Source organism: Schistocerca cancellata, chromosome 8 (assembly GCF_023864275.1).
Source record: "Schistocerca cancellata isolate TAMUIC-IGC-003103 chromosome 8, iqSchCanc2.1, whole genome shotgun sequence".
Taxonomy (NCBI): domain Eukaryota; kingdom Metazoa; phylum Arthropoda; class Insecta; order Orthoptera; family Acrididae; genus Schistocerca; species Schistocerca cancellata.
In genome coordinates this window covers 339,659,487-339,803,665 of record NC_064633.1, presented here as the reverse complement: position 1 = coordinate 339,803,665, position 144,179 = coordinate 339,659,487, and the positions used below count along the sequence as shown (strand labels likewise).

Genomic DNA, 144,179 nt, shown 5'->3' with positions numbered 1-144,179 from the left:
TGCTGGGAGCAGGTGATGTTTGCTTCTCGTTTGGAGGGTAGTGCAAGATGACCAACTTAGGGTCCCAGTACCTGGACAGAGAGGTTTACTCCTTTTAGTACGAGGTTGGTTTGTCTGTCAGGTTGGTGGCTGAAGCCTACCCCTTTGGTAGCTTCTGTTGCACTGATAGTTAGGCGAAGCTCGAGGGAGAAAGGACTCTGCAGCTAGCGGTTTCTGGCTACAGTTCGTAGCTCCTAGAGAGGGTTTCTGCATTGCGGAGTTAATTTTATTTCGTGGTGGGAAAATCATTCTGCTACTGCACCATTAAAATTTATTACATTTGTGCCTACTTCAGCACGACCGCTACAGTCGCAGGTTCGAATCCTGCCTCGGGCATGGATGTGTGTGATGTCCTTAGGTTAATTAGGTTTAAGTAGTTCTAAGTTCTAGGGGACTTATGACCATAGCAGTTGAGTCCCATAGTGCTCAGAGCCATTTGAACCATTTGCCTACTTCAATGTCTAATTTCTGAACAGGTAACTCGTAATCAAGTTTACCACGTGCTGAAGCTCGGCCATTCGTAAGTGGCAGGTGCGGATTCCATGTCGTATATCTACTATACAAACCTTGCAAATCGGATAAACCTCTTTCAATGCTAGTGCATGAGCATAATGTTGATAGGCATCTCTCTGAACTATTTCTTTCGTGGGTATGCAGATGAAATGATTGAATTATTGTGTTCCACTTCCCTTTTGTGTGTTATTCCTTCCTTAATTGCGCTATTCTGTCATTTTTTGGAGAATTATTTAGTTAAATTTTTCATTCAGGCACCAGTCATGTGTATTCATAGGATGTGCATCAGATTCAGTAATGAAATAAATGTGCTACATAAAAGATAAACTCTGTGTCCTTTATCTTTCTCATTGATGCCAGTTTTCAAATTAGTTTTCTATTCCCTGATTTTTTTAATATACGACATACAGTGTTGTTCATCTTGTTAGTTTCTTTTAAAAAATTTCATTCTTATAATTAAATTCTTAATTTAATTAAACTGATAATTTCCAGTTTGGTCTTCTCTTAATTCTTAGGAAGGGCTTGGGCTGGTGGTGACCCTGTAATTTTTGAATTTATGATTGTCCTTGTGAAGTGGCTTAACCAGAAATTGTGCACAAGGCTTACATCCCCATTATTCTTGGTACATAATGTATGCCGAGCCTTGGCTAGGATCCATTTACAGTTCTACATACATACTTTACATATGGCCGACCCTGGCCTAGGATGCTCTAGATCTGCGAAATTCTGATGTAAAGTTAGATTTAGCAGTGTGTTAACTATATGCAAATTTTTCCACAGCGCTCAAACAACTTCTGTGTTGCTTGAGAGAAAGAGTTTGTCTCAACATTGTGAACAGCGTTGTTTGTTGTCTATTGTATTTTTGTATATTTTTGAATTTGTGTGACATTTTGATATGTTATTGGTTGTTTGCGTGTGACAAAATTGAGTACAGGCTGCATTGCAAGTTGTGTTTTTGCACAGTAAAATAATCGTGTGTTGTCGAGGTCAGAGGACGCGTTATTATTATTTTTTTATTGTGTGGATTTTTGAATTTTAAAATTATGGATAGACGCGACCATGCGAAAAATAATAGTCGTGATAATCAGGACGACAATAGTATTGGGCTAAATGTAAATAATGAACCTTTAGAACACATAGAAAATAGGATGTTGAACACAGTTGAGCAAACTGAAGAGTAGAAAATCGTGCGAATCCGGATTGTCAGAAACTACAGGTCACTGAGAATCTTGATAGGGAAGATAAGAGTAATGGAGCCAGCTTAACAGAGTGCTGGAGAAATGGACATGCTTTTGCAGAGTATGATGGGTCAATTAAGTAAGATCGACAAGGTACATAAATCTACGAAGGAAACTGAAAAACGATTGGAGGCAACAGAAAAGCGGTTTGATGTTGTGATACAGTGTAGTGAGCAGACACAGAAGTGATTGGAGGCGACAGAAAAGCGGATTGATGCTGTGATAGTCTAGTGAGCAGACACAGAAACGATTGGAGGCGTTAGAAAAGCAATTCGATAAACTAGAGAATAACATAGTAAATAATCTGAAACAATTTCAAATCATGTTACGAGAAGAAATAGCTGTAGAAATAGGGAAAGCTGTTAGTGTTGTGGAGCAACGTTTCGGCCACGTTGAAAACGAACAGTCAAGGCTTAACAAGGTGGTCGAACAACAGGCACGCATAATGACCGAGAAATTCCAGGCTTTGGAAACTCAGTCAGAGTGGAACCCTGCAGAGCTATTGTCCAAGGTGCAGGTAGCAAGCGCGCAGTGTCCGGAGGCTATTAAGACCCAAGTGGACCTGAACAGCGGCGCGATTAGTGCTCTCCCACTAGAGCTGGATCGAAACAAACAAGAAAATTCTTCTGAAACCCAAGATCTGAGAAATGAGCTTGTAAAGGTCGTCGAAATGGTAGGCAACAGTTCAAGGGCAGGTATTAGTGAGAATACCAAAGAGGTGCGGTCTTTGCTGAAGTTTCAGCATGGACAATACCAAATAAATCGACAGCAAGCGGGGGTAAACCGTGATTTGAATGAACGTGTGGGGGAACCTCGAAACACATATAAAACAAGGTCGAGGGGTGGCCAGACGAAATAAAGTACACGGAGGTGCTGAGAAGGACTCTGGTCATGAGGACGGATGGGACTCTACCGATAACGATGCCAGCGGAAATACACGGGGACAAACAAGGAATACATGCGAATGGATCTTTCCGCTGTCATTTATTCTTGCGCCTATAATTGCAGTCAGTTAAATGTGATTCATTTCGTTTGTCAGACATTTAATTCTGGATTAATTTTCTTTCTAGGTTCATCTAAATATTATCACCATGTTGTAAAGCTGATGAAAAGCTGGTAACGCTTTTGCCCAGTCTTCCAATAAGTGAAAAGCGTTCGCATTTCTCATTTGCAACCCACTTGGTAAATCATTACTGTTTCCCATGAAAATCAAGTAATGGTTTCTAAGCACAAGATTTTTCGCCACTGGATTTTACCTTTACTTAAAACGCGATATTAATGTAGGTACACAATATACATACATGTACAGGAACTTTTAATGCAGATCTATTGAAATACAACAAAAGCTTGTACGTTGATAGAATTTCATATTACTTCTTCGCATGTTCCACAAAACTGTCGCCGGCCGATGTGGCCAAGCGGTTCTAGGCGCTTCAATTCGGAACCGCGCGACCGCTACGGTCGCAGGTTCGAATCCTGCCTTGGGCATGGTTGTGTGTGATGTCCTTAGGTTAGTTAGGTTTAAGTATTTCTAAGTTCTAGGGGACTGATGACCTCAGCAGTTGAGTCCCATAGTGCTCAGAGCCATTTGAACCATTTTGAACAAAACTGTCCATTTTTAAACAGAGCTAGCTCATAATTTCTGGCATATCCCTTGTGCTAGTGCCGCCAGTCAAATGTCGCGCGACTGTTCGAGTAAGGTCGATAGTGTATCGAGCGCTTCGGCGTATTGTGAAACCTCGAGTCTGTTCGAACGCAACTGCTGTTTGCTTATCACTAGTGATGTGCTAAACTGCGATTTTCCGATATCACTGATTTCTCTCAATGCTACTTTTCAGTGCCTGTTATTCTTAACTGTGATTTATGACAGTTAAGGAAGCCAGGTCTTGTATCCCTCTGCACTCTACCACTGCTACAAGACCACCTAGTCACCTACAATAAAGTCAGGGGATTGAGATTTCTGATGGCACTATTCAGTTTTTAAAATTAATCTTTAAATGGTGAACAGTTTCTAATGAACAGCAGCCCATGAAAGGCAAATACACATCAGATGATAATTCTAGCCCAATCACTGGACCTACTGACTCCAAACTTCTGTTTCTTGAAAATTTGAAAACATATCTTGACATCTGGCATGCATTGCCTACTCATGGAAAATTAACCAATGAAACATATACTGATTTCTCTCACACACTTGCAACAACAGTTCAGTTATTCAGATACATTTTAACACTTACAACTGGTCCTACATTCTTACAACAAAATTACACACTGATGCTTTAGAAGCAAGATTTGGAGCTTATAGAAGGCTAAGTGGCTGCACATATAATGTTTCAGTCGAGCAAATCTTGGAATCTGAGAGGAAACTCAAAGTAGTAAGTCTACTAAAGCTCAGTTCTACTAAACGTGGTGAATTTACATTAAGTGATTTTGCAGCAAAAGTAAATTACAGCATAAAACACCAAACGTTCCCATGATGGATGAAGATTTGAAAGTCTTGGTTTATATGGCTAGCTACAGCAACAAAACAGTGCTTGAAAAGTTGCGAAAAGGTGGAAAATGACCAGTTTGTGAGCTTTAGTTACACGCTTCACTTAAAATTGCTATGCAACTTCTATTTTGCAAAATATTATTACTGTCCAAATATGTCATTTACATGTGTTGTGTAGTAGTTGTTTGGATTTGATTTTGAGTTGCATCTCCAAATTTTACTTCGTCATAGTACTTATTACATAATTTGTGACTTTAGTAACAACTTTTTATTTAAGTTTGAATATAGAAAAATACATGACAATACGACATTTCTTACGCAATTTAGAATCTACTTTCCATTTATGAAGTTTGTAAATCATTTGTATTAGGGTACCGCTGAAATACTTGACCTAAGACTGCCGCCATCTTGGTTTCAGTGTTGTGGTCTGATGATTGTAGGTGGGTGGTCTTGGCACTGCTATTTCTATGTTCCTTGGCACTGCTATTTCTGCTACTTCTGCGATTTCTGTGACTCCTGCGATTTCTGCGACTTATCACCGTATGAAAAAGTTACACTTGTTCACACAGAAAATTGCGTCTCAACAAAACTGTCATTAGTAAGTATGTTTTCGATTTGTTCTTCCATTGGCTTTACTTTCGTATTAAAGAAACAATTGTGAAAATGTTAATAGTGTAATTAATATGTAAGTAACCATACATTACCATAATAGTTTGTGTTTAGAAAACGAATTCTAACATATTGTTATGTTCACAGGTACCTGAACTACATTTCAGTCACTCAGTAAAGCGATAATTCAAAATATCATTGTCAACAGATCGGGAGAAATTGCCACTGCGTCTTTAGACTGTCTTCGTCACACACGAGATTAGTTTGTGGTGTTTTGATAAATTTAATTACTTAAATGAGATCGTTCTTCCAAATGTGAAAAATTATGCAAATGGAAAATAATGGAAACTATTGAGAGGAGAAGGTTACTATAGAATGGCAATTTAAAATAAATGAATGGTAATGGACAAAGAGTGTACGCCGATGACTCCTGAACGGAAAAAGGAAACAAGGGCAGCCACCTGGTGACAGATCTCAAGGGATTTATGGACTCCCACAAATTTCCAGAGCAGTATTGGGAAGACTGTAAACTACGGAGACGATGAAGCGAGAATCACATTAGATTCAAACAACTTGAAAACAAGTTGACTGACAAGACAAGCCACAAATGAAAGGAAAAACTGGTACATGCAAGACAGTATTTAACATATGTCTTCAAAGACACTCAAGGCAGTTCACAAAATATCGGGAATAAAGCTGGAATCAGTCAGTTAGGCATCCACTGAATACTACAATATATTTAATCCTTTCCACATCATCTTTCATTAGGAGCTGCACAAATGTGATTTCTAGTAACAGATTTCGTTTTGTAGGCTCAAGATTATGTCTGTAAAAGCCAACAAATCTTTCTTGGACATGATACCTTTTATTGCTACTGCCATAGACAAGTAAATTTACACAATATGTCACCATGAGTGGTAAAGAAGACTCACACCATGAATGTAAAGAACACTCACTGACTCTAACAAATTGAATTTCTGCAGCAGTACATAGTAATATTGATTCTTCTGAAGCAATATCACTGGCTCACATTTTACTGAAAACACTAACCTTCTACATACATACCAGTTTCCTCAAATAACATTTTACCGTCAGTTCTTGGTGATATAGTCCAAAATCATGTCACTTTATTTGTTTTCAATATTTCAGTTCTGCTCTGGGACTTATAATGAATGAGATATACCCATATAATAGATAGGATGTGGCATCATTGTTATATGGCCCACATCTCCTAATATCAGGCCGATGGCATCTTTTTCTGTGGAACTTTGAAGCATTGTTTTCTGGACAGCACAAATGCCATCAGATGATTTGGAGAAACATATTGTTGTCAGTATCTAAAATCAGGTGAGCTTTTCAGTCTACTCTTTGTTCTCCACATACCAATTTCCAAACTGCACCAGCGTTGATGGAAATCATATTGAGCATTTAATCTATGAATAATACCTGTGTGCTGGTTGCTTTTCTTTATTCTTCTGCCGTTTCAATGTCTTATACTACCACACTTCTGAAATCAGTTTTAAAATAGTACAATTCATGAAGTTGTTATATTAGAACTACACTGATTAGACAAATTTGAAGTCAAATTGTCGTTCCTGAATCCTTGTAAGGAGAAATTAAGTTTTGAGTGCATTTTTTTTATAACAAGTAAAATTTTGTTTTATTTCTCACATTTCCTCAGTGTGACTGATAAATAATATGTTTCTGAGTGTTGTCACATAGCTGACTAGTGTAAAAATGGTTCCTTATGGGGCCCTCAGCAGCTCTATTTTTACTGTCCAATAATATTATGTCACTATATAGTGCAAGCATGCGAGGCCAAGACTGGCACATTATTATTGGGCTATATTTATGCCCAGGAGAAATCAAGTAGAACTCTGCCTTTGTAGGGAACACGTCGGACTTCGATAGCATAGAGCTTGCATGTACTGTGACTGCAGTCGCTGCGTGTTGCAAATAGAAAAACAAAAGGAAGCAGCGAAGTGTGAAAATGTGGATTGAAAGCTGTTCCATACATGGCCATACTAGCACACTAAGAGATCTTGGAGAGCCAGATAACTATCGGAATCTTTCAAAGAATTGGTGAACCTATATATACAGAAAAGATACTGTTCATATATTTTTCAGGTTTCTCTTTCCACAATGCTGGAAGCGGTCAACAAACTTGAAAAGAATATGATACATTAGAATAGAGGGCAGGCACATTGCACTATTATATACACTGCTGGCCACCGTAAATGCAACACCCTGAAGGAAGCATCCGAATCACGTGAAATTTACACCATGAGTTTGCAGTGATGAGATATGCAACTGATTAGAATTTCAGCGCAGACGCACATCACGCGCGCCTGTGGCGCCACCTCATAGCGCCATTTAAGGCTTGACGATTTCGACGAGTGTACGTTCGGCACGTGTGTTTACCTTGTGGTTGTTTCACAAGACGATCAGTTATGCCTCGTAGAAAACAGCGAACGTCTTTTGATCAAGTATACGAGTTCGACAGAGGAAGGATAGTGGCTTACCGAGATTGTGGATTATCATACAGAGAAATCGCTAGTCGTGTTGGACGAAACCAAACAACTGTAATGCGAATATGTGACCGTTGGATGCAGGAGGGTACGACGGACCGACGTGGTCGATCGCATTCACCTCGGTGCACCACTGCACGTGCTGAAAGGCAAATTGTGCCCATGGCAGTGACGGATCGCTCAGTGACATCCCGAGCCATAGCACAGCACATTGCGTCTGTAACGCATCATCCAGTGTCTGCGCGTACCATTCGACGCAGTTTACAGCAGAGTGGTCTGTCCGCAAGACGTCCATTGCTTCGTCTACCATTGACGCAGAACCACAGACGTCTCCGTCGCCAATGGTGTGATGACAGACGGATGTGGACGGCAGAATGGAATGACGTTGTCTTTACTGACGAGGCACGCTTCTGTCTGCAGCACCACGATGGTCGGATTCGAGTGTGGAGACACCGTGGAGAGAGGATGCTGGACAGCTGCATTATGCACCGCCACACTGGTCTTGCACCGGGTATTATGGTATGGGGCGGTATTGGATATTACTCTCGCACGCCTCTAGTACGCATTGCCGATACTTTAAATAGCCGGCGCTACATATACAAGGTGCTGGAGCCAGTTGTCCTTCCTTACCTTCAGGGCTCGGCCGCAGCCATATTTCAACAGGATAATGCGCGACCACACGTGGCACGCATTGTCCAAAGGTTCTTCGTCAATAACCAGATTGAATTGCTTCCCTGGCCAGCTCGCTCTCCGGATCTTTCGCCGATAGAAAACATGTGGTCCATGGTTGCTCAACGAGTGACCCAGATTACATCCCCAGCTGCCACACCAGATGATCTTTGGCAACGTGTGGAAGCTGCTTGGGCTGCTGTACCCCAGGAACACATCCAACGTCTCTCTGACTCAATACCGAGACGTGTGGCAGCGGTGATCTCCAACAATGGCGGCTACTCTGGCTACTGATTCTGGCAGGAACCACATGTCACAGACATCTGTAAACGTACTCATTTGATACTTGGTCAACATGTTATCTACAAAATAAATTTTGTTGTGCTACCTCTTGTCTTTCTTGGTGTTGCATTTACGGTGTCCAGCAGTGTATTTCTACAACAAATAATTAAAGCTCCTGAAACAAAGAAACAAATGGTTGCAGAGTTATTTCCCTGCACTTAAACATCTTTTCAAATGTTTCTACAGCTAATTACTGAATAAGTATTAAACATGCAATTAGATTATTCCCCTGGATGCAGTTCAATATATGTTTTCTTTCATCTTGTCTCTTCTGATTTATTCAAGCTCATATGGCATTGCTGTATCAGTTGTTCACGTTGTTGTTGTTGTTGTTGTTGTTGTTGTGGTCTTCAGTCCAGAGACTGGTTTGATGTGGCTCTCCATGCTACTCTATCCTGTGCAAGCCTTTTATCTACGAGTAACTGCTGAAACCTACATCCTTCTGAATCTGCTTAGTGTATTCATCTCTTGGTCTCCCTCTACGATTTTTACCCTCCAAGCTTCCCTCCAGTACTAAATTGGTGATCCCTTGATACATCAGAACGTGTCCTACCAACCGATCCCTTCTTCTAGTCAAGTTGCGCCACAAATTCCTCTTCCCCCCAATTCTATACAGTATCTCCTCATTACGTGATCTACCCATCTAATCTTCAGCATTTTTCTGTAGCACCACAGTTTGAAAGCTTTTATTCTCATCTTGTTTAAACTACTTATTGTCAATGTTTCACTTCTATACTTGGCTACACTCCACACAAATACTTTCAGAAAGGACTCTGTACACTTACCTCTATACTCGATGTTAGCAAATTTCTCTACTTCAGAAACGCTTTTCTTGCCATTACCAGTTCGCATTTTATATCCTCCCTACTTCGACCATCATCAGTTACTTTGCTTCCCAAATAGCAAAACTCGTCTACTACTTTAAGAGTCTCATTTCCTAATCTAATTCCCTCAGCATCACCCGATCTAATTCGACTACATTCCATTAGCCTCATTTTATTTTTGTTGATGTTCATCTTATATCCTCCAGTCAACAGCATCAAAAGCTTTCTCTAAGTCTACAAATGCTAGAAATGTAGGTTTGCCATTCCTTAATCTATCTTCTAAGATAAGTCGTGGGGTCAGTATTGCCTCACGTGTTCCAACATTTCTACGGAATCCAAAATGATCTTCCCCGAGGTCAGCTTCTACCAGTTTTTCCATTAGTATGTAAAGAATTAGTGCTAGTATTTTGCAACCGTGACTTATTTAACTGATAGTTCAGTAGTTTTTACACCTGTCAACACTTACTCCCTTTGGGATTTGAACTAACATCTTCGTCTTGAAGTCTGTTGGTATTTCGCCTGTCTCATACACCTTGCTCACTAGATGGAAGACTTTTGTGATGCCTGACTCTCCCAACGCTATCAGTAGTTCTAATGAACTGTTGTCTAACCCGGCATCTTGTTCCAAATTATGTCTTTCAGCGCTCTATCAAATTCTTCATGCAGTATCATATCTCCCACATCATCCGTCCTCTTCCATTTCCATAATATTGTCCTGAAGTATATCACCCTTGTGTAGACCCTCTATATACTCCTTCCACCTTTCTGCTTCCCTTCCGTGCTTAGGACTGGTTTTCCATCTGAGCTCTTGATATTAATACAGGTGGTTCTCTTTTCTGCAAGGGCTATTTAATTTTCCTGTAGCCAGTAAGTATATGTCTTACCCTAGTTATATATGCTTCTACATCCTTAAATTTGTCCTCTAGCCATCCCTTCTTAGCCATTCTGCACTTCCTGTCGATCTCATTTGTGAGATGTTCATATTCCTTTTTGCCTGCTTCATTTACCGCATTTTTATATTTTCTCCTATCATCAATTAAATTCAATATATCTTCTGTTACCCAAGGATTACTACTAGCCCTCTTCTTTTTACCTACTTGATCCTCTGCTGCCTTCAATATTGCACCTCTCAAAGCTACCCAGTCTTCTACTGTATTTCTTTCCCCCGTTGTTGTTGTTGTGGTCTTCAGTCCTGAGACTGGTTTGATGCAGCTCTCCATGCTACTCTATCCTGTGCAAGCTTCTTCATCTCCCAGTACCTACTGCAACCTACATCCTTCTGAATCTGCTTAGTGTATTCATCTCTTGGTCTCCCTCTACGATTTTTACCCTCCACGCTGCCCTCCAATATTAAATTGGTGATCGCTTGATGCCTCAAAACATGTCCTACCATCCGATCACTTCTTCTAGTCAAGTTGTGCCACAAACTTCTCTTCTCCCCAATCCTCTTCAACACCTCCTCATTAGTTATGTGATCTACACATCTAATCTTCAGCATTCTTCTGTAGTACCACATTTCGAAAGCTTAAATTCTCTTCTTGTCTAAACTATTTATCGTCCATGTTTCACTTCCATACATGGCTACACTCCATACAAATACTTTCAGAAACGACTTCCTGACACTTAAATCTATACTTGATGTTAACAAATTTCTCTTCTTCAGAAACGCTTTCCTTCCCATTGCCAGTCTACATTTTATATCCTCTCTACTTCGACCATCATCAGTTATTTTGCTCCCCAAATAGCAAAACTCCTTTACTACTTTAAGTGACTCATTTTCTAATCTTATTCCCTCAGCATCACCCGACTTAATTCGACTACATTCCATTATCCTCGTTTTGCTTTTGTTGATGTTCATCTTATATCCTCCTTTCAAGACACTATCCATTCCATTCAACTGCTCTTCCAAGTCCTTTGCTGTCTCTGACAGAATTACAATGTCATTGGCAAACCTCAAAGTTTTTATTTCTTCTCCATGGATTTTAATACCTACTCCGAATTTTTCTTTTACTTCCTTCACTGCTTGCTCAATATACAGATTGAATAACATTAGGGGGAAGCTACAACCCTGTCTTACTCCCTTCCCAACCACTGCTTCCTTTTCATGCCCCTCAACTCTTATAACTGCCATCTGGTTTCTATACAAATTGTAAATAGCCTTTCGCTCCCTATATTTTACCCCTGCCACCTTCAGAATTTGAAAGAGAGTATTCCAGTCAACATTGTCAAAAGCTTTCTCTAAGTCTAAAAATCCTAGAAGCGTAGGTTTGCCTTTCCTTAATCCAGCTTCTAAGATAAGTCGTAGGGTCAGTATTGCCTCATGTGTTCCAATATTTCTACGGAATCCAAACTGATCTTCCCCAAGGTTGGCTTCTACTAGTTTTTCCATTCGTCTGTAAAGAATTCGCGGCAGTATTTTGCAGCCGTGACTTATTAAACTGATAGTTCGGTAATTTTCACATCTGTGAACACCTGCTTTCTTTGGGATTGGAATTATTATATTCTTCTTGAAGTCTGAGGGTATTTCGCCTGTTTCATACATCTTGCTCACCAGATGGTAGAGTTTTGTCAGGACTGGCTCTCCCAAGGCTGTCAGTAGTTCCAATGGAATGTTGTCTACTCCCGGGGCCTTGTTTCGACTCAGGTCTTTCAGTGCTCTGTCAAACTCTTCACACAGTGGCATATCTCCCATTTCATCTTCATCTACATTTTCTTCCATTTCCATAATATTGTCCTCAAGTACATCGCCCTTGTATAGACCAGCTATATACTCCTTCCACCTCTCTGCTTTCCCGTCTTTGCTTAGAACTGGGTTTCCATCTGAGCTCTTAATATTCATACAAGTGGTTCTCTTTTCTCCAAAGGTCTCTTTAACTTTCCTGTAGGCAGAGTGAGATAAGCCTCTACATCCTTACATTTATCTTCTAGCCATCCCTGCTTAGCCATTTTGCACTTCCTGTCGATCTCATTTTTGTGACGTTTGTATTCCTTTTTGCCTGCTTCATTCTTTCCCCCATTCCTGTCAATTGTTACCTTATGCTCTCCCTGAAACTCTGTACAACCTCTGGTTCTTTCAGTTAACCAGGTCCCATCTCCTTAAATTCCTACCTTTTTGCAGTTTCTTCAGTTTTAATCTACAGTTCATAACCAATAAATTGTGGTCAGAGACGACATCTGCCCCTGGGAGTGTCTTCCAGATTAAAACCTGGTTCCCAAATCTCTGTCTTGCCATTATATAAGCTACCAAAAACCTCCCAGTGTCCCCAGACTCCTTCCATGTATACAACCTTCTTTAATGATTCTTAAAGCAAGTGTTAGCTATGATTAAATTATGCTCTGTGCAAAATTCTGCCAGGTGGCTTTCTCCTTCATGCCTTACCCCAGTCCATATTCACCTACGACATTTCCGTATTTGCCTTTTCCTATTATCGAATTCCAGTCCCTCATAACTATTAAATTTTCGTATCTCTTCAGTATCTCAATAATTTTTTTAATCGTATCATACATTTTTCAATTTCTTCATCATTTATGGAGCTAGTTGGAATATAAATGTCTACTAATGTGGTAGGCGTGGGCTTCGTCTCTATCTTGGCTGTAATAATGTGTTCACTATGCTGTTCGTAGCAGATTATCTGCATTCCTATTTTTTTACTCAATATTAAACCTACTCCTGCATTGCCTATATTTGTTTTTGTATTTATAACCCTGTATTCACCTGACCACAAGTCTTGTTCCTTCTGGCAATGAATTGATCTAATTCCCACTATATCTAACTTTAACCAATCCATTTCCCTTTTTAAATTTTCTAGCCTACCTGCCCAATTAAGGGATCTGACATTCCACACTCCGATTCGTAGAATGCCAGTTTTGTTTCACCGGATAATGACATCCTCCTGAGTAGACCCCACCTGGGGATCCAAATGGGTAACTATTCTACCTCCTGAATATTTTACCTAAGAGGACGCCATCATCATTAAACCATACAGAAAAGCTGCATACCCTCAGAAAAAAATTAGACTGTAGTTTCCCAGTTTCCCCCTGCTTTCAGTTGTTCACAGTATCACCACAGCAAGGCCATTTTGGTTGATTTGATGGCAGACCAGTCAATCACCCAGACTGCTGCCCCTGCAACCTCTCTTCAGGAAACACACATTTGTCTGTCTTCTCAAACGATACTCCTCCACTGATTGCACCTATGGTACAGCTATCTGTATTGTTGAGCCATGCAAACCTCCCCACCAATGGCAAGCTCCATGGTTCATGGGGGGAGGGGGGCGTGGTGGGGGGAGGTTGTTCATGCCTTACACAGTACAGTATATTATGAAATATACTGAGCATGGATCAATATTTTTAAAACTGAACAGTAACCTTATATATATTGTGCAATCTGTCAGTATCAATCTCAGATGGCCAGTATTACTGCGCAAAAAGTATTGAGAGCATTGATGGACACCTTGACATGTAATGAAAAGCCTGATCCAAAATCGAGAATGTTGCAATGTATAATAACTACAGTTTCAATTTTGTCAATTCGTCATTTAATGATGTGCGCATTTGTATTCTGCCCCATGAACCACAGACATTGGCATGGTGCACTGGCTTGTGTGCCTTAATGATATGGGTAGCTGTACTGTACGTGGAACCACAATGGATGTTTATCTGTGGAGAGGCCAGACAAACATGTGGTTCCTGAAGAGTGGCAGCAGCCTTATTACTAGTTGCAGGTGTAATTCTGGATGACTGACCGACCTGTCCTTGCAACATCAGTCACGATGGCCTTGCTGTGCTGGTGCTATGGATGAATGAAAGCAAGTGGATGCTACAGCCATTACTTTTCCCAAGAGTATGCTGCTCTACTGTGGGGTTAAATGACAATGGCATCCTCTTATGTAAAATATCCCAGAGGTAAATAGCCCCTCATTCAGATCTCTAGCCAGGAATTACTCAGGAGAACGTCATCATCAGATAAAACAGAACTGACCCTCTACAGATCGGACTGCAGAATGTTACATCTCTTAACCAAGCAGATAAATCAGAAAATTTGAAAAGGGAAATTAATGGATTGACATTAGATATAGTGGGGATTACGGAAGTTCGGTTGCAGGACGAATAGGACTTCTGGCCAGATTAGTACAGGGTTGCATATACAAAATCAAATAGAAGTAATGCAGGTGTGTATCTAATAATTAATTAGAAAATAGTAATCTAGATAAGCTACTATGGGCAGCATGGTAAATGCATTATTGGAGACAAGATAGGCACAAAGTCAAAACCAACCACAGCAGTACAAGTTTGTTTGCCAACTAGCTCTGCAGAAGATGAACAGATTGGAAGAACATATGTTGCAGATTTTTAAAGGAGATGGGTATTTGATTGTAATGGGGGACTGGAATGCAATAGTTGGAAAAGGACAAAAAGGAAAAATAGTGTGTGAGCATGAAATGGGGGAAAGGGATGAAAGAGGATACCACCTATTAGACTTTCCGCACACAGCATAATTTAATCATTGCTAATACCTGGTTAAAGAAAAAGAAAAGAAAGAAAGTTGGGCACATAGAAGAGACCTGGAAACAACTGAAGACTTCAGATTGCTTACATAATGGTAAGGCAAGACATTTCAGAACTAGTTTTTAAACTGTGATACATTTACAGCGGCAGATGTGGACTCTGATCCCAACTTATTTGTTATGAACTGTAGGGAAGAATTTGCAAAAAGGTAGGAAATTAAGGAGATAGGATCTGAATAAGTTAAAAGATGCAGAGGTTTCTGAGAGTTTCAAAGAGATAATTAGGCAACAATTGACTGAAACAAGGGAAAGGAATAGATTACAAGATGGTGGGTAGCTTTGAGAGATGAAATAGTGAAGGCAACAGACGATCAAATATGTAAAAAGATAAGACCTAATAGAATTCCTTGTATAACACAAGAGATATTGATGACCGGACAAAATCTAAAAATACAGCAAGTGAAGCAGACGAAAGAGAACATAAACATCTAAAGACTGAGATTGACAGGAAGCACAAAATGACTAAGAAGGCAAATGTAAGGCTATAGAAGCATGTACAACTAGGCGAAGGATAAATACCACCTACAGGAAAATCAAAGAGGTCTTTGGAGAAAAGGGATGCAGTTGTATGAATATCAAGAGCTCAGATGTCACTATGCAAGGAAGAGAATGGGGGAAGGAATATATTGTGGGTCTATACTCAGCAAATGAAGTTGAAGACAGTATTATAGAAGAAAGGGAATAGCTAGTAGACAAATACGAGGTGGAATATGATGCTGCAAGATGAATTTGACAGAGTACTGAAACAGGGTGTATACGCGGACAAGGAAAAGAAAAATTCTCGGATTTTTCCCGGATCTCCCGGTTAAAAAAGCACTTTTTCCATGTGACAATACATTGTTTCCATGATAAACGACAGGGTACTTTCCCTTGGAGCTGTAAAAACATCAATCATTTGAATGGTAAAGGTTTTATACACCAGTGAGAATTTCCCAGCACTTTAGAAAACTAAATTCGGCAAGGGGAAAAGAAATGCGTTTTGGAAAGATCTTTGATGTGCAGCAACATGTACGCTGCACGTTTCCACATTACGAAAGTGTAAATTCCAATTCCACCAAACACAGCACGTTAGTTTCTGAAGCATTGAAACAGAGATTGCAATGCACTATTGTAAGCCAATCATAGTCTATGCCACGAGATCTCGTCAGCCAGTCACAGGAGATAACCAGAGCAGAGGACACATGATGTACTCAGCCAATACCAACATCACTGTTAAGTAGCGTGAATGCACAAATAGGAAAAGTTAATGGTTTAAATTAATGTACATAGTGTGGCTACAAGAAAAGCCAAGCTTACACATACAATATTGGTCTCGAAGATTAACCAAACAGAAGCTAGGCTTTCACATGTAACATTGGTCTTTCTTTGCGTGTGTTACACTTTAAAGCGTAGTTTACACGACGACATTGTGTTGCGCCACTCGTTGCGTGGACTGAGTTGCACGCAAGGGTTTCATATATGACTGACACGGCGACACCAGTGTACACTTCGGTTTCGTCGTTTTGTGGGCCCCTGAGTCGTGTCTGAAATGGAAGTTTTGGCAGCTGCACGTCGTACGACTTGTGATGGAGTTAAAGCTTGTTGCCTGGAATCGCTGCACAAGAAAAAAATAAGAAACGTGTTTCGATTCATGACTAGATGAAGAAAAGACGCCAGCTCGGTTGCTCAGCATCTTTGCTGAAATAATTTATAACGAAAGATCCAAGAAGTTCTTTTAATGATACCAGAACTGTTCACGTTTCCTCTAAATAGAGTTAATTATGCGATAAGGAATATAGGTACTGTAATGCATGAAGCACTGTCACCAGGAGTGAAATTACGCATCATATTGCGTGTATTAAAATCGAGAACACTTGGCATGCTATAAGATACGGTTTTAGTTGGTGATGAATGCTATTTCATTAACACCTAATTATTAACATTAACACCAATGATTATGAACATTAACACTAATAATTATTCGAAACTCGCCACATTAACAAGAGAATGGTTTGCAAACTACTCTCTCGAAGATAGATCTGTACAGTGGCAATATGACAAAATTCTAACGTATGTGAATGGGGAGCATTGCAGCAAGGTTTGAGTAGATGAATATCAAATAAAGAATGCAGCTTGTTGAATCTGTATAGCCTTCCCTCCTGTCAACAATATTCCTTAACAAAGAGTTGCCCAACACGAACGATGGCATTTTTGTGTTGTAGACAAGAACATTGTCACAACCAGAATTACTCTTGCTTGTAGTTTTTTCATTCAGTTGTATATGTGCTCCTAACTCAATAAATTTTGCCCTGCCCATCAGATATTGTCAAGCCATCTATGCTATGACCGCACATGATAGTCTCAGGGGCAGCAATATGTTGCTTATTTTTGTAATCAGCATCACTGAAATCCCACAAAAACCTATGCAAAGAATAGATATCCAAAAAGCGAACATTATTCTCCGTTCCCCACTTCATATTTCAGTTTGTCTGCAGTCTACGAACACACAAACTCACACAACTAGTGTCGCTAAACTTGGTACACTCCGTAAGTGTTTAGTTTCGCCAACGAGTTGCGCAAACGCGCGGCGTGCATGCGCAATGGCCGATAGCGCAGTTGCCTGCAACCTAGTGTCGTCGTGTAAACTAGGCTTAAGACACATCAAAAAAATGTGCCAGTGAAGTATCAAACAATGACATTAATGAAACTTCCTGGCAGATTAAAATTGTGAGCCGGGCCGAGACTCGAACTCGGGACCTTTGCCTTTCGCCGGCATGTGCTACATAGGAATTTCATAAAACATACTAAAATGTATAATTTGGCTTGAACGACACATTCGTATGTCAGATTCACAGTGAAGTAGGCCCCAACCTGATATTAAACTTTTCAGTGGGCTTTTCGGAATGCAAATTTTCTTGGAGTACCAGCCGGCCGGAGTGGCCGTGTGGTTCAAGGCGCTACAGTCTGGAGCCGAGCGATCGCTGCGGTGGCAGGTTCGAATCCTGCCTCGGGCATGGATGTGTGTGATGTCCTTAGGTTAGTTAGGTTTAATTAGTTCTAAGTTCTAGGCGACTGATGACCTAAGAAGTTAAGTCGCATAGTGCTCAGAGCCATTTGAACCATTTGGAGTACCAGTATTGTATTCTCTCATGTTTGATTCTTTATTATAGCATAATGCCATACGTGGCAGAAGATGAAAATGTTCACTTGAATTTCAGTGAACAGTTGAAACTAGCCAATAGTGTGGAATGAAACACTTTTTTCCTTATAAATTGACTGAATCTGCGGATAAGATTAATAAAAGCCACATTTATTTAGCAAATCGACAAAAATAACTTCATTGTTGCGCAAGCCCATTAATGCTTGATTGCCAAGAACGTGGAAATTAAATAAAAGCAGATAACTGGTACTAATGAACAGCCTTGAGTAGTTATGTGAACGCATTTTAATTCACTTGATAACTGCCAGCCACAGAAATCCGTTTTGTTTTCATTTGATATGTGAACTGTAAATAAAGAGGAATAGGACATCAGGAAACAGCAAAATCACTAAACGTAAATACGGGTCATCATCCACTCCCCACTAAAACTCAGGCTGTTCTGCGCATGCGCGAATCTGGCAGCTTGGGCGCAGCAGAAAAAATTTTCTGTGCAGCATGACCGCTTCAGACACACTTCAAGTAGCCAGAAGTGGGAGAAGGTACTGCTCATACGCATTTCAACTGCACCCGCTGGCAACTGCTCAAAACGAGCTTAATGTAAAAAGTTGCGATGTCATACTCATCGGAAGCAGTTAGCCGATATGAAGTATTTCATGGTCTTCGTCCTAAAGCCTCTGACACATTTTGCTGTTTATTTGTTATTATCAGTCAAAATTGCAAAAATTTAACGAAAGACTAAAACAATGAAAAATTCCTGGAATGCTGGAAAATTCCCGGGTTTTTCCCATTTTCCTCCTGGATAAAAAAAATCCCGAATTTTTTCCCAGATCTCCCAGAGCGTATGCACCCTGTGAAAAGCTTAACCTGAAACACTGTCACTGAAGTAGTAGCTAGAATTACTGAAATCCTCAGGAGAGTCAGAGATGACTACACTATTCCACATGGCGTGCAAGATATATGAGACAGGGGAAGTACCCTCAGACTTCAAAAATATTGTAATAGCAGGGTTTGAAAATACCACTTCACTTGTATATTTCTTTTATTTTCATACGAGCAGTTTCGCACTGTTTTAAGCCCACCTTCAGGTGTCATACTGGAAATAGCAAAAGAAGGGAGATAATTTTCACACACCGCAACACACACAAAAAATTAAAAACAGAAAAGTTCTTAGTTTTAAAAACTTTAAAAAAACATTTAGAAACCGCCAGTCAGGCTAGGTGCTGTGAAACTTATGTCAATGCAAAAGTGGCACCAGGCAGTTCTACAGACGACTGCCTGGGTAGGGAAATATACAAATGATATCACAACACACTGTGCTGTAGTCCCCGAGCACTGCATGTACCAGGCGTGGTATGCTGCCTATGAGCGCAGAACAGGGAGTAGCGGATGTGAACGAGGAGAAAAATTGGTAAACCAGAGTGGCAAAAGTGCTGCCATCTATTGACGGAAGAACGTGGGGCCACTAGCCCGGTCATTCACAATTTGAATTTAGTGGTTTATATTTGAATTAAGAAAAAACAAAACAAAAAAATTACATACAAATACACAAAATAAGTCAAAAGTGCATTATGCTTAGTAAAGGAGCATATTGAACAAGTCGGTACAGAACTGTGGTAAAACTGAGTGGAAGGTGCAATGTAAAATTATTATATGAACTGTGAAGCGCAATGAAACTTTCCTTTTACACGAGTGGCAAACAAGTTTTAAATTTAGTTGGGATATATAAATGGCAATGTGGAACAACGCACCACAGTCATCAGTTAAAAGAACATATACATGTGCCACTCCTATTTACAAGCTCTCATTACTGATCAACAAGGAAAGTAGCGAAACTTTATGGTCTATACTGTCAGAAAGTAATATGTCAATTAATAGCTAGCAGCAATAGCACTAAAAGGACACATTAAGAGTGGGATAAATTTAAAACTGCTAACCAACAGTCGGCAATTAATCGAGGCTTACATTAGATAAGACCAGAGACACATTTTACATCATGAAAGACAGGTAAATTTTTAATTAGTGAGGGCACAGATAATGCCACAGTATTATAGTGTGCCACAGTCATAGGATAAAATGAAAAACATGCAACTTTTATTAAGAGAGGACAATTTTACAGCTATGTAAAATGAACTGGGTGGACCTTAAAAAAAAAATTCACTGACTCGATAAAAAGTAGTATACATGTATGGCGTACAGTAATCAGGGACCAGAAAGAGAAGGTTGGGTTGGGTTGTTTGGGGGTAGGGACCAAACAGCGAGGTCATCAGTCTCACGGGATTAGAGAAGGACGGGGAAGGAAGTCGGCCATGCCCTTTCAAAGGGACCATCCCGGCATTTGCCTAGAGCGATTTAGGGAAATCATGGAAAACCTAAATCAGGGTGGCCGAACGCGGTATTGAACCCTCGTCCTCCTGAATGCGAGGCCAGTATGCAGAAAGAGAAGGAAATGAGGATAGACACTGCTTCAAAAAAGAAAAGTTATTCAACAGGAAGTTATTCAGCAGGACTGCGTGCTTAGGTAGAGTTTGCTCGTTCAAAATGTCAGAGGATTACTGAAAATGCTGTGGATGATTTCTACTTCTTCTAAAATGTTTAAAAGTGAGCCCTGCTATAATGCTTGGTTGCAGATGTTCTTCCAACAGGATTCTTTGAAGATTGTAGTAATTCCAATTCAAAATTCAGTCCTCTAAAATAGTGTTTTCCATTAATGATTTAACAATTCAAAATTTTAGGGAAAGCTTGCCGCAGCTAGACTGGGATAAGGTGTACAGGGAACATGACGCTAATTTAAAATTTAACCTATTTTGTGATATCTTTGTGAGTATATTTGAAAACCGTTTCCCTAAGAAAACAATGAAATATAATAGTAAGAAACCATGTAAAAAGCCATTGCTTACTAATGGAATAAAAATATCTTGTTAACAGAAAAGGGAAATGTACCTTGTAGCTAGGAGGAGTAATGATCCTGAAACAGTGAAACATTATAAAAACTACTGCACTGTATTAAAAAATGTTATTAAAAAGTCCAGAAGTATGTGCATTACGTCTGCGATTAGCACATCTGATAATAAAATTACAATTTGGAGTATTGTGGAAAGGGAAACAGGGCAACTTAGACACAGGAAGACTGTATTTCCATCAAACACAATGAAAAGTTTGTTAACAAGAAGTCAGAAATACAAAACATTTTAATAATCATTTTTTAAGTGTTGTAGAGCAAACAGGACCCAACTATTCATTAGAAAATGCAAAGCAGTATATGGAAGAGGCAGTACCTACGCAATTTGATAAAATTGAAATTCAAACCACCTCTCCTACTGAAATTAGGAAAATAATAAATTCACTTAAGAGTAAAAGCTCACATGGAATTGATGGAATTTCCAAGAGAGTACTAAAAGCTTGTTCCCAACAAGTAAGTAGGACTCTCAGCCACATATCGTATTTACTCGAATCTAAGCTGCACTCAAATCTAAGCCGCACCTGAAAAATGATACTCGAAATCAAGGAAAAAAAAATTCCCGAATCTAAGCCACACTTGAAATTTGAGACTCGAAATTTAAGGGGAGAGAAAAGTTTTAGGCCGCACCGCCAAATCGAAACAAAGTTGGTCCATTGTAATATGAGACACAATTTAGGTCGAATGAATGACGATACAGCTACAGTAGTTTGGTTCGAGACGTAAGCTTAAAAGTTAAACTTTACTAGGTAGCCATTGCTATGCGTCAGGCGCTCCATCCGTATTTATACGGATACCCTTCCTTTTTCATGTGCTTCGTTTGGTTTGAATCGATTGCTTATTTTTCTTTGATCTGATAAGTGTCGTTCTCCTTGTAGGTGTTTACATCACTCTAGGCTGAAAATGCATTATTGTACTGTGTCATGCATTGTTTGTCGCATTCTGATAATGTGTGTTTACGACCTGTTGCCGCTCGCATGGCTTGCTTTTGTGCGTGCTACCGCCGCTTACAATAAAAAAGAGGAATTGTCCCATTAGCGAAAAAATGGAAATTAGAGTCATCTTAGATTTTAAAATCTAGTCAATTGTTGTGCTTCATTTCTGACTGTATCACTATTAGGCATAAGAATAATACGAATATAAACATGACATGATATGTAATTCTTCCGTGTTTGCTGTTGTCTCACACTAGTTTCGTAGTTTATTAGGCAGACAGGATTTAAATGAGATAGCAGTAAACACGAAAGTATACATGGCAAAATGTTTATATTCGTATTGTTCTTATGGTGAAGAGAATACTGCATGTGATTCACAATTCATAAAAGTTACTATTAGCCAACCATCTCTTCTCACAGGTAGGAAAAAATTCAGAACGTAGAGTTGGCCATATTGACAAACATCCCAAACAGTCTTGCCAGTCGGATTTTCGTACAACATTGAAATACTGCTACATTCGAAGATGAACAATACGGAATTTATATTTACTTCATTGGATAATGTATGAAAATGCAGTGGTCGAAACTCGGGGCGGAGAAAAAAGCTCGTCTTCGACCCTTTTTAAAAATTTATTTACTGACGCAGAGGTTTTGGCGCCAGTATTTATCTTAGTGCCTGCAAAGCGTGCCTGTGTAGTGCTACATATATTCAATGGCTGAAGTTAGTTGTGGTAGCACCTACAAACATTTTTCAAAACTTCCGCTTACTTTGCACTCGATTCTAAGCCGCAGGCGGTTTTTTGGATTACAAAAACCGGAAAAAAAGTGTGGCTTAGTTTCAATTAAATACGGTATGTAGTAGCTCACTGAAACAGGGCATTTTTCAAGATAGACTGAAATGTACTATGGTTAAACCGCTGCATAAAAAAGGGGATAGATCTGATGCTAATAACTACCACCAAATCTCACTTCCAACAGCTTTATCCAAAGTTCTTGAAAAAGTAATGTATTCTAGAGTAGCATCACATATTTGTAAAAATGAAGTACTAACAAAATGTCACTTTGGTTTTCAGAAAGGCTTTTGAACAGAAAATGCTATATATGCTTTCACTGATCAAATATTAAATGCATTGAATAACTAAACATCACCCATTGGGATATTTTGTGATCTCTCAGAGGCTTTTGATTGTGTGAATCATGAAATTCTTCTAGGGTCCCTTAAGTATTATGGTATGAGTGGGGCAGTGCACAAATTGTTTAATTCATACTTAACTGGAAGAATGCAGAAGGTTGAAATTAACAGTTCAGATAGTCTCCAAAAACCAGCAGAGTCCTCTAACTGGGGAAGTATCAAGAATAGTGTCCCACAGGGTTCAGTCTTAGGTCCCTTATTGTTCTTAATATATATTAACAACTCGCCATTCTATATTTATGAAGATGCAAAGCTAGTTCTTTTTGCTGATGATACAAATATACTTATCTCATCCAAGAAATAAGAATCAGCTGAGGAAATTGCAAATAATGTCTTTCAGAAAATTGCTAATTGGTTCTCTGTAAATAGACTCTCCAAATTTTGAGAAAACACAGTTTATACAATTCTGTGCAGCAAATGGCATAACACCATTGATAAATATAGACTATGAACGTAAGTCTGTTGCTAACGCAGAATACTCAAAATTTCTGGGTGTGGGCACTGATGAGAAATTGAATTGGAAGAAACACATCGATGATCTGCTGAATCAGTTAGGTTCAGCTACTTATGCTGTTAGGGTTATTGCTAATTTTGGTGATAAACATATCAGTAAATTAGCCTACTACACCTATTTTCATTCACTGCTTTCATATGGCATCATATTTTAGGGCAATTTGTCTTTGAGGAGAAAGTATTCATTGCACAAAAGCATGTAATCAGATTAATAGCTGGAGTCCACCCAAGATCACCTTGCAGACATTTATTTAAGGAACTCAGGATATTCACAGTGCCTTCGCAATACATATATTCACTTATGAAATTTATAATTAATAACCCATCCCAATTCAAAAATAACAGTGAATTGCATAGCTACAACACCAGAAGAAAGTATGATATTCACTATTCTGGATTAAATCTCACTTTGGCACAGAAAGGGGTGACTTATGCCGCCACAAAAATCTTTGGTCATTTCCCAAACAGTATTAAAAGTTTCTTCAACAGCTCGTCGGAAAAATTGAAGAAATTATCACCAAGAGGTATCAAACACTCAAAAGTAAAATCATCCTGGATTGGCCCCCCAAATATTCGAAGGAAACAACGCCAGCACGACCTCACTCACCAACATCAACAACAAAACAAGGAACTAGGTGCCTCCAATATTCAGGCACAATGAATGCAGTAACAGCTCTACCAATTGCAGACCCAGCTCTAACACCAGCAGCAATATTATCAACAGCAGGTGCAGCAGCTGAACAACTACCAGGGGAGCCAGACACAGAAGAAAATGCTGCTGCAGATGATAATAGAAGAATAGGTGCAGTCGGGAAAAGAAAAGCAGTACTTCCAGCACACCTGAATGATTTTTTATTGACAAGGTAAAGGTAAGTGATCAATTAAATATGCCAAAGTCTAACAATATGCCAAAGCCTAACAAACCCTTTAATTTCATGCTGATTCATCAAAATGTCCAATCATTGCTAAACAAATTAAGTGAAGTTGAAATTTTATGTACTGATGAGCTAAAAAACGTTTCTGTAGTGTGTATAACTGAACACTGGCTGCCTAAAGATGCAATGTCAGTCACAAAACTTGCAGACTTCAATCTTTCTTCATCATTTTCTAGAATTACATCCAGTCATGGAGGGTCATGTATATTTGTTAAAAGTGACATTGATTATTGTAACATAAAATGCATTGAACTGTTAGCTGAAGAGAAAATTTTTGAAGTATCCGCAGTTGAACTCTCTGCATTAAAATTAATAATCATCTGTATATATAGGAGCCCTGATGGGAACTTAAATGATTTCTGTCACCAACTAGAAGCAGCTTTAAATACTATAAAAAACTTCAACAAAACAGTGATCATATGTGGAGATTTTAATATTGATTTTCAAGAAATCTCAAAAGACCAGCAAAGCTTGATGACCCTACTGGAAACATATAACATAAAAGCCACCATAGACTCTCCTAGAATAGTTACACCAACAACTAGCTCAACAATTGATCAGATATTAATAAACACATATGTAAATCACAATTTATGTGCCGGAAATCTTAATACTGGCTTCAGTGATCACTATGCACAGTTTATTGCTTTGCACACCCCAAGTGAAACAACTGAGAAAGAGGAACTTGTAAAAGAAGCAAGGAAATTTACTAACAAACAAATAAACCTTTTTGTACAGAGACTAAGTGAAGAAACTTGGTATGAAGTGTATACCTGTGAAAATACTAACAAAAAGTTTGAAAAATTCATGGAAATCTTCATGTCATACTTTGAAGCTGCATTTCCATTAAAAAAGCAAAAATGTCAGCCTAACTTCAAAAAGAACAAATGGATTACAATAGGTATTAGAATATCTTGTGTAGAGAAAAGAAGATTACACGATATAGCGAAGACACAGAACATGCCTCATGAATTTCATTTGTACCTGAAGAATTACAAGAGGATCCTCAAAAATGTTGTAAGGAAAGCTAAAACAATGGCAAATGACAAATACATTGAAAACTCAAAAAACAAATCTAAAGCTATATGGGAAGTTATAAAAAATCAAACAACAAGTGAAACTAAACAATATAAAAATGTGAACTTATGTTATGAAGGACAAATGATTTCTTTCCCAACAGAAATTGCAGGGACCTTCAACATATATTTTGCAAACGTAAGTGAACAGTTGGTGAGTGGCCTGGAAGAACACAACAAAATATCACCTCCAACGTGCAATAGTGTGAGAAATGTGTCTACATCTTTGTTCCTTTCACCCACAAATTCTGAAGAAATTTTATCAGCTATAAAAACCTTGAAAACAGGCTACTCATGTGGAATTGATGGAATACCAGATGCAATTATTAAAAAATGCTGTCTTGCCTTAGCTGAACCCTTGTCACATTTGTGCAACAGCTCACTGGCATCAGGAACCTTCCCTTCATGCTTAAAAAACAACTGTTCAAAAAAGGAAATCCAGAATGTGTTTCAAATTATTTTCTAAAATTTTAGAAAAAGTTTTTTATAAGAGATTGTCTGATTTCCTAAATAAAAATAAGATTCTCTCTCCTTCACAGCATGGCTTCAGGAAAGGCTATTCAACTGAAAGTGCAATATTTGAATTTCTTAATGAAATCTATACTAAACTGGATGCAGGTGAGTTTGTGACAGGCATATGTCTTGATTTATCTAAAGCTTTTGACGTCATTGACCATAGTGCCCTACTGCAGAAGCTTGACCAGTTAGGAATTAGAGGTATATCCAATGACTGGCTCAAGACATACCTATGTGGTCGCAAACAGGTGGTTGAAGTGCAATATACTGACCATAACAAAATCAGCTACTACTATTCAGGATATGAAAATGTGAAATATGGTGTCCCTCAAGGATCAGTATTAGGACCCATTCTGTTTCTCCTCTATGTCAATGATCTTATGTACAACAAGTATTCCCAAACTACCCTCCAATTTGCAGATACAAGCTTCCTTATTAGTGGTAAAACAAGAAAAACTAAAAGACTCCGCTATCCAAACAATGAACAGTGTAGAACAGTGGTTCAGCTACAACAAGCTAATTATAAACAAAGAAAAGACAGTAACACTGAATTTCTATAATGTAAAAGGAAGACTCCACCCAAACATAGAAATAGAACTTAGGGACAGAGTTCTTGAAAGTGTTGACAGCACTAAATTTCTGGGACTCTGGCTCCAGAACAACACAAAATGGGTGGTACATATTGAATATTTGCAAAGAAAACTAAGCAAAACCTGTTACATGATACGGATCTTAAAAACTTGTTGCAGCAAAGCCAGCCTGTTAAATGTATACTACTCCTATGTGCATTCTGTAATTAAATATGGCATAATCTTCTGGGGCAATACAACAACAAATATTAAACTTTTCAGGATGCAAAAGAGAATACTAAGAATTATTGAAGGGGTAAACAATACGAAATCGTGCAGACCCATATTCAAAAAACTGTCAGTTCTTCCTCTTCCTTGCATTTTTATCTATGAAACATCAGTTTTCATCAAACAATATATCGATAGACATCCAGATATCTTATTAAAAAATGAAGATATACATGCACACAATACAAGGCAAAAATCTGACCTTCATGTGAAACGGGTGAGAACATCATTGTGCCAAAAAGGCACACTACAAACTGGGATAAAGATTTTCAATAATCTACCTAAACATATTAAATCAATAGGTAAACTCTGTAGTTTTAAGGCTGAAGTAAAGGCATATTTAATTGATCATTGCTTTTACAGTCTGACAGAATATATAAAAGCCGAACAACAAAAATAAAGATGCATTATTAATATTCTAATTTGTATGTTGCCTGTAATGTTTGTTGTATTTATGAATCTGTGCTAAATTACTTCAATATCTAGTCCTTAGGATTGCAATACAAACTGTATTTTATCTTGTAAATACCTAACCATGTCCAATATCCTTGTATATATTCTATACATATAGGATTTGAAGGACTAAATAAATAAATAAATTAATGACAGAGAGCCAACCAACATTTAAAAGCAAATTAAAAGAATTTCTGAATGACAACTCCTTCTACTCAATAGATGAATTCTTAGATATGAAGTAGTAAAAAAATTAATTAATTAATTATCTTGCGTAAAGAAAACTTATGTTAAAGTGACATTCCACATCATTACAAAATGTTGTATTCATGATCTATGGAACAAGGATTAATGCGGAGAAAGCGCTGGTAGATAGACTCAATAAAAACCACACACACAAATTTCAAGCTTTCGCAACCCACGGTTGCTTCATCAGGAATGAGGGAAGGAGAGGGAAAGATGAAAGGATGTGGGTTTTAAGGGAGAGCCATGGCTTGTGTGTGTGTGTGTGTGTGTGTGTGTGTGTGTGTGTGTGTGTGTGTGTGTGCGCGCGCGCGCGCGCGTATACCTGTCCCTTTTTCCTCCTAAGGTAAGTCTTTCCACTCCCTGGATTGGAATGACTCCTTACTCTCTCCCTTAAAACCCACATCCTTTCGTCTTTCCCTCTCCTTCCCTCATTCCTGATGAAGCAACTGTGGGCTGCAAAAGCTTGAAATTTGTGTGTGTGGTTTTTATTGAGTCTTATCTACTAGCGCTTTCTCAAGAAACATTCCACATGTTTTCAGGTTTCGCATCCCGCAACTACCCTCCCGACCTGGTACAGAAGCAAATAACCAGAGCCACTTCCTCATCCTCTCAAACCCAGAACCTCTCACAGAACAACCCCAAAAGTGCCCCACTTGTGACAGGATACTTCCCGAGACTGGATCAGACTCTGAATGTGGCTCTCCAGCAGGGATACGACTTCCTCAAATCCTGCCCCGAAATGAGATCCATCCTTCATGAAATCCTCCCCACTCCACCAAGAGTGTCTTTCTGCCATCCACCTAACCTTCGTAACCTCTTGGTTCATCCCTATGAAATCCCCAAACCGCCTTCCCTACCCTCTGGCTCCTACCCTTGTAACCGCCCCTGGTGTAAAACCTGTCCCATGCACCCTCCCACCACCACCTACTCCAGTCCGGTAACGCGGAAGGTGTACACGATCAAAGGCAGAGCCACGTATGAAAGCACCCACGTGATTTACCAACTGACCTGCCTACACTGTGACGCTTTCTATGTGGGAATGACCAGCAACAAACTGTCCATTCGCATGAATGGACACAGGCAGACAGTGTTTGTTGGTAATGAGGATCACCCTGTAGCTAAACATGCCTTGGTACACGGCCAGCACATCTTGGCACAGTGTTACACCGTCCGGGTTATCTGGATACTTCCTCTGTGTGTGTGTGTGTGTGTGTGTGTGTGTGTGTGTGTGTGTGTGTGTATACCTGACCTTTTTTTCCCCCTAAGGTAAGTCTTTCCGCTCCCGGGATTGGAATGACTCCTTACCCTCTCCCTTAAAACCCACATCCTTTCATCTTTCCCTCTCCTTCCCTCTTTCCTGATGAAGCAACCGTTGGTTGCAAAAGCTTGAAATTTTGTGTCTGTGTTTGTGTGTTTTTTATTGTGCCTATCTACCAGCGCTTTCCTGTTTGACTGACACAAATTATTTACAGAGGGATGGAAAACTGGTAGAAGCTTACCTCTGGGGAGATCAGTTTAATTTTCCGAGAAATGTTCAATACATGAGGCAATACTGACTGTACGACTTATCTTAGAAGGTACATTAAGGAAAGGCATACTTACATTATATCATTTGTAGATTAGGAGAAAGCTTTTGCAAACACTGACTGGAACACAGTCATCAAATTGTTGAAGTTAGCAGAAGTAAAATACGGAAAGCAAAAGGTTATTTACGTCTTGTACAACAGAAACGGAACGGCAGTTGTAAGAGTTGAAGGGTGTGAAAGGGAAGCAGCAGTTGAGAAGGGAGTGAGACAAAGGTTGTAGCCTATTGCTAATGTTATTCAATCTGTACAACGAGCAAGCTGTGAAGGAAAGCAAGGAGAAATTTGGAAAGGAAATTAAGGTTGAGAGAGAAGAAATAAAAACTTTTCAGTTTGCCAATGACGCATTATCCTTTCTGTGCATGTGCACAAACAAGTCCAAACTCCAATGGAAATCAATTATCTCTGTGAGTAGTGATGGTAATGGGCTGGGGCATTATGTCAGTAGTATGTGGAGAAGTTGGAAATCTGAGTCATTCATGCTCGATGCCCAGATAGCAGAGTAAGTGGTCGATGCGATCGTTTGCAAGAAACAGAAATATACGGGTTCGAGTCCTGATCCGGCACAAATTTTCAACTTTCCCCGTTGTTTAATTACAATACCCACTAGCAACTAATGATGTTATTCCTTTGATTAACTGTCATATAAAGGCTGCAGGGTCAGCGACGTTGTCTGTCCTTTTGGACATGTCTGAAAGAATAGACACCACATATATATTTGAATTATAAGTTTATATAAATAAATGTTTCAGTAATTGGTTTGTGGAACTGTATTGTCACATTTTTATTTATTCTGAGGTGGCTATGCCTGTCAAGTTAGTTGCTGTTCACATACACTCCTGGAAATTGAAATAAGAACACCGTGAATTCATTGTCCCAGGAAGGGGAAACTTTATTGACACATTCCTGGGGTCAGATACATCACATGATCACACTGACAGAACCACAGGCACATAGACACAGGCAACAGAGCATGCACAATGTCGGCACTAGTACAGTGTATATCCACCTTTCGCAGCAATGCAGGCTGCTATTCTCCCATGGAGACGATCGTAGAGATGCTGGCTGTAGTCCTGTGGAACGGCTTGCCATGCCATTTCCACCTGGCGCCTCAGTTGGACCAGCGTTCGTGCTGGACGTGCAGACCGCGTGAGACGACGCTTCATCCAGTCCCAAACATGCTCAATGGGGGACAGATCCGGAGATCTTGCTGGCCAGGGTAGTTGACTTACACCTTCTAGAGCACGTTGGGTGGCACGGGATACATGCGGACGTGCATTGTCCTGTTGGAACAGCAAGTTCCCTTGCCGGTCTAGGAATGGTAGAACGATGGGTTCGATGACGGTTTGGATGTACCGTGCACTATTCAGTGTCCCCTCGACGATCACCAGTGGTGTACGGCCAGTGTAGGAGATCGCTCCCCACACCATGATGCCGGGTGTTGGCCCTGTGTGCCTCGGTCGTATGCAGTCCTGATTGTGGCGCTCACCTGCATGGCGCCAAACACGCATACGACCATCATTGGCACCAAGGCAGAAGCGACTCTCATCGCTGAAGACGACACGTCTCCATTCATCCCTCCATTCACGCCTGTCGCGACACCACTGGAGGCGGGCTGCACGATGTTGGGTCGTGAGTGGAAGACGGCCTAACGGTGTGCGGGACCGTAGCCCAGCTTCATGGAGACGGTTGCGAATGGTCCTCGCCAATACCCCAGGAGCAACAGTGTCCCTAATTTGCTGGGAAGTGGCGGTGCGGTCCCCTACGGCACTGCGTAGGATCCTACGGTCTTGTCATGCATCCGTGCGTCGCTGCGGTCCGGTCCCAGGTCGACGAGCACGTGCACATTCCGCCGACCCCTGGCGACAACATCGATGTACTGTGGAGACCTCACGCCCCACGTGTTGAGCAATTCGGCGGTACGTCCACCCGGCCTCCCGCATGCCCACTATACGCCCTCGCTCAAAGTCCGTCAACTGCACATACGGTTCACGTCCATGCTGTCGCGGCATGCTACCAGTGTTAAAGACTGCGATGGAGCTCCGTATGCCACGGCAAACTGGCTGACACTGACGGCGGCGGTGCACAAATGCTGCGCAGCTAGCGCCATTCGACGGCCAACGCCGCGGTTCCTGGTGTGTCCGCTGTGCCGTGCATGTGATCATTGCTTGTACAGCCCTCTCGCAGTGTCCGGAGCAAGTATGGTGGGTCTGACACACCGGTGTCAATGTGTTCTTTTTTCCATTTCCAGGAGTGTATAACAAGTGAAGTTTTTGTTTATTTCTAAAACATGTTTTTACTCATTAGTGAAGTGGTAAAGACATTTGTGATACTTTCAAGTGTAAAACTAAAGAATATATACAGTTTTGTACTTAAATGGGGTGCATGGAAAAAAATTTAAAAATGGAGATATAACGCAAATAGTTTCAGCTTATTAATTTTACATTCAGACACCCACAACTTGATTATTCAGATAAATCACTAACATTCTATTTTACTTAAGAAATAAAATTTCATTGATTATTTTATAAATGGATAAAGGCTTTAGTTTCTCCAAATTCTATTACTTTAAACCCTACATTGGTTTAATGTTTACCATTATTCCCCGTGTCTGTAGGTAGAACAATACATAGGAGCACCTGACAGGTTATCAAATAACCTGGAAAAAACGTAGTTTGATGATTTAAGGGCACTAGGGATTTATTGCAATAAATAAACAATGTTTTCAGCCTTCAGTTGCAAGGTAATTTTACTTGTTTACCTAAGTTTCGATTCCAGTAATGGAATTATAATAATGTGATTGTACATGTGCGTCTTTGTATTTCCTTATATGCTTGGTAATGACACATAGTTGCTAAGGCCTTTTTATGTTAAAGACATTTTATGCTCAGCACGCATGGTTTTGACACTAATTGTTAGTTACTGTAGCGGGGCTACCCCCTCTTACTATAATATTTAAAGAAAAAATTTATACCTTGGCTTTGTAGTTTGTTCTCAGGTAAATTGTTTAATGTTGCTATACCAATAGATAGGTATGTCCAATTGTAGGACAGCTTTCAGTTACATTTTGTTTATATGTATATTTGCTCTAAGTAATTTTGAGACAGTTTGTCTCCCGCCCCTGTGCTTGCGCTTCGCCGCGGCTGAGCCTCGCCGCGTAACTGCTCACGATGCCTAGTTTTCGAGCCGCTTACGTGTGGTCCTGATTTATGGCCGGCGCAGCTCCGTCTATGTTCGCCCTAATGGTTTTAATTTTGACTGACATAATCTTATGATTATGCGTCTTTAATGTTTTAATTTTTAATCTGTGACATGGCCAGTGTTTGGCTCACAAAATAATTTCATTGTTGTAAGTATCACAATTTCTTCATTATTCAATCATTAAACTGATAATGCATTTTAGTGAGTAATATATGTCCATATGTGGTTTAATTTATAGGTTCTGAAGAAGATTCCATTACTGGAATCGAAACTTAGGTAAACGAGTAAAATTACCTTGCAACTGAAGGCTGAAAACATTGTTTATTTGCTGTACATTTCACAGTTGCTGACATGCTGCAATATGTTAAAGATTTGTAAATTTATTGCAATGATTTTGTGTGATATGCAACAGGTTTCAGGTGTTTATGTTATCAAGTAGTTTTGTGTGTTAACACTCTAGCAAATGTGACAGTGTAAAGTCATACTGCATCATGTATTTCATTTCGATAGGTTTTTGAATTCTTGTTGATCTACAGAAATGATACAGTTCGCTAGTACTTTTGTCATGTTTTGCAATGATTTTACATCTTCGCAAAAACTTTTTGCAAATTCTTGTTAATAGCTATTGAGTAGAACAGTTCCCTCTTTCCTGAGTTGCATCCTATCTTCACCATCACCAAGTACGAAGAAAAAATAATGTTTCTAAGATCAGGCCGAACTCCATAGAGTGATGTTTATATCTTCAGCAGAAGATACAGTTTCTTTCTGCCAGCCTTGGTAAGTGTACTTACAAAATTGTTTCATTGTTATTATAAAAATTCACTGAAAACCTTAACAAGCCATATATCACTGAACTCCTTTTTCCAAGAATTTTTGAATGTGTCAGTATCTCAGTAGGTGTGTTTTTGAAAACTAAATACAGAAAGGCCTTATCATTATCAAATCACATTATTTGACAAAATACGAGCCTCAGTACAATCAATGAAGCTACACTTTTAGAAAATGTGTACACAATAATATTATGACCATCAGGTTTTCTCGGCAAATTTGATGATTTACATGTTTGTGTGTTTTATAGCTGAGTTTTCACTTTATTTCTACATGACATATCAATAACTTCCCTAGTTTTCTTCATCCAACGCTGAGTGCAGATTTCAATGCTAACTGTTTGGTTGGAGTCCAAACAGCGAGGGATGAAATCTATCCTCAACATCAGATGTCGACAACTATGGAAATTGTCAAATAGTGTAACCCAGAGACGTGTCTTGTAACAAGAATAATGGCTCTTTCAATGTCTTTTTCGTGCCATTTACAGCAATACATAAAACTGCACAATGTATACCACTTTTTTGGGTGTTATTTGCTTTCTGTAGGTAGAATGAGATCAGAAAATCATTTTCATGAAAGCTAGAGAGGAGATGTTGCCATTTCTGAACACCGAGTTTTTCAAGAACATCTACCACCATGATACTTTGTGGGGGTCTCTCTTTTGACTTCAGTTTTTACTGCAAGGTCTCTCTTAAATCATTGTATTTACAATGGAGACTATATGAAAAATATTTTATTTGAAGTACTTCATTCCTCATTTTCTTGGCAGAGGATAATGTGACTACTGATGATCTGCACGATGTTTTCCATGTCGTTGTCAAGAGCTGCACTTTGTTTCCAACATTCTCTTTTGACCCTTCTGTACCATAAGCATTTTATTATCTACTAGGTTGAACAGTATAGCTTGCTGGCCCAATCATTAGTCAAGCCAAATTTCTGTTAATATGATGTACCGTAGTTCAATGGAGGATGAACACTCCAAACAGTTTGGACAAGCAGCAGATGATCTTCTTCCATAATGTGCGTGCAATATTTAGTTTCTTCATGTTAGTTGTTATTAAATTTGCCAGATAACACGTGTATCATCATTTCATATCTGATCTGATATGCAAACTGCCCTGAAGGAACATATACACAACTTTAAACTCACTCTCTCTCTCTTCCAACTCATCTACACATCAGTGGCACAAACTACTCAATAACCTATGTCCTATTCAAATCTATGCTGCGTTTGAGAGGAGATTAAAGTTTTTCCTGTTATCATTGGCATATTTCTCCATGTCTTCCTACAGTCAAACAGCTTATCAATATATCTGTCCTGTGGCCAAAATTCTCCATTCCCCATTCTTTAATTTATTGCTCTCCTCTGAACAAATTACATCTAATCTACAAACATACTGTCCAAGCCTTTGTACAGTGCACGGCAGAGGGTACCACACACCAACACTAGTCATTTCTTTGCATTTCCACTTGTGAATACAGTGAGAGACAAACAATTGTCTAAGGGTCTCCATACGAACCCTAATTTTGCACATCTTATCTTGATGGTCCTTACGCAACATGTATGTTGGTGGCAGTAGAACTGCTCTGCAGTCAGCCTCAAATGCCGGTTCTCTAAATTTACACAATAGTGCCTTACGAAAAGAACACAATCTCCCCTCCAGGGATTCATATTTGAGTTCATGAAGCACCATTGTAACACTTGCGTGCTGACTGGACCCACCAGTAACAAATCTGATCTAGCAGCACACATCCGAATTGCTTCAGTACCTTCCTTTAACCTGATCTGCTGTGGATCCCAAACACTAACAATTCGCAAGAATTGGTCGCACTAGCATTCTATACACCGTCTCCTTTATTGATGAGCTACTCTTTCCCAAAATTTTCACAATAAAGCGATGTCGACATTTCACTTTTTCAACTACAAACCTGACATGCTCATACTATTTCATATTACTGTGCATTGTTAGACTTACATATTTAATCAATGTGACTGTGTCAAGCAGCACCCTATTAACGCTGTATTCAAAAATTGCACAACTGTCTTCCCACTAATGTGCATTAACTTACATTTTTCTACATTAGAGCAAGCTGCCATTTGTCACGTCAACTAGAAATTCTGAGTCATCTTGTATACGCCTACAGTCACTCAACACCGCCACCATACCGTACACCGCAGCATCACCACCAAACAGGTGTAAACTGCTGCTCACCCTGTTTGTCATCACATCACTTACGTATATCGAGAACAATAGTGATCCTATCATCTGTGGCAATCCTGATGATACCATCGTTTCTGATGAACATTCGCCTTTGAGGACAACTTATCTAGTTCTATTGCTTGAAAGGTCTTACAGCCCCTCATATATCACACATCTGGAAAGCTAAATTTTCAATAGTCTGCACTGGGCACCATGCGAAATGCTGTCTGGGAATCTAGGAATATGGAATCTGCCTGCTACTCTCCATCCATGGTTTACAGAATATTATGTGAGAAAAGAGCAATCCAAGTTTTGCAAGAGTAATGCTTTCTTAACCTGTTCTGATTTGTGACCAGAAGCTTTTCTGTCTCAAGGAAATTTACTATATTCAAATGCAGAATGTGTTCAAGAATTCTGCAGCAAACTGGTGTTAAGGATATTGGTCTGTGATTATGCAGGAGTCACCTGCACTTTTTCCAGTCATTTGCGACTTTGCACTGGGTGAGAGATTTGCAACAAAAGCAATTTAAGTAAGAAGACAGCACTGCACAGTACTCTGTGTAAAACTGAATTGAAATTCCATTAGGACCTGGTGGCTAACTTTTGTTTCATCTCTTTCAGCTGCTGCTCTATGCCATGGATGTCTATTTCTGTGTTCTCCATGCAGGAGTCTGCACAAAAGTCAGACGACAGTATGTTTGTACAATCCTCCTGCGTGAATGATTTCTTAAATGTGAAATTTAAAATGTCAGCTTTCTAAAGACACAATTCTTCTGGTCTCACTTTCATGGCTTTCTGTTAGTATATTCTCTCTTTCATGATGCAGGAGAATTAAATCATCTCAACACAACTGACATTTGCCCCACCACCACCAATTTGGTACCCACTTCAGAATAGAGGTCCATCCATTATGGGTTCCAGAGATAAACACTCAGGCTACTCTTGTATGCTTTTTTAATTTCACCACTCACCTTGCATTAGTTCATCTTTGTCCTTCCTTCTCTCTGGAAATACAGCAAAGAACTTCCATAGCATCCCTAATATTAATTCACCTGCCTTGACATTAATGTAATAAGTATGTTCATAACTATATCTCTATTACAATGTGTAACTTATGTACTATACTCACTGCGATGGCAAATGTAATAAGAACCTCTAAGGATGTGTGGATAAATGTAAGATAGGGCCTCAAGGTCCTAATCTTGTCAGAAAAACTAAATGCTTCAATGAAAGACATATATAGAAATGGACGAATGAATCCCCAAATGATGTCGTGCAATTCAAACAATGCTCATCTAATACAGTTAATTATAACTATTACATTATGGAAAGGATAGATTGTTACTCATCACATAGGAGGCATTGAGTTACATACAGGCACAATGAAATGACTGCTTAACTGTTGAGTGGTCTTTTCCTTGTGCCTCTCTGCAGCTATCACCACCTTCACGTGCTGAGAAGCAATCTATACTTTTCATAATTTGCTGTTACATCATGGACTTTCTACTTTTTAATCATAACTTGTTGTAATGGAAGGAAACTGACCAAATGATGTTCTGGGGAAAAAAAAGAGCTGTCTGTTGTGATTCACTTCCCACTGCTTTCTACATTTCCTTCTCTCGCATTCTCTCTCTCCTAACTGAAGCAGTTTTCTCTCTCAACAGAATTCCCCTTGCCTGCTTACTTTTCACCTCTGAATTAAAATATAATGTTTCTGGTCTGCACAGTTGCACTAGTAGTTTTGAGATTTTGCTAGTGACACTGAAGTTTTACTCACATCAATTGTTAAATATATCTTTATTAATTTTTCCCATATATTGTGTTCATTCTATTGCATCATATGACATTGTGAAAAATTATTTCATAATGTTTTACATACTTTGGACTCGAAATAATATTTTCCTAAAGATACTATTACCTACAATCTTATATATAATCCTTAATTTAATTTTACCCTGCATGTTTCACCACAGTCCATGGTGTTCTGGAGTTTCTGTATGTTTGTAACATTAGTCCTATCCTGGATACAATTTACATCATGATAAATAAACACTTTTTATTTGTCCCCAACATTGTTATTTAATATTGACTATTACAAAGGGGAGTGTATTTCCACTAGGGGTTTATGATTAAATTTAAGCTATCAACAATGGGGTATGTTGAAGTTTTGTCTGCCCTAATACATTACAAAAGATGAGTTGTGCTATCTAACGCCTGAGTTTTACGAACGTGAGTTCTGAGTACAATTATAATATTACTACAAGTATAAACCATAGAGGGGAGATAATAAATACTTAGAGAGAGGACAGTTTTGTACTATGTAGCAATTTGATGTAATAAGTAACCGGTAAACAGAGAGAGAGAGAGAGAGAGAGAGAGAGAGAGAGAGAGAGAGAGAGGTTGGGGGAGGGGGGAGTCTTATCACATCTAACTTAAATGCACTTGTAACAACACACTTACAACAGCTGGAGACCACGCAAGAGTAAAATGATCTTTGCTCCAGTACCTGTCCAGTGACATTTTATGAAACAATCAAGAAATTTTATTAAAATGAATTAACTGAAAGTCATAAATTTTTTGCACTAGAGCACATACAGCATGCAATAACTCAAAATTACATTTTTATGGATAAGCAGATTCCTCTGCCACCTGCTTCAGTTATCTCAGGAATAATCCCCCTAACATTACTGTGACTAAGGAAACTTCACAACTCTATTACAGCTTTTCACCTCGCAAAAGGAAAGTTTGCTTTTGTAGAGGAATTTTAAGGGTGAAGGGTGGATTTTCACACAATGTGAAATCACTAGGATTTATCTCAACAGTAATCCACATACATACATAAAATAATGATTTCTTTATAATGTCAGCTGTGTTTGTGTCACATTTTTTTCTACAAAAAGATCTCTTTTGTAACACTGGAGTAACATATACAAAAAATTATGTAAGGGGCAATATCACACTCACACTTGCAAGCTTTATAAAAGGACACACTTTTTTTCTGAAAAATATACCTAGCTAGGTTAAGTCTCACCACATTTATGCATCAATAACATTTGAGAACCATCAACAATTTTTTAATTCACTCTCTCCTGCACAACGTTTTGAGATTCACACAACTTTTCTGACATACAGTTTTCATGAAAATCCACACAATCCCATTCATTCATAGAGTTGTGCAACTACTGCTACCAAGACACTTAATCTTCCACTACGATACAAATGACTCGACAGTACAGTATTAGTATAACAGCATCTGCTGATTTTGATAACTTCTACAGCACAGATTGGAGTATTAACACTTTTTGACTTCACTATAAGACTCAGAATTTCTATCATATCATATGAAACACATTACACAAAACTGTAGATGGCAATAGTAGTAGATGCTCAGTGATGGCTCACAATTTCTTTCTAAATATTTGAGGCAAGTAACAAGTTAAGTTTTTGCAAAAATGCAAAATAGTGTACAATGAACTGAAAGTTGTAACAAGTTTTCATATGTCACTGTTGTTAAATAATTAAGAAGCTGTATATAAAATCTCTTCATTATATACAGAATAATGTATATTAAGCCAATGTAATCTGAAACTGTCATTGCAGAACAGCTAACAATCTGACATATTTTAAGCACTGTACTAATCTGTTACTATCAAGTTAACTTCAAATTTTCATGAATACTTTCCTTTGTACTGAAACAATTAGTGTAAACACTTAAGGAATACCTACCATTAAATTATATTTAGAAGTCAATTTGTTAAGATAACAAAAACACACAAAACAACATTAAACGAGAGCACCATTTGATACACACACTAATATTAACAGTCCATTTTTCAACAAGAAAGAACATTTCTTTAAAAAATTACACAAAAATTAAAAGATGACACCAAAAATATGAACAAACTTCTTGTTTTTCAGTAACCGTCTTGTCTTTCACTTTCTCTCTCAAACCTTTGATTCTTATGAAATGAAACTTTGATTAGCAAGACTCAAGATTTAGCATATAGTTTTGTGCACTGCTGTTTTTTAATCTGTTTTATGTGGAGTCAAGTGAGGATTCTTCTGTATATGTTTCCTAAAACAGCTTATCCAACAGTTAAAGTGTGTCACAGTGAAGTTAATAATGTGGGAAACACACTGTCAAACAAATGAGAAGTCTCGACTGGCGATCAACAATATGCTACATAACTAAATAACTCTGATAATGGCAGACTTTTTCAATAAACTTTCACATTTTTAGCATCCTAAACAAATTATCACAGAATTATCTGGTTCTTGTACTTGTCACCAATTTTAAAGGAAAGAATACACAAGGCCACAAAAATGAAAATGATAATGTTTGTACAAGTTAAAAGTGGAACATGCAATGGAAAAACTATATATTTAATTGGTTTCAGTTTTGGTAACATTTTGTTTTTATAATTAAGGTCTATGAGCTGATTTACATTATGTTCCTTTGGCCACTCCCAATTGGTCACAAGAGCGGAAGCCACTTACTTGAAAACCTCACATATTTACTTCATCTCTTTGCTTGTGCAAACTGTTACATTTTTGTTTTCTAGTAACACAAAAGAGTTGTCTTCTCTAGTTTCCATGCATTTCTATAAGAAATCCGAGGAAGGTTTCATTTATGCAACTTTTATCTGCACATCAAATAACTAATTCATTTTCAAAAAGTAGCACAGGTCATAGCGAAACAGAAACAATCACTTTAAGGAGACACAGAGTAATATTGAGAGATATTTGTCTGTAGTCCATGTCGCAAATTACAAAAGAACGAGTCACACAAATACAGCAAAAGAATCTTAATTCAGCGTTTTTCATTACTTCACACCATTGAAGGCTCTCCACGATGTGATATATGGAATACAATGTGTGAATGAATTAATTGATTATTAAAGTTCATTAAAATGGTTTCCATATCTTGTGTCTGCAACATATTATAAATTTTAATTAAGTATGAACACAATGTTGAATGAAGATATCACAATAGGACATGTCAGGTATTACTTCCTTTGCGGGGGTATGAAATTCCTCAGACATTTCACAAATAATATGCATTATGCATAGCAAAAATTAGTAATCTTTTTCTTCACATAGAGAAAATTTTGAGTGCACAGACAGACAAAAGAAGACTGATATACATGTTAGCTTTATGCAAAAATGGTTCTTGTAATGTAGAAAACAAACATCCATTCATGGAAACACAACTCCCATAAATAAACACCGTGTGTGGCCAGCGAGTCTGGATTCAGTGGTCAGAGACAGTTGTTGTACTTGGGTGAATGTGTTTGGGTTTTCTAAATCAGAACACATCCTTCTGGCCAAAAGGTCAAACATACAGTGTCTTTTTGTTGTGTCTGTCTACAGCTCAACATATCCTCTATATGGTGAGTAGAAACTTATCCTTTTCATAATACCGTTACTACATCCTGCATTTTCCATTGTTTAGCCTTTTTTTCCATTTGAAGAGTACAGAGAAAGAACGTGATTTGTCCACTTTTTTCCAAAAGTAAGTTATGTACGCCATCAGATGTAGGCTTCCGTGTTGTTTAATATTCGTAATCAACCAGTGTGATAATATGAACAGTCCACACTCTATAACGCTACTGAAAACCATTGCTTTAGCCTGAGACATTCTGTTCAGTAATGCAGATTTTGCAAGTGATTCATTTCAGTGTGAATAGTTAATTATTTATATTGAATGATGTGTACTTCATCTGAGGATGAAAGACAAGAGTCCTTCAGACTCCCTCAGTGTTAAGAAAACCCATGGATGAGAGCAAATGAGTACAGTCATGAAGAAATTAAGAGTTGAGCCACACGAACTAGGAAGAGGCTGTAACTGTATGTTAAAGTGTTTTGTGATAGTAAGGGCTGGAGAAAGATCAAATATTATATAAAAATTTAGTGATATGGGACATTGGAGTGAACACTCATTGTATCTGATAGATCTCATTACAATACTTTCACTTCAGAGTGCTATCAAGGGAGAATGAAGATTAAGCACAGCTTTGAGCATACTACACACAACGAGTGGAAGGTGACGACATTGTACATGAAATTCCTATATGCAGAAAAGCCTTTATGAGGAAGTACATGGAGTACCAAGGCAATGATTAATAACAGGTCATAACTTTTTGAAGCTGGGCAAGACTGCTCATGCTGGAAGGAATAAGCATGGCAACAGGCTGTAGAAAATTGAGGATGAAGTAGGAATGGCAGTTAATGATCACATTCATTCATTTAAGGATAGATCATGTCATTACAACAATGATAAGACCAAGAGGTTGTATCTCCCATAGGAGCTTTTGGTGGAAAAAAAAAATAAAAAAAAAACCTGCATGAAATGTTCCAGGAAAACTACCCAAATTTTCATGTGTCATATGAAATGCATAGAACAGTATTTAAGAGCAAATTCAATATAGCTTTTGGGTATACAAGGCATGATGCATGATCAACCTGAGATAAGTGCACTGCTGAGTTGAAACTGTGATGAATGCAGTGTTACCAGAAAATTTAAAAGATGACATGGAAACACAAGTACTGAAATAAATAAATAAGATCACTATTGATCGGAAAGTACACAAATTCAAAGGTGAAACATTTTATTCCAGAAAAAGACATTCATTTAAGAAGCCAAAAGTCAAATGAAACAGAAGCAACCTGCATGGACAAACAAAAAAATGTACGCTTATCAAACATAAGTACTAATGACGTCTATTACACAAGGCAGTTGTCTGTTTACTCTTTCAATGGTCTCAGCTTTCAAGTGCAACTTCAATTTTCTACAATTACATTGAAGATATTGAAAAGAAAGGAGCCAATGAAGTTGTTTACAATCTAAATCACTTTGTGACAAAATTATTGGACAAGAAAGTCAAACGTCTTGAAGTTTTTGTGATTCATCTTCATCCCAGAAAAACAATTATATTGTACCAATAGCTTCTCCTACTACAAGACACTATTTTTGGAGTGTGATAAGAATATGGGACTGATTAACGTGACAAGCATTAGCAGGAGTTACAGTGGATAGTGTGCAGATAATGGTTAAAGCTTGATGTAAAACTACGCCTTTTAATCTTGTGCTGGTCAATTAAGATATGATACAAAATTGTGGGTCATTTCAGAAGAATAAATATTCGAAGAAATGTCCTTTCCTAACAAGACTCATTAGAGTGTTAGTCATCATAAGAAACATCTGTGCATCATTCAACATCAAGAAACTGCTAATGAAGCTTAGATTTAATAGGTGATGAGAGCTTCACAGTGACTTCAAAAGCAGCAGTCACTTGAATACCCATCTCCTGCTTACAGGGGTAAAATGTAAAAATATAAAAATTTATTTCAGTATAATTTTGTATAATAATAATAATAATAATAATAATAATAATAATAATAAAATTTCTCTATAGGTCCTCTGGCAACATTAAAAGAAAAGTATCACAGACCTCCAGGTTTTGAAGGAGTATTGCAGAAGAGAACCAAGAGTGTTTTACATAAACATTTTACACTAGGCTGAGAAATGTATGTTGGGACAAAGTGATATTACATTTTACTCTAATTCCACTTTGCCACACAAAGTTAAAATAGCGAAGAGAAATTGCTTACCAAGAAGTGTCTTTATTCCAGAATGAAATTTTCATTCTGGAGCAGAGGACATGGTGATTTGAAACTTCCTGGCAGATTAAAACTGTGTTCCAGACTGAGACTAACTCAGGACCTTTGCCTTTCACGGGCAAGTGCTCTAAAATGTTTTAATCAGCCAGGAAGTTTCATTTTAGTATTTTCATTGTTTCAAACATTGTTTTTCATTACACAATAATCAAACACAATTTCTAACAAAAAAATATAGGTTTACTTGATTATATTCTATTCTGCTGTATACAAGCAGCACATTTTTTCCTTTGTTACACATGAGATCACTTTAAACATTATGCCAATAAAATTACAATTTAAATACCTAAGGAATCAGTTTAATTTAATGTATATAATGTGTCCTTCCAAATGACTTTTGTATTGATTACTTTTGTTCATTATATCCATGAAATTCAGTTTCAAACTTTAAAATTTCTCTCCTGAACAGTTTGATAATATGGAGAAAGCACATTCTTTTCCTGTGCTCTTCATCTGTCATCATCAAAATAAAAATTTAAGTGCCTATCGTATTTGATATCTCTCACTAAATCGAAGGTTTTTAATCTGATTACAACAGAACAATCCCGAGAGAAATAAATGACCAAACCAAGAAAGCATTGCTGCCTGACTGGCAGTTTTCTAGAATCAGTTACTTTTCTGACCATTAATGTTAGCACCTTTTCAGTCACTTATTACTCCACAGTAGTCATTTGTTATTTGCTTTGCATCAACAATATTATGGTCCTAAAATGGGAAAGTCCCATGCATTGCTCTGTAAATTCTCTTATAGTCTCAACACAGATTATGAGTAGCATGATTGCCCACAAGATGTAGGAGTCGCAAAAGCCAGCAATGAGATCCTCACCCATCAATCAAACAATTACTGCTGATGCCAATCTATACTGTAACCAATTTCGCAGCAAAACATTTTACCCCAGCAGATGTGAAACGATTTCTAGAAACTGTCATTTACTTGAAATGTAGTATATATGTATTGTTTTGGTGTGGAAGGTCATGCCATGCAACACTTGTAGAAAGCACAGTACCCAAAAATATTTACTATTTCTTCTCTTGTGACAATTCTGAATGTCAGCAAAATGATAATACATCAAAAAAATTAAATGTTTACGAGTTGACCATCGTGGTGGTGACTGTTTAACAAGGGACAGACATTTCCTGCTATTGTGAAAAAATAATTATAATGAAATTACTTGTGTTATTAATTTTAGTATGTATCAAAAAGAGAGCCTCGAAATATGACATTTTGTTCATTAGCAATCAACATAGACTAACAACAAAGAGGGCAGGTAGCATACTTCTTCCGGAGGCAAACTGTATGGTACACATGTCCACATGGATATGCAGTAAGGCCCTGCCCTTCTCTCAGCAAGACCTGTGATCCTAAGGGCAAGCAGCATAGAGCACATGTATCACGAGAGAGGTCAAGTCGTGCTCCCCAGTGATGATTATTTGCTCTTTCTGTGATGTTGTTATATCCTGTCTGCTTCAAAACAAATCCATCTTCATGAAGAGCTTTGTTGATCCTGTCTGCTGCCTGCAGATACAAGAAAAAGCAATAATTTTCTCCTTAATGCCAAGTTAGGGTAACCTAACAGTTAACACTTTGAATTTTTAGGTTTTCTTTCAGAACAGATAACACAAAAACAACTTACAAAAAACTCTTACAAATAATAATTACATTTCACACAGATTGTACATGATTTTACTCAAGCAGCTTGCTACATAACTTCTTCACAAGGCTGAAATCTTTAATGCTATACAAGCCTTATTAGTACTGTTCCACACCTTTATCATCATCCTATAACATGTGCAATATTATTCTGTGAACAGCATTTATTGTCCTGAAAGTTTGTCAATTATAAATTAAATAATGAAACGAAGCACCTGCAGAAAGCAGTTAGATTTGGGGAGAAGTGCAATAATGTGAATCCTAATACATTGACTGAACAAAAAGTGCAGCAAAAAAAGGGTCATAACCTCTTTATCAAAAGATGTAGTGTGTTCAGAATCCATGTTATATAGATGTTTCATATCTCCCTCCCCTTTTGCATGTGAATAACCTATTTTATGCAAAAGCAATGCACACAGGTGGATGAAGTTTACAGAAGCTGAAACCAGCATTAAAAAGCACAGGTGGTGACTAACTGTGGCTCTGACATGAATTGTAAAAGATCGGACAGACTGACTGGTGCACACGTGATTGAGTTACCAATTTTGTGTAGAAGAAGAGTGTATCTATTCAAATGCTCAATTTACCTTACAGAGGAGATGTTGAGCTGCAGACAGGCACAGCAAAACGTCTGCTGTACATTTGAAATTTTGGCTAAAAGGCCTTGCAGTAGAAAACACAAGCACATGCATGTGCACACATTTACACAAGCATAATTATACCCATGACCACTGTGTCTCAGGCCATTGAGGCCGCAAGCAACTGCACCTGATGGGAAAAGCAATCCTTGGGTGGTGGGGGTAAGGAAGACGCTGGGGTGGGAGAGCGCAAGGTAGGGGTGGGGGAGGGTGTAGTGCTGCTTGTGGGAGCACGCAGCGGCGTGGTGGGGACAGTGTAGGGATCCTAGGTGAAGTCAGGAGACTAGAAGGAGGGGGGGGGGGGGAGGGGGAGCAGAAAAGGAGAGAAATAGAGGAGGGGAGAAAGACTAGTGGATGTGTTGGTGGAACTTTGTAATTCTGTAGTGGCAACACGTAGGGAAATATGTGGGTGAAGACAGGACTACCGAAAGTTGAGGCCAAGGAGGGTTAAAAGAACTCTCCCTGCACGATATCCTATATTCCAGTCCCCCCACCACCCTCAACCTTCGCTAATCCCTGTCCTTCACTTGTCTATCCCCTCCCCTGCTCCCACTCCAGCACTAGACAGCCTTTAGTTCTCGAGTGTGTCCACTACAGCCCTACACTGTCCCTGCATGCTCCCACAAGCAACACTACACCCTCCCCAACCTCTACCCTTCTATCCTTCCCCCTCCTCACCCTGGCCACTTCCTTACCCCCACCACCAAAGATCTTCTCCCATCAAGGGCAGTTGTTCGCAGTCCAGCCTTTGTGGCCTGAGAAAGTGGTCATATGTATGTGAGTTGTGCTTGCGCTTTCGCGTGTGTGTGTGTGTGTGTGTGTGTGTGTGTGTGTGTGTGTGTGTGTGTGTGTCCTTTTCATAATGTTGTTGTCATTCTGTTGTGCATTTTCCATTGTTTCAAATGTATAATGTCAACTAAGTATGTCCGCTACTAGAAAGTTACTTGAAATTATACATTACTTTCCGAACAGATCTTATATTAAATAGTGGTTGTGTTTTCAAGCTTTGTGAAGAAGCAATTGTGAAATTGCTTCCTGACTGTCAGCATAGTTGGGTGTTATGGAACAGATGAACTACCGTGGAAATAGCCATCATGGATAGCAGCCCATATGTTACTAATGGATTGCAGTGGAAGTAAGTAATGACATGCAAACAATGAAATGTGATGTAATATTCTTATGTCACTGGTCTCTCTCAATTGCACAGAAAATTCCACGGAACACAGAAGCAACACATTGGTACAATGAAGGAGGAGTGAGGACATTTCATAAACAAAAATTGCCTCAAGGATTCAGGTTCTTTACAAATTATTTCAGTGGATCTTGCAAAATCCTCTAGCTCCACAATTTTGTTTACTTGTTGGTGAAATATGATTAATTCTGGTTTGCTTAAAAGAATCATTGTTCCTGTCTGGCTGTAAAACTAAACTGTGATGTGCTATAAGAAAAATTTTGACAGTCAGTCATTTTCAATTCAGCATCTTTTAATGTTTTCATACCTTGGGTATGGTTATCTCATAAGCATGTCAGAAAGTCAGTCCAATGTTAAAATTAATTATGACAGCTTAACCATACATCAAGGAACTCCTCTATCTTTGTTTGCTGTCACCATTTGTGTGAAGCTGTAAAAAATTAATTCAGGAATTTCATCTGACACGAAAATACAGAAATTAATATACGTATCTGCTACATGATGTGTGTTACACCCAAAAGTGAATAAATTAGTTAGCATCACAAACATATAGATTAAAACAACGGCTACATGAGGGTAGACAGATGTAATCTCCATTCCTGGTCTATCACAAGATATATAACTGTGGCACTCAAATGAAGTTCATGAAGACAGATTCTGTACAGGGTATAAGAAGTTATGTCCTACTGCTAGAGACTTAACCCACATTCTACTGCAATAGTGAGAATGATCAATTAGGAATAGGGTAAATCAATCACCTTTGTAACATATTTTGCATATCTCCACTTAATGATGTCTTATGGAACAATTTTCTGGGTTAACACATCACTTAGACAGAACACATTGACTGCAAGAAAACTAGAGGTAACCATAACATCGATGTTCACTCACAGTTATCTAGCAGGCAGCTCTTCCAGAAGCTTGGAATTTTAACTACACCTTTACAACACGTATATTCCCTAATGAAATTCATCATAAACAATACATCACAATTTGAGAAGGCTATCAATGTCAGTACCTACATCATCAGAAGAAAAAATGACCTTTGTTACCACTACTAAAGCTGTCAATGGACCACAAAGCACTTCAATATGCATCAATGAAAATCTTTGATTACCTCCCCAATAACATCAAAAGTCTGGTTGGTAGCAAAGAAAGTTTAAAATTTAAATTAAAATCATTTCTTCTGGATAATTTTCTCTATTCTATACAAACTTTTTATTCAAAAATTGATAGCTTATAAATAAATGAACTAGTTTGTAAGTGCAGTTGCATGAATAAATAGGACTGAAAAATAATATGTTCATTAATGTTAAAGCTAATTATGTATACATATCCCATACAGTAAACTGATTCGTTCCACATCATTTTGTAAAAAAACATTCAAATAATCTACGGAACATGTAGTTAAATAACTTTGATGCACTTAACCTTGTACTAAAACAATGTGAGTAGTGTGAATAATGTTTTATGACAACACTAAACAATGTAGGTAAGTACTGCAGCTCAGCTGTTGTGGTTACACTCTTCACTGCAAAATTTCAACATAGTTCATGAGAAAATTTTGGGTACGTACTGGAAGATGAAATACTGCAACAGAAGAGTTCCTGTGTTGCTTGAATGTGAAGTCAGTTGAAGGGAATCCAAAATGAAAATAATCAATTGAGTCAAGCACTTGTGTGACACCAAACTATGAAGAACTGAAATTTGGAGTTCATGCTTTTTAAAGATACTGGAAGATTTGTCAAAACTAGTTCAAAAGGACTGCAGACTCTCATTCAAAAAGTAATAAAATAAAGAACACAGGTGGTCTGCAAATTTTTTTTTTTTTTAGCTAGAATAACTGGTAACCACTACTCCAGCAGAGATTGTGGGAAAAGGTTTTTGTCACTCATATGAGCAGAGCAGTGTAGTACAAAGACTATTCTACAGAGTTTTGTGAAGACACTACTCCTGTCTCTTAAAAACTCTTCTGTAAAGAATTCCATGGGATGAAACACGACTATTGCATGACACATGGGCCAAAATGGCCCATAGGATTATAGGAAAAACCATGTTTTATCTTATCCTGAAACAGCTGAGACCGCAACCACTACACCATCCACTCAACTGAAACATATTGACACTGGTGCTCTCGGCTCTCATGACCTCCATTGTTGACTAAACAGCCCCTTTAACTTCCTGCATAGGCCACGAAGGCCAATGTGTCACACAAAGAGTTAAAGAATTTAAAATTGATGATAGGTTGCTTGTGACATGACTGGATTTGAAAATTAAACTGTCATCAGACTAAGACGTAGATACTGTAGTGTACCAACCATATATGGGCAGAATACTGTGAGCCTGAGTTGTGTATTGCAGCAGGCGAGTGCGGGATGTAATCACCACAAGATTTCAATAATCCGATGCAATGTTGTGAGGCAGGTCAGCTTACTGAAACAGCAGGTTCAGTGGTACTGCATGGCCTCATGCAGCAAGGGGCAAGGGAGGTTACCACACTGGCAAGGGCAGTGGTGCTTTGGGATAGTGGCACACGTACACAACAGGCCGCCACTGCTGACTATAAACACTGGACATTTTGTAATGAAATTATTCTCAGTCTCTCAGCTTTACCAGGATGACAAGGATGGGCCAAATGAGGTTGCCACATGGACCTGACAGCAGAAGCAACCAGTGTGAGGTCACGGCAGGTCAGCAACTCTACGCCCTACGTCCATCCTGGACAGACCCACGGTGCAGCAGGCCATCCAAGATCTACTTTGATTTCTGCCTAGGGGACATCAGATTGCTCTCCATGCACACCAGCCATATACTGCCAGCATACGACAGGTGCATCATCTTGTTTGGCATCCCTCACTATGACCTAGCCAAGTCTCTGCCTGGAGCCATAGCAGATATGACAGCACTGAGTACACACGCCGCTGGTGCAGAATCCTCTCGGCTAACTTACATAACAAGGTGCTTGTGCACTAGCTTCACACGGCATGCTAGCAGCCAGCCCAGCAGAACTCAGCAGCCAGGTGGCCACTCACCCAGTGTACTAAGCAGTGCAGATGCTTCAATAAAGGACTTGCCACCTTTTCCGCTGGTTTTCTCTATAGCCTCCTGGACTCAAACCTTGCCTGAGGGATGACAGTTATCACTGCAACAACCCATTTTTGGTTATAACTGTTTTTTTTTCCCAGCTCTGGTTTAACCCAAATGTGAAAACTGTTCAAAATAACCAGTTTATGAAATAATCAGTTTCTTATTGCTATTATTTCCAGCAACAAATATAGACACTGAATAAATAAAGAGTGAACAATTTTAAGACTACTTCAGACTTTTGTATTTTAAATTTATAAGTAGCCACAAAGAGTCAAAATATTAATAAAATAAGCAAATAAAAGAAAACTTAGTCAATCCACCATTTGCTGCTCTTCTCAAAAAGTGGTAAGCAGTTGAACACTACAAAAAACACCAGTTTCTTTCTTCTGATTAATATTTTTGAATCTCTAATCAAAAATCATGTTGCAATCGAGTATCACATCATTATTTGGGCATTACGAATAGCTGGTGGTAAAGGTGAAATCTGAGGTTGAAGAACTCCATTGTTCATGTTAAACTGTCCGTTTCTAAGGACTGCAAGGTGATAAAGCCATATCATGTAGACACAGGTAGCTGATCAGCTACTTTCTATTTTTATTGTAAGCTATGAATGAATTGTTAACTTTTAAGTTTGCTTTTTATATGATGTCACAAGTTTGTTGTGCCTCCTTCCATTTGTAATGTTGTAAATCAAATGGAGCATTGCACTCCATTGCTACTGCACTTTGGGAAATATTTCGAAACTACGGATGGTGCCATTCTGTAATAGAACTGATGTCAGATGACAAAATTGAGACACTACCATATATACCCAGTGGAGCAAGTCTTGCAAACTTCATATACACACATACCATCTATAGGTGGCTACATATGCAACTGTATGTTGACAAGCACACATCGTCAAGCGTACCTGCACAAGCATGCAAAATTTCCTTGCCCTCCCACATGGACAAGCATGCCTGTACAAGTAACAGCTTGTTTACCAGAAAATGTTGAGCTCAGATGATAATCTGGCTTTGGCAGCCTTTCACTTGTATTATGAAGAAAAAACAATCAGAAGAGGAAATGTGTTATGAGGATTAAAAAGAGGGGAATGAAATGAAAATATTATTCTCATATTAACTATTTGTGGTAGACACCCTATGGAAACTGTGTTAGAGTATTGCTGCTTCTCTTCTCTATTTCTTCATGTGTTCGCAGCTCGTGGTCTTGCGGTAGCGTTCTCGCTTCCTGCGCACGGGGTCCTGGGTTCGATTCCCAGCGGGGTCAGGGATTTTCTCTGCCTCATGATGACAGGGTGTTGTGTGTTCTTCATCATCATTTCATCGTCATTGACTCGCAAGTCGCCGAAGTGGCGTCAACTAAAAAGGACTTGCAATACGATGGCCGAACTTCCCCGCATGGGGCCTCCCGGCCAACAATGCCATACGATCATTTCATTTCATTTCATTTCTTCATGTAACATTGTAATCTTTAACTTTCCTTTGTCCTACATTACAGTACAGCCTTTGTAGAGTGTAATTGAACACTAACAAATAAAAATGAAATCATATCACTAATGAATGCTTGCACAAGCCTCCCTGTTCTTGGTAGATACACACAATCATGCATAATCGAAATTTGATCAAGCATCATGCTACTTGTACAGTCCTGATGCTTTGGCAAATTTATCCTAAACACATTCGAGCATGCTTCAGCAAGCACACTTGTCCACGCGTGCTCGTCAAGCATGCAGTTACAGATGTAGCTGCATTAATAGACCAAGCCATGTGGTAACAATTACACTATTGTCTCAGCAATACTGTACCAATTCTTCATATGCCATGTGTTGCTCTTTCCAGCTGTCAGCATTTATTTAAAAAAAGCATTGATCACTTTTCCCATTTTCTATAATAACCAGATATTTCAAACCAATGGACATTTAATGAATAAACATTACTCTTTTTTAATAAGTTTTATTTAAAAACAAAAAAATTCAGCACTGCTGATAAGGCAAATTGAAAGACCAGTTTTTTTACCCAGTTATTGGGACAACATAAAGACCATCTGATACAATCTAGATCAAATGAATACCGAAAAATACAGTTATTCAGAATTAAAATATCAGTATCGGTTTTAACATGTCAATTTTTCCCATTCCTACCTTGCCTCTACCACCAGTTTGCACCATTCTGCCTCTAAGCCACCCCTCCCTGCCCTGGGGGCACTATAGTTTGGTTTCAGAATTAGTGGTGGTATCTTCACTCAAATTGGTGTATGGACCACAGCCTATGGTGTTAACACAGTGCAGTGAGTGATGTATCACTTTGTTATCTTTTGGAGGATGTAATAGACATTGAAGTGAAGTGTGACCGTGATCATAACTTGAAAATTACTTTGTCAAGGATGGAGGAACCAACTGACTTATCTGAGTTTAGGAGTAATTGCAGAGAGTAATATTTGGTGTCTGTAAGATGTACACACTGTAACTTGCTTGGGCATACTGTGCCACACATGGAGTCAGTGCCTCTAGCCTATTATATGTATTGTCAGTGTGGTCACACTGCAAGGCCAGAATAGAGATTCTAGATGGCTCATGATAAACAAAAAAACTAGTTTGTGATGAGTTTTTGGAGCCATGATTCCTTTTTACTTTATTGTGTATAATGGAGAGTAGTGTTGTGATGGCAGAGTCAGACACGCCAGGTTTAACGAGCTGAAAGCAGTATGGATATTGTTGGAATAGGTGGCACAGCTGACAAAATGCAGTTGTATGGGAAAGTGATAGTTAGTGATAAACAGTTTGCATGGCTTCAGGTACCACAGCAAGAGGTGAATCCAGCTGCCACAGGATTAATTGTTCCCTTGTTTTGGAAAATCATCTGAGGATGGGAGTCACTGACCGACACTCAATTGTTTTGGGCAGCAAAACTGCAACTAGTGGGAGACATGAACACATACATAAAGCACACACAGGCACTAAAGAATGTAGAAATTTTGAACAGATGGAAAAGGGGTGTTTGCAAATATGCAAAAACAGAATAGTGTGAGATATTTTCAGGAGCAGTTGAGCACTGTTGTGAAGAGGCATGGCAAAACTGTGGAAGATATTGCAGACATGATAAGTAAAGTTAAAGAACAAAAATGTACAAAGAGACAGGTTGCTACTTACTGTAAAGAAGTGAGACATGCACCATTCACACACTCCTCACGCACAAACAACTACCAACTCCAGCATCTCCGACAACTATCATGTGGGATGCAAGCAGCAGTCTGGCGGGGTGAGGAAGGGGTAAGGATAGTAGTGTATGGGTGGGGACTGAGAGAGGAACACTGTCTGCTGGAGTGTGCAGGAACTAGACTGCCAACAGGTGCACCATCAGGGGGCAGGAGGTTGTGAGGCAGGGAGGTGGGGGGGGGGGGGGGGGGAAAGAGGGGGAGAGGAGTGGGGAAAAGCAGGTGAATGCATCAGCAGTGGGCTGCAAATTAACAGGGTGAGAGATGAGAATGGGGAGGAGATGATAGGACATAGGGGGTGGAAACTGTGGGGTGGAGGGTGTGGGGACTGTGTGTTATCATACGTTGACGCCAAGTTAATTACAGGAGTAGAGAATTTGTTGTAAGGATAACTCCCATCTGCTCAGTTCAGAAAAGCTGGTGGTGAAGGGAAGGACCCAGATGGCTTGGGTAGTGCAACAGCCATTGAAATCAAGTGTGTTATGTTCAGCAGCACATTGTGCCCCAGGTTGGTCTACTTTGCTCTTGGCCGCAATTTGTGGTGGCTGTTCATCCTGGTGTACAGCTGGTTGGTAGTCATATCAATATAAAAAGCTATGTAATGATTGCAGCAAAACTGATAAATGACATGGCTGCTTATAAACCCTTCCAGAGTGATCCCATCCCAGAAGCCCAACACACAATCCCTGCTTAAAGCCTTAGGCCCCTCCCAGAACATCTCCCCTGAATCCATTTCCCTCCTCACCCCTATGACACCCTGCACACTCACCTTTTACATGCTCCCCAAAATTCGCAAACTCAACAATCCTGGACACCCCATTGCGGCTGATTATTGTGCCTCCACTGAAAGAATTTTGGCTCTCACTAACCAACACCTCCAACCAATTGCCTGGAGCCTAGCCTCCCATATGAAAGACACCAACCATTTCCTTCACCGAATCACCACCATCCCCCACCCTTTACCTCCTGGATCCCTGTTTTGTCATGTTGATGCCACATCCCTCTACACCAACATCCCTCACACAATGGCCTTATCACTATTGAACACTACCTTTCCAAACGTTCTTCAGGTTCTTCAGACTCCAAACCAGCTGCCTCATTCCTCATACACCTTATTAACTTTAACCTAACACACAACTACTACTTATTTGAAGGGAAGGTATATAAACAAATCCAGCGCACAGCCATGGGCACCTGCATGGCACACTCCTATGCTAACCTTTTTATGGTCCATCTAGAGGAGACCTTCCTAGCTTCCCAAAGCACCAAACCTCTTGTCTGGTTCAGGTTCATTAATGATATCTTCTGATATGGAATTGGGGCCAAGACATCCTATCTTCATTCCTCCACAGTGTCAAGACCTTCTCTCCCATCTGCTTTACCTGGTCCTCCTCAAACCAGCCTGCCATCTTCCTAGATGTTGACCTCCTCCTCTCTGACGGATCTATCCACATCATTGTCCACATTAAAACCACCAACAGTACCTGCATTTTGACAGCTGTTGTCTCTTTCACACCAAAAAAATCCCTCCCATACAGCCTGGCCACCCAGAGACTGCAATCTGCAGTGAGATTAACTCCCTTGCTCAGGACACTGACGGATTCACCAAGACCTTCAAAGACAGGCAGTATCCCCCAGATCTAATCTGCAAACAGATCTCCCATGCCATTTCCCCACACATCCCCAATTCTCCCAACAACCCTAAGTACCAGCCACAGAGGAATACCCCTTTTACCACCCAGTGCCACCCCGGACTGGAACAACTGAACCATATCCTTCACCAGGGCGTTGACTACCTATCATCATGCCTTGAAATGAGGGACACCCTACCCAAGATACTGCCCACCCCTCCTAAAGTGATATTCTATTGCTCACCCAACCTCCGCAACATCCTAGTCCATCCCTATGCCACTTCCAATCCCAAACCCTTGCCCCTGTGGAAGACCCAGGTGCAAAACCTGCCCAATCTACCCACCCAAAATTTCCTATTCCAGGCCTGTCACACATTTATCCTACCCATCAGGGGCCAGGCCATGTGTGAAAGCAGCCACTTCATTTACCATTCCTGCAGCAATCATTGCACAGCTTTTTATAATGGTGTGACTATCAACCAGCTGTCCACCACGATGAATGGCCACCACCAAACAGTGGCGAAGAGCAAAGTAGACAACCCTGTGGCACAACATGCAGCTGAACATAAACTTGATTTCAATGGCAGCTTCACTATGTGAACCATCAGGATCCTCCCCTCCACCACCCGATTTTCTCAACTGCACAGATGGGAGTTATCCTTAAAACACATTCTCTACTCATGCAATTATCCCGGCCTCTACCTACACCCTCCGCCCAACAGTTTCCACCCCATCTGTCCTATAATCTCATCCCCATTCTTGTCTCCCACCTTCTCTGTTTGCTGCCCGCTTTAACACACCTACCCGTCTTTTCCCGCTCCTCTCTTTTTTTGCTCCTTTTTGCCCCCCACCTCCCTGCCCCACAACCTCCTCATGCTGCAACTGGTTGGCAGCCTTGTTCCTGAACACTCCATCAGGCAGTGGCCATCTCTCTCCCCACCCGTACACTACTAACCCTTCCTCTTCCCTACTCCCACCAGACTGCTACTTGCATCCCACATGACAGTTGCATTCTGGTCCAAGATGCTGGAGATGGTGGTAATCTCTGCCAGTCTGCAACTTGATATGTCTTCTTTATGGTAAGTAGCTATCTGTCTTTTCCTACATTGTTGATATTCCTGGCTGGATTTCCATTGTTTGAAAGTTAATGAACACACATACGAGTTTGGGGCACGGCAAATGCAATTTCATTAAAGGAAGCTGAGTAGAGGGTGCTCAATGCTTTTTGAGGAAGTTGCTGTCATACATGTCAAGAGGGGTGCGTATAGGTGCAGCAAAGGATCTGTATTCTGCTATTAGGTTAGTGACGGAATGCGAAGAAACTGACATATCAACAGGGGTACGAGACAGACGTGGGGTATTTTCTGCGAACGTGGAGTGTTACAGGTGTGGACAGCTGTGCTGCCAGCCAAAGAGAACCACAGAATGGAAGGTATCAGCAGTAGATTTTTGGTAATGGACATAGGGTGGACGAAGACGTGGAAAGAAGCCTTTAAATGCAAATGGGAACTCTGTAAGTCCACCTAAAAGCATTCCTGGTAAAATTAGATACAATGAATATACATGCAAAGATGGAGTGTGCAGTAGTGGGTGTTGTAAGAGGTAAGGAATATAAGTTTTTTGTTAAACATGAGGAGATTGTGCCAGTCACCAGTGGTGACTTATTGGGTCAGAGGCAATGGAACCTGCCACACTATAGGTTGAAGGGGTGGGTTGGTTGGTTTAAAAGTGGGGGAGGGGAGGGACCAAACTGTGAGGTCATTGGTCCCTTGTTCCCAGTAGAACAATTACCCAAGGGAAAGAAGAAAATAAAGACATACGTCAGGAGGAAGAAAACCCCACAAGAACGACAGAAGGACAACAATCACTACAATGGACAAAACAGGATGGGAAAAGCCCACACACGCAAGAAACAGGGAGAAGAGATTAAAAACAAGAAGCAGATTACCATGGCATGCTGACCATGAGAATTAAAAAAGGAGAAGTCAGCCACTCTGCAACACATTAAAACCTCCACCCTAAAAGCTCTAGTGTGGAGGACACAGAGGGACAAAGAACATGCGCTAAAACTCAGATCAAATGATAAAACCAACCCTCACGAATAAAACGTAAAACTAAAGCTGCTGTTGAGGCATTGTTGCCCAACACCAAAGGTAGGATACTGGGAAAGTTAAAAGTCCGCCACATAGTGGCTCAAAGTGGGCAGTCCAGCAAGAGATGGACGACTATCATTTGGGAGCCACAGCGACATTAAGGTGGGTCCTCGTGATGGAGGAGGTAACCCTGTGTGAGTCTCGTATGGCCAATGCGGAGCCAACAAAGAACAACTGATTCACAGCAAAAAACCCGCAGGGAAGACTTCCACACATTCGCAGTCTCCTTAATGACACACAGTTTGTTGTGCATACTGTTATGCCACTCCATCTCCCAAAGCCAAAAAACCTTTGCGTCGTCAAGACAGAACGCAGGTCAGTTTCAGAGATGCCCGTCTCCAGGAGTGGTTTCCACATAGCCTGTTTGGCCAGCCTGTCAGCAAGTTCATTGCCTGGGATTCTAACGAGTCCTGGGGTATACACAAACACCACTGAATGACTGGATCATTCCAGGACAGAGAGAGACTCCTGGATGTTCGCTACCAAACGATGGGGGGGGTAGCACTGGTCGATAGCTTGTAAGCTGCTCAGGGAAGCAGAACACAGAAGAAACGACTCACCATAACAGGAACGGATGTACTGAAGTGCACGAGATATGGCCACAACCTCTGCAATGAATATACTGCAGCCAGCAGGCAAGGAATGCTGTTCAATATGGCCTCTGTGGACATAGGCGAAGTCAACATTAATGTCAGCCATTGGGCCATTGGAGTAAACAACTTCAGAGCCCTGGTACACGTCAAGAATCGAGAGAAAGCGACAGCGGCGGGGTTAACGGAGTCCTTAGGGCCATGCGAAAGGTCCAGATGAAGCTTCAGCTGAGGTATGCACCATGGACATGTACGTGAATGGACCTCAAGTAGAGTTGGTAAAGGGAAGGACTCCATTTCGGAGAGAAGGGATTGCACGTGAATCGCAATCTTGATCCCTGACCTGGGCCGCTTATGTGGGAGATGAACTGCCACGGCTGGGAAAAGGAGACGGTAATTCAGTTGCTCAGGAGAACTATGAATATGTGCAATATAACTGGTGAGCAGTTATGCACGTCGGATCCACAATGGTGGGACTCCAGCCTCTACCAGGACACTAGTCACCAGACTTGCTCTAAAAGCTCCCATCGCTAGGCGAATGCCACAGTGGTGCACTGGCTCCAATAAACGCAATGCTGAGGGTGAGGCAAAACCGTAAACCAGACTCCCATAGTCAAGGCGGGATTGAACAATGGCCCTGTAGAGCTGCAGCAGCATACAGCTCTCTGCACATCATCTGGTGTTGCTCAGGCCGCGGAGAACATTGAGGTGCTGCCAGCACTCCCGTTTAAGCTGACGAATGTGAGGTAGCCAAGTCAATCGGGCATCGAAAACCAGACCTAAGAATTGATATGTCTCCACTACATTGAGTGGATCATCATTAAGATAAAGTTCAGGTTCCAGATGAACAGCATGATGCCGACAGAAGTGCATGACACACAACTTCGCGGCTGAAAACTGGAAGCCGTGGGCTAGAAAATGCAGAAGTCATCCGCATACAGAGAAGGGGAGACCAAGGCCCTACAGCTGCTGCTAGGCTGTTAATGACCACTAAAAATAGAGACACGCTCAATATGGAGCCCTGCAGAACATCATTCTCCTGAATATGGGGGAGGGGGGGGGGTAGGACGACTACGGGAGGCACCAACTTAGACGTGAAAATTACGGAGTGACAGGAAATTCTGGATAAAAATCAGGAGTGGGCCCTGGAGACCCCACTCATACCAATGTGGCAAGGATATGACGTCGCCAGGTCATGTTGTATGCTTTATGTAAGTCAAAAAAGACGGCAAACAGGTGTTGGTGTCTGGAAAAGGCTGTTCGGATGGCAGACTCGAGGGACACAAGACTATCAGTGGTAGAGTGACCCTGGTGGAAGCCGCCCTGACATGAAGCCAGTAGGCCACGTGACTCCAGGACCCAACCCAACCCAACCACTGACACACCATATGTTCCAGCAACTTACAGTGAACGTTTGTGAGGTTGATGGGCTGATAGCTATCCACATCAAGCGGATTTTTACCGGGTTTTAGCACCGGTATGATGGTGCTCTCCCACCATTGTGAGGGAAAGATGCCATCGCACCAGATCCGGCTGAAGATGACAAGCAGATATCGCTTGCAGTCAGATAAGAGAGGTTTAATCATCTGACTGTGGATCCGATCTGGCCCAGGAGCTGTGTTGGAGCAATGCGCAAGGGCGCTCAGGAGCTCCCACTCTGTAAATGTGGCATTATAGTTTTCACTGTGGCATGTAGTGAATGAGAGGACTTTCTGTCCCATCTAACATTTGAGGGTGTGAAAGAAGACTGGGGGGAGGGGGTAGTTCTCGGATGCAGAGGCTCAGCAAAGTGCTCGGCAATTGTGCGGTAGAGATCACGCCATTCATGTTAACGCCAGGGACAACTGTTGGGGTCTGATACCCATAAAGATGTCTGATCTTCGTCCAAACATGTACCTCTCCCAACACTCCTGTTTCCAGAATGAGATTTTCACTCTGCAGCGGAGTGTGCGCTGATATGAAACTTCCTGGCAGATTAAAACTGTGTGCCCGACCAAGACTCGAACTCGGGACCGTTGCCTTTCGCAGGCAAGTGCTCTACCATCTGAGCTACCGAAGTACGACTCACGCCCAGTACTCACAGCTTTACTTCTGCCAGTATCTCGTCTCCTACCTTTCAAACTTTACAGAAGCTCTCCTGCGAACCTGCAGAACTCCTGTTTCCGTCGTTTTATAAGCAGGCGAATGTGGGCACAGAGCCGCTTAAAGGCTATTGGGTGCTCTAGGGAAGGGTGCCGTTTATGTCACTGTAGAGCTCGCTAATGCTCTTTAATTGCCTCAGCGACTTCTGGCGACCACCAAGGGACTGTCTTTCGCCGGGGGCACCCAATAGAAAGAGGGATGGCATTCTCTGCCATGAAAATTATTGTTTTACTGACCTGCTCAATCACAACATCAATGGCACCACGTGGGGAGATTCAACGGTGACAGAAGAGGTGAAGGCTACCCAGTCTGCCTTGTTTAAAGCCCATCTGGGTAGGCATCCATGGGTATGATGCCGGGAGAGCGACAGGAAGATGAGGAAGTGGTCACTACCACACAGGTAGTCATGTGCTCTCTAGTGGATAGATTGGAAAAGTCCTGGGCTGCAAATTGATAAATCAATGGCCAAGTAACTACCATGAGCCACAGTGAAATGTGTGGTGGCCCCAGTATTTAAGAGGCAGAAGTTGAGTTGTGACAGTAAATTTTTGACCTCCATACCTCGGCCAGCAAGCATGGTGCCACCCCACAAGGGGTTATGCATGTTAAAATTTCCCAAAAGTAGGAAAGGTTTAGGGAGCTGATCCAATCAGTGCAGCCAATACGCTCAGGAGTATCGTACCATCTGGAGTGAGATATACGTTACAGACAGTTATTTCCTGTTTCGTCCATATCCTGACAGCCACAGCTACAAGAGGAGTTTGGAGGGCAACAGGTTCACTACATACCGAGTTCAGGACATAAACTCAAACTCCACCTGACACACTATTATATTCGCTACGGTTTTTGTAATATTTCCTGTAGCTGCGAAGGGCAGGGGTCCGCATTGTCAGGAACCAGGTTTCCTGGAGGGCAATGCAGAAAGCTGGTCTAAAGATTAACAGTTGCCATAGCTCAGCCACGTGGTGGAAAAAACCGCTGCAATTCCATTGGAGGATGACGTGGTCGTGAGACTGGGAAGGCATGGAACACTCAATGAGGCAGTCTATGCCTCAGGGTCATCTGCTGCTGCTGACTTATTTTCTGAACAGGCCATATCCATTGTGTCTGAGAGTCTGGCGAGATCTAAGTCCTCAGTGGATGCCAGAATCTTCACATCATCTTCAGATGCAGAGCTTGTAGGCAGCAGTGGTGTGGGTGCCACCGCAATTCCCTTGGTCTTGGGGGATCTTCTTTCTGGATTTCTCTCGCTGATTCTTGGGTTTCTCTGGCTGGGAGGGCTTCACTGATTCAGTCTCCGGGACTGAGGATGATAATGAAGCCCTACGACCAGCTGCTTTTGGGCACTTCAGCCACTGGCAGATGTCATCTGTCCCACTAGCAGAAACCTGGGAAGGGGGTGACCCAAGGGACCCCTACCCGGCGAGAGGAGCTGAAGAAGACTTACGCTTCTCAGGTCAAGAAGTGGGGACTGGTGTCCCTGATGGTTGGGGGGACAGTGCTCCCGAGGTAGGTGGTGCAGGAACAACAGGGAGGGAAGTGGCCCCCACCATCAAGGGGGCAGGTGTAGTCTTCCAGCTCTGAGAGCCGACTGGAGCTCATGGAACTGATGGGGCTACAACTGTTCTCGTAGCAGCGGCATAAGAGGAGGTCATAGCCACAGGATGTAGGTGCTCAAATTTCCTCTTGGCCTCAGTGTAGGTCAGTCAGTCCAGGGTCTTGTATTCCATGATTTTCCTTTCTCTCTGTAAAATCCTGCAGTCTGGTGAGCAAGGAGAATGAGGGTTCTCCATAGTTGACACAGATGGGAGGTGGGGCATATGGAGTATTGGGATGGAATGGACGTCCACAATCTCGACATGTGATGCTGGAAATACAGTGGGAAGACACATGTCTGAACTTCCAGCACTTAAAGCACCACATTGGGGGAGGGATATATGGCTTGATATCACAGCGGTAGACCATCACTTTGACCTTCTCGGGTAATGTGTCACCCTCAAAAGCCAAGACGAAGGCACCGGTGGAGATCTGATTATCCCTCGGACCCCGATGAATGCGCCGGACGAAATGAACTCTCGTCGCTCTGGCACACAGCTTGTCGTCAGACTGCAATAGAAGGTCCCTTTGGAATATAATACCCTGGACCATATTTAAGTTCTTATGAGGTGCAATGGTAATGGAAACATCCCCCAGCTTGTCGCAAGTGAGTAATGCCATGACTGAGGACAGGATGCTGTTTTTATCAAGACTGACTGACCGCATTTTGGACTAGCCGTCCACCTCCACAAACTCGTCCTCTGAATGTTCTACAAAAAACTAAAGTTTCATCAAGACAAAGGAGTCCCCATCAGCTCTTGTACATACTGATTCATGGATATTATCCTCGAGTTTCTCTATCGTGTGAGGATTTGTTGTGTACACTTTGTCTTTCAGTGCACCCCACAAATAAAACTCGCAGGGAGTTAAATCAGGACTTATAGTGAGCTAGATTGTGTTACTACTCACTCTTTCATCAAACACATCGTGAACTGCGTTCAAAGAAACATTGGCCGTATTAGCCCTTGCTGAATCCTGTTGAAAAAATGTGAAGCTTAATTCTCTTTCACCCAGTTTGTTAAAAAAGGTCGCAAAATGTTTTGCACGTAACTTTCTCTTAACTGTCATTGCAAAAAAAAAATGGGTCCTATTTTTCTGTCCCACTAACTGTTGCACCACACCCCTATTTTCTGATCATGAAGGGGTTCCTCAAGAAGAACCTGCACTCCAATGTCAACAGTTTTGGGAATTAACATACTCATGAAAATGGAACCAAGCCTCATCTGAAAACAGAATGAGGTAATGATCCATTTCACCCTCATGAACTTGTCTTAAAACACATTCACAAAACTTAACCCTGAGTGCAGGATCGTCAGGTCAAAACTTCTTGTACAACTGATATTTCCATTTCATATAAATGGATTATTTTAGGAGATGTGAGAAAGGTTTGCAGTAGTGCTGATCTCATCGCAAGACAAAACTTTTGAAAAGTAATTGTTTCTGGGAATCAGATGATTCAAGTATGGTATTTTGTAAGAGAATGAATACATATTTATTGGTTTTATAGGTAACCATTATCATGCTTAGAACAAGAGCGGTAATTTGAGATGTTTCTCATTATCTCATGTGTACCAATTTTTCCATGATCTCATCTGTACCATTTTTAGTAGACAATAAAGCATTTTATAAATACAGTACAAACTGTTAAATAAACAGGAGATAGAATTAACTCTGTTTACCTTATAAGACAATTTTTAACAAAGACTGCATGTGGTGGAAATATAACTAAGAAGATAATGAATATTTTCTTATTGCTTTCAAAATCCATGTCTGGGCACACAGCTACTTCGGTAAAAATATTCCAGGAAATAAATATTCCACAGCTGAAGTTGGCTTCTTTATTTTGTCACAACCAGTTTCAAGGCTAAGCCTCACTATATTGTCTTTGATCAGCTCCTGCTTATTACTGTTAATATGATGGAAAAATGTAGTTTTGTTTGTATGTAATTTCAGACTTCATTTCCATTATTTTTGTGGACTTTCTACAATCATTAATTCTGTTTGATGACGGTGATGTCAATCTTTTGAAAATGAGATTTTTTCCTCGGAATTGGCTGTGACTAAATAAAGAATTCAACTATACCTGTGGACAGGTTATTTCCAGAAACATTATCATCAGCTGTGGAACCAGAATGATTTTCCCTGCAAGAATGGAGATGATCAGGAAGTTCAACAGAAATGTTTTAACGTGAAATAATGTAATGGTAAACATGAGAATCACTAGCAAAAAAACAACATTAATCAAAATAAACATAGCAACATGCAGCACCGAAAAAAGGGTTTTGATTTAATATAGGAATATAGTAAGGAGAAATATAAATATCAAATTTCCTAAAAACCAGATTCAAATTTTCTTGCATGTATCATTTACCTTCGATGAGAAAGTGGCGACTTTAGATGAATGTCCGGACAGCCCTTGTACTCTATTAACAACGGTACTTTGTAGTCCGTCCTTTTTTACATTTACAATGGCTGCAAAGATGCAGGACTGGAAAAACCTGAAAAAAATTGGTCATGACAGGAAACAGTCCACAAAATGACACCAAAATTGTTCCCCTCCCCCATCACCCCTCAACATCTAAGTGCAGATAATGTTTTCAGCTAACACACATGTTAACAGTATGAAAGTAAAATTATTTTCTTATGGATTTAATACACAGTGAATCAATATACACCAGCTGACCAAAAAAGTGAAGCACCCAGAAGACATGGCAGATGTCAATATAACTTAATACATGTCCACATGATCAGCAAGTATCTAAATACATAGAGCTGCAATTCTCTGTGACAGGTACTATGGCCAACAGAGTGCATTAGTGTCATTCATGGTAAGTGTTGTTAAGTCTGATCCGGTATATAAGGGGTGTGAACAGTGTCAGAAGCTGAGAGGTCACTTTGAAGATCATGGAGATGCCGCCTATGTGTAACAGCATCGTCAGCACCTGACGGAGTTTGAAAGGAACCGTACTCTGGGTCTCCACTTGGCCAGCTGGTTGAATCGTGCATTATCCAGATTTGTGAAGGGCAGAAGGAAGATTAGAGCTTAACATCCCAGCAGAAGTGAAATAATTAGAGATGGAGCACAAGCTCAGATTACGAAATGATGGAGAAGGAAATCCACCTTGCCCTTTTCAAAAGAACCATCCTAGAATTTACCTGGAGCGATTTCGCAAAATTACAGAAAATCTAAATCTGGATGGCTGGAAGTGGATCTGAACTGTCTTTCTCCCAAATGTAAGTCCAGTGTACTAACAACTGCGCCACCTCGGGCTGTTATCTTTGGTGTCACCTATGGTTCAGCCACCAATCAAATAGCAATGTACCGTCCTTCTTGTAAATCAGCATCACAACCACTGGGAGTTCACTATTCTCTGGGCTTAATGCCAAACATTACACAGTTCCTCAATAAGAGTTTCATCCGCTGAGTGCACAGTACACTCTGGGCTATACTGCATCCCGACTGTCGAGTCACCTCGAGTGCATACACCACGGGGTACATTACAATACCCTATTAGGGCACGCCAGCAGACTCAATTCAGTGACTACATCTAGCATTAACGATATGGTTTATATCTTCTAAGAAACTTTTACTGTATATTGTGTCATTCTCACATCAAATCTGGACAATCCTTTAGATAGATTATTTCGAAGCTGCTTTATGTTGAACTTGCTTGATGTGTTGTGTTAATAAAGTTCCATTGTTCTTCGGCTAGCCAGGGACATCCATTCATTAGTAGTGTGCATCTCTCTCATCAGTTGGTGATTCAGATAAAACTTTTATATAACATTCTCATCCTATCAGTAGCCAATGACTTCCTTTGTTCTGGGACTGTGAACCCTGACAATCAAGAACTCCCAGCAACATTCTGTCTCAAACCAAACCACTGGTTGGAGACTACTAGCAGACAAAATAGTGCATTACTATCTCATATGTTGGACGGGTACCATGATTTGGAAGCAAGGACTGCTGACGGTGTCACAGTGTGTTCAGCAATCAACCCACCATTCTGCACTACCCCAGACGAACACTGTTGCCCAGTATAGCTGTGACCTGGAGAGGTCCCTTCTTCCTACTTTTTGGAGACACACAGCGGTATTACTTTTATATAACATTCTCATCCTATCAGTAGCCAATGACTTCCTTTGTTCTTCCGGTCATGGCTCATAATGATTGAGGGAACTCTCACAGCACAATGGTAAGTAACAGACATCCTGTGTCCTCATCCTTGCCTCTCATGCAAATGTATTTAGGTGCAATTTTTCAAAGGAACTATGCACATTCACACAAAGCCCTATGAACTGCCTTAATGATGTTGCGATTCTTCCGTGGTCAGCAAAATCCCCAGACCTGTCTGGAACAGAACACGTGCGGGATCACTTCGGACATAAACTGTGCTAATGATAGTATCAGAAATCAGAATATTAAGAACCAGATGTAGGCCACCTTGCCTCAGGAGAAATAAATACATGCATCCAGACCACGAAAGGGTCACATGGGAGAGGCTGCAACATCATATTGGGCTCATACTACCAAGTTCCTTGTAAACTTGAGTCAATTTGTAATCCTTGAAATAACATTGTATATCCTCTCAACCCACAAAGTTTCACTTCGTTTCATCCTCGCCTTCTGGGTGCTTCACTTTTTTTGTCATGCAGTGTATTTCATGAAAAGGACTTGACACACAAACTTAAATAGGGGATTATTTTTAAATACAAAAGTATCGGTCAGGATTCAAATACTAAATACCTGCTTTCTTAATTAGGCACTTTCTTCCTACAAGAGCAGAGTCACATGGAAAATGCTACAGAGTGACAGTACTCAAACAAACCAGTAATGGGAATGAAAGTGCAATTACCAAGATTTTTATTCATTCATAGTACACACATAATGACAAGTGAAACTTATTAATTAGGAAATTGGCAGTTTTATTGTAACACATATCTTCTCCTAAAACACACACACACACACACACACACACACACACACACACACACACACACACACACACTGGCAATACTAAACCATAAACCTTTTCTATTACCTGAAGTGTTAAAATAATAGGCTACCTGGAAAGTTGTTTCCACCTTGTTATGAACAACAACATGTAATCAAATACTGTGCACACCTTATACCAGAATTGTCAGTTACTTCATAGCACATGACTTTTTTATACTGATGCATGAACTTCTGCACACACTCATCACAGAGCTATGTCACCAGTGGCCTTAAGCATGATTTGATGGTATCTTTGAAAACGCTGTAGTAAGAATAGCTATTTTTTCAAGACAGAGGAGAGGTGCATATCACTGGGAGCTAAGTCATAACTATATCTAGCACAGCAAAGTAATTTCAATCTAAAGCTTGTCAATCATTCCACAATTTTTATTTAAATGCTTACATATGGAACCTATGTTTTATCACTTCACAATGTCACACAGAAAATGACCACCTTCATCTGCGCGCCACTGCAGAAACGTGATAGCTGAAGCAATTCTGAGGGTCTCACAATGACAAGAAAATTTTGGCAGATAAGTTGAGGTAGCTTAACCTGTATGTTATTGCAGCTCACAACTGTTCACGGATGAGGAAACTTGTTGAATAATTACCGCAATTGCAAACTGTTAGTTTTCTCCATATATTCTGCCCATTTTTTGTATGACTTTATCAATGACTAAAGATGGTTGTCTATTCAATGCCTCATCATGCACATCATTTAGTCCATCCCCTAACATTCTGCACAAATGTTTCACATCACTATCACTCATGACAACCTCTCCATACACTGCACAAATTTCACAGTGAATTTAAACCTTGTTCCTTCTGACAAAAAGTCCTTTATCACAACTCTGCCACCAAGGAATTCTTACAATGACATTGCAATACACCTACTCTTTTGTGTGATTTATGATTGGCAATATAAACTTTTCTAACATGAACAACAGCATCAGTTAAGTGAATACGTGAGAGAGAATGAGGTTTATCTCTAACTACAATGCATAAAAGTGACCATCACTCTACGATAGTCATTTTCAATAAGTTTTTGAAAGAGTTTCAGGAATTAGTGACAAACAGCATGTTTCCTAGTAGGCCTACCATTTAAGTCATTTCTTCTGGGAATCTCCTATTTACTGCAGTTATACTTCATGTCTATGTAGCTGTCCTGTAAGTAAATCACTACAGTGAAGGGAATATTAGACAAAACTGTCCACAACAATTACCTCAGTTTTAAGTCGTAATAACTGTAAGCCATTAAAAACGGATCGGGCAAAACAAAAACCATTCATAAAAAAAAATATTTTTACCTATTCACCTGATTTGTAGCACCAAACAAAATATACCTTGGTTTTATGTAGTAGACAGAAAGCCAAATGGAGAAAACAATGCAGTAATTTCTAAAAACATTAAATCTTTCCCTGTGGTGGATATATCTGTTTGCATAATAACAATATTTGTGCCAAAGACAGATTCTTTTGCTTTTGGTTCAAATAAAATGCAAGAACAGCATAAAATCACCGTTCAAATATGCACAATGTAGTTTTACCAATTCTCCTTCAGGCAGTGAAGACTTTGAAAATTATTTGTGTTACTTAAAAAGATTTTTCATAAGCTGCGGTTACTACCTCATGCATTTCACAATCTAGCCCATAAAATGTGACTAAGCTGAGATTATGAAATGGTCACAGCCACACAAAATCCCAACAGCTGACATTCTCTCATTAAATGTGGTAATTGGTGATGATGCAAACCGCTATTTTATTGTATCAGTCCAAAAATCCAAAACTTTGTCTGTATAATGTAATAAATGTACACTTTCTTTTCTTGGAACAGACATGATAGTGAGAAGTGGCTTGTTTTAATCTCTCTGCAAAGTAACCCTGTACTGATCTTGTTGTTGTTGTTGTTGTTTTCAGTCCAGAGACTGGTTTGATGCAGCTCTCCATGCTAGTCTATCCTGTGCAAGTCTCTTCATCTCCAAGTACCTACTGCAATCTACAATGTTCTGAATCTGGTCAGTGTATTTATCTCTTGGTCTTCCTCTACGATTTTTACTCTCCATGCTGTCCTCCAACACTAAATTGGTATCCCTTGATGCCTCAAAAAATTGTCCTAGCAACCGATCCCTTCTTCTAGTCAAGTTGTGCCACAAATTCCTCTTCTCCCCAGTTCTGTTCAGTACCTCCTCATTTGTTACATGATCTATCCATCTAACCTTCAGCATTCTTCTGTAGCACTACATTTCAAAAACTTCTATTCTCTTCTTGTCTAAACTTTTTATCATCAATGTTTCACTTCCATACATTGCTACATTCCATACAAATACTTTCAGAAAAGACTTCCTGACACTTAAATCTATACTCAATGTTAACAAATTTCTCTTCTTCAAAAATGCTTTCCTTGCCATTGCCAGTCTACATTTTATGTCCTCTTTACTTTGACCATCATCAGTTATTTTGATCCCCAAATAGAAAAACTCCTTTACTACTTTAAGTGTCTCATTTCCTAATCTAATTCCCTCAGCATCACCCAATTTAATTCAACTACATTCCATTATTCTTGTTTTCTTGATGTTCATCTTATATCCTCCTCTCAAGACACAGTCTATTACATTCAACTGCTTTTCCAGGTCCTTTGCTGTCTATGGCAGAATTACAATGTCATTGGCAAACCTCAAAGTTTTTTTTTTCTTCTCCATGGATTTTAATTCCTACTCCAAATTTTTCTTTTGTTTCCTTTACTGCTTCGTCAATATACAGATTGCATAACATCGGGTATATGCTACAACACTGTCTCGCTCGCTTCTCAACCACTGCTTCCCTATCAAGCCCCTTGACTCTTGTAGCTGCCATCTGGTTTCTGTACAAATTGTATATAGCCTTTCGCTCCCTGTATTTTACCCCTGCCGCCTTCAGAATTTGAAAGAGAGTAACCTGTCAACAGTGTCAAAAGCTTACTCTAAGTTTACAAATGCTAGAAACGTAGGTTTGCCATTCCTTGATCTATCTTCTACAATAAGTTGTAGGGTCGGTATAGCCTCACAGGTTCCATTCCTACGGAATCCAAGCCAATCTTCCCCGAGGTCGGCTTCTATGAGTTTTTCCATCCATCCATAAAGAATTCATGTTAGTATTTTGCAGCTGTGACTTATTAAAGTGATAGTTTGGTAATTTTCACACCTGTCAACACCTGCCTTCTTTGGTATTGGAAGTATTATATTCTTCTTGAAGTCTGAGGGTATTTCGCCTGTCTCATACATCTTGCTCACCAGATGGTAGAGTTTTGTGAGGGATGGCTTTCCCAAGGCCATCAGCAGTTCTAATTGAATGTTGTCTACTCCTAGGGCCTTGTTTCGACTTCGGTCTTTCAGTTCTGTGTGAAACCATGGAGTATCATATCTCGCATTTCATCTACGCTCTTTTCCATTTCCATAATATTGCCCTCAAGTACACTGCCTTTATGTAGGCCCTCTATATACTACTTCACCCTTTATGCTTTCACTTCTTTCTTTAGGACTGGTTTTCCACCTGGGCTCTTGATATTCATACAAGTTGTTCTCTTTTCTCCAAAGGCCTCTTTAATTTTCCTGTAGGCAGTATATATCTTAACCTAATGATATATGCCTCTACATCCTTACATTCATCCTCTAGCCATCCCTCCTTAGCCTTTTCGCCCTTTTTGTTGCTCTCATTTATGATACATTTGTATTACTTTTTGACTGCTTCATTTACTGCATTTTTGTATTTTCTCCTTTCATCAATTAAATTCAGTATTATTTTGTTACCCAAGGATTTTTGCTAGTCCTCGTCTTTTTACCTACTTGATCCTCTGCTACCTTCACTATTTCATCTCTCAAAAATACCCATTCTCCTTCTATTGTGTTTCTTTCCCCCCGTTCTTGTCAATCATTCCCTAATGCTCTCTCTGAAACTCTCTACAACCTCTGGTTCTTTCAGTTTATCCAGGTCCCATCTCCTTAAATTCCCACCCTTTTGCAGTTTCTTTACTTTTTATCTACAGTTCATAACCAATAGATTGTGGTCAGAGTCCACAGTTGCGCTGGAAATGTCTTACAATTTAAAACTTGGTTCCTAAATCTCTGTCTCCAGGCCTCTTCCACATATAGAACCTTCTTTCATGATTCTTGAACCCAGTGTTAAGCTAGTGTTAACTTATGCTCTATACACAATTCTACAAGGTGGCTTCCTCTTTCATTACTTACCCCCATTCCATATTCACGAACTACTTTTCGTTCTCTTCCTTTTCCTACTAACGAATTCCAGTTCCCCATCACAATTAAATTTTTGTCTCCCTTCATAATCTGAATAATTTAATTTATCTCATCAAACATTGCTTCACTCTCTTCGTTGAAGCGGAGCTAGTTGTCATATAAGCTTTTACTACTGTGGTAGGCATAAGCTTTGTGTCTATCTTGGCTACAATAAAGCATTCAGTATGCTGTTCGCAGTAGCTTACGCACGCTCCTATATTTTTATTCATTTTTAAACCCACTCCTGCATTACTCCCATTTGATTCTGTATTTATAACCCTGCATTCACCTGACCGTAAGTCTTGTTCCTCCTGCCACCGAACTTCACTAATTCCCAATATATCCAACTTTAGCCTATCAATTTTCCTTTTTAAATTTTCTAACCTACCTGCCCGATTAAGGGATCTGACATTCTATGCTCCGATCTGTAGAACACAAGTTTTGATTCTCCTGATAACGAAGTACTCCTGAGTAGTCCCTGCTCGGAGATTCGAATTGGGGGACTATTTTACATCCGGAATAGTTTACTCAAGAGGATGCCATCATCATTCAACCATACAGTAAAGCTGAATGCCCTAGGGAAAGATTACAGCTGTAGTTTCCCCTTGCTTTCAGCCATTCACAGTACCACCACAGCAAGGCCGTTTTGGTTAATATTACAATGCCAGATCAGTCAATCATCCAGACTATTGCCCCAGCAACTGCTGCCGCTCTTCAGGAACCACATATTTGTCTGGCCTCTCAACAGATACCCCTTCACTGCTGTTGCACCTACGGTATGGCTATCTGTATCACTGAGGCATTCCCCACAAACGGCAAGGTTCATGGTTCATGTACTGACATTACAGGGTCAAAACTTTGTAATATTGTTATTTCTCAGAGTTGGTAATCACTTCTTTGCATGTGTGACAAGGTTTGACTAAAATCCCATGCTTCTTCGACATGAGATTGTATTTTTATTCTGAATTCAGAAAGAAATTATTTCACCTGCCTTTTAACAAAGTTTATAAAAATGACAACTAAATGCACAACATTGTTTATGGCAGTGGTCTTTTCGAACGTAAATACAATCATGATTGGCTATTATCTTTGATTTTGAAGCACACTGCTGGGGGGACAAACCCTTTAGCAGTTTCCAATTCACTCAAGATTTATCGCTGCAACAGTGCATATGGAGCACATGAAATGATTATATTTACAGACCAATGGCAGAAGCAGTTCTGAGGTACCAGGTATCCATCCACTCTCAAACACCCATATTAGTACTTGATGTAGTCTCCATGGGTGGCAATGCTGGCGCCGACTCTGGAATCCAGTCAACTATACAGATGGTGAATACTGTCCTAAGATCTGTTATTCCACATCTGCTCGACCTGTTCAGGTAATTCTGCAAGAGCTGCTGGTTGAAAAATTGCACTAGTTACTTCTCAACCATCACATCCCACATGTGCTGGATTGGAGACAAGTCTGGAGGTCATGTTAGCCAGGGAAGTTGCATGTCTTGCAGAGCATGCTGAGTTTCAGTGGCAGTGTGTGGGCGAGCATTATCCTGTTGGGTAGACACATCACCTTCCTATTGCAATAATGACAAAAGAATGGGTCTACCAACATTCTGCATGTACCGAGCACTGATTAGTATGCCCACCAGAAACACAAAGGGTGAACGAGAGTTGCAGCGTGTTGCATCCCAGACCGTAAGGCCTGGGATGGGGTCAGCGTGTCTTTGACAAATTCACTCTACAAGACAACACTCACCAAAACTGTGATGTTTATACAACCAACAATCATTTGCATGCAGGCAAAGTCTGCTTTAATCGCTGAAGGCCACAGTGTGCCATTCCATCTTCCAAGTGATCCTCTGACAGCACCAGTCCAGCAGTGCACATTGATGCTGTGGCGTGAGTGGAAGACAGGCTAGAGCTGTGCGTGCCCATGGTTGCATTGCCAGTAACAGGTTCACAACAGTTTGTATTGACACATATGGACTACAAGACCTCCTATCTGTGCTGTGGCAGCTGTACAATCCGCCACTGTTGCCCTTACAATACAATGATCCTGGCACGCATCTGTGCTGTGTGGACATCCAGAACCTTATCTATCGATCTGAGAATGTTCACGTGACCACTGATATCAGCACTGTTGCACAACTGACACAACACATCCAACTTGCGTAGCAATTTTCTGAAAGGACCATCCCACCACTCTGAAGGCCACAGTTTGATCCCTTTCAAATTCACTCAGTTGGCTGTAGAAAGCACAAGTGCATCTTCCTGGCACAATTTCCTGCTCACTTCACATGTTTGCACTACAGTGAGCCTTTTGGATATGAGCATTTCCTATTAAAGGGTAGACATAGATGGCGCTCACGTACCTATGCCAATATGATACCTCTTGGCAAACGATACTGAAACTATTATCAGTACATCTACTATCCTCCAGGTGACATATGCCATCATCAAATCAAAATAGAAATTGTCTTTTGACGTGTATTATTTTTCTTTTTTTTCTGGAAATGTATGTCTGACAGTGATTATAATACACATAAAACGAAAATTCAATTAATAAAACATTTAATATTACAGAGAGACACAAAGGCTGGACAGTACTTACCTGCAGGAGGCTCAATCCCAATACATGTAACAGAAATAATTCAAGGCAATTTCTTCTAGTTTTTGGAACCATAACCTCCTAGAAAGGAAGTAGGATTGATTGGAGAATGTAGGCATGGGAAGGTAATTTCAACTGCAATCAGAGACAGGCCCACATGTTGTGAAATGGAAGGGAAGCAGGTAGAATCTCAATAAAAATGTATTATCTTTTCCCTTTTCCCACTTTTCATTTACTCTTCTTCTTTTAATCTATTTTTACTTTTGTTTCCTTTTTTAACCACTTTTACTTTCACTTCCTCTTTTAACTTATTTTTACTCTGTTCCTTCTGTCTCTGAAGTGAAGCTGGCATAATGTTTACCACTGTACTACCAGTGACATTTTTGCCACACTTCCTCCCCTACCTACAGTTTGAGTGACCTCTCACTCAACTCCCCCCCCCCCCCCCCCCCCCCCCCTCTGTTGTGGGTAGATATATGTGATTATAGAAACTGTGACAATATTGATTATCCATGACTTGATCTGTTTGATAAACCATGCGATGTGTTCCTTTGTGTGAAATTAATCGATGTACTGTAATCATGGTGCTGTACATCCATAATATTCTGGTGCTGAAACTTGGAACAAATTATGATTTCCTGTGTGATATTAACAATTAACGGCTTACTTCACCCTGCAGCAAACAAGAGATGACATCTGATATAATATGATCACATAAACTGCTTGCTTCAAAATAGTGTTTGTGATAGATTCGGAGACACTTCCTTATACTAAAAGTTTGAAACCTTCGCCCTGTGTAGGTAATTTGACAGCAAAAGCTTCTTTTATTATACATCTGAGCATAGACTCTGTCCGATTTCTCAGCAATTCACAAACTCACTCTGACAGTTTTGCAAAAGCAGTCTTTAGTAAGACATAATCCCAGATGAATTAGAAAATTGTTAGCACAACTTCAAAGCAAAGCGAGTGAGAAAGAGGGCTAATACTATGCAGTTTTGTATGACTCTTGTTGGACTTACCACAGAAAGCCCATTTGACAATTTTGAACACTACACAGAAGCTCATTTCATTACATGATGCTACTCATAATTTTCTCTGTGACCACAAATATGACCAGACATGCTCAACTGCTAGGAATATGTAAGACTTCACAGCTATAAAAGAACCAAAAAATGACTTCAAGTTTCATGATATTTTAGTCAAAGTCCAGTGCACAAGCATACTCGGGATTTTATTATCGGTGATCTTCAAATTTTTGTAAATATTTGGAGCTTTAAAAGTGTCTTTATATGTGTATATATGATGTTAATTATTATAGAATATTTTCATTAATACAAATGTATTTTTTGAACATAATTTGAAAAAAATGTTAAGGCAAGGGGTTAACTCTACACGAAAATGATATTTAACTTGTAGGTCCCTGTGGTTACATGGTGTTCAGAGAAGCACAGAACACCTATTAATTTAGAATTTTCCATATCATCTGTGTATGCAATAAGCTAATCTATTTTGTTTTTCAACTCTCTAATGTTCTGATGAAACAAACTTTATTTTTCTGGAAACTGTTACATGTATTATGGTTTTGTAATGCTCTAATTTCTTTCAGCACTCTTTGTGATCTGACTCTAGACTAAAAAATGTGCCTCCTTGGTTTCAGCAATTACAGGGATTCTGTCTTGTGTGCTTGTGCCCCCCCCCCCCCTTCTACACTTTCTTTGAGGTGTACAGCTAATCTTTCCTTCCCCCTCCCATTCAGTGCAGGCCATGATTAGCGTATCCCCATCTCCCAATCACAGCAGCAGGTAATGAGACTTATGTTTCAGTTAAAAGCAATTCACTCAACTCTTTGTTCGCTTGGCTAACACCCACGTTAACCCAGGTCTGGTTATGTCACTGCAAAACCTTGACAAATCCCACACAAGTGTAAAAGGAAATTATATCACAATTGATGAAAAGATTACACACCACTTTCCCAACTACCTTTCAATCTTAATTGCAGCCTCGCACAAAGGACTTGCTAAAATGCACAAAACAAATTTTCCTCAAGCTGCTTTACTTTTTGAAGATAACATGTATATGGATCATTTTGTAGCAGGTGCTGATGATGACAATTCAGTGATTAACTTACATTACATGTTTACCTCACTCATGGCATAAATCAGTCTATCTATGGTGAAGTGGTCCACAAATTCAGGCCAACTGATTGCCATATTTCAATCAGAATGTGTTGTGAAGACTACAGATATGGAGTACTTTGGGTCCATAGGACACAGAGGCTGACATGCTCAGACTGTCCACAATGTCATTGACAATATTAGAAAATGTCCTGCCACAAAGTGAGAAATACTTTGAAGCACTGCCAGATTCTAGACCCACTGGGTCTGTTGTTGCCTGTGTCCCTCACGGCAAAAATAATTTACCAGGAAATTTGGCCAAGAAGAACTGAATAGGACAAACTCTTACCTCTTGAACCTGCCATATGCTTGTAAATGTGGATACCAACTTTGCCAGCACATTTGCACATAAAAATGCCCTGAAGGGTTGGTGTTTCTGAAGACACTGAATCAGAAATCCATGTATTTTCTGATGCATCAGAAAAGGCATAAGGTGCAGTCCTTTATGTATGACATCACTACAAACATAAAATCACTTCATTTAGTTTGCAGTAAAGACGGACAAGCTTCCACCAAGAGAAAAAAGCTCCCATGTCTGGACCTTCTAGCAACATTTCTTGGCTCAAGACTACTTTATTATCTCAATAAGGTCACGAGCTATGACACAGGTTGTGCAACACTGTGGACTGACTCAACTGTAGCCTTAGGAAGGATACAAAATGACCAAAATTGATGGAAGGCCTTTGTGTCAAACCATGTTATCGACATATAATGACGAAGAAATCCACCACAGTGTAGACACAGCCCTTGTGAGGAAAACCCAGCTGATCTGATCTCCAGAGGTACCACTGCAGACAAACTTCAGCACACTACTATATGGTTCCATAGGCCTGCTTGGTTAGCAATGAATCCGACACAGTAGGATTCTGGGAACAGATGGTGGGATCTGTCAAATGCTGCCTGAGAAATGTTTTAGGGCAGTCACAGTTAGATGAAGGAGGTCTCAACACAATCCTGGTCAAAAGAAGCAGCACTAAATTCTAGACCTATTATTCAAGGGGGAAAGAAATCTCAACCACTGAAACCTGCACATTTCCTTGTAGGTGAGCAACTCACAACATTACCCACAGGCCCAGAACCACCAGTTACAAAGGATATGTCCAAGGAGTTTCAATGACAGCAGAAGATGGTTGAACATATCTGGAACAGGTGGAAGAAAACATACATGATTCTGCTCAAAAACTTTCATGAAGCTCATCAACCAAGGTCAGGTTCAGAAAGACTTCAGCTGGGTGATGTAATTCTTCTATGAGAGGATGTTTGCCCATAACACTTGTGGAGTAAGGTGCAGGTAGATCTTCATGAAGGAAGAGACAGGAAGATGTGAACTGTAACATTATGAACTTCAAAAGGGTCCACAACCTCAAGTCCCATTCAACTACTCATTTCTTTTGAAACTGACCAGGTTGGGGAGGATGTTGCAGATCAATATTTGTAATTACATACACTCTGACAATACTGATTATCCATGACTTTATCTGATACATATTTCATGATGCACATTCCTTTGTGTCAAATAATCAAATGTTGTATTGGAATCATAGTGTTGTGTGACCATAATATCACTCTAATCAATTCGTGCTTTCTCCCACAAAAAGGAAGCTATTTTAAATGTTTTATTTCACAGTACTTGGAATTGCGCCTCCTAATGTTAGTTACCGCCTGATCACAGTCAAAATATCGATGAATCACCATGTTATTTTTAATATTCAAATTTACATTATTAGTTTGTTTTGGGATTCAACATTACTCAAGCAAGGTATATAACTAAAATGACAGAAAATCAAATGTGTTATTACTTAAGGTATTATACAGCAATTACAAACACACTGGTCAGACAAATTAAGAAATCAAATGCATGTATAAGACATACAACATTCTAGAATAAAGTATTTTATTAAATTAATTAATTAATACTGTACTGCACTTACTTTGCATCAAGTTCACCAGGCTGAATCTGTGGACTATGCTTCTTGAAGAGAGAGGTTGCTCCATGAGGGCCCAGGCTTTTGACAATCAAAGCACCCAACAAAGAGAGAGACAGTGATCCACGGAAATCCTTTTCTACCATAAACGGGTAGCTACAGCCCAGGCAAGTACCAGAGCGAAAAGTAAACACCAGAGATAAAACATGATTCCAGAAACTTACATCTGCTTCAGATAGATATTCTTCTAAATCTTGTATACTGCCCAACTGCACAATCAATTTTAAGTCTGTATCTGACCTATCACACTTCTTATGTAACATATGATACCATAAATGAGGAATCTGTTTGCATAGAAGTAATGCTCGCTCATGATCAGTCCTCTGAAAGTAATCTAAAACAATTGTACCTATTTCAATAAATTTAACTTTCTCACTACTCGGTGTTTCCAGAGGATATCCACACTTGCATGTCTTTCCACAATCCTGGTTAACCGATTCTAAAGCTGCGGTGATGAAATTTGCAAGGAAGTTGTCATGTACTGAATCCAGTACAGTGTTTCTGAAGTTAGGCAATTTAACAACACAAGAGAGGAAGAGAAAATGGCAGTGACGTTTTGCAGAGTGTTCACTTTCACCATGTTTCACCATATATTGCTCCAACTTTATGGCTAAATAACAAATATCCTTTACATACATTTCCTTTCGAACAGAATTGTACATTTCAGTCTGACCCATCTGCATTGTAATGAACAGAGCATTAAGTAGCAGCAATTCTGACCAACCATTGCTACTGTCACTCTTCTCTATACTTCTAGAACCAAGAAAATTTGAAGCACCTATCTGGACTATATTTAGTAACACAGAAAGAGAGGTAAAGTAACAAGGCACTTCCAGTTTCCTTAAATCATCAAGAACGGTCTCAGGCTCAATTATTTCTGAACACAATGACAAAAATCTACCAATAGCAACATCTAATTTTAAACTATCTTCTGAAATAACAGTAAAGTAGTCTTTTAGAGAGCTTTCTGGCAGTTCTATATCATATAAGAAGTCTTTTAAGTGTTTGACTAGAGATTTATGCTTCAAAACATCATGAACTAAGAGTTTCATAGTTTCAAGTCTCTCTGGAGAAAAGTAGTGGTGAAATGGAAAGGCTGTTCCCACTACCAAAGAATCAACACTTTCATCCAAATGTTCACTTTCATCTTTAAAATGTGAATTGTCACCTTTGCTACAATCTAGTTTAGTATTCCTTCTGTTTATATAATGGTTATATTTACAAGAAATTGCTATGACACTACTACAAAAATTCATTCTTAGTGATTCCGTATCAGCAATATCCATTCTATGATATTCATCACAGATGTTAATTAAATCAGACACATTCAAATTTGGATACTCTAAGACACTTTGTTCTTCGTATGCTCTTTCTGAATTAACAAGAGAATTATCTTCAGTTAACTGACAATCAGACAAGGCTTCAGATGGCTGAGAAGAATTTTCTTGAGCGAAATTCTTGACCCTGTCTTCCAGAAACTGCCACTTCTGTTTCAGAGACTTTGTACTGTTGGTAATTGTCCATGTAACTGATTGTCCTATTTCTCTCAGTGCTTGAACTGCTTCCTGGGATGGTACAGCAGATGTTTGAAAATCATCACTACATTTGCTATCAGGGTCCATATAATTCCCACAACTTTCTTCTGTTATCCATTTATTCATGTTGTTATCAACAAAAGGACGTTGCTGATCAATCAAACTATTTGTCACATCTGGCAGAGAACTGTGACTGACACATCTTTTGCTGTTCTCAAGTTCATTAACTGTTTCCAATTTGTGTGCACTGTTTCTTTCAGGGGAAAGACTTAGTGATCTGGATTTATCTTTGAGATGTTCTGTTCTTCTTACATTAGGGACTTCGGAAACAGTGTTGTTCTCATTGCACAGAAAGTAATCATTACCAACAATGAAAATTCCTGAATCAAGACGCTGAGCTATCTGTTTCTGCTCAGCATGTTTTGACAATTCTTTGAGAAGTGGTGATAGTGACAGGACTAAATCTTGATCAAGTTCCAACTTTTCTGTAAGATCTGCTAACACACACAGTTTTGGAGACGTGTTTATTGCTTCCAATAACCATTTCTCATGAAGTTTACACATTAGGCCACATAATGTATACTGTTTACGAAAGTACAGTAGTAACAAGAATTTCTCCAATGGATGAAGAGTAAGTACATGCATTTTCCCTGTGGCTGTCCAGACATAAATGTTATTGTCTACTGTGACAGCATCCACAATATCAGTAAAGCTGTTATTCCACAGAATCACCCTGGCTGTATACGGATCAAAAATGTAAAGTCCATCACTTTTGAAAGTAAAGAGAAAACTATCAGATAAAGTGAGCAGCTTAGCAAAATTAAATGACTGCTGATTCCAACAGACACTGGAACCTTCTAAACTGACTGGCAAATTCTGACTAGAATAACTTATAACTGGTTCTGGAGGTACAGCAAGAGCAAGTTTGAACTGATGTGTGCTCAGAACAGTTCCATCTGATGCAGCTTCCCAAATACGTGATCCAGGTCGAGCGCAAAACATATGTGGTTGTCTATCTTCGACATGCTTTGCAAAGCAGCCTCCAAATTCCCCTTCCCGAAGCTTCTGTCCTATCTGCCTATATTGTTCTCTAATTGTATCACAGATAAATGATCGTGTGAGTGTTGACACCAACAGAAGTCCATCCTGTCCATCCATTTGTACCACACGTGAATCAAGCTGCATAAGCTGGAATGATGGTGTGCTAAAAACATTCTTCCCCTGCAAATAACAATATTGTTACAGTTAATACTTATAGCACAAAAAACACTGTTTCTGTGTATAAATAAACATTACTATAATCACTTTCCCTAGCAGATTACAAAACAGGCATTTCACAGATGATGAAAGATTCAGAAGATGTAACTAGGAGCTCAGTACTCAGTATTATATGAGATACAACAATGACTGATTTTTACTACAAAATAAAAACAATCATACAACAAAATAATATGCATTCTATCAACACCTGGCAACAGACTCCTCCCAGGCATTTATCAATATATAGTTAAACTAACAATACTGAAAGTACCAGCCCTATCATAAGCATCAGTAATGCACAATAAAAAGGAAGAACCAATAAGAAGATACTTATTCTCATTTCCAGTATGAAGCTTCCTTTTCAGCAGAAACATTATATTGGATAAGACAAGGGATGATGGAGAAAGAATAAAACTCAAAACCATGCAGTTAGTATAGTCTGCTATAACTTGAAGAGCAAGCAACATTTGTGGTGGGGGAAATGGTCTTTCCCAGAAAAATGTTCAGGGCTAATTTTAAGAACATTTTTCCATGCAAGAAATGCAGATCTGGCCTCCAGCCTACTACCCTCCCCCTTCCCCTTCCCCTGACATTAGTAGCCTTTCCCTGGGCTACAGACATTCTTCTATTTGAAAAATAAACTTTTTGACTAAGCATCCATGTAACGGGATTCAAATTTCACTCAAGTGCTCATGATCCACATCAGCCTATGCACGTTAATGCCATTTATTCAAAGCCCTCTGCTTCACAAGCTTCTACTGCTCTTCGTGTGACTCATGTTTCACCAGACACTTGCTCTCGCATTCAGCACAGTGCGAGGAAACTTTTTGTGACTTTGAACATTTGTGGACGTTCTGTTCCCATGCTACTGGACACTGGTGTGTCAGTTTCTTTACCGAACCAATCAACGTATGACTTGCTTGGTTTGGTCCCGCTTCGTTGTTCGAATTCCACACTGACTGCATTTACTGGACAGAAAATCTCAGTGCTCGGCGTGTGTAGTTTGCAAGCCACGTATGGTGCAATGACAAAAGCCATCTCTTTCCATGTGCTCCGCTCTAGTGATGCTACAAACATTTTTGGCACGGACGCATTTGAGGGCCTCGCAATTCAGGAAAATGTACTTTGCATCAACACTAGTGACAGTGCAGACAGTGTTGCCGCACTATGCGATGATTTTGCTGAACTCTCTTCTGATGGCCTCGGTTGTGCCACAGACTTTGCAGCAGATGTTGTACTTAAAGACAATGCCATTCTTATTTTCCGGCGCACACTGCGTGATGCCGTAGCTGCTGAAATTATGTATTTGCAAGACAGTGGTGTCATTGCGCCTGTTTCTGCTTCACCATGGGCTTCACCTATAGTGTGTGTAAAGAAACCGTATTTGTGCTGACTAAGTCTACAGTAAATCCCCAGACAGTGGTAGCTACGTTTCCCTTACCGCGTCCTAAAGACGTTTTTGATATGCTTGGTGTGGGAAAATTCTTTTCCATGATTGATGTGCGGGACGTAAACTTTCAGATTCCGCTCGACGAACAGTCACAGCACTATTTTGTGATCAATACCCACCTTGGATTGTTCAAGTTTCGCCACCTTCTGTTCGGTTGTGCTTCGGCTCCTGCTATTTTTCAGTCTTATTTGCAGCAGTTGTGTGCCACTGTCCCTGGTTGTTTCAATTATCTGAGCGATATAGTTGTATCAGGTCGCACCCCTGATGAACATTTGCAGAATTTGCGTACCCTATTTACTGCACTTTTGCACGCAGGACTAAAGTGTAACATAGAAAAGTGCAAATTTTTTCAAGCTGATATTCAGTAATTAGGACATATGATTAACGGACAGGGTATCCACCCCTCACTGTCACATCTCAGTGCAATTAGGGACTTGCCAGCACCCAGGAACTTTAAAGAACTTCAGTCTGTGTTGCAAAATTACATATTATATTTGGTTTATACCAAATGCAGTGCAGATTGCAGCACCTTTCCTTCTCCTTAGGCGTACGAGTGTTTCTTTTGTTTGGTCTACGGAATGTGACGCTGCTTTCCAGAAGCTCAAATCTGCTTTGTTGAGTGATCGCTGTTTGATTCCTTTCGATCCCTCCAAACCGATTGTTTTGGCTGTCGATGCATCTTCTCATGGCATCGGAGTGGTTCTCTTGAACCGCATTAATTCTGTCGATCGCTCGATTGCTTTTGCGTCTAAGTTGCTCAGTTCTGCCCAGCAAAACTATTCTCAAATTGAGAAAGAAGCTTCAGCTATTGTCTATGGAGTGACAAAGTTTCATGATTTTTTGTACGGTTGCAAGTTCTATTTGGTCACCTACCATAAGCCTCTGACGTCGTCGTTTCCCCCGTCAAAGCCAGTTCCAGCCCATACGGCACAAAAGTTGCAATGTTGGTTTTTGTTTTTGTAAAACTACAATCCTACCCCCATGAACCATGGACCTTGCTATTGGTGGGGAGGCTTGCATGCCTCAGCGATACAGATGGCCATACCGTAGATGCAACCACAACGGAGGGGTGTCTGTTGAGAGGCCAGACAAACGTGTGGTTCCTGAAGAGGAGCAGCAATCTTTTCAGTAGTTGCAGGGGCAACAGTCTGGATGATTGACTGATCTGACCTTGCAACACTAACCAAAACGGCCTTGCTGTGCTGGTACTGCGAACGGCTGAAAGCAAGGGGAAACTACAGCCGTAATTTTTCCTGAGGGCATGCAGCTTTACTGTATGGTTAAATAATGATGGCGTCCCCTTCGGTAAAATATTCTGGAGGTAAAATAGTTCACCCTTCGGATATCCGGACAGGGACTACTCAGGAGGACGTTGTTATCAGGAGAAGGAAAACTGGCATTCTACGGATCGGAGCGTGGAATAACAGATCCCTTAATCGGGCAGGTAGGTTAGAAAATTTAAAAAGGGAAATGGATAGATTGAATTTAGATATAGTGGGAATTAGTGAAGTTCGGTGGCAGGAGGAACAAGACTTTTGGTCAGGTGAATACAGGGTTATAAATACAAAATCGAATAGGGGTAATGCAGAAGTAGGTTTAATAATGAATAAAAAAAATGGAGTGCGGGTAAGCTACTACCAACAGCATAGTGAATACATTATTGTGGCCAAGATAGACATGAAGCCCATGCCTACTACAGTAGTACAAGTTTATATGCCAACTAGCTCTGCAGATGATGAAGAAATTGATGAAATGTATGATGAGATAAAAGAAATTATTAAGGTAGTCAAGGGAGACCAAAATTTAATAGTCATGGGTGACTGGAATTCGAGAGTAGGAAAAGGGAGAGAAGGAAACATAGTGGGTGAATATGGATTGGGGGAGAGAAATGAAAGAGGAAGCCGTCTGGTAGAATTTTGCACAGAGCATAACTTAATTATAGCTAACACTTCGTTCCAAAAATCATAAAAGAAGGTTGTATACGGGGAAGAATCCTGGAGATACTAGAAGGTATCGGATAGATTATATAATGGTAAGACAGAGATTTAGGAACCAGGTTTTAAATTGTACGACATTTCCAGGGACAGAGGTGGACTCTGACCACAATCTATTGGTTATGAACTGTAGATTAAAACTGAAGAAACTGCAAAAAGATGGAATTTAAGGAGATGGGACCTGGATAAACTGAAAGAACCAGAGGTTGTACAGAGTTTCAGAGACAGCATAAGGGAACAATTGACAGGAATGGGAGAAAGAAATACAGTAGAAGACAAATGGGTAGCTCTGAGGGATGAAATAGTGAACGAAGCAGAGGATCAAATAGGTAAAAAGACGAGGGCTAGTAGAAATCCTTGGGTAACAGAAGAAATATTGAATTTAATTGATGAAAGGAGAAAACATAAAAACGCAGTAAATGAAGCAGGCAAAAGGGAATACAAACGTCTCATAAACAAGATCGACAGGAAGTGCAAAATGGCTAAGCAGGGATGGCTAGAGGACAAATGTAAGGACATAGAGGCTTATCTCACTAGGGGTAAGATAGATACTGCCTACAGGAAAATTAAAGAGACCTTTGGAGAAAAGAGAGCCACTTGTATGAAAATCAAGAGCTCAGATGGGAACCCAGTTCTAAGCAAAGAAGGGAAAGCAGAAAGGTGGAAGGAGTATATAGAGGGTCTATACAAGGGCGATGTACTTGAGGACAATATTATGGAAATGGAAGAGGATATAGAAGAAGATTAAATGGGAGATACGATACTACATGAAGAGTTTGACAGAGCACTGAAAGACCTGAGTCGAAACAAGGCCCCCGGAGTAGACAACATTCCATTGGAACTACTGACGGCCTTGGGAGAGCCAGTCCTGACAAAACTCTACCATCTGGTGAGCAAGATGTATGAGACAGGTGAAATACCCTCAGACTTCAAGAAGAATATAATAATTCCAATCCAAAAGATAGCAGGTGTTGACAGATGTGAAAATTACCGAACTATCAGTTTAATAAGCCACGGCTGCAAAATAATAACGCGTATTCTTTACAGACGAATGGAAAAATTGGTAGAAGCCGACCTTGGCGAAGATCAGTTTGGATTCCGTAGAAATGTTGGAACACGTGAGGCAATACTGACCCTACGACTTCTCTTAGAAAATAGATTAAGGAAAGGCAAACCTACATTTCTAGCAGTTGTAGACTTAGAGAAAGCTTTTGACAATGCTGACTCGAATACTCTCTTTCGAATTCTGAAGGTGGCAGGGGTAAAATACAGGGAGCGAAAGGCTATTTACAATTTGTACAGAAACCAGATGGCAGTTATAAGAGTCGAGGGGCATGAAAGGGAAGCAGTGGTTGGGAAGGGAGTGAGACAGGGTTGTAGCCTGTCCCTGATGTTATTCAATCTGTATATTGAGCAAGCAGTAAAGGAAACAAAAGAAAAATTCGGAGTGGGTATTAAAGTCCATGGAGAAGAAATAAAAACTTTGAGGTTCGCCGATGACATTGTAATTCTGTCAGAGACAGCAAAGGACTTGGAAGAGCAGTTGAACGGAATGGACAGTGTGTTGAAAGGAGGATATAAGATGAACATCAACAAAAGCAAAACGAGGATAATGGAATGTAGTCAAATTAAGTCGGGTGACGCTGAGGGAATTAGATCAGGAAATGAGGCACTTAAAGTAGTAAAGGCGTTTTGCTATTTGGGAAGCAAAATAACTGATGATGGTCGAAGTAGAGAGGATATAAAATGTAGACGCAATGGGAAGGAAAGTGTTTCTGAAGAAGCGAAATTTGTTAACATTGAGTATAGATTTAAGTGTCAGGAAGTCGTTTCTGAAAGTATTTGTATGGAGTGTAGCCATGTATGGAAGTGAAACATGGACGATAAATATTTTGGACAAGAAGAGAATAGAAGCTTTCGAAATGTGGTGCTACAGAAGAATGCTGAAGATTAGATGGGTAGATCACATAACTAATGAGGAGGTATTTAAGAGAATTGGGAAGAAGAGGAGTTTGTGGCACAACTTGACAAGAAGAAGAGACCAGCTGGTAGGACATGTTCCGAGGCACAGGTATATTTTTCCAGAACCACGACACCAATATATGCTCAGCTATATGGTCAGAAGCAGACATAAAACAAGATGGCAATCATTTCCTGTTGTGATGACATTGGATAGTTCAGCATATATTTGTCACTGTACACTGAGGTAACAAAAGTCACGGGACAGCGATATGCACATATACAGATGGCGGCAGTATTGCATACACAAGGTATATAAAAGGGCAGTGCATTGTCAGAGATGCCATTTGTATTCAGGTGATTCATGTGAAAAAGTTTCTGATGTGATTATGGCCACACAATGGGAATTAAGACTTTGAATGCTGAATGGAGCTAGACACACGGGACATTCCATTTTGGAAATCATTAGGTAATCTAATATTCAGAGATCCACAGTGTCAAGAGTATGCTGAGAATACCAAATTTAAGGCCTTACCTCTGACCACACACAAGGCAGTGGCCGACGGCCTTAACTTAATGACTGAGAGCAGCGGTGTTTGTGTGGAATTGTCAGTGCTAACAGACAAGCACCATTGCATGAAATAACCACAAAAATCAATGTGGAATGTACGATGAACATATCTGTGAGGAAAGTGCTGAAATTTGGTGTTAATGGGCCGATGACCAATGTGATTTCCTTTTATAACAGCACAACATTGCTTGTGCCCTCTCCTGGACTTGTGAGCATACCGGCTGGACTCTAGGTAACAGGAAAACTGTGGCCTGGTCGGATGAGTCCCAATTTCAGTTGGTAAGAGCTGACGGTAGGGTTAGAGTATGGCACAGACCCCCCAAAGCCATTGACCCAGCTTGTCAACAAGGCACTGTGCTAGATGATGATGGCTCCACAGTGCTGTTGGCTGTGATTACATGGAATGGACTGTGTCCAATGGTCCAACTGTGTGGACCATTTGGCTACTTGGAGACCATTTGCAGCCATTCAGGCACTTGCAGGTTTCCAAACAATCATGGAATTTTTATGAATGACAATCCACCATCTCACCAGGCGACAATTGTTCACAATTTCTTTGAAGAGTATTTTGGACAATTTGTGCAAATGATTTGGCCACCCATCAAACACTTGTGGGACGTAATTGAGAAATCAGTTCACGCACAAAATGCACCATCTCACCAGGCGACAGTTGTTCACGATTGCTTTGAAGAGTATTCTGGACAATTTGTGCAAATGATTTGGCCATCCATCGAACACTTGTGGGACGTAATCGAGAAATCAGTTCATGCACAAAATCCCATGCCAGCAACAGTCTCACAATTGTGGATGGCTGTAGAGGCAGCTTAGCTCAGTATTTCTGCAGGAGACTTCCAAAGACTTGTTGAATCCATGCCACATTGAGTGCTAGACTATGCCAGGCAAAATGAGGTCAAACATGATATTAGGAGGTATCCCATGCACTTTTCTCCTCAGTGTATATACTGCCAACTGTTGGTTCCACACTAGTATCATCACCACACCCTATATAAGATGAAGTTCACAAAACTGTTCCATGGGAACCACTCACTCTGTCCCGCATATGAGCTTGTGTGTTGATAATAAGCCCTTTAATGTCATTGATGCATGCTAGTACTTTTCATTTCATTTCCACTTATTTCAACAACACCTACTTACTCACTTATTGGCATGCAGTGTTCTCATATTAAAAAAAGGAGTTTGGATTCATTGCGACCATTTGTTTTTGATGTTGTAATTTGCATAGACATTAGTAAAGGTACCATACCATTTTTCTCAGTTTGGTGTTCTGGTCCTTCAGTTTCCATTGCTAGGATTTAACAGTAACAGTGAGGCCACTGAAAGCTAATTGTGATAGCTAAGAACATACATAACCAGTTTTAAGGTTTGAATCCGTTGCCAACTTTAGTGTACTGTTATCCATTTCTTTGTAATGCTCTACGTAACTTCTATAGGCTTCTTGTAAGGATCACATAAAATCAATCTTTCTTTCCCTCTCCTGTCCTTGGTTTGTCTGTGTCTTGTACACCTGATTCTTGTGGCGTCCATTGACCTCTCCAACACCTGGTTTTTCATACGCTTCCCATGCTTTTTTGATGCTTCTGTTAAATCCCTATAGCCATTTTGATTTTGTTATTGTTGTTGATATGTATCTAATGTTTTCTATTCCTTACTTTTTAGAATGTTATGTTTCACTGATGCTTTCTTTTTTTTTCCCTCAATTTCATTTCACTTGCCTTATAAAAACTCCTATAACGTGTTCTTATTCAGAATTTCTTCTCCTTTACCTGAGACTGTTTGTCATTGTTTACTACTACTACTGTTTTCCCAATGTTTATTGCTATCTAATTGACTACTTCTTAAATATAATGGATGGTTTATTGCCAGTTGCCTCAGCTTTATGGCCCTACAGTGTTGGGATGCCGCGACAGGTCTGCTGACAGAGATGCCAGACAGAAGCATGGGATGCAATGGAACCTCCCTCAACTGGCATCTACCTAAGTGTGGGAGCTCTGTCGGCGGAGTGGCCGCTACAGGTGTGCCATCCTGGCTGCTGCTGTACCAGAGTGCCAACAGACCTACCGTGTGATGGCTGCTGTTCACTCATATGTTGTTTTTTTTTTTTTTTTTTTTTTTTTTGGGGGGGGGGGGGGGGGGGCACTGTGGATAGTTCACAAACTCTGTTATCTGCGAGATTCAGATGAGATCAGCAACTTTGTACACTCTGTGTCAGGACTACTCGGAAAGTGAATTGGAATAACACTGGGAAGTGAGAGAGTCATAAATGAAGCCCAGTCCAGTTTGAAGAATAAGCCCCACTACATTAGTTACATTCAGCTACTTATAGTAACGCCCCTTTTGGACTGTGGCCAGCTGGAGATGGAGGAAATTATGGATCCTCAATTTCTTCACAGCCTGTTCCTGATGCTCCACTCCGATCACAAGAACTTTACACCACAGTCAAAGTACGTTTACTATCCAGGCTATGTAAGTTTTCCTCAAAACCTACTTCCAGGCTGCAATAGCACAGCTACATCTCCTGCTGCAGCAAATGATGCTGATGGTCCCAATACATCATACATGCTAGAGTTATTTCAAGAAAAACATACATAAACAAATGAGACAGGTTTCTGACTTCTTGTCAAAAACATTTGTAAATTGAATTTCAGTCTATAACAACATACTTTTCAAATAAAAACTGAAAATCACTTCTATGTGTATTTTCCTGTTACAACTAAAACTGTAAATATTACTGCAGACAACAAATAATTAGCGGTGACCGGACCAACAGCAGCAACAATGGCAGGCGCGCCCCTGGTGGAGGCGCGAGCGGCGGAGGCGCTGTCGGTGGAGTGGTGGGCTGAGGCGGCGGAAGCAGCAAAGCCTTCAGTTCTGCCGGAAAACAACCAGCGGCAGAAAACAGAGGACGGCACAAACGGATCTTGTTCCGGTGTCACTTGACAATGCCGGAGGGACCAGAAATGACAAATAAGGTGCGGCCAAGATGCACCCCTGCTCTCAGCGCTGCCTGCCAGAGAAAACGCGAATGAACACAAAATCATGTGGCACCAAGCCAGAATGAGGCGAAGCAGCAGGAGCACGCGGCAGTGGGTGCAATAGCTGCAGGAGCAACCGATGGAAGCGGCTATGTACTAATTCCGCTGGGGAACGGGTGCTGCACGGCTGAGAGCTATAGGAAGCAAGGAAAGTCCACAGTGTGCGCTTGCGAGCATGCGTTGTGCGCTACTTACTCATCTTCGACTTAAACGTATGCACAAAGCGTTCAGCCTCGCCGTTCGACTGGGGGTGGAACGGGGCTGAAGTCAGATGGCAAATGCCATTAGCAGCACAGAACGCTTCAAACTCTGAGGACACGAATTGGGGGCCATTGTCAGAGACAATAACTTCAGGAAGGCTCTCAATACAAAAAATAGACGTCAAAGCCTGAACAGTACTCGCAGATGTCGTAGGCACAACAAAAGGAAAGCTGCTGTACACAGCTGAGTGGCATAGAAGATAAAACCCCTGTATGGTGCTTTCGAGCACCATTAGATAAAATGTAATTTTGACTCTACTTTCTGGTGACCAAGCTCAAGCACAGCTCAGGCCATACCACTGTTTTCAAAGGACTGCACCCAATTATAGCTTTCAGGTTGTGAATGTCTACCTGACCCTTTGTCAGTTGCTGCCCTTCATATCTAGTTTTTACGATTACTTCAAAAGAAATAACTGTAAATGTATAACAGGTCACAGTGCTATTGTGTAATTGTGGTGTGCGTATTTCTGAGATATATATGTGTACTCACTAGTTTCTTTCATTATTTTTCATTCTTCTCACAAATATGTCACATCTGCTGAGTGAGCAGGAAATTTCTGATACTTTAATGAAAGAATTGAAGGATTCTGGAACAGAGAGAGAAGTACCCATTTGTGAATAGTATGAGGAACATTCAGAATCTGGTACACTGTTGCTTGACTATTTTCACCACCCTTATTAGTCCTACTGATACTGCTGCTGCTGCTGCTTCTGCCACTGCCGCCGCTGTTACAGTTTCATGTTTCATTTAAATTGTCTCATCTTTTTAGAGAGGAGTGTGGTGATGCTCTTGCAAAGGTTCTGACAATCTCCACTCAATCAAGTACATTGCTGCAGCATAGTTGTCTGCATCTCCAACACAGAGATGGTAAACATATCAATATGAGATGACTGATGCAGCATTAGGCTGGACATTCACTGACCAACAACCTGTTGTGCCACACTTTTTAGAAAGTAGTGGAGTAAAAGTAGTAGTTGATGAGAGCTCCACTCCACTGAGTGTTTTCAATGTTTTTCTTCATTCTGTCATGAAATGCACAAACTGGAATGCAAAGACACTTCATGAAAAATTGAAGACAGACCCATGCTACAATCTGAGAGTGTTAAGTTTTTATGGGTAACTGTGAAGCTAAACAAAATGTATATGGTTTTTGTCATAACTATCCGCGTTTCTCATGAAGAAACTAAAACCGACAGATTACTGTTCTACCAACAACTTCGTCTCAAACCCTTTCACAGAATCCGTAGCGAGCATAAATATGTTGAAGGTCACATAGTAAATTCTGCATTTTAATATGTAGAGGCCAATATCAGCATGGTACCAACCATAAAATCAGACATATTTCTGATGATTTATTTAAGAACTCTTAAAAAAACCCTTTTAACCATCTGCAAACTTCGCAAAGGCATATGTGGATTTGGTGGATGGTTGACATTTTGTGTTTATGTAGACAAACCTGATAAATATGGACTAAAAATATTTATTGTTTACGATTCTGAGACTGACTGTGTTCTTGTCTTTGGAGTTACATTGGTATTGATCACAAGACGATTCTGTAAACAACATTCTTCCGCAGCCTGTTTTCTAATTATTTGAAAATTTCATGTTATTTTCATTGTCAGATTTTTCAATTCTCCAAAAGTGTTTGATTTTCTGTGGCAAATTAAAATCAAAGTCGTAGAACATGCTTGCCTCATTTGAAAGAGGTCACGCTACTCACATTGACAATTTTACAGATCTGTGACAAATTAAAAATCGAAGTTGTTAGAGCGTGCATACCCAATCATAAAGAATAGTGGAAGGAAAGTGGTTTCAAAGAAACAGAAAACGCAAGTGTACATCCGAGTACAAATCACTTCCTTTGTTTGTACTGGAAAGGTGTGAGAGATGCACTTTTTCTGTTCTCTAAATAAAAAATGACAAGCACAGATATTACTGTTTGTACAAATAACAATGTATGAAGGAAAAAAACTGGATGCAGTTATTCTCCATAAAATGTATAATAAGAGGGGACAGTAGACACCTTTTTGAACCAAATTGGTGTAGTGTTTACTCATTTGCTGTCAGTATGTCCCACACGAGAACAGCTCCATCACCTGCCTGAACAATGGACCAATAGCAAGAGGGCTACATCACCTTATGTGGTTTTTGATATAGCTATAATTGCCACTGAAACACACCAATTAAGCCACAGTTCAGAAGTTCAGGAGCGCTTTTTCCATGCTTTGAGCACCCAATAGCAGTGTCGGAGAACCCCGAAGTGAAATAATAAGCAAATGAAGAGCAATAAACTTTTACTTGTCAAAGGATGGCAGATACAAATATGAACAAAAGCCAACAGAATGAAAGTGGTGCACAGAATCTGCCGCAATGTAGTACTTTCAGGTTCTAGCATGGAATGGGTCTCTGTACCCACCATGTCTCTGCACCTGCACACTTAAAAGGCAACACAGCACCTTCCCCCACCCCTACCATACTACCCTTCCCCCTCCACATCCGATACCTCTTCCTTACCTCCACCACCCACCCCAGTAGATTGTCACTCACATCAGATGCAGTCACAGTCGGGCTCCAGCTCCTGGATACAGTGGCTGTAAGTGTGCGAGTTGTGCTTGTAAGAATGGGGATGCAAGTTTTCAGCTTCATAAGAACAACTTTGTCTGAAAGCTTTATATTTTACCAGTATTCTTCATTCTGCTTGTCTGCGAATAAATGCCATCTCTGTGTGGTCGGTAGCAATCTGTCCTATCCATATTGTTATTAGACAGGAAAAAAAAATCTACTCACAAAATGGCAGCAGGAGAACAGACATACAACAAAAAAGTTTTACGTATGAGAGCTTTTGGAGCCAGTGACTCCTCCTCCTCCTGGCAGGATTGAAGGGGAAGGAAGAGGTGTGAAGGAAGAAGACTGGGGAGGTTTAGAAAACTGAGTAGAGTTCAGAAAAGACGCCCAGAATCCTTGGTCAGGGGAGACTTACCATATGGGATGAGAAGGAAAGACTGATTGTTGGGGACAGCACCGGATAAGACTCTGTGTGTGTGTGTGTGTGTGTGTGTGTGTGTGTGTGTGTGTGTGTGCGCGCGCGCGCACGCACTCCTGCTGCCACTTGGTGAGCAGATTTTTTATCAATACAATTACATTACATTGTCAAAAATTGATTATTTTCGTTGTCATACTATCCACATTGTTGGACTTTCCGTTGTTTGGTTATTTAATAACAACATCCTAAAACATGGCCGTCCAAGAATTTGTCTTGGGGGCCATACCTTGGCAACAGTGCCATATTGCTCAGCCTCACTGCACATATCCCCTAACACTGTGGCGCGCTGTCTGAGTGTAAAGAGGATGAAGGAGGAGGAACTGCAAAGACACAGCATTTAAACGGCAATGCAGTCTCACTGGGTACTACTCTGTTCTATATTTCATGTTTCTCAACAACATATATCACAAAGAAAACAGATTTTCAGTATTCTTTTAATTATTTTTGGCATGCTGAAGACATAATATAATTTTTATCCAGTACAAACTGTAGCCATAAGGATAGACACAGACAACTTCACAGATTTTCGCACTCAAGCTGCCACGTAACAGTAACACACTTAGTTTCATAATTGAAAAAAGGTCCTTCACACAATTATGTCGATTGAAATGCTTTAACACTTTTGCAACCTCATTATGGGGAAGTAAAACTCTACCTGAGGAACACAATGTAGATGTCCAGCACAGTTTTGATGCAAAAGCAGTTCTCATAAAAACAGGAATTACCTTGCACATCAATCAGTTACTTCTGCACATGCACAGGGGTGCTTCCAAATGAAACAGCAAGTGGATTTGAAAACAGCTAGACAACAGATATAAATCTGACAGTATCTTCAAAACGTTTAGGGATATATGCTTATAATGCTCTCCAGCCCCCTATGAATTCTTCAAATCTCGTGTTTCCTTTAACGGCAGTGAGCTTGCGGAACGGGACTGTGTTTCTCAGAATTTGTCAATTCCATAACATGATTTATTTTTAAATGGAGCCCCATCAAATCAGAAATAAGGTCCCCCCCCCCCCCTACCTTGCAATGTCTTACTGTGGCCATGTGCAGTCACAGACTTAAAATGCAAGGTCGCAGTCCATTCCGGATGTTCTAATTTTTGTTCTTGCACTCCTTTTTGCTAAATAAATTCAACAACAGCAAGTTTTTAAATCAAAAAATCATTCCAGACATGCCCTACAACTTAATCAATGTACTTTAAAGTAATATATAAGTCTCCATACTCTGTTCAGTTCCATCAAACTGTTGCAACTGACAGTGGAATAGCGGGTGCAACTTCAGAAATTTTACAATTAATACCACTATTTTCTTCACTTATTGCATGCCTGCAAATTAACACAAAGTACTTCTTCATTTACAAAACAATGAATTCCATCTGTCGTAAATTTTTGCTCTTTCATTGTCAACAATATCCTTAATTTCTTTCTGCATGATACTGTAAAATCATTTCATATTAAATTTGCAGTACCATTCACTTATGCAACTGCATGACAGATCTTGAGACTTTTCATCCTCTCTTCTGTTATTCCTGCTCATTTTTAAGGGTTTTTCCACGATAGACCTCTACACTTTCTTTTTCTGTAAACTTCCACTGGACCTGTGAACATCCTTCATATCACAAAAAAATAGTGAAGGGTAAATAGTGCTGCATGATTCTGCCGAATTGAAGAGAGTTGTGCCAACCAAAAAATGCCACACTGCAGTAATCTTGTGCTGTAGCAAATACTTCCAGGAAGAAACAGCCAAAACCGAGACATACATGCAATCATAGAGAACTTAGTGTAGAACAGTCATTTACTTTGAAATTTTGTGACTGGGCGTAGGTTAGTTAATGGTAGGCATAACCATAACACCACCAGTTGTAAAATTTTGAAGTAAATACCTGTTCTACATTATGTTCTATATAGTTGTAATTTGTTATTTATTGCATTAATGGCAATGCCAGTTGGGAACAGAACTGCAGTAACACAATTTGTTGATAAACTGTGATAAGGAAGCATTCCAAATATTGTTATTTATCTTTTGATACCTGGAGCACTTAGTTCAATGTCACAGACATCAAGGTTACAAAATCTTTAGTTCAATCACTAATGAAGGGATGTTATAGATTTATAATACCTCCATAAACCCCTAAAAGAGTGCAGGTTATCATGAAAAACAACCACATATGTCATCAACGCTCCCACTATATTTTTCAATGGATTTCACTATGATATTAGCGAAGTGATGATTATATTATGTCTCAAAAACCTCTGAACACTTACCAGCACGGGTGCACTGAGTACTGACACTCGTCCCAAGGCATCTCCAATGTACAGCTCATTTTGAGCACCCCAACACAAGGCAGTAACTTCAGTACCAACATGTTCAGATGACTTGTGCAAATGACGTGATCCAGCTACATGGTTCCGCTCAAGCATACACACTGCTCCCTTAACAGTGGCAAATGCAAACAGCTGCTCATCAGGAGAAACTGTCACATGCTGAATAGGCCCCTCCTAAGAGTAACAGAAAATAATTTAATTACTGCTTTTTTTCCAGGCAGGAACAAAGCTACATCAGTACTCTGGAAAGGAAAAAAGTTAATTAATGCAATAAAGTGGAAAGTAGTAAAATTATTTGAGTGAGAGATGATACAAAAAGACTGAACAGGTCTTGAAAACTTCTTCGAACTCTTGGAATGACTGAGTCCTTCAACTCGATCAGTGTTGAAGGAGGTGTGCCTGGCAATATCCCATACAAAAAGAATACCAAACTAAAGCAATTGCTCATATCACAGTATTATCTTACGAATATTTCAGTCCACTAGTACTCCACATAATCAATGGATATAATCCTGAATCATTTAACTGCTCCAGGAGAACACAGACAGAGAGAAAAAATACTTTTTCCTTTCTTAAAGTGATAACACGGTGTACGATCATATTAGACTGATAACAATATTGTGTGTGTTCCTTACGATCAACATACTGCCACTGAGCAGCGCAAGACTTTTGGGTTTTACAGCAAGATGTGAACTACTACTTCTTTTATTAGTACTTTTATCTACTTTTGGTTACAAAATTTTTCATCCTATTTCAATGAAATGATGATCAAAGAATTTCAATCCATGAATGATGTTTTAAAATGCATATTTCATGACTGTAGTAATTTTCTCCACTTACATGAAACAGGAGTATAGTTATTTACTTTTGTTTTATTTGAGTCTACAATTTATTATTATATCACAGCTGCCCACTGTTGTTTTTATTCATCTGTAGAGCACTTTTACAAGGATATTGGACATGGCATGGTATTACAATTTACGAATAACAAAAATAACGTAATTCATATACACAGACATTTGTGCTACTTCACTCATTTTATCCTTTGTGCCCAATACCATTTTGCAAAGAAATTATTTAATAATGTAAAAAACTATTGCTATACTAGTCATTCATTTCTCACCCCCATTCACCGCACGGACGCACGCACGGACGCGCACACACACACACACACACACACACACACACACACACACACACACACACACACACTCTTTCACTATAACACTACAAAACCAGCTGATGTGAGGACCATAGCGATGATGGTTGGTTCCCATTTTGTGTGCCGAAACTTCCCATTTTCTAGCCTTAAAAACTGAGCAACCATCCCTCCATAGTAAGTGAGATGTTGAGATCAGAACAAGAATAAGGTGTTAGTTTTATGCACTGCATAGTTTTGGGAGTAAGTTTTTCAGAAAAGAAAGAAAAAAAACACAGTGAGAAAATGTTATGGAAATGACATGTGTTTTATTATTGTTAAAGCATTACATTTCTTACCAAACTCATACTCTGTTATTAAAAGTAACATTCACTGTACAGAATATATTCCTCAATAGGTACTTTTAAGTGCCTTTTTAAATAAGTTTGTTTTGTAATCTCTTAAATTTCCTTGGGCAATTTATTTTACAGTTACAAAAAAAAGAAAAAAAACTGGTTTCTGTTTTATGTTTATTGATTCTTGATAAATGTGAGACAGAGCTGTTTGTGCAGTAACTATCAATGTTATTCTTGACGTATACAACAGATCAGTGAACTTACTCACATGGTGTAGTTAAAATTCCCAGATTTTTTAAAAGATCTTTACAATGAGCTTGACTGCTATTTTTAGTTATTATTCTTATGAACTTCTTCTGTAGTCTGAAACCTGTGTTCAAGTTTTGTGCTTTTGTTCCCCAGAAAAGAATTCCATAGCGAATAGACACTGACTGCAGGCCTCCTGTCTAGGAGGCACCATAGGGAGGGGTCCAAAGAGGGGGACCTATCACTGGCAGATGCCGAAGAAGGGGGACACTTCCCTGGCTGGGTAGGGCTAGCAGCATCCAGAGGGGAGGGCATGGGACCCACAGAGGAGAAGGAAAGGAGAGCGAGGGGGACTGGGATAAGGACGGGGGAGGAATAGCAAAGGATGTAACAGAGGCAAAGTTAGATGTTATATACACATAGTGAAGAGGGTTATATTTCAGGTGAGCCACAGTGTACTATAAACGATGAAGGGACTTCAATCTGCCAAGTGTGGAAAGATGTACTTGTGAGAAAAACGTACACGGGCAGCGGAACACAGGAGAATCGTGGAGATTAACATGTTTGTCGAGGTGAATGTGAGGATTTTCAGGTGCCCAGTAGATGCAGTTGTGGCAGTTTACAGTACCATTTTGTTTGAATTGTCCCTCATCAGACCAGATAACCATGCAAAAATGTTCATCCTTGCAAAGCACGCCTTCAAACCACTTTAAATACTCCATCCTTCAATCCGGTTCATCCTCATTCATAGCATGGAATTTGCACTTTCCACTTTGCAGTCTTCAGATTTTTGTTTTATGCTTTATTAACTTACCCTGCTTTCACGTGCACGGTGCTTCACGGATTTCTGAGCCGATCTAGTAAAATTTTGCAATGCAGCAACTCTGGAAGCTGGATATGTTGATGTTTTTGGTAAGCCAGACGTTTCCTCATGCACAACCTGAAGAGTATCATCAGTTTCAAATTTATCCCGAATGATACATTACTGTACGTGTTGGTGGCCTAGATCTGTACACATCATGCCATTGCCGTTGTACCTGCATCATGTTTTCATACTTCCAGTACCACTTCAATATGTGTTTGCGTTGCTCAAATGAAAATATTACTTCATTCATTGCTGCACTATCAACTGCTGGAAAATGCATGCTAATTTCTGTTGAGAAAACAATGGACTACTCTACCATGTAAAATTGCAATGATATGTCACTTTGGTCCAAAGATATTATCTATCAAAAAGAATGCACATTTTTCTGGACCCTTCTGTTGTGTATTTCTCTTACACATTGTGCAGGTTGTTTTGTGGTGAAATGAGAAATTTCTGTTTTTGCAAGTTTAATTTCAGTTATTTTTGACCGACGTCTCTACCTTCCCAAGTGTTTGCTCGGGACAGTGGATTAACTCTTCATTAGTTTTACAGTGCTCTACTGGTGTTAAGTTATCTGCATACAGGATGGTACCATGCTAAACATGCATGACTATCCCATTCACTGGGTGGTCCTAAACTATATGTCAAAAATGTAAAGGCACGTACAAGGAGCCTAAATAAGCAGATTTTGAACACAAATGAAGTGTGCGATAATGACACATTACAATGCTAGCTTGTACAGTGGTATGAATTACAGGAAACCGTAAAGACATGTAAAGACAAATAACATCAAAGATTTATTAATAGTTTTCGAGAGGTGCTCGAAACAGTGGCAACCAACAGCGATACACAATTCGAAGTGACGGTGCATGAATCGGCATACATTAGGAAAGATGTCAGGCATTTTGATCACATGACCAGCAACAATAGACACGCAGGCAACTAGCTGTTCTTCAGATGAGACGGGACTCTTGTACGCCAGGCTTTTCAAATGACCCTGCAAGAAATAATCCACACAGGTCAAACTAGGAGAACACAGTGGCCAGGAAAATGGACCACCCCATCCTATCCACAGCTGGTCATAGACAGCATCCAGCTGATTCCTGATGTTTTGACTGAAGTGAGCTGGGGCTCCATCATGCTGGAACCATATTCATCTGCAGGTGGCTAGAAGAACATCACACAGAAGTTCTGATAAGAACTCCTGTAGGAAGATGATGTACATGTGGCCAGTTAAATGACAGATAGAATGTACAGTCCTATTAAGTTATTGTGCACTATGCCTGCCCAAACATTAATGGAAAATTTTTCTTGGTAGGCATGTGCTGTTGTTACATGTGGGTTACCATGTGCTCACAGCCGAGAATTAGGGATGCTAAACATACACAACTGTGTAAAGGTAGCCTCATTAGTAAATAAAAGATTTGTAGGGAAGGTTTCATTGGCTGCAGGTCACTGTAGGCACCAATGAGCCAGGTGGAGACATGGAAGATAATCATCACAGGGCATTGCTTGTACTCTCTGTAAATGATACGGATGCATTCCACCTTCATGTAAAATCCTCAAAATACTTTGATGGCTTACACCCAGCACACGTCCTACAGCTCCCGAGCTTGTCAAAGGATTATTCTCTACTTTGTTTAGTATTATTTCTTTTATTTAGTATTATTTCTTTTCTTATTATTTTGCAAAATCTTAGAACACCAGTTCCACGCCTGGAAACATAAAATGAGCTACTCGTGCGTAACTCTCTACGAAGATGCTCGAATGTTGGGCGATCCAGCCGATTCCTATCCGAGAATCACTCCCTGTACATCCTTTGAACAACTAATCCATTTCCTTGTGCAGCCCCATATACAAAATCTATGTTGGCCAGCTCTGCATTGGGGAAACGATGCATGCTGACTGACATCCATGCGGGAAATAATGAAACACTAGTCATCAGTCCGCTCTAATTCTAATGGCTCAATGTGGCATTAACACACACACACACACACACACACACACACACACACACACACACACACAACCACACACACACGTATTCCTATATGACATCTGCTTATTTTCATCTGCAATCCAGGATGCAACCACAGAAATAAACACCCATATAATAAAAAATGAAATATTTGTGAGATACATCATCGTAAACAAATTGCAGCAATTTAAACATTATTACTGTTAGTTCCTGCCTAACCAAAACCTCAAAACCAACAGACTCGCAATAAAAAACTAAATTTTGTAAGAAGCAGTGTAGCAACTATTTCAATTTTTAATAAGAACCTCTCAGAATCTTTTACAAACGCAAAGAGGGTGGTGGTGGTGGTGGGGTGGGAGGGGGGGGGGGGGGGAGGGAGGGAGGGGAGATGAAAGTCTGCAGCAGGACACGAACTATCTTCATACCTAATGCAACTTCATAATATGGCATTTCTAACCATGTGGCTACACGGAACACATGGCAATAAGCATTTTAGATATTGTGTTACTAGCTCATCACGGCTATTACTGCCAATATGGTAGTAAGAGCCATTACTACAAATCATACCACAGATGTTGAGTTTGTGATGGATCTTCAATGAGCTGTTCCCTTTAACTGGAATGGTGCCATAACACAGTTTCAAATAGGGAAATTAGCATTTACGCAGTGCCCATTTTGATTTGTTTAAACAAATGAAGAAAGTACATAAATAAATTTACAAAAGCAGAAATATTACTTCAGGATAAAATCACCACTAAACTCCATAACAATGTAACATATGCTCATGAAAATATTTCACAGAATGTAGAATGTGTATTTGATTGTGATATCAGGATTCTTAAATAATGTTTTCTCTTTGGATTTCAATTAAGTGTTTTGGACTGTAATCTTTGACCACAGATGTTAGAAGACTGATGTTATCAGGCATGGAGGTAAGAATAGAAGGAGACGCCATGACGTCACAACTGTGATGCTATGTGAAGCCGAGGGTAGCCATCTCAATCCGACCAAAACATTGCTGCTGTAAGCTTGTGTGCATAGGTTTGTCGCTCGCTTTTGGAAGGATTTTGCGCTATTATGGTGACTTGTATGGTGTTCGGATGTACGAATCGTTCTGATTGTGATGCGAAATCGAAGGGAATAACATTTCATGTGTAAGTTGTCTCGTTAAGTGTGATTTTACAACTTCATTGTGAATGAACGTGTGCTACATCGGTACTTGTACTATAGCGTGTTTTTCTCCTGTATGAGTTTAGATTTCCTAAAAATGAAAGTCGGAAAGCTCTGTGGGAGAATGCCGTGAGGAGGAAGAAATGGCATGCGTCTAATTGGAGCACTATATGTTCTCAGCATTTCCGAGAAGAGGACATAGACCGAACTTCCCTTTCAACAGTAAGGCTCTGAGAAAATGCTGTACCCAAAACATTTGCAAAAGGTATGTTAATTCAAAGAATTAAATTCTTAGTTTTCAAGTTCACGTTTCAGTATAATACGTACGTATCGTCGATAATCAAAGTGTTGAGTAACTCACTTTGTCTTCATCATGTACCAAATTAAAAGCTAACACTACATTAACTGGCGTAAAGTATAGGCCTAAACAGGACACTGTGTAGATTTGCCATTCTATGTACCGTATTTCAGTAAATATTGGTGGTAATGAACAGTGTTTCCCAGTAGTGTAACATAACTGAAATGTCCCAGTACATATTACAAACAAGATGTATTTATCGGGCTTTGGAGGGAGGGTATAGCTAACTTAGTTTTCAGTTTCTATTATTTAGTTTGTGATACACGATTATTACTGAATTAAGAAAATTGTATCATTTACATTGAAGGCTAGCTATTCGTAATATTACATTATAAACTATTTTTAATCAGAAGAAATGCGGAATTTCGCCTTTACGAGATTTTATTTTAAACAAAAACTTTGAAACAACCAATCTGATGACGTTACATGCATATATGGTGCAATTAGCGACTGTAATACACGCAGCGCTATAGCACACTGGCAATGTTTTGGTCAGAGTGTCATGGCAGCGAGCCACGCCCCCATGGCTTCAAAACGTAGTACAGCTGGGGTACGTAGCGCCATCTCCCCTTATTCTTACCTCCATGTTATCAGGTTTCTTAAATGTTTTATTCTCTTTGGATTTCAATCAATCACAGTTCCTTTGGTAATTTTGATTGTTTCTAGCTTTTGAACGTTTGCTTTTAGGATACTGACTAGTCTTTGCTGGTTAAATTTGAGTGGTTCATAGTTTCTTTGGTGATTTCATTGGTTTGTGCAATCTGTATAGTTTGTGTTCCAGATAGATTTGTTGTTTCCTGCATTCATTTACTTGGTATCTGTAGGATCTCAACAGTTTGTTTCTCCATTACATTTATAATTTATTTCGTTCCTTTACTTGGCATTTGTTTTGTTGTCTACCAGATAAATTATTGTTTAGCAGCATCTATAGCATCTCCCAGTTTTGCTTCAGCTGTAGATATGGCAGTCATTACCTATCTTGAGTGAGCCAGGAGATAGCACCATCTGCATGTACAATAAAGCCCACTAGATATTGACCAGTTCTGTTGCACCCTCCACAGGCCACATCAGCATAACAATCTGGTGCCCCATTGCTAAAACTGGACAGTAGATTATGGCTAGGTCACATATACCAGTTAAATACCAAAATATTCATTTTAATCTCACTACATCATCTGCTGGTGCTGAGTGAAGTGTTTGATACATGAAGCTCACAATGTAAGTCAAATCGGGACCCATTCCAAGCAGCAGAAACATCCGTGCTCCAACTGGTTGTTCATAGGTGATGTATCTGGTTTCTTTACAATAAATGCTGAAAGAAGTTTGCACTCCTGAAAACTGAACTGCTCCAGAATCTTCCTTGCATAAGTTTGCTGACTTGTCTAGACTGCACCATCATTAAATCTTGAGTCTGAGGATGCACAGTGCTGGTTTCATGATGATCTTGAATCTAATTTTCAACTCTTCAATGAACTCCTGGCTTCCTGCTGCTCACTCACCATAACTAACCCACCATCTACATAAAGAGCAAAAAACAGTTTGTCACCTTCTCTAATGTACAAGAAGAAATCTGCATCACTTGCCTTGAAACCTGCTGACAAGAGAAATCCACAAATGCATTTATTCTCTAGCATCTCAGTACCTGCTTAAGTCCATACAAACTTCACCTAGATTTGCGAACACATTCTGTGCCATCACTGTATCCTTTTGGCTGTTGCAAATAGATTACATCTAAATCCTCGTATAAGAAAGCAGTAGATATGAATCAAATGCATCATCTCAGTTGCACCAACACTTAACATGGAACAAACTATGCTCAGTTTAGCTACTGCACTAAAAGTTTTATTGTAGTCTATACCACAGTGCTATTAAACCCCTCGATGACAAGTCTTGCTTTACATAATTGGAAGTCATGGCAACAATTTACTGTCTCAAAAATCGTAAAAAATTAAAAAAGTCTGGATTATGCAAATGGAAGGTTAACTCATTTGTAAACATTACATATAGGGAGACATGAAAACACACACACACACACACACACACACACACACACACACACACACACAACCATACAGATACAGCACGAGAAAAAGAAACATGAAAACAAGGTGGTTGTCGCAACCCTGTTTTACTGTCAGTTGCAACAGTACATAATAGTACATCACAACCTACACACATTTCATGGCGTCATCAGGAGTCCCCCCAAGAATCGACAATAATGTAACATTACACTAGATGGCAGTCTTTTTCCAGGAGAATGAAGTGCAGCCATTCAGGATGAATGTTGTCCAACTTTAACAGCATTCTTAAGTAAAGACTGTAGTTCACCATGGGAGAAATGCACGACAATGCTTGTGGAAGCGGTGGGGAATGTTGCTCTACCGCACCAAATAGCAGCTCAGTTGGTAGATGCATTCAGGCATGGCAGAGCTGCGACAGCAGACATGCAACAATGTGGGCAGCCTGTCAGTGTGCGTACAGACTGTGCTCTTAGCCAGATTGGCCAGTGCTTGGAGAACAACAGAATGGACGCTGTAAGAATTACAGTACCATAATGGTACTGAGGTTGTTGGTTAGTGCTTCAGGATGCAAAAATACTAATAACATAAGCACCTATATCAAAATGTAGCAAAAAAGAAGTATTAAATAAAAACACAAGATGAAAAAGGCAAAACCCAATCAAGCAACTTTACAAGAGGAGCAACTAAGGACAAGGACAGCCCTAGGGAAAATTTTTCAAAACATTGTTGAGATGGCAGAGGTCCCCACGAAGGGGAGGGAATCAAATTTGCTTCACCATGCCACTGCAACAAATAAGAAGTAAGATGCGATGGACAGAGCGCACATCATCTGCTAAAACATCCGACAAGGCAGACAGCAAAAAATGGGCACCGGATCAGAATGTGGCGCACCACCAAGGGTTGAGAGAAGTAAGCATAGAGTGGGGCAGGGTCGGCACTTAATAAATGATGGTGACTAAAAGACAGTGTCCTATAAGCAGGTAGGCTAGAATTATCTCCTCGTGATGTGAGGACCCAAAGTCGACAATGCTACGGGAAGAGGTTTATGTCCCGGAGTTTGTTCTCCTGGAGAGAAGACCACTGTGCACTCCAAGGTCATACTATATGAAGACACACAGTGACATGAAGATCATCCGAGGGAATGGAATGACTAGCAGCCCGAGGGAGAAGAGCTACAGCCCTTGCATCAACATCAGCAGCCTCGTTCCCTGGCACATCGACATGACCAGTGACCCACAGAAACACCACGTTAACTCCCCCAACAGTAAGCGAGAGAAAGCATTCTTGGATCCGTTGTACTAAAGGGTGGACTGACTAAAGTGCACTATGGCTCTGAACAGCACTGAGAGAATCATAGCAGACGACACAATTTGGAAGCTCGTTTGAGCAAATATACTGGGCGGTATGATAAAAGGGTGTAGAGCTCCGCGGCAAAAATCAAGCACTGGTCAAGAAGCAGATACTGAAAAGGGTCATCGCCAAGTAAAAAGGCACACCCAACACCATGGTCAGTCTTGGAACTTTCAGTGTAGACGAAGACACTGTCCCCAAGCCATGCGCCAAGAGCGAGAAACTCGCTGCAATACACCAGGCCGGAAGTAGTGTCCTTAGGAAGTGAATAGAGTCTGAAATGAGCACATACCTCAACACGAAGTGAGGGCGGTGAAGAGCTTGCACCTATGGGGAATGTAGCATAAAGCAAAGCTTTCAAAGCAGAGAGAAGATGGGCACAGCCCATACTGGTGGTCAAGGGAACCATCAAAAAATGGAGCATAGGATGGGTGACTTGGCATAGAAGACAGATGACTTGTGTAACAACTGAGAATAACATCCCGCTGGTAAGACAATGGTAAGTAAAGGGTAAGTAAGAGCGTAAAGAGTCTCAATGGGACTAGTATAGAAGGCACCAGTGGATAAATATATCCTGCAATCGTGGACGGTGTTAAGACATTGTAAGACAGACGGACATGCAGATGAATATACAATACATCAATAATCCATTTTCAAATGGGCAAGGGACCGGTATAAATGGAGGAGGATGGTCCAATCCGCTCACCAGGAGGCACTGCATAAAACATGTAGAATATTGAGGAAGCAAGTACAACAAGCTGTCAGATACGAGACGTGGGAAGACCAAAAGTGTTTCCTATCAAACACAAGTCCCAATAATTTTGTTGGGTCAATGAATGGAAGAAAAAATGAGCAGAGACATAGGAATGCGGGAAGAAACTACTGATGCTGCCGTATGTTCATACAAACAGCGAAAAAGCGGAAGCCATTGTTGGTGCTCCATGAGTAAACATGATCAAGAAATCACTGAACATGTAGCAGGTTCATTGAGAGCTGCACCAAATTGCAAAGTCATCAACGAAAAGAGAACCTGAGATACCTGCCACGAAACAATCCATAACGGGGTTAATGGCTATGGCAAATAATATGACACTGAGCGCACAACCCTGAGGCACCCTGCTCTCTTGAATAAAAGTGTCTGACAGAGTTAAGCCCTCCTGTACCTTAAAAACACAGTCTTTTAAAAATTCCCAAATAGTAAGGGGCAGGTGACCTCGGAAGCCCCACTCATACATAATACAGAAGATATCCATGCTCTAGCAGTTGTTATAGGCCTTCTATATAAAAAAAAAAAAAAAAGGGTCACAGTTTGGCATCCCCCCCCCCCCCCCCCCCCCCAAAAAAAAAAATCGTGGAATGTAATTTAAAAGCGCAAACTCTGCTCCATACGCGGATTGCGTAGCAGCATGCCTCAGTCTGCCAAGAGATGGGGGCACATCATGACTAGGAAGAGGTGCGAGGTATGGAACATTCTGCAGCAGTAAGGATAGCATTTGGGTCATTCCACGTCAAAAGGACCACTATTAAAGGGTCTTCCCACTTGCCCATCTCCAAATCTAATGAAATCTGGTGTGAAGGTTCTACACAGGCTTTGATGGTTATATACCAAATTTCAGTCCAGCACCTTCAGTGGACGAATTTTTAGGGGCTTTTAAAGAGAGGTTACTCATGTTCGCATCACATACGGAGGTGCAAATGTGCCAAGTTTGCTAGGCTTTTTTAAAAAGTTCTAGCAGACATCTGGTTTAGTATACATCAGATAATTTTTTATGCTGAACCACATCACAGCAAAAGTTAGGGATTTAACCACACCTAAATATAGATACCAGCCTGTAAGCAGCTAAAAAAAAATCGTCACACTATTCTGAGAACCTAGGTTAGACCGACCACTGATACTTTTCATATGAATGAATCACACCTAAACTTCAGAGGGTTATTCCTTCCTATGATGTCTATATGTGGATCAAATTTAATTAACATTGAGTGCCTAGATGAAAAGATATGCATCTGCAAAAGGTGGCCACAATTTTCTATGTGCAAATTGTAGGGAATTTTTGGGAGGAAATACCTCAACAGTGTCAACGCTTCTAACAGCGGCGATTCGCGATTTCGTCGCGGCGTCAAATGCAGGGCGTTTCTCATCGTTGGCTGTACCTCCTTTTCCACCTTACGACGAGACGGCGGAAGACTGGTCTGATTATGAAAAACGTCTTCGATAGCACTTCTTGGCATTTCATGTCACGGACGAACAACCATGTAAGTCTCTGTTCCTTTCCTGGATTTCACCTCAAATGTATCGGTTGTTGTCGCAATTGGCTCCTTTGAAGGATCCTGCGTCTTTGTCCTTTGCTGAAATGTGCTCCCTTCTGTCTGTCTATTTTCAAAAGCAAACGCATGTGGTAGCCTCTCGTGTTGCCTTTTATCGTTGTCAAAAACAACCAAATCAGTCCTATCACGCTTGGGCTGCTGAACTTCACAGCCTCAGTCGAAAGTGTCAATTTGTTACTGACGTTCACAAAGAATCCTATGCCGATTCCATGGTACGGGATGCTATTATCCGGTTGGCGCCCGACAAAGAAGTTCGGCAACGTGCCCTTCAGTTGGCGAATCCGACTCTAGATGAAGTTCTCTCCATTGCGCAGTCTTTTGAAATTTCTCGTGCCGCTGTGGCGCAAATAGAAGCGTGGGGTGACGTCGGGGAAATACAACCTCTGTGCGCTGTTGACGACGCGTGCGGCGCGTCCCCGCCGGCCGACGTGGCCGCAGTACGCTCCCACGCGCAGCCTCGGCCTAGCTGTAAACAACCCACTAAGAAACTGCAGCAAAATCCCCAGCAACTTCCTTCATGTCCGCGGTGTTTTACAAAACATTCACGCGAGGATTGTCCCCAATGTTGGGCTGTGTGTCACAACTGCAAAAAGAAAGGTCATGTGTCTTCCGTTTGTAAATCCGACCGCATACATGATGTTCCACGGATGCCCAACAGAAGTATTCTCAAATTGAGAAAGAAGCTTTGGCCATCATTTATGCTCTTCATAAGTTTGGTGTTTTTCTCTATGGCTCAAAATTTCATCTTGTTACAGATCACAAACCACTTGTTTCCTTGTTTCATCCATCAACGTCACTTCCCGACAAGGCTGCACACCGCCTCCAGCGTTTGGCTCTTTACTTGTCCCGTTTCAATTATGAGATTCATTTCCGGCCAACGGCTCAACATGTGAATGCTGATGCTTTGTCTCGCCTTCCCATGGGTCCTGATCAGGCATTCGATAGGGACGAACTTTTGTGTTTCCACCTGGATGTTGCCGAGCAGCGGGTTGTGGACGGGTTCCCCATCACTGGGGACAGGCTGGCGGCTGCTACGGGTTCTGACCCAACCCTCTCCCGGGTTTTACGCTGTATTCAAAAGGGTTGGCCAGATTGCCCGTCCACTAAGACTTCTGATCCGTTGCGGAACTACTACACTTTGCACTACCGCCTCACGGCATGGTGTTATCCTCCTCTCCACTGACAATGCTTCGCCGCGTGTTGTGGTACCTGTGTCTTTGCGTGCTTCGGGGTCTTGCGCCTCCTTCACCAGGGGCACTGGGGTGTGTGTCGCACAAAATCTCTGGCGCGCCGTCATGTGTACTGGCCTGGCATCGACTCTGAAATCACACACATGGTCGCTGCCTGCGGCCATTGTGCGTCACAGGCCGCTGCCCCGAAGTCATCTTTGTCACCGTGGCCTTCGCCTGAGAAGCCCTGGGAGCGCATTCATGCTGACTTTGCGGGACCCTTTTTAGGTACTTATTGGCTCCTCGTAATTGACGCCTATTCTAACTTTCCTCTCATTGTCCGTTGCACATCACCTACCACCGCAGCAACCACCAGTGCTCTCGCCCGCATTTTTTCTTTGGAAGGTCTCCCCTCTACTCTTGTTACTGATAATGGTCCGCAATTTGCCTCTTCCGACTTTGCGGATTTTTGTGCTCGTCACGGCGTTACGCATGTCACGGCCCCGCCGTTCCATCCACAATCCAACGGTGAGGCTGAACGACTGGTCCGCACATTTAAGGCTCAGATGCGGAAACTTCAGACTTCTTCTGCTGCTGATGATGCGCTTCTCCAGTTCCTGGCGTCTTACCATTTCACCCCCATGGGTGATCACAGCCCGGCTGAGCTCTTACATGGCCGACAGCCCCGCACGCTACTTCATCTTCTGCGGCCTCCCACCTCACGGCCGCGGGTGCCTTCACTTGGCCGGTTCACCGCCGACGACCTCGTCTGGGTACGGGGATATGGCAGGCAGCCAAAATGGAGCCCGGGCCGCATCTTACGACACCGTGGCAGACGTCTGTATGAAATCCAGACAGACACGGGTGTTGCAGTGCGTCATTCGGACCAGCTTCGGCCTCAGGTGCCAGCAACGCCTGTTCCGAATGCCGCCACACCACCTTTGGCTCTACCTGATGCTCGGGATCTTGGCATCTCTCAATACTCACAACGCAGCCCTTTCACCGTCATCGCGATGCCAGCACCAGAACGGATGCCACCAGGAGACGTGCCCATGCAGGAACCGGAGGATCATCCTCTGTCAGAGTACATCTACTCGCCTCCTCCTCCAACGGACGCCGACACATCGCACATGTCTCCTGTCATATCAACTGGACTTGCCGCAACGGGCGGATTGGTGCATGGGGCCCCAGCAGATTCGACCCCTACGTCTCCTGTCATCTCGACCCGTTATCATCGGGGACACTTCCGTCCGTACGGGAAGCCTCCTCCTTGAGACTTTACGGCGAGTCAAACAACGCCTATGGACGTTAGCCATCTCCAGGACACCTCCATCAAGACCAGTGCAACAATTTCAAAGGGGGGAAAAGTGTTGTGACTCACCGATTATTCAAAGTGCCGCCACGCAATTACGCACGTCCTCTACGTGTGGTGCTGGCTGCCAGCCATGCAGCAGCTGCGCCACCTAAGCGACCAGCCGAGCAGCGGCCGCTAGACTGAGACTCAGTGTAATCGAATGCCGACTTGTACACAGGGCAACTTACTCAGTGACTTATATGTGTTGTTGTGTTGTCCGAAATATGTGTTAAATTTGAAGATTTAACAATGCACCCTAACTCTTCCGTCATCCATCACCATACCATGGATTTTATCAATGATATCTGGAGACGTAAACTCCACAGGGCGTCCAGAGCATTCAGCATCACTTGTGCCCATATGCGCACTCTGAAAATTTTGAAACCACTTATAAACTGTCCTAATCGAAGGTTCAGAGTCATGGTAATATTTATCAAGCTTCTCTTTAGTCTCCTGAGGCCTTTTGCCTTTCATAAAGTAATCTTTAATCACCACACGAAATCCTTTTTTGTCCATTTTTTGACAATCACTCAACTTCCTTGATTCACACAAATGCCAAACCCAAAGAAATAGACCAATATGGCTGAAACTTAGTGCGCGTTCTTTCCAAAGATGCTACTAACTTAACATGACCTCAATACGCACTAGTGGTGCCATCTCTCTGACTTTTCGAACACCCCTCATATGTCCAGATTCCCAATGAAGAAAGTCCCAACCTGATCTTAAGATTTCAGTGCAGTTTTCAGGATGAAAATTTTCTTGGAGTACCAATACTGTATTATCTCATGTCTGGTTCTTTATTATGGCATAATGACATACATGCCAGAAGATGAAAATGTGCACTTGAAATTCAGTGAATAGTTGAACCTAGACAACATTGTGGAACAAAACACTTCATTTCTATCAAATTGATTGCCTCTGGGAAAAACATTAATAAAAGCCACATTTATTTATCAAACTGACAAAAATAACTTCATTATTCTGCAAAGCGACTGACTGCCATAAACGTGGAAATAAAATCAAATCAGAAAACAAACAAATAACATATGACAGCCTTATGTAATTATGTGAATGTATTTTAATTCACTCAATAGCTCCCAACCACAGAAATCCATTTTGTTTTCATTTGATGTGAGAAGTGTAAACAAAGAGGAAACATCAAAATCACTAAACGTAAGCATGGTTTACATGTAGACTAGCCCCCTCTGTACTAAAACCCAGACCCCTAAGCGCGTGCAGCAATCTGGCAACTTGAGTGTACCAGAAAATTTTTTAAGCTACCATCTGGCTGCTTGTCGCTACTGCTGATACAGCTAACAGCCACACTTCAAATAGCCGGAAGTGCGAGAAGGTACTGCCCATACGCAACTACTACGCATGTGTGTGAGCCCACCGGCAACTGGTCAAACGAATCTAATGTAAACAGTTGTGATGTCATGCATGTCGGCAGCAGTCTATTGTTATCAAGTATTCCACAGTCTTCGTCCTACAGCCTTTGACACATTTTGCCACTTATCAGGTCTTACCAGCCAAAATTACAAACATTTAACTGAATCCTAAAACAATGAAAAATTCCCAGAATTCTAAAAAATTTCCAGGGTTTTCCTAGTTTTCTCCAAGATGAAAAAATTCCTGTTTTTTTTCCACATGTCCCAGATTATATACACAATGTTCATAGTTTCTGAAAATTTCTTCTTAATATTCTCATTGAAGTGACATTCAGCATGCATCTTACTCAGAATAAGAACCTTTTTTTTCTTTTTGTCTTAATATCCTGTAGGAAGATTGTCACCCAATTTGTACAAGTGTGTTGCATACAATCCGTCAACTCCACTTCGCACCACAGGAGGGGCCTCTTTCAGTGATCTCCGCATAGTACCAACTAAAATAGTTCATTTGCCAGATTCACAGAAGTGAAGAAATTGTCATTCGTGATGTTAAACGATCACAGTTGAGGACTGCCTGTGCCAACTTCATAAGATGGTGACCAAGACCCTTGGTCAGACCAAGAGTCTCATGTCTGCCGCAGTGAGGGAATCCGTTCAGGCAGCAGCACTTCTCAGCGTCACACAAAAGCCAGTATTTTATCCCATATTTATCTGGTTTCTTTGACATATACTGTATGAATGGGCAGTTGCAAGGATACAACACCCATCAGCAATCATGTTCTCACCTCGCTTGTGACAGGCATGCAGTATATAGGTTCCATATTTCTGAAGGAAGGCAAAATTTATCAGTTTTCTTGTGTTGTCTCCTTGATGATATAAAATTAAGCCTAAGAAGACAGCATGTTGCCAGTCCGTAGGGAAAGGAAAGTCGCAGTGATACATAACATCATCTGACCTCCAAATTGTTCATATTTCAGGTTATTTTTTGTCCTAAACTGCCATAATACACTTCAACATCTCGTGAATCACTTTGAGCCATGCTCAGAAACTATTTGAAGTCTGCAAACCAGTGTTATTGAAATCAAATTACATTAAACTGCACATGGGTAAAAATGGCCTACATGGTACATCAAGTATAACAGGTAAATTTTTCGTACTTCTAAGTAAGCTATAGTGATGAAATTTTGACGAATTGTGTAACTCCAGAAACGACTACAAGTCACAGGAGCGTTTGGTCCTGCAATGATTATGAAGGGGGCAGTACCTTCTGCATCAAAAATGATTCATGTGGCACTCCTGGTGTTAAATTCAACTTCTTATTGTATTTGCTAGCATGTTTCAAGTTCTCTTCTCAACACTTAATTGCACTACCACAGTAAAGAGGGAACATGGTGCTATTTCCACTTTCGTGTCAGTCATGCAGTGAGCCAACTTTATTGTCACACCTGCCCACTATTCACAACATGTGCTACGGTGACAAGAATTGATGAGGCACACATCTGCAGTAAATATATTTATTCTACACAAAAGAGTAAATGAACAACTGACATGTGAAATGTTCACAATGACTACTAACTTGCGATCATGACACTGATGGCCTCATGACCATGATAGGTCCACTCAAACACTGACCTGAACGGTACACACTTCTCAGTGACGTGGACCAGAACGAATCAAACTTTCTTCGCCATTGCGAGGTGCTGTGTACTTCATGGACATGATAAAATGAAAGCGAAAACAGAGAGCACCAAGCTAACTTCAATACATGCTAGCAGAGCCCTCGCATTGGACTCGATTTGTGGTCCATCTGCACTGTACAGTGGCACAGCTCACACTGCCTGTTGCTTTCTGCTGACTTGCACCCTTGACACCACACTGCTGTCAGAATTTTGCCTATTGGTAAGTGTGCGTGCTGATGGATACCTGACACAGCTAACTTGTGCCGGCTGTGAACAGCTCTGGCATGTTGACACGTTTCTGCAACATGGTTGCACATAGATCGCCCTTTGGAGAGCAGAGCTATGGAGCTGTAACAAGGCACAGGCATCCAGCCTGCATATGGCTTGTAGACAGATGTTTGGGTTTCACGCACATCATCGTGATGTCAGTGCAAACACCATGACGGTGAGCCACCGGTGACTGAACAGGCGCACAGTAGGTGTGTCGTCCTGCAGCTGGCTAGTGACAGTAGTGGCACGCAGTGCTAGCCGCAAACTGCTTGTAGTAACGTGTAGCTGACCTCACGGCTGTGAGTAAAAAAGGCCACCTAGAAAAGCACTGATGATAAAAGGTAATGAAATAAAGCATTCATGGGCTGCACTGTTCAGAGTTCACTGACACACACAGACACAGAAGCATGGTGTGGGATTCAAACTGGCCTCAATGCTTCACCATAGTGGAACCACATAGTTTAAGCGAAGTGTCTACTCTCTTGCAACACTGATCTCATCACGACTTGAACTTGGGTCCTGGAACTGCAAAGGACAAGCCCAGCGGCACAGAGTGCGATGCCCAGAGCTTGATGGCAAAGAACAAAAAAAACAGTGTGGAAGTTTATCCTGCTTAGACACCAGATACCGTACAGACACAGGGAAGTAAACACGAGTCCAGGAGCTGCAATGGACAAGCAGCCAGCCATGTGGTAGTTGGTGTCTGGAGCTCCAGTGGAGCCGATGTGCTGATTATGTGGCCTGCTGGAGACAAGGCACCTACATCAAATGGTGATGAGGTCCCAGGTTGTAACCCGTTAAATGCCTGGGTTGCAGGCAGGCTGTGCCGCATGGTGGGATGTTATTATGATGTAGCTTGGCCATTTGAAGCGGACACAACAGAATGAAAGCAAAAACTTGGGCAGTGAAGTCTGTAACTTATGGGCACCACTGCTTACATGCAAGTCATGCAGTGAGTTTGCTCTAATGTTGCACCCACACACTATGTTTAGGACATAGGCTATAGTGATGGGACTTGATAAAGTACATATTTGCCATAAGTATATTTATTCTACACAAAAGAGTAAATGAACAACTGACACATGATATATTTACAATGACTACTAATTGGCAAAAGTGGTAAAGGTGTTTGCACGATAATTCCACTCGAACACTGCCCTGGAGGGTGTACACTCCTCAGTGCCCAGTGCGTCAACCGATCCCATGACAGAGAGAGAACAATAGACCTGTGTCCGGAACAAAGCAAGCTATTTCCATGATTGCAGGGTGCCATATACTTTGCTGATGCAATGAAATGCAAGCAGAAAATAATGGAGATCATCAAACCAACTCGATGCACGGCTCGCATTGGGCTTGACAGACTTAGTCTGCAGAATTGTGCAGGAAAAAAAAATGCATCTGCACTGTATGGTGGCTCAGCTCGCACTGCCTGCTGCTTTATGCAGACCTACTACACCCATGCACATCACACCGTTGTCAGGACTTTGGTTATCGGTAAATGTGCATGCCAACAAATACCTGATGCAATGAGCTTGTGCTAGCTGTAAGCAGCTCTGTTCCATTCATGCATTTCTGTGGCAAAGCTGCCACACAATCTTCAGAAGAATATCGGAATGGTATCCATACCCAGTTAAATTTAACGTGAACATATTATGGCATTTCTCATGTCAGTTGATATGGTTGGGTACAAGTTTCACAAGACTTGAGCACAAAGTACATGTGCAGCCACCTAGGGGAAGTTCCACGATGATCACTGACTCTACCAATTAGTATTTGTGGAGGAAAATATCTATTGTGATTGACAGATGTAATATTTTCCAATGAATTAGTATTTTCTACAGGCATTGATGATCCAGCATAGGTATATAGGCCACAGCCACAGGGAGAGAGAAAGAAAACTGCCAGTTAAATTTTGATTGTAAAGTACAAGTTGTGAAATCTGTAACTGAATTCAAAATTTGTGCATGTGCAGAACAAATACCACATGAAGTTACCACATATACATTAAAAGTATGTTTACATCTCAATTATTTTTTATATATTTACCTTGTTAGGAATCAACTGTAGAAAGACACACGATTCTCTGCGGAACACATAGAGGCCTCCACTTGTGGCACCAAATATTAGAAAACTTTTTGAGACAGTGAAGCAGGTGTACTGAAAAAGAAGTAGCTGTGGTAACCTTATTTTGTTTTTAATAATAAGCATACAACATTTATAAAACCTGTTAAATTATGTATACATAATGTATTTTTTTTTATTTTCCCATTAAAATTAAGTAATTTCCAGTTTTACACAATATAAATCAGTAGTGACTGAGAACTCCATACTTATTTGTGACACGCAAAGAGCTTGTGTGGTTCGGTTGAACTTACAGACACCAGATGTAATAATAATGAGTTGTGCAGCTTCGTACATGCATAAACAGAGGGAAAAAAAAGAACACTGAAAAATTTATTGTGGTCTTAATTTTTTTTGCAATATAGACTGTTGTGACAAACTAATCTGCAGCACAACTCAATGTCTTAGATTAGATTGGAAGTTGACAATTTAGTTACGAGTTGGCAAAGCCAATAAATATGATGTCATGATGACAACTACAATTCTTGTTACAATGTGTATCTTACACATACTGGATTTCCACATGTGATTTATGATGACTTGTAAATATGTCTTGGGTCAAACCTGATGGGTGGCCTTGACAGGATCAAACCTGATGGGTGGCCTTGACAGGATCAAAATTTCTGCTCACGATTCACTTTGTTTTGTGTGTGTGTGTGTGTGTGTGTGTGTGTGTGTGTGTGTGTGTGTGTGTGTGTGTGTGTATAAGGGGGGGGGGGTTTATAGCCACAGCTACAGCTACATCTACATCCACATCCACATCAGTATTCTGCAAACACCGTGAGGAGCAAAGTAGAGGGTACATCCCACTGTACCAGTTATTAGGGTTTCTTCCTGTTCCATTCACATATGGAGCACGGGAAGAATGATTAATTGAATGCCTCTGTGTGCATGCAGTAATTATTCCAATCTTGTCCTCATGATCCCTACATGTGTAATAAGTAGGAGGTTCTAGTATATGCCTAGAGTAATCATTTAAAGCTGGTCCTTGAAATTTTGTTAATACATTTTCTCAGGATAGTTTATGTCCATCCTCAAGAATCTTCCAATTCAGTTCCTTCAGTATCTCTGTGACACTCTCCCACAGTTTAAACAAGCCAGTGACCATTGCTGTGCCCTTCTCTGCATATGTTCAACATCAGCTGTCAGTCCTATTTGATACAGATCCCATACACAAGAACCAGCTGCACAAGTGATTTGTAAGCAATCATTCTATAGACTGATTACACTTCCCCAGTATTCTACCAATAGACCAAAGTCTACCACCTGATTTACCCACAACCGAACATATGTGATCACTCCATTTCATCCCTATGAAGTGTTTCATCCCTATGAAGTGTACTCATGTATTTGTATGAGTCGGCTCATTCCAACAGTGACTCATTGACATTACAGTCACAGAATACTAATTTTTTTCCTTTTGTGATGTGCAGAATTTTATATTTATGAACATTTAGGGCAAGTTCCAGTACCTGCATCACACTGAAATCTTAAGATTTCACTGAATATTTACACAGCTTCTCTCAGACAGTACTTCACTGTACAGATAACTGCGTCATCTACAGTAAACCTGATTTACTATTAATATTGTCTGCAAGGTCACTAATATACAACATGACCAGCAAACATCCCAACATACTTCCATGGGGCACACCCAAAGTTATCTCTACATCTGATGACTCTCCATCCAAGATAACATGTCGGTGTCCTCCCAAACAACAAGTCCTCAATCCAGTCACAAATTTCACTTTATTTTCTATATGATTGTACTTCTGACAATAAACATAGGTATCATACTGAGATGAATGCTTTTCAGAGAGCGAGAAATGCTGCATCTAACCGGTTGCCATGATCCAAAGCTTTCAGCACGTCATGTGAGAAAAGTCCGAGTTGGGTTCCACAAGATCGATGTTTTCGAAATCCACGCTGGTTGGCATTGAGAAGGTCATTCTGTTCAAGATACATCATTATGTTTGAGCTCAGAATATGTTATAAGATTCTACAACAAATCGATATAAAGGATAACTGACGGTAATTTTGTGGGTCACTTCTACTTACTACACTTCTTGTAGAGGGGTGTGAGCTATGCCTTTTTTTTAAGAACTGGGATAGTTGTTTGTTCAAGGGATCTATGGCAGATTAAAGATAGAAGAGGGGCTAACTGAGCTGCAGATTCAGTATAGAATCTAACAGGAATGCCATTGGAGGCCTGGAACTTTGTTCAATTTTAATGGTTTTTTTCAGCAACACTGACACATTCATCTTTCCAGAGGTACGACAATTAAATTGGGGCAATTCTCATGGGTTTTCCTTTGTAAAGGAACATTTGAAAACAAAGTTAAGCCTTTCAGCTTTTGCTTTGCTGCCATCAACTTTAGTTCCCGTGTCATTCGATAGTGACTGGACACTAACTTTGGTGCCACATTTACATATGACCAGAATTTGACAATATTCTGCTATGGTAGTCACTGAAAGCATCATACAGCCAAATGCATTTCATTCAGCATCTCTCTAGCTATAATCTTATCCTTTGTTTTACATCTACTATGCAGTAATCTTTGTTTCTTTAGAATGACTGTATACCATAGAGGTTCCTTCCCATCATGAACTGTTCTACTGGGTAAATATCTATCCAGTGCATTGTTAATTAGTCTTTTAAACTTCAGCTACTGTTTCTCTACAAGCTCCTGCCCTGTGCTGAAAGTTTCAAGTTCCTCATTGGATATGAAACTACTGATTTTTTTATCTAGGTTACTGAACATGTATGTCTTTCAGCTTGGTTTAGTTGTCCTTTATATTTTGGTAATCACTGTTGCCACAACCACACTATAGTCACTGATACCAGTTTCGATGTGGACATCCTCAAGGTCAGGTCATGTATATTTGTTGCCATTAAATCCAATACATTTCCCTTGTGAGTTGGGTTCCTAACTATCTGTTCTAAGTAGTTTTCAGAGAAGGCATTTAATAATGGTTCACAGGATGTCTTATCATGCCCACCATTACAAAACTGTAATTTTCCCAAATTGATTGTTGGATGATTAAAGTCTTCCCCGATGATTACATTATGATTGGGAAACTTGCATATAAGTGAACAGAGGTTTTCTGTAAAGTTTTCGGTTACATCAGGAGATGAGTCTAGTGGGTGACGGAAAGACCCAAGTAACATATTATGCCTACACCCGATATTGAGTCTTGCCCAATCAATCTCACATGCAGCTTCAATTTCTATCTCGGTGGATTTGAGTTTCCTGCCTGCTGCGACAAATACACCAACTCTGTTTCCTATTTCCCTGTCCTTTAATAAACACTCAGATTTTCAACAAAAATCTCACTGTTATCAATTTCAGGTTTCAACCAGCTTTCTATACCTAATATTATATGAGCTTCACTACATTTCATGAGCACCTCAAACTCTGGCACTTTGTTGCCAATGTTTTGGCAGTTAAACATTACGATTTTAATATTCTCACCTGCATGAGGCATTTCTTTCTATCTTTGATACTTCTGATTTTTCCACCACTATTATTATCTGGATTTGCTGGAGAGTCACCTGATCAAAAAAAATCTTGTGTGCACCCCACACAGAGTTGGCTACCGGAGCAACAGCCTCTTATGTGTAGTGCCCACCTGACCTATTTAAGGGGACCCCTACGGTTCTCAACCCTATAGTGCAAATACAGGATGTTGCAGCTTAGCTTGTCCCAGAACTTTCGAAATCTCTGGTTCAGTTCTTCCATTTGACTCAGAACTGAAGGGCCACAATCAGTTCTGGGGACCATGCTGCAAATTGTGAGTTTCGTTGAAACTTCACGCTCAGACTGGTCTTCTTAACCTTCGATGACAGACGCCGGGATGACCCATGAATGACCTCGGAGCCCAGATGACAAGCATCATCTGTTCCAATGTGTACCACAATCTGCAGTTGGTTGCACTCTGTTCCCTCAATAGCTACTGTAATAGCCTCTTCAAAACGTTGAATAAAGCTCGAGGCATACACACTTAGTGCACCTGGTGTACCTTCCTATCCCCTGCTGCTAAGGGGTACCATCATTCACCATACATTTGGACCGCTGACAGTTAATAAACCCCTATCCTTTTGCATTTGCCTCCTAACACCAGACAAAACAGATTTCCCAAAACAGGTGACTTGAGTCCCACTGACTATTTCAGTATCAGTGAAAGGCAGCACCTCGAACTTGTTGGTTAGAGGGATTGGTACAACACCCGAAACCACCCTGGACAGGACACCTAAATCTACCATTGACACATCACTTGCAGTCAAGTGAACAGATAATGACAGATCTTGTACTTTCTGCAGAGGAGCCAGGATCCACAGGAGAGGATAGCACCTGAGGTATCTCTGGTACAGGTATCACAGGTACAAGACTCTCAGATCCTCTTCCAACTCACTGATTCACAGCAGCTGCCAATCGCTTGGCAGTAATCAGTGCAATATCAATATCATCTGGCCAACTAAATTAATCACTTTGAAAAATGATGCAAAATTTCAAAGAATGATATACAGGAATGTTCTATGTCAGAGTCAACTTCGTATACTTTCAACACCAGCACTCGAAAGATCTCTCCATCTAACAATGTAGTAAAAAAGTGGTAAAGCTGTCCACAAGAAGCCCAAGGTTGGTTTGAGCATCACAGTGCTTTACTGGGTATGATCCTGTTGGAAATTGTGTACCCTTATTCCTATCAGAGATTTAAAAAGACTTCAATAAATTCTATGGCACCTACAATTTATTGTGAACTATAAATCACAGTGCAACTTGGTAACTTTCACTTTAACAAACAATTGTCGGAGATTAACTGCTGACAGCAAAATTCTAGAGCTGACTGGGAACCAAACTCAGGATCTTTGTAGTCTAATCACAATTTACAATGTGTTACATCTTCATTTGTAGAATATTTGGGATATTAAAAAGTTCTGCAGCAGACCCAGCATCTCAAGATGAGGTAAGGAAGTCATTGTTGCCCACTGAAGAAACAATACAGATGGTTAATTTAAGTGCATACATAAATTACACAAAACCTATTTCAGAAAGCATGGTACCAATCTGACACCCACTTCAGTTTAGTAAGAGGCCAGTATTTTTACTATCTTCCTAAACTGGAGCAAATAAAAAGCAGTTCCAAACTTCATAAGGAACACTACATAAAACCAATGAGCTGGCGGCTAATAATGAGAAATCGTAACAGACAGATTCCGGTTCTATAGCAGTAATAATAACCAACAGAAGTTCAATAATGTAAGGTAAAAGCAGAAATCTGATATAACTCTATGAGAAAATGAAAGAAGGTAGAGTAGTCATTGAAACTGGAGGTTTGAGATGATATCAGAGATAGGCACTGAAAACATCAGCCCCCCCCCCCCCCCCCCCCGGCCCTCCTCCCTTTCATAAACCACAGACCTTGCCAAGGTATGCTGGTTTGCATGCCTCACGAATACAGACAGCTGTACCATAGGTGCCACCAAAATGGGGAGGTATCTGTAGAGAGGACAGACTAACCCTTGGTTCCTATAGAGGGGCAGTAGCCTTTTCAGATGTACAGGGAAAATAGTCTGGTAATTGACTAATCTGGTGTTACAGCATTAGTTAATGTGGCCTTGCTGTGCTGGTACTGCAGTTCTGGGTGCACCCAGTTACTATTTCAATTTCCTTCGCACCAGTTTTAAAGATATGATCTGCTTTAGTTAGCCATGAGACAATGAAGTATTTGATTTTACTGGTATTTATTTATATTCCTGTTCCAAGTAAGCTGTTACACAATATTCTTCATTTTCTCCTAAGATTACGGCATCATCTGCATATGTCAGTATGTTAAAACTGTGCTACAGTTTTGCTCTAAGTTTTAATTAATTTACTTCCCTGACAATCTGCTCCACAATGAATGAGAATAGTATACTGAACATGTTACCATAGCCGAGATGGACAAGAAAGCCAACACCTACAACAGTAGTTCAAGTTTATAGACCGACTACATTTGCAGAAGATGAAGAGATTGAAGACATGTAGGATAAGATAAAAGAAATGATTTAGATAGTTGAGGGAGATGAAAATTTAATTGTGATGGGGGACTGGAATTTGAAAGTAGGAAAAGGAAGAGAAGCAAAAATAGTAGGTGAATATGGAACAGGGGAAAGGAGTGAAAGAGGAAATCACATGAAAGAGGAAACCACCTTGCAGACTTTTGCATAGAGCCTAATTTAATCATAGCTAACACTTTGTTTAAGAATCATGAAAGAAGACTATACATGTGGAAGAGACCGGGTGGCATTGGAAGCTTTAAAATAAATTACATAATGGTAAGGCAAATTTCAAAACCAGATTTAAACTGCAAAACATTTCCACTGGTGGATGTGGGCTCTGATCATAATTTACTGGTTATGAAATGCAGACTACAACTGAAGAAATTGAAGAGAGGTAAGAACTTATGGCGATGGGAGCAGGACATAGCTAAGAAAACAGGTTTTGAGAGTTTCAAATGGACCAAAGTTGGGGGCAATGTTGGATTGCAATACAGGAAAGGAATACAATGAAAGATGAATGGGTAGCTTTGAGAGAGGAAATAGGGAAGGCAGTAGAGGGTCACATAGGTAAAAAGACAAAGCCTAGTGGAAATCCCTAGGTAAGACAGAAGATATTGAACTTAATTGACACAAGGAGAAATATATACACACACCAAATGATGCAAACAAAAGTGAACACAGACATCTAAAAAATGAGAATGACATAAAATGCTACATGGCCAAGCAGGAATGCCTATAGAACAAATGTAAAGTTGTACAAGCATACATAACTAGGGGGATGAAATATATCATCTATACAAAAATTAAAGAGATCTTTGGAGAAATAAGAAGCAACCGCATGAATATCAAAGCTCAGATGACAAGCCAGTGTCAAGCAAAGTAAGAAAAATTGAAAGGTGGGAGGAATATTTAAAGGGTCTATATAAGGGCAAAACACTTGAGGACTATATTATAGAAAAGGAGAGGAAGTAGGTGAAGATAAGATGGAACATATGATACTGCAAGAAGAACATGACAGAGCACTGAAGACTGTAAGTGGAGAGAAGGCCCCCAGAGTAGAAAACATTCTGTCACGAATTACTGAGAACCTTGTAAGAGTCAACCAGGACAAAATTATTCCAACTGGTGTGCAAGATATACAGGATGATTCACGAAGATAAGCAAATATTTTAATATATTATTCTACAAGTAAAACTAAAGAAACAAGTTCATATAAACATAGGTTCATGAATGTTTGGTTACGGAGTTACAGGCAATAAAAGCTTTTGCCTGAAATTTAGCAACTTCGCTAATATAAAGCCATCACAAAACCGCGCGAAGTTAAAGTAAAGCACGATTTCCATTTATTTTGCTGTTCTTGATCTGGTGAATCTAATAAAACATGTCCCAAATGTGTATCTGCAGTAGTTTTCCAGAACATCCAGAGAAGCAAATATTATTATACTAGTAAATTTGTTTACTTTCCATTAAGAATGTAGAAATGTTTATGTCATTGTTGGCAACCATTAGAGGGTTGTTTCAGTCGTTTGTGCAATTGTCTGGCAATTAAAAAACAAATTGCACCACATAGTTAATAAATTAAAAATTTTACAAAATTACGTCTTTGCTTCTCTGGATGTTTCGGAAAACTACCGCAGATACATATCTGGGATGTGTTTTATTAGGTTCACGAGATCAATAACAACAAAGTAAATGGAAATCGTGCTTTACTTTAATTTTGTACAGTTTTGTGATGGCTTTATATTAGCAAAGTTGCTGAATTTCAGGCGAAATCTTTTATTAGCTGTAACTTCATAGCTGACCATTTACAGACCTATGTTTATATGAACTTTATTCTTTCATTTTACTTGTACAATAACATATTAAAATATTTGCATATCTTCGTGAATCACCCTGTATAAGACTGGCGAAATATCCTTAGACTTTGGGAAGCTCGTAGCAATTCCATTTTCAGAGAAGGCAAGTGCTGACAAGTGAATACTACCGAACCATCAGTTTAACAAGTCATGGTTACAAAATACTGACAAATATAATTTACAGAAGGATGGAAAAATCAGCAAAGTCCAGCCTTGGGGAAGATCAATTTGGATTCCAGAGATATGCAGGAACATGTGAGGCGATACGGACTATGACTCATCTTGGAAGACAGATTCAGAAAAGTCAAACCTATAGTTATGGTATTTGCAGATTCAGAGAAAGCTTTTTACGATGTTGTCTTGACTACTCTATTTGAAATTTTGAAGGTACAGGGAATAAAATACAGGGACTTTAAGGTTTTTTACAACTCGTACATAAACCAAGCTGCAGTTATACGAGTCAAAGGAAATGAAAGGAAAGCAAGGGCTGAAAGGGGAGTGAGGCAGGGTTGTAGTCTATTCCTAACATTATTCAATCTGTACATTGAGCAATCTGTGGATAAAACTAAGCCAAATTTGGAATGAGAATTACAGTTCACAGATAAGGGGGGGAAAAACTGAAGTTTGCCGAAGACATTGTAATTCTGTCAGAGACAGCAAAAGACCTGGAACAGTAGTTGAACAAAATGGACAGTGTCTTGAAAGAAGGATATAAGATGAACATCAATAAAAATAAAACAAGGACAATGGAATGTAGTTGAATTATATCAGGCAATGCTGAGGGAGTCAGGTTAGGAAACGAAATACTAATAGTAGTAGAAGAGTTTTGCTATTTGAGCAGCAAAGTGATTTATGTTGATCAAAGTAGGGAAGTTATAAAATGCTGATTGGCGATAGCAAGATGAGCACTTCTGAAAAACAAGATGTTTTTTAATGGATTAGGTACTTTTCATTCCAACAGACCCATAGTGAAGAAATCCTCCAGGATGTAAAACATATCAGAAAGAACAAATGATAAATATTTGCAAAGAAAAGTAGATGTGCAAATGTACCTTTTACAGATCCCAAGTGAAATGGTCCTCCACATCTTTTCATTTAATCGGTAATAACTAACTTGTTACAAAATACGTAAATGTTCAATAAACTAAGGTACACAAGATAATTCTTTGGCTATTGTTGTCATGGATCATGAAAAAGAAAATCAGGTTAGAAAACTCACTCAAAAATGGTTCAAATGGCTCTGAGCACTATGGGACTCAACATCTTAGGTCATAAGTCCCCTAGAACTTAGAACTACTTAAACCTAACTAACCTAAGGACATCATACACACCCATGCCCGAGGCAGGATTCGAACCTGCGACCATAGCAGTCCCGCGGTTCCGGACTGCAGCGCCAGAACCGCTAGACCACCGCGGCCGGCAGAAAACTCACTCAAAATGGTCTCATTACAGTACCGAATTTGTACAGAGGTCAGACTATGTATGTTACTCACATTATTTGATATTATTAACAAGATACTGATGATGGGCAATGAAAACATTTTAACTCCATTTAGTGAAATTTTGCTGGTGAAACAAAAATGGTTTCTTAAAAAATAATATAAAGCGATACAGATAGTTGCTACATGTGTAATTGTATAAATATAATCCCGTATGACATTATAGAACGAGAGTAAGCAAAGTATGCTAGCTTAATTATGACAACACTCACTTCGCAAATAAAGATTTGTTTAGGCACTTCAGCAGGTCTGTGGAATGCTCCTCGCACTTGAATTTACTGTTGTTGTTGTCTTCAGTCCAAAGACTGTTTTGATGCAGCTCTCCATGCTACTCTATCCTGTGCAAGCCTCTTGATCTCCAAATAACTAATGCCACCTACATCCTTCTCCATCTACTTGCTGTATTTGTCTCTTAGTCTCCCTCTAAGATTTTTAACCCCCCCCCCCCTCCCCACCACACACACACACACACACACACACACACACACACACACACACACACATATTTCCGCTCCAATACTAAATTGGTGATCCCTTGACGTCCCAGAAAGTGTCCAATGAACCCAATCCCTCCTTTAGGTCAAGCTGTGCTACAAATTTCTTCTCTCTTCAATTCTGTTCAGGACTTCCTCATTAGTTACACGATTGACCCATCTAATCTTCACCATTCTTCTGTAGCACATTTCAAAAGCTTCTATTCTCTTCTTGTCTAAACTGCTTATCATCCGTGTTCCACTTCCATACATGGTTACACACTGTACAAACACCTCTGAAATGATTTCCAGACAATTATATTTACATTTGATATTAACAAATTTCCCTTCTTTAGAAATGATTTTCTTGCCACTGCCAGCCTACATTTTATACACTCTGCACTTTGGCCGTTATCAGTTATTTTACTGCCCAAATAGCAAAACTCATCTACTACTTTAAGCGTCTCATTTCCTAATGTGATCCTCTAAGCATCACCTGATTTAATTCGACTACATTCCATTATCCTTGTTAGGTTTTGTTCCTCCTTTTAATACACTGCCCACTCCATTCTACTGCCCTTCCAAGTCCTTTGCTGTCTTTGACAGAAATACAATGCCATCGGCAAACCTCAAAGTAATTATTTCCTATACCTGAACTTCAATTTCAACATCAAATTTTTCTTTGGTTTCCTTTACTGCTTGCTCAATGCACATATTGTAAGCCATCAGGGATAGGCTACAACTCTGTCTCACTCCTTCTTTAACCACTGCCTCCCTGTCATACCCCTTAACTCATGATTGCTGTCTGGTTTCTGTACAAGTTGTAGATAGCCTTTCATCCCTGCCACCCTCAGAATTTCAAAGAGTGTGTTCCAGTCAACATTGAAAAAAGCTTTCTCTAAGTCTATGAATGTAGTTTTGCCTTTCCTTAACCTATCTTCTAAAATAAGTCATAGGGTCATTATTGTCTCACATGTTCCTACATTTCTCCAGAATCCAAACTGATCTTCCCTGAGGTCGGCTTCAACCAATTTTTCCACTCTTCTGTAAAGAATTCATGTTAGTATTTGCAAATGAACACTCATTAAACTAATAGTTTGGTAATTTTCACAACTGTTAGCAACTGCTCTCTTCGGAATTGAAATTACTACATTCTTCTGTAAGTCTCATCCATTTTGCACACCAGATGGAAGAGTCCTGTCATGGCTGGCTCTCCCAAGGCAATCAGCAGTTCTGAAGGAATAATATCTACTCCAGGGGCCTTTTTTCGGCTTAGATCTTTGACAGCTCTGTCAACTTCTTCACAAAGCATCATATCTCCCATGTCATCTTCATCTAAGTCCACTTCCCTTTCTATAATATTGCCTTCAAGTTCATCTTCCTTGTACAGACCTTCCACCTTTCCCTTCTTTGCTTAGGATTGGTTTACCATCTGAGGTCTTGATATTCATACAGCTGCTTCTCTTTTCCCTGAAGGCCTTCCACACAAAAAAAAAACCCTCCCATACAGCCTGGACACCCAGGGACAGTGAACCTGCAATGACATCCAGAGGCAGGCACTATCCCCCAGACATGTTCGAAAACAGATCTCCTGTGCCTTTTCCCCCCTCACACACCCAATCCTCTCACTATCCCCAGAAAACAGCCACAAAGGAGTGCCTCCTTCATCACCCAGTACCACCTTGGGGTTGGAACAACTGAACCATATCCTTCGCCAGGACTTTGATTACGTATCATCATGCCCTCAAATACTAAAGATACTTCCCACCCCTCCTAAAGTGGTCTTCCATCGCCCACTCAAGCTCCGCAACATCCCGGTCCAACCCCTCTGCCACTCTCAATCCCAACCCCTTGACACGACTGTATCCCTGTAGAAGATCCAGGTGCAAGACCTGCTCAATCCACCCACCCATCATTTCCTATTCCTGTGACAGGTTTATCCAACCCCATCAGGGGCCAGGCCACCTGTGAAAGAAGCCATGTCATTTACTGGCTCTTCTGCAATCATTGCACAGCTTTTCATATTGGTATGACTATCAACCAGCTGTCCACCAGTATGAATGGCCACCACCAAACTGTGGCCAAGAGCAATGTAGACCACCCTGTGGCACAACATACAGCGGAACATAACAAATTTGATTTCAATGGCAACTTCACTATGTGCGCCATCTGGATCCTCCCCTCCACCACCAGCTTTTCTCAACAGCGCATATGGGAGTTATCCTTACAACATATTCTCCACTCATGCAATTAGCCCGGCCTCAACCTAGACTAACATACTGTCCCTACGCCGTCCAGCCAACAGTTTCCACCCTTACTACCCTATCATATGATCCCCATTCTCGTCTCCCACCTTCTCCGTTTGCTGCCCTCTTCAACACACCCACCCGTCTTTCACCACTCTTCTTTTTTCCCCCCAATTCCCTGCCCCACAACCTCCTGACACTGTACCTGTTGGCATTCTTGTCCCTGCACACCCTGCCAGACAGAATTAATCTCTCTCCTCTCCCGTACACTACTATCCCTTTCCTGCCTCGCCAGACTGCTGCTTGCATCCCACGTAATAGATGCACTCTGGCCTGAGATGGTGGAGTTGGTGGTCGCACACTCATGTGTATGTGTTTCTCTTTTGCTGATGAAGACTGTGGCCGAAGCTTTATGTAAGTGTCTTTTAATTGTGCCTGTCTGCAACTTTATATGTCTTCTTCATGGTAAGTAGCAAGCTATCTTTTCTTACATTGTTGTTGTGTTGATGAAACTGTCAGTCTACCAATGTGCTACCACGTTGTTAACTGATTTTTTGCTCACCACTTCCAAACTGCTTCACCCATAACAGCTGTATGTGTGCTGTAGGACATACGAGGGCTATCCACAAAGTGCATTACATTTTCATTTGTGTCCGTTAGGGGCGGGTCTAGCGCGACCATCTTGGTGTCATGGCATTCCGCCGCTCAGTCAGCATCCTGCCGTGCTAGTGAGAGGTTCGTGCTGTACTCCGTTGAGTTACTGTGACAGTTTGAAATGTCAGCGTTAATTGAAAATGCTGCGAATTGTGGAGTGTGTGCTGTAATAAGGTTTCTGACTGCAAAAAACTGTACACCAATAGAAATCTATGGGCAGCTTTGTGAAGTGTATGGGGACAACATAATCACTGAAGGCTGAGTGTGTCAATGGGTCATAAAATTTAAAAATGGCCAAACTAACGTTCACAAGGAAGAGCGAAGTGGAAGACCCAGCATAGTGACTGACGAACTTGTCGAAAAAGTTGATGCCGTGGTCCGTGAAAACCGTAATTTCACAATAACTGAACTCTCTATGAGTTTTCCACAAATTTCACGAAGTTTGGTGCACAAAATCATTACCGAAAAGCTTGGTTACCACAAGTTTTGTGCACGATGGATACCAAAAATCTTGACAGAGATTCACAAAAATCAGCAATTGGCTGCAGCGTTAACGTTTTCAGATGCTTACGAGAAAGATGGCGACTCATTACTCGATCGCATCGTTACTGGTGATGAAACATGGGTTAAGCATGTGAACTGCGAGACAAAATTGCAGTCAATGCAGTGGGGGCACACAAATTCCCCCCAAAAACCCAAGAAATGCATGCAGACAATGTCGGCAAGGAAGGTGATGGCGACTGTCTTTTGGGACAGAAAAGGTGCGATTTTTGTGGATTTGCTGGAAAGAGGCACTACAATAAAGTCTCAAAGGTACTGCCAAACTCTGCACAACCTCAGAAGAGCAATACAAAACAAGCGCAGGGGAAAGTTGGGCTCAAAGATCTTGCTGATTCACGACAGCGCCCGGGCCCACACGGCAAATGCCATTCGTGAAGTTCTCGAATCTTTTAAGTGGGAGTTGTTTCCTCATCCGCCGTACAGTCCCGACCTGGCACCGAGCGACTTCCACTTACTCCCAGCAATGAAGAAGTGGTTGGCTATGCAGCATTTTGATGACGCACAGCTTCAAGAAGAGGTAACCACGTGGTTGAAGGCGCAGGCAGCCGAATTTTACGACAAAGGAATTTCCAAGCTCGTCCATCGCTACGATAAGTGCCTCAATTTAAATGGCAACTATGTAGAAAAGTAGTATTTAAGTGTGGCTTTCATCTATATATAATAAAAAAAATTCCAATACTTTATTTATTTTTAATTCCAAAACGTAATGTATTTTGTGGATAGCCCTCGTACTTCCTGTATCTAAATACACTCACTGGTACTGTTGAAGTAATGCACATTGCATATCAGAATTTCAAAACTGAATGTTATGATCTATTGACAGTATCATTTCTCTCCTGAACCAAACCTCTCTCCTAATTTTTCACTTTAAACCTTGTATTTTTATACCCCCTGCTTACCTTCATCAACGAAATGATCAGACAGGTTTCAAAAGATGTGGTTACAATCAAACTGTCACCCTTTGTCCGAACCTAGCCCAGGTTATGCCACAGATCAGTATGTCAGCAAAACTGAAGATATTGCATTCATACCCGTTTGCTTTGATAACTCACAACCAAACTGTCACCTTCCTACCTAAGCTACACCTTGGACTGCATTACAGATCACTCACTCACCACAACTTACATTCCAAAAAAACTAATACAGATGCAAAAAAACATTGCCAGTGTTCTGCTCTGTTTCTCGGTAGGTTCAGCTGATGCAATAAAAAGTTCCTTAGATGTAACAAGAATTTTATAGTTCAATGTCTCTTAGATCTGCTGCTGCTGTTCCAGTTTCAGCTACTGGCAAACAGCCACTCCTCCCATGTCATAACTTCGCTTAATCTGACTTTTATATGATGTGTATGGCTAGCTATCAGCCTGCATAACGGGCTCAAGTATCGAGATTTTTGTTGTATCACATTTAACGTCCTCATGTTCAGAGCAATGTTTCCTTAAACTGGCATATTTACACTATTACATTTCACCCTTCTATTTCCGAGCACTCATGAGCCACATGATGGGTGTGCCCCTGAGCTTATAGTACAGAGTTTGGAAATTGAAAATTGATGTGTTGTGATGATTAATATAAAAGCTTTAGACAGATTACAGTGTACATCAATGATATGCTCCCCACAGTGTAACTCCTGGTGCATTTTATCTAAAACTCAGAAAGACTTGCAGATATTTTTTATTGAAGTTGTGTAGTATTATGGTAAAAAAAATCAGAGATGCAAGTTGGACAATTTGTCAAACATTTTTCAGAAACAAGATGGACCATAATACTCTAAGATGCATGTCATTTGCCAAATCATTTCTCTTCCCTTTTCTGAACAGTGGCTTGAGCTTTATGAGCCGTGCTCGTGTTACCGCTATTATGTATTTTACACCCTGTTTTTAACATACTTCCACCTCACTATGTTAATTTAAATTACTACTGTCACCGAGTTGCTGCTTTGCCTGACCGCGAGCGGCGTTAGCAGCATGTATCAATATATCCCCCCTCGTAGTATCTTTGCTCGACTGCTATTACTTCCTGGCCGTTGTCTGTCATGAGTGAGTTCGGGTCATGAGTTTGGGCTGCCAATCAGTCCGAACGCATCCGGAATGCAGTCCGGACCTGACAGACAGCGAGTTGCAAGGACTGTGTCGACATGGCTCGCCCGACCATTGCCGCCATGCATCACTTGAGCCAGGCCACAGTCGTGGAGGATCGGCGGTTGGTCGTCCTACCGGACGACGCATCTTTGCTCGCCGATCGCTCATGAGTCAACTCTGTGTGTGTGTGTGTGTGTGTGTGTGTGTGTGTGTGTGTGTGTGTGTGTGTGTACGCCGCGCGCTTCGTGTGTGCTTAGTCACTGTTGGGTATCGTTCAGGTCTTTGTGCAAGTGTTTGTCGGGTTGTGTGTGTTGTTGGCGTTATGTCCACTGAACTATTTTAGATGTTGTCAGCATTCTGAGGTGAGTCGGTTGGTTGCCGCAGACCAGGAAAGTTATCTCCGCGCAATGCAGTCAGCTGGGCCCACTTCCAGTCCCTGCGCAGTGTCGGAGCGTGTGTGGAGCTGTCCAATCGCTACGAGCTTCTTGGTTCACCGACCCAGGACGTCAAAGTTGAGTAGTGGTTTCAAGTAACCAAGCCAAGTCCATTCATGTTGTATGGTTCGTTTCGGTGGTTCGCTGTTTGGTAGATTTTCCAGTGAGCAGCACCGAGTGTTTGTATTGCTGAAATTTAGCCTCCATGGGCTGGAATTAACTATATTGGTTGACTACAATTCAAGTGCACCAGCGGAATTTTCTGCCTTGTGGGCATTAGTGTTCCAGTTACCTTCCCTGGCCACAAACAATTTCAGGCAGTGTCCTTTCCTCACCTGTTGTCGCTGTCCAACACTGTGCGTAGTTTTGACAGCTTAATACACATACATATTTGATTGTGGATAATCACACAAGTAACATTTTGTGTTTGAATTCTCATGTACTGATTGGTGGCAAGCAAGTCGTTTGTCGGTTGGTCCATGGCTGTCCCTTCGTTGGGTTCCAAAGGATCAAGTGTAGTTGGTTCACCACCTGTCTCACCTAAGTGAACGAGGACAGATCGACCCCCTGGAAGCTTCTGAGTGCTATTGTCTTTACTGTCTTTCTCATTAGTGTTTAATTGTCTGTTTATAATCTATCATGGCCAATGATTTAAAAAATTCTTGGTTTCACTGTGTTTTATGTAAGTAAATTTGAATTCTGGCAAGTGGATATTTGCTGAAAGGTTATTGCCGTTGTGTTGCCTTTTCTTTTAGTCTGGCTTCAGCTACTTGAAACTTAAGTCTTATGGTTATATTTTTTTAAAACTTTGGAAAATTAATTTTGGGCCTTCAGCCTTGGAACCTTATTCTTAGAATTACCTTTCAAGCTTAAACATTGCTTCCTTCTGCCTTTGAAATGTTATGGTAATTTATTTTAAAATCTTGAAAATTTCATTGTGGGCTTTTATTTGCTTTTTTAACTGCATTTTTATCTTGTTGATTTTTAAGATTTCTTGTTTGGAGGTCTTCAGCCATGAAAGAATTGCAGTTTGAAATTCTTAGTTGTAAAGGTTTGGCTATGAGCCGTTTTGGTTGAAAATGTGTTATTAAATTACAATTTTAAGGTGAAACTGACCCCAACCTCATTTGGCCCTTTCCACAATCCTAATCACCTGTTCTGCCCAGCGGGTTTAGCGGGCGTATCACTTTACTTTATTTAAATGTCTAGGGAAAGTCCCAGTTTGTGATGAATTGTTCATAATAATGTAATCTGGGAAGCCAGCTATAGAATATCTGGAACTTAAATTTCTCAGTACCACTGACATTCTTCCAGATTAGCAAGACTAAGACAGAAACAGGGTTGTTACTTGAGCTTTCTGGTAATATCACTTATTACTGCACGATTTGAGTCTACTGACTGTTCGCTTACAATTTAGGAAGTTGCCATAACTCTCTTTGGATTAGATTGCTGCTTTACAACCATCTATACAGCTTTCACATTGTTACTGGCAGTTCTGATATAAGTGGCCTAATTATGTAAGTTTTTTTCTATTTTCTGATTCAGAAAGTGGCATTAGAATACGTAAATATTTTTAGAAAACAGTTTAACTTTTTACACATATTCATACATCCGCCCAGTGTCTATCAACAGATGTGTAAAACCCGCATTCATCATTTTATTTATTTAATGGTTTAACTAGCTGTGTTAGATTAGTGTCTTTGGGTACATTCTTACAACATTAAACAGTTTATCCAACTAGTGTCACTGACTTTTTCCTTGAGTTTATTGGTTATAAGGAAAATCAAAAATTGGGCAAGATCCAAAACACACTTCCAAATAGTGAATAAAGATAGGTATGAGGGAGGAAACTACTATGTGTAGAATTCAGTACAAGTGACAGTTGGAAGCAAACATACCAGTTATGCCTTAATAAGCATCATATGACAAACAAAATTTACAGGCTGCAACTTGAGGGGTATAATTTACTTACTTATTATTGTAGAACAAGCAGAGAGAAAGATGGTGCTGTAATTTATATTGATAGCAAAATTATTTATAAATCATAAGTTTTAAAAATGTTCTGCAGATCAACATTTTGAAGTCTATGGGATTTAAATAACTAGAAAGAACCTGTCAGTTACAATGCTTACAATTTACAGAGCTCCAGCATAGAAGTTTGTATTTGTCTGAATAAGTTGGAAACGTTTTTGGGAAAATTTTTTCTCATATCCAGAAATTTAACCCTGTAACTGCTTTGGACGTATTACGCGTGCCCCTTTGTACCTGTCCCTGTGTGCTCTGGATGGGTGAATGCGTGCACCTTTGTACCTGTCCTTGTGTGTTCTGGACGTGTTTAAGTGCGCCACCACTCCTACCTGGTACTCTGAACATGTGTACGCATAGACACGTTCAGAGTACCAGGTAGAAGGACTGGTGGCGCACGTAAACATGTTCAGAGCAGCGTTAACACGTCCAGAGCAGTTAAAAGGTTAATAGTTGCTGGAAACTTAAAAGTCAACTTCTTAACTAATAGTAACACTAGGACTGACCTTGTACATTTAATGAATTCTGAAAACTTGGCAGCTATGGTTAACTTCCCCACTAGAGTTACAGAAAATTGCAAAAGTCTGATAGACAATATTTTCATTGACAAGAATAGAGTCAACAATGCAAATATAAGCCAAGTAATAGATGGCCTTTCTGGTCATGATGGCCAAAGCTTAAGGTTAATAACAACAGTTTGTGCAACAAAATCTCCCACACCTATTAATCCTTTAGATGCATCAACACAAACTCTTTTCGACTTTAATTACCATCTACCGCAAATAGATTAGGACCCAGTTTGTGGGATACGTGATGTAAATGATAAATTTAACATTGTCTTAAATGAATTTATCTCCCTTTTTGAAATGTCTTTTCCAAAAAGAATTAGGAAGAACACTGAGGCTGCTTCTAGTAAACCGTGGATTACAGAAGGAATTAATATTTCTTACAAGACTACGAGAGAATTACATGCCTCATTAAGATTCTCAAATGATCCCCTTAAGAGATCTTATTATAAACTGTACTGTAAAGTTTTAAAGTGGGTGATAAACAAATCCAAAAACTTATATATAACATCTGAAATTGATAACTCTAAAAACAAAATCAAAACAATTTGGAATGTCATAAAAAGAGAACACGAAAAAAAAAATTAATAATAAGACCGCAGAGATAAGCCATAATGACATGGTGGTACATAATCCTGTAGCAATTTCTAACACATTTAACAATCATTTCTTAACTGCAGCAGATCATGTTGGTTGTTAGCGTTCATTAAATATGACCATGAATTTAATACAAAGAGCTGACCACAACAGATGTGACCAAATTTGTATAGCTCCAGTCACCACTAGTTAAGTCAAAAATATAATCAAGTCCTTAAAAAAACAAAAATTCCACAGGTATTGACAACATTTCATCGGAAGTTGTAAAGCACTGTAGGGATTATATACATGTCAAGTCCTGTGCCACCTTTTTAATGAATCTTTGCAGCAAGGTATTCTCCCAGAGAGATTGAGGATTGTTATTGTGAAACCACTTTTTAAGAAGGGTGACAAAAATAATTCAATTAACTACTGTCCAATATCTGTGTTAAGTTGCATTCAAAAAATATTAGAGAAAGTAACGTACAAGAGAACTGTAGAGCACCTCACCACTCACAACATCCTCAACAAAAATCAATTTGGCTTCCAAAAAGAGCAGAGCAACAGGTCAGGCTATTTTCTCTCTCACAATTGAAATTCTTGAGTCATTAAATAACAAAATGTCATCTATTGGAATTTTCTGTGATTTGTCAATGGCTTTCGCCTGTGTTGACTACAACATTCTCTTAAAGAAGGCCAATCTTTATGGTTTGAATTGTAATACTGGTAGATGCATTGAATTATATCTACACAATAGTAAGCAGAAGGTGATACTAAATGGTTTTGATGGCTGTCCTGTCTTATCTGACGGGCACATTGAAATGTGGAGTGCCACAAGGATCCATTTTGGGGCCTTTACTGTTTCTTATCTTTGTCAATGACCTCCCACTCTGTACAAACACTGAGAGCAAGTTTACTTATGCTGGAAAGCATATGGACTAGTAAATAAATATAATGCTGAACTTGTCGATTTCGTACACCGGTTTAAGTCTAATGGATTAACACCAAATATTAAAAAAAGAACAAGAAAATGAAGCAATCAACTTATACTGTGATGGTCAAAATATATTAAAATGTGACACCTCTAAGTTTCTGGGCATTATAATTTAAGACAAGTTAAACTGGTCTGGGCATATTCTAGATTTTCATAAAAGATTAAGTCTAGCAACTTAAGCCCTGCGTGTAATTATCCCAGTTGTTGATATGAATGCTACTAAAGCAGCTTACTTCGACTATTTTCACTCCATCATATCAGATTGTATAATTTTTTGGCGTAGCCAAACCCATCTTTACTGCACAAAAGAGAGTAATTAGAATCATGAGTGGTGTTCATCCAAGATATTCTGGCAGAAACCTGTTCCGTAAGCTCCAAATATGATACACCACAGGCCAGTGCTTATTTTCTTTGATGAATTTTGTCTTGCATAATGATTCACTTTTTACATCCAATAATGCCTACCATGATCGCAATACAGGGTCTAAAAATGATTTACACAGAGATCTAAAACAGCTAAGAATCATACAAATAGGTGTTAATTATTCTGCTACAAAACTCCAACAGAAGTTAATTCCCCATCTACATTTAAAATAAACAAATTACTTTATGGATAAGTCCTTCTACTCTCTGGGTGAGTACCTGCAGACTAGGCCCAACCAGTGACTGTCTTTTGCAATTTTTTTTATTGCATTTCCTATTTATATTCTATTCTATTCTCCCCCCCCCCCCCCCCCCCCCAATGAACCATGGACCTTGCCGTTGGTGGGGAGGCTTGTGTGCCTCAGAGATACAGATGGCCGTACCATAAGCGCAACCACAACAGAGGGGTATTTGTTGAGAGGCCAGCAAACGTGTGATCCCTGAAGAGGGGCAGTAGCCTTTTCAGTAGTTGCAGGAGCAACAATCTGGATGACTCAGGTAGTGAAGGGAGGACAAAATTTATGTAGTCATGGGTGACTGGAATTCAAGAGCGGGAAAAGGGAGAGAAGGAAACATAGTAGGTGAATACGGATTGGGGGGAAAGAAATGAAAGAGGAAGTTGTCTGGTAGAATTTTGCACAGAGCATAACTTAATCATAGCTAACACTCGATTCAAGAATCATAAAAGAAGGTTGTATACATGGAAGAATCCTGGAGATACTAGAAGGTATCAGATAGATTATATAATCATAAGACAAAGATTTAGGAACCAGGTTTTAAATTTTAAGACATTTCCAGGGGCAGATGTGGACTCTGACCACAATCTATTGGTTATGAACTGTAGATTAAAAGTGAAGAAACTGCAAAAAGGTGGGAATTTAAGGAGATGGGACCTGGATAAACTGACTAAACCAGAGGTTGTACAGAGTTTCAGGGAGAGCATAAGGGAACAACTGACACAAATGGGGGAAAGAAATACAGCAGAAGAAGCATGGGTAGCTCTGAGTAGTGAAGGCATGAGAGGATCAAGTAGGTAAAAAGACGAATGCTAGAAAAAATCCTTGGGGAACAGAAGAAATATTGAACTTAATTGATGAAAGGAGAAAATATAAAAATGCAGTAGATGAAGCAGGCAAAAAGGAATACAAACGTCTCAAAAATGAGATCGACAGGAAGTGCAAAATGGCTAAGCAGGGATGGCTAGAGGACAAATGTAAGGATGTAGAGGCTTATCTCACTATTGGTAAGACAGATACTGCCTACAGGAAAATTGAAGAGAACTTTGGAGAAAAGAGAATCACTTGTATGAATATCAAGAGCTCAGATGGAAACCCATTTCTAAGCAAAGAAGGGAAAGCAGAAAGGTGGAAGGAGTATATAGAGGGTCTATACAAGGGCGATGTACTTGAGGACAATATTATGGAAATGGAAGAGGATGAAGATGAAATGGGAGATATGATACTGCGTGAAGAGTTTGACAGAGCACTGAAAGACCTGAGTTGAAACAAAGCCCCGAGAGTAGACAACATTCCATTAGAACTACTGACAGCCTTGGGAGAGCCAGTCCTGACAAAAGTCTACCATCCACAAAAGCAAAATTAGTATAATGGAATGTAGTCAAATTAAGTCGGGTGATGCTGAGGGAATTAGATTAGGAAATGAGACACTTCAAGTAGTAAAGGAGTTTTGCTATTTGGCGATCACAATAATTGATTATGGTCGAAGTAGAGAGGATATAAAATGTAGACTGGCAATGGCAAGGAAACCGTTTCTGAAGAAGAGAAATTTGTTAACAAGGAGTATAGATTTAAGCGTCAGGAAGTCGTTTCTGAAAGTATTTGTATGGAGTGTAGCCATGTAAGGAAGTGAAACGTGGACGATAAATAGTTTAGACAAGAAGAGAATACAAGCTTTCGAAATGTGGTGCTACAGAAGAATGCCGAAGATTAGATGGGTAGATCACATAGCTAATGAGGAAGTATTGAGCAGAACTGGGGAGAAGAGGAGATTGTGGCACAACTTGACTAGAAGAAGGGATCGGTTGGTACGACACGCTATGAGGCATCAATGGATCACCAATTTAGTATTGGAGGGCAGTGCGGAGGGTAAAAATCGTAGAGGGAGATCACATAAGTAATGAGGAAGTATTGAATAGGATTGGGGAGAAGAGAAGTTTGTGGCACAACTTGACCAGAAGAAGGGATCGGTTGGTAGGACATGTTCTTAGGCATCAAGAGATCACCAATTTAGTATTGGAGGGCAGCGTGGAGGGTAAAAATCGTAGAGGGAGACCAAGAGATGAATACACTAAGCAGATTCAGAAGGATGTAGGTTGCAGTAGGTACTGGGAGATGAAGAAGCTTGCACAGGATATAGTAGCATGGAGAGCTGCATCAAACCAATCTCAGGACTGAAGACCATAACAACAACATTCTAGTCTCTGTTTATATTATGTTAGCTGTAATTGCTGCCTAAGATGATCAATGTACTAATTTTCTTTTCTCTGTATCAAAGGTTACTTTCAGTGATGTAAGTCATGTTTATGTGAACCCTATCTATTTAATTTTAGTTCATCCTTTAAGCTTATATCACCAGATTGCTACATTCTTGTCATTACACTAATGTTTGTTGTATATCTATAAAGATGCACATCCTTGTGATTCATCACTATACTGATTCATGGAATTTGAAATAAATAAAGTGGGACGTCGTGAAGGTGTTATATGACATAAACAAAACTTAAATTCTGGTTAATAGACGACTGGAACACGTGGTGATATGACAAAACTAAATTACAGTAAGTATCTGAACTTACAAACTTCTGTTGCTTATAAGAATTTGTCAGCGGGCACAATATCACAATGAAGGTATCTTTAATACTAAGTGAGTAAGGCGCATGTTAGTAACTTACCTTTATTCTCTGTGTGGATCTGAGAGGAGCGTACAGCGATGACACATCTTCTAAACTGGATAATACGTAGGGCACAGAGCCCATGTTTCAGACCTTATATCATCTTGAGTCTAAATTCCTGAGGAAAAATTGTACTACTTATATTTATCTCGTTATGAAAAAAGGGACGTAACACTTCTGACGAATGGCATGATGAAATGTCTTTGACATTTACTCTATCTTACACAGTCTCTTCTCAGCCTACTATCCTCGTAAAAATAGAACGGATCCATCACTTTAACATCGCATTAATAACTTAATATGGACCCAACTCAGCTGCGCCAGCGAATAAACAACACATGTTATTATGTAACAGTACTACACAACACAAAAACAGAGTATGTCTTAATTGACTAATTCATTACTACTGTAATATTGGCCACATTCATCCCGTACGCACCATCCTCACCACCGCCCCCAACCACTGCTACATAATCAAAGATAATATTTACGTAAATATTTGACATTTACCAATGTGACTTATTTATTGATGTCGACGTCCGGACTTTTCATTAAACACGGCGACTTACTTACTGAGAACATCTTTCTTTCTTTAAGGAAGGCTGAGCATTGTGTAATATTTTTATGAGGCAAAGTGTCCATATTGTGATCAGAACAAACATTACTTTATTAACAAGTCGGTGCCGTTCGCCAGCCATGGCTGGAGAGACAAAGACAAAAATTACAAAATTGATATCTACAAACAATGTGTAACAATACAAAATATTTTAATAGATTAAGCTTTTTACTACATATACTTTTCAGCTGCTGTTGACATTAGATTTCTCTGAAAGATTCGCTAGTTTTGGAGAAAGTTCAGTAGATCCATTTACTTTCTTCACAGTAAAAAATTCTTTGGAGTACAATGGACCTAGTTTCAAGCCTCTTGAAATTTTGTTCTGGAATCTCTCCGGGGTTAGGATCCGCACTTCCATAGGTAATGATCTGAACATTTTCAGGGCAGTGTTCGGAAGACTATCTCTTGTTTTGGGTCGACAAGTTGGTATGATAACGCTCTCTTTGTTGCGAGTTTTGAGGTCATGTATGTCATCTCTCTTGCTGAGGGAATCTATAGATTTTTATTAATGTGAATGAGACAAAAAATACATAATACCTATAAAGAGTCATTATTCGCAATTTGGTGAACAATGGATTGCAGTGTTCCTCTGGGCTTCTCAGTATTATGATTCCGATTGCTTTTTTTCTTTTTGCTTTTTAGTAATAATACTTTCTTGCAGCCTGTAGGATGACCTGATAGTAACGGCCTAATAGTCGATACGGCTGTGAAACAGTGGGTAACACTATTATGAGATACTGATCGGCTATCACATGTTTCAATTTTCTCAGCAGCTATATGTTTCATAACACTTTGTCATAAACATGTCTAGCGTGATCTTGCCAATCAAGTGTGCTGTCCAACACGGACGCCAGAAATTTTACAACCAGTACACAGTTTAGGTACCCTTTGTCACTGATGCTTCTGATCAATTCTTGCGGTTTTTCTTCATTGATGTTCTTTTTGTTTATAACAAACCGTTCTTTTGTCACATCAAATAAGGCATCTTGTTCTTGAGCCTTGATGCCTTTTGAGTAAAGAGTTGTGTCGTCCGCAAATTGCAAGAACTGCACGTGAGAGCCTAAATCATTTATAAATTAGTAGCAGGAAGGGACTCATTACCGATCCCTGTAGCAGATTATATTCCAATTTCTGTTCACACAAAAGCGCTCCAAGGACTGGCACTATCTGTCTTGTGTTTTCGAGAGAATATTCGAGGGTTCCCAACTCCATACTGGCTGAGCCTATCTGGAAGGACCTTATAAGGAATGCAGTCAAACAGTTTTGTAAGGTGACAAAATGCCACTGCAAAAGATTGTTTTTCTTCAAAACTGTGCTTTATTGCAGTAACCAGATCTAGTGCTGCTGTTGTAAATTTGCCTTTCTGGAAACAATGCTGTGCATCTAAGAAGAGTTCATTAATTTCAAAGTAGTTGAAAATTGACAATATTATTAAAAGGATAGTTGCTACTCGCCACGTAACAGAGATGCTCAGTAGCAGATAGGCATGACAAAGAGACTGTCAGAAAGATAGCTTTCGACCAACAAGGCATTGTGTGTGTGTGTGTGTGTGTGTGTGTGTGTGTGTGTGCTTTCGATGGAGGCCTTGTTGGAAGAAAGCTAACTTTCTGACAAGTCTTTTTGTTGTGCTTGTGACTGAGCATCTCTGCTGTACAGTGAGTAGCAACTATCCTTTTCACAATATTGTCACAGTCTATCCTGGATTTTCCATCGTTTCATTTAGTTTGATATTTGGTGTTACAGTCTAGTCTCAATGACCCCAGCAAAGATTGACATTATTGAGATGCATCTGAAGCTTGCTACCATGACTGGGTCACCCTTTTTATAAACTGTACTGTCCTTGAAAATACACCAGCAGAGAGCACTTATTACTTACTGTAGTTGATGGTTAAGTAATGCTGTGGATAATTTTCTTGAGGATGTCAAAACGTTGATAAGATTTTACAATCATTATTACTTCATTTTTTTTGCAACTGCCTCCAGTTCATCATTATGCAACTTTGTCACTTCCTACAGCTGCTGTGGGGTATATAATCAAGTCAGGGACTGCATTTATAGTGTTCCTCACAACGCCAATAAAACAAATGTTGAAGTCTTCAAGACTACACAAGTTTAATGGAGAAGTGATTTTTTTCCTGTGTTCACTGATGAGGTCCCAGAATGCCTTGCATGGGTTGTGAACTTCTTCAGCAAACCTATCATTGCTTTTCTTTTTAGGTTCTTCTACAGTCTTTCTATAAAGTCTTTTCGTCTGTAAATATCTGCTGCAGAACATTTCCTTCACACTGGTATCTGTTGCTGTTTCAGAGTGATCATGTAGTAGCAGTAAAATGCATTTTATCTTTCCCCTTTTTTTTTAGTGTACCTTGCGTTTCCTTTCACCATATATTGTCTGTGTTATTTCATGTTTACAGGACGTTTTCTAGTCTTCTGTGGAGTGATGTAGGGAAATATCGTTTCAATAGTCTGGAAGAACTCTTTGAATGTATGAGTCACTGCCAATGCAAGCTGTCACTCAACTGCAGCTAGAGCTTTCAAAAGCAGTTAACGTTTCAGATTTATTTATGACCATTTTTGTAAATACATTATTAGAATGGCAGGGAACAATTGGCCTATAAATAGCTCTTTTTGTATAAATATCCCTGACAAGTGCTTTGTGGCCAGAGATCATCATGTCAACTACAATCATCAACTGCAGGCATCACCTGCAGTTGGTAAACAGTTTGCAACAAGTAGCTCATACCTGGCTATTAGGTTCATAAATTCTCTCTTTAGTACTCTCTTCACCAAAGTGAACACTGAAATCACCACACGATGCAATTTTTCATTTCAAGTTCATTTATGAATAGTAACACAGGCACAATTCCATTTGGATGAGAAAATTTTCCAAGTTGCAATTGGAGAACGGTAGACTAACACAACAGTTATATGAAGATCTAATAACTCCCATTCTAAATCTAGATCCAGACAGAATGTCTTTAACACTCAATTCTCTGTTGGTATATGCAGATACACCATCAAAAGAAGCAGCTATTCTGAACCATGCACTTATCAAATTTAGGTATTCAATACAGTCATGGTACTCACCTTTTTGAGCTGATAACCAATGTTCACACAGACACTGTACTTCTGGCTTCACTTCTCCTATAGAGAATGGCAACACACCAAGTATAAATCTAAGACGTTGTACAATCTTCTAGGAAATATTTTCACTGGGGGGGGGGGGGCGAATGCAGTGGGGAGAATGTTGGGAGAACAGAAGAGGCTCTCTCCTGGAACTGCAGAGTACGCAGTAGGAACATTTTGATTGGGGAATAGCAAAGGAAAATCTGTGTCCTTCAGGCATAGTTGGAGGAAACAAGGAAGAAGCTCATAAGGATCAAGGGAGGTAGGGGGGATGAGGGTTGTTGGGAACTGGCAGCTGATAGGAGGATAGGAAGAAAGAGAACGCGATCTGACAGTTTTATCATCAACACCAAAAACAGGTATCTACCACTGCCAGAGTTAAGTGGAGAAGAGCCTCAGGTAGAACGAAGAGTAGGAAATTGCAGCACACTTCAACCAAGGCCAAGAAGCCTAGGAATGTACAAAGTCTTAGGAAGAAGAAAATGCTGCTGCTAGGTAGTAACCATGGGTGAGATGCAGGCCGTCAGGTACAAGAAAGCTTAGGGGTAGCGTACCAGGCCACCACTATCTTCAAGCCAAATGCAGGGGTAAGTCATGTGATAAAGGATCTAGGTTCTTTATGTAAGATCTTTAGAAAAGAGGACCATGTAGTGATAGTGGGTGGGGTTGGAAACAGTTTGGTCAGGGATGGGGCATATGACATAGGTGGTGACCTGGACAAGATAGCTTCCCTAACTCATGGCACCAATGTACACTTTGTTGAGCTGTTCCGGCATCATGATCGACCACACCTTGATGGAGCTGTGAGGCGAATCAATGTGGGGTTAGAGATGGCTCTGAGGGTAGCCAACTTTGCTCATGTTTCTCTGGTGCCCTTTGGGACTATCAACAGATGGGGTTTCACTAGGCATGGCCTACACCTAAACAGGACTGGGAAGGAAAGATTGGTACAGCTGACTCATGAAAGTATAGGGGTCACAAATATGGACAGCGAAAAATGTGATGTAGCTGTAAAAGATCTCATAATATCAGACCATCTCTGTCAAATAACAACAGTAAAATCAAGCATCGAATCATTCCCTAAACTACAAGCTTACAAACGACATCTATCAGAAATCAAAATAAAAGATTTTTCAAAAGAACTAGAAAAACAAATGTGGAATGAAGTGTGTAAGGAAACCAATGTCAATATGAAATTCTCTAATTTCTCCACATTGTTTAAATTGAACTTTGAAAAGGCATTTCCAAAAGTATGCATGTCTGTATCAACATCTCACAAAAACAGATTGATAACAGCAGGTATTAAGAAGTCCTCACAAACACATAAACACCTCAGTTCCATGAAAAAGATTCACAATGATCCAGAATTCTTAAATTTGTATCATAGATACAAAAAGATCTATAGGAAGGTGCTGATTGCTGCAAAAAAGTCATTTAATGACAAAAAAATATATATTCAGAGAATAAAAGCAAAGAAGTCTGGGATGTTATAAAAAAGGAAATGGAGAGAGGCAAATAACTGCAGAATAACATATTGCTAAAGGAGGGGGATAAGGTAATAAAAGATCCACAACACTTAACAAACTATGTAAACGAGCATTTTTCAAGTATTACAGAGAAGTTACAGCAAAAATTCCCCCAAACAAATATAACACCTGTAAATAATATTGCACTAAATACAATGATGTTATTTCCAACCACAGAAAATGAAGTCAATAAAACTCTTCAAAAACTAAAAAATAAAAAGTCAGTAGACATAGATGAAGTACGAATGTGTGTACTGAAACAATGCATAGGGATTATACAAAGCCCCTTAACAAATACGATAAATGAATCCTTCACATCAGGGACATTTCCAGAGCAGTTAAAACAGGCAAGAGTTGTACCTTTGCCTAAGAAAGTTAATGCAGAAGACATAGAAAATTACTGGCCCATTTCCCTGCTGTCAATATTCTCAAAAATAATAGAAGCAATTATGAAAGACAGATTAATGAATTACCTGAATAAATGCAATCTTTTAAGTAAACACAGTTTGGTTTCTGAAGTGATAAAAATACGGAGGCAGCTGTAGTAGAATTCACAAAAGTTGTACTTGATGCTCTTGATAAAGATGAGTGAATCACTGGCATATTTTTGGATCTTTCTAAGGCGTTTGATACAGTCGACCACGAGATCCTATTAAATAATTTAGGAGCATTAGGAGCCTTCCCCCCATGAACCATGGACCTTGCCATTGGTGGGGAGGCTTGCGTGCCTCAACAATACAGATAGCCGTACCGTAGGTGCAACCACAATGGAGGGGTATCTGTTGAGAGGCCAGACAAACGTGTGGTTCCTGAAGAGGGGCAGCAGCCTTTTCAGTAGTTGCAGGGGCAACAGTCTGGATGATTGACTGATCTGGCCTTGTAACACTAACCAAAATGACCTTGCTGTTCTGGTACTGCAAACGACTGAAAGCAAGGGGAAACTACAGCCGTAATTTTTCCCAAGGGCATACAGCTTTACTGTATGACTAATTGATAATGGCGTCCTCTTTGGTAAAATATACCGAAGGTAAAATAGTCCCCCAATTCGGATCTCCGGGTGGGGACTACTCAAGAGGACATTGTTATCAGGAGAAAGAAAACTGGTGTTCTACGGATCGGAGCGTGGAATGTCAGATCCCTTCATCAGACAGGTAGGTTAGAAAATTTAAAAAGGGAAATGGATAGGTTAAAGTTAGATATAGTGGGAATTAGTGAAGTTCGGTGGCAGGAGGAACAAGACTTCTTGTCAGGTGAATACAGGGTTATAAATA

General features: G+C 40.2%; 2 protein-coding genes across 4 annotated transcripts; one reads left to right on the top strand and one right to left on the bottom strand.

Annotated features, from left to right (window-relative positions):
* The first annotated feature begins 24,212 nt into the window (after positions 1–24,212).
* LOC126095559 (uncharacterized) lies at positions 24,213–26,032 on the top strand. Its single transcript, XM_049910337.1, has 2 exons — positions 24,213–24,418; positions 24,667–26,032. Exons 1-2 carry the CDS (start codon positions 24,213–24,215, stop codon positions 26,030–26,032), a joined length of 1,572 nt encoding a protein of 523 aa, XP_049766294.1.
* A 12,214-nt stretch (positions 26,033–38,246) lies between these two features.
* Positions 38,247–138,267, bottom strand: LOC126095327 (Hermansky-Pudlak syndrome 5 protein homolog). Of its 3 annotated transcripts, none has more exons than XM_049910134.1 (7): positions 138,151–138,267; positions 137,641–137,758; positions 114,227–114,337; positions 94,451–94,684; positions 77,003–79,812; positions 63,396–63,522; positions 38,247–44,644 (listed from the first exon to the last, which is right to left on the bottom strand). In XM_049910134.1, exons 2-7 carry the CDS (start codon positions 137,722–137,724, stop codon positions 44,378–44,380), a joined length of 3,633 nt encoding a protein of 1,210 aa, XP_049766091.1. In that variant the 5' UTR covers positions 137,725–137,758; positions 138,151–138,267; the 3' UTR covers positions 38,247–44,377. The 3 variants fall into 3 exon arrangements, with proteins under 3 accessions (XP_049766091.1, XP_049766089.1, XP_049766090.1); XM_049910132.1 differs by lacking the exon at positions 138,151–138,267 and adding an exon at positions 137,855–138,090; XM_049910133.1 differs by lacking the exon at positions 138,151–138,267 and adding an exon at positions 137,865–138,090.
* Positions 138,268–144,179: the final 5,912 nt, after the last annotated feature.

What these genes read in the sequence shown, in the direction of transcription:
- LOC126095327 (XM_049910134.1), bottom strand. Translation starts at nt 137,724, where the DNA reads ATGGGCTCTGTGCCCTACGTATTATCCAGTTTAGAAGATGTGTCATCG. An exon ending in TACAGTTGATTCCTAACAAG is followed by an intron (nt 94,685 to 114,226) that starts GTAAATATATAA and finishes TGTTACTCTTAG; the next exon opens with GAGGGGCCTATTCAGCATGT. An exon ending in CCTGGTGAACTTGATGCAAA is followed by an intron (nt 63,523 to 77,002) that starts GTAAGTGCAGTA and finishes AATTTTTTTCAG; the next exon opens with GTTTTTCCAGTCCTGCATCT.
- LOC126095559 (XM_049910337.1), top strand. Translation starts at nt 24,213, where the DNA reads ATGAATGCAGTAACAGCTCTACCAATTGCAGACCCAGCTCTAACACCA. An exon ending in AATGATTTTTTATTGACAAG is followed by an intron (nt 24,419 to 24,666) that starts GTAAAGGTAAGT and finishes ATCATTTTCTAG; the next exon opens with AATTACATCCAGTCATGGAG.